This window comes from Ammodytes marinus, assembly GCF_949987685.1.
Source record: "Ammodytes marinus genome assembly, chromosome: 6".
Lineage (NCBI taxonomy): Eukaryota > Metazoa > Chordata > Actinopteri > Uranoscopiformes > Ammodytidae > Ammodytes > Ammodytes marinus.
In genome coordinates this window covers 9,860,341-9,966,803 of record NC_137235.1, presented here as the reverse complement: position 1 = coordinate 9,966,803, position 106,463 = coordinate 9,860,341, and the positions used below count along the sequence as shown (strand labels likewise).

The window sequence follows — 106,463 nt, the reverse complement described above, 5'->3', positions numbered from 1 at the left end:
GTTGTCTAGAAGTCCCCATCACTATGTGTTTTAAAAAAGGCCCTAACTGAGCACCTAACCTGTAACCACTTACCTCTGCAATGTCTAAAAATAACAATAATGTTGACTAAGATACAGTCTTACTAGCCTCTTAGACTAGTATGGACACAGCTCAGCAAGGAAACAAGGCTTTTGAAAATAAAACAGGGAATTTCATATGAAAAAGACAGTAACTTTGGAAGATATTCACTTGATTGGAATAACTCATTAGTATGCCTGAATAGCCTGATTAGTACTGGATTACTCAGATGTTGCAGTTCTATCTCCCCTGTGTCTATTCAAATAAAAAGCCTCACTGGTAAACGAATGGGAAAACAAAACAATTTTTTGATGAAAAATGACCAAACAACAAGCGAGGATGCTGATGAATCTTGGCTGAAACAGCATCAGTGGAACTGAACTTTACTTAGAGAGCCATTACTGCTCTCAGCAATTTGAGCAAAACATCTGAAAAACAATATCGACTTGTGGTCCGCCAGCAGAGATGGAGGAGGGTGGGGAGTGTGAGTCTACGACAGGGAAAGAAAGCTTGTAATTTTCTAAGTCTGATCTTGCAAGACAATCCGTCCTTATCAGTGTCTGATTCCCACAATAGACAGAGAAGCTGCAGGCCATCACACTCACATAGTCTACACAGAGGCATGAAATTGCATAAAGGAAAAGGGATACAGATACAAAGACTGAGAGACTAGTGAGAGCACAAACAGGCCTATCAAACGACCACGGACTCAGATAACACGATAAGGCCTAATCAATCAATCCTTGCACACGGTGAGAGATTGTGTTAAGTGGCTCATGAGTCCTACTGTAAATTAAATCTGCACACTCCTTCAAGTAAGAGCGGATGGAGGGAGTGAGAGTTGGAGAGGAGAAGAGCAGGAGAGAGGGGGGATAATAGAGGGTAATTTCATCAGCGTGGCCCATGATGAAGCTTTTACACGGTGGTTTGAGAGGCCAAACTAAAAGGCTGGAGGTTTGGTGATATTGAATATGAGTGGTGTGTCATGATTCGATTTGTAAAACGATAGCCAGGAATTAGATTATAGGGTCTAATGCGTATATCTGAAAGGGTGTCAGACCTTAAGGGTTTAGTATGTGTGTGTGTGTGTGTGTGTGTGTGTGTGTGTGTGTGTGTGTGTGTGTGTGTGTGTGTGTGTGTGTGTGTGTGTGTGTGTGTGTGTGTGTCTTGAATAATTTTTTTCCAGTGCAGGGGAAGCCTAACACACAGTGATTCACTTTAATTCACTCACTCCAGCATCCTCCATCCTTATCAGCACTGTGCGTCCTCTATGTGTGTGTGTGTGTGTGTGTGTGTGTGTGTGTGTGTGTGTGTGTGTGTGTGTGTGTGTGTGTGTGTGTGTGTGTGTCTGTGTGTGTGTGTGTTTGTGTGTGTGTGTGTGTAGTCTAGTCTAACCATTGCCAGGCTGCTTAAACAAAAAAGTACTTTGGGGTAAGAAAAAGAAAGAAGAAGAAGCTCGGAGCAGCAGAACCAGGAATATCTGTTTGAAAAGGAATGAAGCCATAAAAAGAGACAAATGCAAGTCTGCGTTGGGTGAAACAGAGGTGCCAGTGTTCCTTCAAATGATAACTCTTTTTCTTGGTTTTTCTGTCTTCAAGCCACAGCACCCAAGTGTGTGTTTCATTTGGCGGTGCTTCCCCTTTTCGGTTATTGGAAAAATGTCTTCACCAGGCAATAATTAAGACTATTCAAATGTTTACTCTACCATCCACTGGAGCTGTGCATCAGCCAAACTGCAGCTCTCAGTATTTATAGTTGGAAAAAACACAGAGTCAGCATAAAAACGGCACCAAACATTAGCAGAGAGACTGATGGTCCTGATGACAGACATGTCAACTCAAGTGTTAGCTGACTCTGTCTTGTCTCGTCCAGGTGGCTCACGTTGGGATTTTTTTTTTTATTCAGCTCTACTGGTTGTCTACATAGCTTTTAAGCATCTATCAGTTTTTACGACCAACAACTTTAATGCACGGCGGCATACCCTGACACGTTAATGTGCTTCAAGTTGGTATGACTTCTGTCAGGTTGTTAATAGTATGTTCTGCCTCTGAGATTTCTGCTGGCGAACAAATACAGTAGGCTACACATTTTTAGCCCCACATCACCAGCCAGAGTTGATAAGAGGTTGATACGTTGTTTTGTTGGCACTCCCTGCCCCAGTTAAGAGCAAAGTATGTCCATGTATTAATGTTATAAAACATTGGTTTCTGTACAGCGGCGAATATGGACCCTCCAGTCGTTTTTTACATTCTACCTTTACAAGTAGTTCAGACAAAAACATTGCACGACAAGGTCTAATGATCATCATTAGTTACAGGGACTTGAACAATTTCTATTAAGGCTTGAGAAATTGTTTTGACATTGATTTTTAAATTATTTTAGTTCCACTTGTGAAATTCCTTTCACCGCCATTGTATTGGGACTAGAACCTCATTTCTTGAAGCCCGAGAACAAAACCTTAAATAACGATAAATTGTCTTAAAGTGCTGAATACCAATAACACCTACATGCATCGAATAAAGGCACGTGATGGATATGTTTTTCTCAGAAATGTAGCAGACTTAGGAGGTCTCACACAAGGAAATACAGTACCAGAACCTCAAACATTTCTGTCTGCCCAACATGACCTCACACAAACACAAACTTACACAGCATGAACATCAGGTCTATGAACCACCAACAAATCTGAATTATAAAAAGGGGAAAGAGTGATGCAAAGTGCAAGCCTCATAACCAGAAATGGATAAACACACACACACACACACACATACTAATAAAGCTGTCTGAGTGTTGTTTGGCAGGGAGGGCGGGAGAGAGATTCATGATTTTTAATATGCAGAGAAACTGTAAAGTGGAAAACCAGACACACACACACACATACCCACCTACAGTGAGACATCAGTTACACTCACACACTGTCATGAACTATAAAGATGTTTTTCTTTTCGTATGTGGTGACAGACAGAAACTAACTACAGATCGCTCCCAGAAGAGAACATGGAGCCCTCACATCATTAACACCCCCTGCCGCGTATCGTCTGGGGACACACAAGCCAAGAGAGGGAAGGAACAAGAGACGAACACTTAGGACACAGATGAGAAAGGTGCAAAAAAAATGTGTGTGTGTGCGTGCATGCGTGCGTGCGTGCGTGCGTGCGTGCGTGCGTGTGTCCCAAATGCCTCGACTCATCTGCTAATTAGTCAGGAGGAGCAATTAAGTACGCTTAAACTAACCACACAACACAGGCAGGCCGAAACACTGCATGCAGGTACAACAAATAATCACAAAAAGAGCCAACGACCCTTTTTAACTGTCCAAATGACTGCTCAAATAGGAAATAGAAGAAAGGAAGAGGTGGCTGTGAAGGGAGCAGGAAAGGACAGATGTAGATGAAGAAAGAGTAATAAGGAGTGGAGGAATAAAGGAGGAGAAAGAGATAATCATAAGTCCCAATGGACAGATTGAAGCAGAGAGGATTTTATCACAAGCTATCTCTCATTTATATGCTAATTCACACTATTAGCAGAGTGAAAGAGACACAGAGAAAGAGACGGAGAGAGAGGCTAATGAATACCTACTGATTGTTGTTTGTTCATTAGTTAGTTTGTGTTTTTGAAGAAATGTTGTAGTGAGCACCCGGCCAGCTGTTATACCTCCCCAAACAAACATAAACTGATTCTTGATTCTTGAGGTACTTGTGAGTTCGAGTAACAGAAACGGGGAAAGATGTTTGAAATTAAATAAAAATTAAATATATATAAAATGAATCCAGAAATAGAGATGTTATCAATGTAATTCAATTTGGATTAACGGCCCTCCCTCTCCCCTCAGTCACGTTTGTTCCTTTATGATACTGATAGCCACTTGAGTGCCTCTCTCATTTTCTTCTCTAAGCTTCGGCTGCTGCTGATCTCACTTAACAATAAATATAAGCTCACATGTGTCGCTTTACTTCCCTGACCTTCAAATGTACACAAGGTTTAAGATATCACATTAAGGTGCCAAAATGTAGGTTACAGGGGGAAGTTATTTTTAAATGTTCAAATTATTTTCTGTTAAATTAAATTATCATGGCATTACAATTGTTTTGAGAACCAAAGACAAATTGGGTTGTTTCACTTAAAAATAGATCCATTGGGCCTGTGTACAGTAATTACCTGTTCTGTCCCAATCTCAACAAAGCACACTCACATACATTTTTCATATTTTCCCAATCAAATACAGAGTTTTATTTTTAAGTGTCACTTGATAAAGTTGGATACATACAGGTATATTCTCCCTTCTTTATTAAAATAAGACAGATGTATTGTTTATCCTGGTTCTTCGTCAGGTTTGTTGCTGTAATATAGATGATTTATTAAAGGCCTTGAAAACATTTTTCTCCGTCAGCCTCTTTTACTCTGAGCGATTGGGTCCTTATTTAAACCAATACTTCTGCCAATGTAGGGACAGTTCTGGTTATTTCACCTGGCTAGGAGATTTCTGTATTTATGTGTATTTGCCTCTTCTCCCTGGTTTGCAGGGCGAGGTACTTCCATAGACATAATACATTTATTATGTCTATGGGTACTTCTCTGTGTACCAATAAGGATTGAGCAACATTTCAATCCAAATCTGATGACAGGTGTGCTCATGCTGCCGGACCATTATCAAATAAATCCAAAATGTTCTTCTTTTTCTTCTTTTTGGTAAACATGAATATTTAGTGTTAATGGTAAACACGACTCAGAGTTTGAGTGAAGCAGATAAGACTGTTGTTAAGCCATCAGAAATTAGTGTCATGGTATTTTGGACTCTGCAGATAAGAAAGACTATTAAAGTTTTCACACTGTCATAACACATTTGAAGATCCAGACATGCTCATGTGGTTTATACATTTCATACGTCAAGAAAAAACATAACAAGAACATAAGAATCAATTTTTCTTTGTTCTTTGGTAAAGGGGTGCTTGCTTGTTCTTAAACAGATTTTTTTCAAACTTTCCTTTAATATATTTTACAGCACCAGTGTCAGTCTGTGTTGTTTTTGACATAATTAATAATTTGACCTACATATATGCTTCATAAAAAAATTGTTAAAATCAGTCACCAAAAAAACATTAAGGGCTTTTCTTAACTTTTGGGGGGTAAGTGAATCATGAATCACAAGCAAAATATTGGAACTTTTCAAAAGACTTGAAAGGCCTGAAAATGTAAGCGTAAATATTCATAATGATAGATGGTCTTAGGAATTCATTGAGCAAATAACCTCTCCGTCTTTCACATTAATCATTCAGAAAAACCACCCAAAGACACACTACTCACACACACACACACACACACACACACACACACACACACACACACACACACACACACACAAGCTGGTCATTACCCTCCTGCCTTGTCACAGACACTTAGAGAAACACAAAGAGGGAGACCTGAACCAAAATCCTGAGATGATTTTCCCGCCTGTCAACCACCACTAAGGTGTGTGTACTCTTTACTGTGTGTGTATGTGTGTGTGTGTGTGTGTGTGTGTGTGTGTGTGTGTGTGTGCGCGCGCGCGTGTGTGTGTGTGTGTGCTTGCAAGTAGAGACCACATGCATAGGGGTTGCCACGGGCTACATCCAGAGGTTCATGGAGGGAGGAGGGGGGCTCTCCCCTGGGCTGTGATCGCGTTTCCAGTGCTGTCATCACAAAGACACACTTATATACTTTAACAGAACTCTTTGTCAAAACACAGTGACAGAGGCTCTCTCACACACACACACACACACACACAAAGTAACAAAAACAAAGCAGCCGTTCAATCCCAACAGTTTTGTTCCACCTTGTGTTGGCGTGCACGCAGCAATGCATTGCACTGTACAAACACCACAAATCGCTTTGCTAAGGATTCAACACACATCACCCTGCTCATCTTCCGTCATACAGAAATCTGTCATCCTTTTTACACCTTATCTTTTTGCCTCAGCGGAACAGATTTTGCTGCAAGCACAGACTAAATATCTACACATTTTTGTAAAGCGACCACCTGCAAAATAAGGTTACAGCACTTCAAACTTCCTCATGTGGTCCATTTATGTCCTCTCACTGGTTTATAAGAACCTTGTAAAATCCATCAAAACACCCTGAGACGGAGGAAGTAACACTTCCATCATAATGATTCAAAAACAAAACATTATAGGCCGTGTCATTTCACACCAAATGAGATACAAAAACAAACAGTACTCAAGTTCAACCATTACTGTACCATCACACTATCTATCTATCCGTCCATCCATCCATCAGGTTTTCCTGCTAGAGAATTAGGTTGAAGTGTTCAGATATCATTCCAAAACATAAGCACTACTAAACTACTATAACAGCCTCCACTTTCTGCTTTTACTCTTTCCACTAGATTGTGGAGCCCTGCTGCAGGGATTTGCTCCCTTTCAGCCAAAAGAGCGTCCGTGAGGTCGGGCCCTGATGTTGGTTGATGAGGCCTGGCTCACAGTCGCTGTTTCAGTTCATCCAGAAAGTGTTGAATGGGGTTGAGGTCGGTGCTCTGTGAAGGCCAGTCAAGTTTTCCCACAGCAAACTGCCAATAGCATTTTTTCATGGACTTCACATTGTGCATGAAGGGCATGCACAATCTCCCTCTCCCTCTCTCTCTAGTTTCCTCTTCCAGGTTTAACCTCTACTATTTTCTTTTCTGTCTAGCTTGCACGTTTTTCTGTCTCTCTCTCTATCCCTGTGTACCTGTCTGTCGCTCTGTGAATGCGGTGCGTTGTCTCTGTGTGCGTTGTCTCACCTGTCCTCTGGTCTCCATGGTGGACAGGAAGTTATATGTCTCAGGTCCCGCCCACTTTGCAAACCTGAAATGATTCAACGTCCTCCCGCACCATTAATCTCATGTGTTTTACAATCTACATCTAATCATTTTTGTCATGGAAACTAGTAAAACTTTGACTATTTTATTTTTTATTTTTTTGGCTTATTCTGCACACAAAAACTCTGAGAAATGCAGAACATACTGTATTAAAAAGATTATTGCAAAAAAAAATTAATAACCCTGACACTTTATGTATGGATAAAAGGCTAAGTACAGCCAAGTCCAACTGAAACTTAAAGCAAATAAATAATGATACACAAAGTCAAAATGAAATGAATACTGGACCAACATATACCAGCTGGACTCAAAATGTATTGATTAATGTTGGTTCTTGTTTTCTGCATTATAAAGAAGCAACTTGGTTAGTGGGGTAAACACAATGAATGCCCTTTTAATGTCATACCGGGAAGATTAGAATATAAGACAAGAAAGTCAATCAATAAAAATAAGGAGTTAACTTAACTTGAGTTGACTTACACCATAAAATCAGCAGGGTGTGAACGACCAAACCAAACACTGGTAAAGGGATTAAGGTAGATGAGAGAGGTATGCAGTGTGTCAAATTATGAACATAACTTCCTTTCAAAACAGTGAGTAGAAGAACATAAAGGCATGAACAACAACAATACCAATGGGTTGAGTGCATGCTAATGTGGACTTTATTTTAACATAGTAGATTAAACAGATTTGAGCTGTGAATGGTTGAATCCCGAGTCAAGCCTCAGCGAAAACTCACTTAACTGTTGTGAAAAGTCTGCGTGAGGAATATGTGAGAGCCCACTGTGTTATGTAAATGAACCACCTCCAAAAAAGGTGTATATAAACGGGCCGTAGTCTCGCACATTATAAATGTACCTCGTTGAATAGACTTAAAGGCACATTTTCCCAAAGATAAACATGTTCCGAAGTTAAAGCGGAGACATGATTGATTCAGACACACAGCGGTGAAGCGATGGCACATTTCATCATGGTCTGAGGAAGGAATAAACAAACACTTTCACACATAACAACAGGAACAGATGTTGCCTTTAGAGAGGAAACGATTACACAGTTTTGTATTTTGACAAAAACAACATATTGGAGCTAAAAGTCAATTTCCCTGCTCTTTTCTTTTATTTATTGTATTATTTCTCCCTTTTTTCTTCCCCATTGTAAATGTATATTTTAACGCTACCATAGAGAAATTGTTGTGTTTGCATCTGCGCGTGACCTCGTCACTCAAAGCTCTGTGTTACCGTTGCTTTGTTGTGGTGGATTGGCAGCAGTATTTAACTTATGCATGTGTACTTCTTTGGTACAACTATTGGTCATAAATCTTAAAGTATTGAAGTAATATCAAGTGAAATATTCCGTGTGGACTTTGATTTTTTAAATGCTGAGCTTAAAGGAAGTTTGACAACATAAAGAAAAAATATTTTAGGGACTCAGGACCACAAGGACGGGGTCAATAGAATAATTTTTTATCTAAAAGGGAGTACAGGAATTACCTGAATGCACCCCTGATAAAACATACAATTAAAAAATAGTAGAAGGCAGGGAAACACAAATGGATGGCTATTCTTTTCAGTGTTCATATTAGTTCCTTAGAGCATTATAACTTCTATATTTTTGGAATAAATATTATTAAATATCTTCTTGTTCTGTTGTAGCAATTGAATCATTAACGTTTTATTTTCAAGACCAAAAACTGAAAAAAGTATTTGTGCATTAAACCAATTTGTCAATACTAATTCTTAACAGTTGCTTGAATAGCCATTCTGCAGTAGCGAGAAAAGAGGAACAAGCTAAAAACTTCATTACTCTTTTAAAACATTAATCAAAAGTCAATAAAACCACATATTTTATTCTACGTCTGGGGTATTAACTGTATTTACTTATTTTTTTCTTAGCTCTACAGATAAAAGGATGCTGAAGGATTCATTGCTCTGAGAGCTGCAGCAACCTGGGAAGTCTCATGCTGCCTCCTAGTGTTAGGACAGAGAAAATGCATCATTGATCAATCCTGTTTCTGGCCAAATATGATCATACATTACAGTGCCTGATTATAACAACCACAACTTAAGATGAGTAAAATGATTTCAAAATACAATTAACCCCACAACCCCACAGCAGGAGGAGTAAATGGCACAACATGGCACTATAATCGATGTTAACATTTTATTAAAAATGTGAGTCATTTTATTCATTAATAATTTTGATTATTTGTATAATCCATGCCAGTTCATCCATTTAATAATCAATTGTAAGTACCAACTTTATACAATAAATACAGCTCATATATAGGAAATAAAGGGTAAAAGAGCATTAACATACTGTATATACATACGTTTGATTCAGTGTTACCAAATAGTTATTCAGTCAAACTGAGCAGTTTGGTCACAAGTGTTTTAAAAGTCCAATATGGACCAGTTCACAACCATCCAATCAACTCATGCTTAAAGTTTGAATTCTTAAATGCCTGTAAGTCAATTGAAGCAAAATTAATTAATTCTTCCTTAAGTCAACCATTAAATGATAAAATACATTCATACAGTATAACATAATTGGATAGGAATGTAAAGCAGAACAAAAAAAACCTTTACACATCATGATATTCAGGGACCATCTTGCAAATATTCTTTAACTCATTAGTGTATGATGATCGTATCTCATTCGCTGAATGAGATCTTAAATATGCAGTTGATGTCTCTAAATCATTAGCCAGTAAATATTATAGCGTATTCTGTTCATGATTTATTGTTCCAAAAAGTCAAGAGTGATCTAATTGAGTGAAAATGATTCAGTAATTTGGGGAAATCTAAATAAAATAAGAAGAAATGTGTATTTTTCTACTTTTTGCTTTCCTCTGATCCATCTTCCATGACTCCTGAACCCCACGTTTGAAATCACTGGGTCTAGAGGACTATATTATATATAAAAAACACTTCACCTTATCAAAGGTGAGTGAAGTTGTTGTTCCAGGAAAGATTGAGTCCTGTAGACAGAGAACTACACGGAGAGAGACCTTTATAACATAAGAGAAATGTAGTTCAACATGTAATATACTACAACAGGGTCAAAGCGTGAACCTGAACTTAGTCAGAGAGTCAATGCTGACTTGTAATGTTGATTCAAACATGACCGGAGAGCAAAAAAACAACTGTCTGAACTTTTACTCTAACTCGTATTAGCATTTGTAGCATCTATACACACAAGGAGAAAAACTGTGTCTCTTTGTGTTTGTGTGTTTAAAGAATTAAGTAGACAGATTAAGTACTAGAAGGGTATTACAACTAACAACTAGAGCACTGAACCCAATCCCATCACGGATGGTGAGTCATTAACCCCTAAACATCATCATTGTGTGTACGTTTGTGCACGTGCGTGTGCGTGTGTGTGTCACAGATCTTGAGTGATGCAGTTGACAGAGGGAGGGGCATTTTTCTATAAGCTCTTGAAATGACAGATCACACACACACACATACACTCACATCTATCCACACTATCCCATGAATCACAGGCTGAGCACATTGACATTAAGACTACAAAATGAGCAGCATAGAAAGAAACATCAAAGCATACAGTAGCACTGCGTTTTGCCGAGCATCATTCCTCCTTCTTGTTGCCCCAACTGAACAGTTTGGAGATGGGAGACCTTTTCTTTGGTTTCTCTTTCTTAAAGCCTGAGAGGGAGAGCAAAGAAGGAGGGGAGGTAAAGATGACAGGTGAGATTGGGTTTATTGACCAAGATTTAACTTTTTTTTTCTTAAACTACTAAACCTAATCAGGCCTTGTCCAAGATTGTCATACTGCATATCATAGTAATGGATGGCTCCCTGGGGGAACATTTCAGTCACTCGGGTGGCTCCGTTGAAAGTGTTCAATCTTTCTTATCAACTACCATATTAAAATAGTCTGGAAGCTGTATTGTGGCAGGTAAGCGATTCAAACAGAAGTTTCCTTAAAACATCTTCCAGCCACCAGTGGCAGTAAGGAGCACACTGTTGCTCAGCAGTGCTCCAGTCAGGGGTCAAGTAAGAATGCATATGTCATTATTGTTTATAATATGCCATACGTTCAAACACCCATACTTCCTTACTGTTTAGCATGTGAGAAAAATATTTACTATTCTGGTATACATACATCGAATGCAGTATACCAGAAAATACCCGGATGCCTGGAACAATCAGTGATTTAGACTGCGACAGATATAAAAGCAAGATGGTCAAGGCACAATTTTATGACAAAATAGTAAGTCGCAATCGTAGCATACTGCATGCAGTATGCAAGTACAAACTTTAAGTGTGGCTGTATTTTTTGAGTATAGTAAAATGAAAATGTATGAGATGTATAACACTGTGTGAATAAAGTTTGTTTGTAGTGATTGGTAAGGTCTGTTTGGTCAGATTCACCAACGTTGCTATGGTTACATGTAGTTTAATGTACTTAGTGATTTAGTCAGTTCACGTGTTGACTGGAGGAGCCTTGTTTGAGGTTTCCTGTTTGAAAAAAGGCTCTGTTTTTTCGATGGTAGTGATATAAAGTAGCATTTATCTTATCTGGTAGATGTGTGTAACGTGTGTGTAAACCATCACATGACTGCACCCGGAGTGGGAATGAACTGTGAAACTCTGTCATTAACTTTATGAATACATTAAATTAAAATGGCTAGTCTTTAGCCCGCGGTGGGCATTCACTTGTTGTAGCATAACAACCTTTTCGCCGAAGTTCAATAAATCTCCTCAATTTCAGCTCTGCTTTCTCAGTCATGAATTGCAAATGAAGCTGGCTTTAACTCTGTTCTATCAGAGGGTCAAATTAACCAGCTGCATTATCCATTTGTCTAATAGGAACTCCCCTCACAAAAAGAGGGGAGCATTTTGTGTGATGCTTTTTCCATTAGCAGTCATTAGATCAATCGAAATGAAAACATTGCCCAAAGGCACCCTAAAAAAAAATGCAGCGCACGCACACACACACACACACACACAACACACACATACAATTATATCTACTTAAATTAGGGGCTTCCATGATGGAAATCCTGAATTGGATCATTTATAAAGCAGCTAAGTTGCAGTGACACCGGGGTTGTGTTAACTAATGAACAGAGCGGAGGGGGTCAGACGGCCTGTGGAGGTGTTAGAAAAACTCACTGAAATTCCTCATCATCTTGTTTAGCTCCTGGTCCTCCTCGTCCTCCCTAGGAACATGAAGTGAGGAAACACACACAAAAACAGATTAACAGCAGTTCATACCTGTATGGTTGAACATAATATTATGTATTTATCGGCCACATTTAAGAAGCCGTACATTTTTCCCCAAATCAGCTGGGATTTTTTCTCAACACACAATTAAAGGAAAATATGATATCTTAATTGATCAATATAATCAAAGTTTTAGCAATACTATGAGTATGAAGTGCTGATATTTAGCTATCCTTTTAAAAGTTTTACATGCTCATCAGTTGAAAAGTGTAGGAACTATATATACACACACACACACACACACACACACCGGTATATATATTTTTAAACATACTAATATGCATCAGACAAATTGTCATAGTATTTGTCAATAATTCTCGGGATTCTCTGACCCACAGACCTCAGCGGAGTTGTGATATTGTCCTGCTAAAATAAACGATTCCTTTAATCTGTATCATTTGCATAAACTACTGCAGTGGTTCTCAATTATTTTCTGTCATGCCCCCCCTAGGGGACAGAAATTTTTAAATTGTTAACATAATTAAGGTGGTGTTTTTTATTATTATAGGCCAATAGGCCTTCTGTGATGCGATAACCAATAATTCATTAATGTTATTATTAGTCTACTTGCTCGATTTCTTTTTAAATAGCTTACAGAGACACTTGGAGACACATGCGGACATTTATTTACGGCAAATCGTGGCCTTTCGCGCGGATATGACCATACGCAACCACACATAGCACTTTTTTTGGTCAGTTGGAAATCAAGGGAGCCCGCGCCCCTCCCTGACAACTCACGGCGCCCCCCAGGGGGGCGCGCCCCACCATTTGAGAAGCACTGAACTACTGCATACAGTCGAGGAAATTCTATATTTCCGACATTTCTGTAATAGAAGACTAAACTCACAGAGAATTTAATTACATAATACAATAATACAACAGTTACAGAGTAAAATTGATTGAGAACCTACAGGGAGACAGCCCAGGAGGGACTGCCTCCTGACCAGTATTTTCAGAGACCCTTTATGCCTCTAGAGGAGAGGGGGGGTGTACAAACATTGGCCTCAGGGTTACAGGATAACACAATTAACAGTTGGTCTTGTGTTTATATTGTAGTGAGGAACTAGATATCTTCAAAGGGACAGGTAAACCCAGTTATATTGCCCCCAATAAACATTCCACATATACAACAGTTATCTAAGAATCTCTGACTTCTTAACACATAAAGACTAGACCAAGATTACAAGAGAGTAATTGTAGAAATACATTACTACAAATAATTCTGCCCTCACATTTTCCTGCTAAAATAAACGATTCCTTTAATCTGTATCATTTACATAAACTACTGCATACACAATTCAGTAGTTAAGATTAAGCCATGCAAATCTAAGTACACACGGCCGGCACAGTGAAACTGCGAATGGCTCATTAAATCTGCCTATGTTGCATCGTTAAACACATAACCAGAAAATTGTCCATAAAAACTCATTAGTTAGGTTTACAGGTCAATGTAATAAAACTAGGCATATGGATACAAATACATAAAAACCCTACATTTCATACTCTACATTCATACTCTACATTCCATTTAACTTTTTTAATGTGCAACATTATGCAATCAAAAAGTATTGTTGTTTGTCCAAAACAAAACAACATAATCCGTAGTAAACTCACCTGAGTCTGTCTTCATCCAGACCCTCTACTATGGCGTTTCTGTCATTGACGATCTCCACCAGTTTGGCCATCAGATCCTTTTCTCTTATCCGGTCTATGGCTGTTTTTAGATTATCTGCTCTCACAAACACAAATCCATTTCAGTCTCAGATGTTTAAATCCATTTCATTTTGTGAGTAAAAAAATGAAAAAAATCCCTCACCTGGTTTATCCATCAGTCTCCTGAGCTCCTGCTCAACACTGGGCTGCTGTTCCTCCAGGTCCTGGGTTCTTCCACTATACATATAAACATTAATATGAGTGAACATTTAAATACAGTAGTTTATTTTGATCATTTTAGGTATTTGGTATGTGCATGTTATCAAAAATACAATCACTTGAACCAAAATGTATTGTTTTAGGTATATAACCATCTGAACTCAAATTAACCCATTGATGACTATGGCAATCTAGGATGCATGTCCTTAATGCCTGAGGGTTTTCTGAAAAAATAGTACGAATTGTCAAGTCTACCAAAACCTTAATATCTAAGCCTGTGTAGCACATAGAAACATGAAATAAAATACATTTAAAAGTTAAGGTTCACATGTTTTATTTAAACATGCTCCCTTAGCGCTTACAAACCAACAAATATTTCTAAAAATCGTCAAAATTAGATGAATTCGAAAATTATTAAATATTGTTAATAAATAGATGCAATGTGTTGTGTGATTTTCGTCAGTAGTCTATAGTAGACCTTGATTCTGCGCACCAAACGCCACTAACTGTTCTGTCGCCGACATAGCTGGCGTATTTTTTTTATTATTTTTTTTATTTTTATTTCTTTTGATTGACATGATTTTCGGCAAACCACACAACTTTTGGGTGGTCACGTGGTCTTAAAAAAATCAACAAAACCCACCTCATGTGTATTTGAACCAATGACAGTGCATTCAATGCTGGGAATGCCATGAAAATTAGATAAAGTAATAATGCTGCACGATGCAGCATCAGGCAGGAGAGCCAATGTGGCATCGCGCAGCAGCCGTCATCAATGGGTTAAATAAAAATACATCCATGTTAGATATAAAAGTTTAAGATTAATTTGACAGAGGATTAATTGGAGCACCCAGTGGCTCAACTGGCAGAGTAAATATACCATTAAGGCTAAGTCTTTGCAACGATCATTTGCTGCGTCTTCCCCCTCTATTCCTCGTTTCCAACCCTTATCTCTATGTTTCTAATAAAGCCTTAACATTGCACCAAAAAAGTAATAACTGCAGTTCATGTGTGTGCTGTTTCGCAACACACTGCTTATTTGTCTGTCCACTACAGACTGTGGGGGAGTACTATCTTGTTCCAGGATGACCTGCTGTGGGACGGAGGAGGGAGGACACTGGGAATTCAAACTGTCAACCTTCTGGCCACAAGTCTGTTTCACTAATCGCTAAATAGATAGTGGCATGCCCCTTTTGTCACTGTATGTGTGTGTGTGTGTGTGTGTGTGTGTGTGTGTGTGTGTGTGTGTGTGTGTGTGTGTGTGTGTGTGTGCGTGCGTGCATGTGTGTGTGCTCACATGTAGACGAGTTCAGACTCCCGGCGCATGGCCAGCTGCTTGTTCCTGATCAAATTGAACCACTCGACCATGAGATCATCCATGAGAGAGTCATCCTCACCCTCTGACACACACAAACACACAGTTAATCCAATACAGTGTCCTCTTCCCTATAAAAGGACAAAACAAGAGAATCGTACAGTAAGGCGTCTATCTCACCTTCCTCACTGTAGCGGAGGTCCTTCTCCAGGTCCACTCCCCTCCTTTCCAACTCGTTCAAATTATCTTCAATCTCCTGCAGTTCCTTGATGATGTCCTCTTCGTTGATGTATTCTGGCTTGGCCTATGGAAATAGCACAAGCACAAGAAAACGTGCAAAAACAATTCAAATGGAAGATGTGACCAAAACATACTGTATATAGGTGAGCATTAAATCCCACCCATACATGCCTTATGATATCAGATAACTAATAATGAAAAACTGAAGCTTCAGCAGAATGCAGCTTCAATTCTGCTGTTGTCTTCTACATTTATATTTTGACTCGAGAGAAAATAAAAATCTCAAAAGGGATTCAATTAAAAATAGTATGATATGGGCTGCAGCAAAAAATATTATGATCCAAGCAAAAGCAAACTGATTATTTCCCAGTTAAGGTTCAGTACCTTGACAATCTTGGACTCTGACGTGGTGCCATTTGCAGTAAGGTCACTCCGAGTATTAAAGAATCCTGAAAAAACAAAGAGATAAAATGCAGAAGATAAATGTGTAAATAAAGTTAAGAACAAAGTCAGAAGAGGGAGATAACACTGAGAGGTCTGATTCATATTAAGGCAATGATTAGGGGGAGAACATAAAGGGTAAAACCATTAAATAACAACAACAAAAGCAATATGTAGGTAATTATTTTCCTGTCAAAATCTAATTTAAACAGAACAACATTTTACAACACAAGCGACCATTTTACCCTTTGGTGCTGGTGGAGTGACAGAAATGCTCGGGCTGGGGAGGTTAAAGGAGGGAGAGGGCTCTGAAGGCTGTGGCTTTCCGGCTCCATTCGTCTGTGGCTTAGGGGAGAACTGGGAAGGAGCAGCCGGTCTGTGGAGGGATGGAGGATGAGAAAGAGAGAAAAGGAGAGAGAGATAATTGAATTAACCGCAATTTGTCTGCTCCTACAAAGTGGTCCCCTTTCTGTCTCTCTGCAGTCCTTTAGTTTTGATTCATGAGAGCGGTAGGAAAGGTCATGTGGGGGAAGGAACTCTGAGCACTGAGCATATGTTGCACCACAGAGGACTCCACTCCGTCTTGACACCATTCTGCATGTGGTGGAAGAGGACAGACTGAAGGCTCTGACTACAAAGGATGGCAGGGACATTTGGAGGAGCAGCAGGTATGGGCGCCCTGTGGGATCAGTGGTTAGATAGAAGGATGAACGATTGGGTCAAAGGATGGATGGATTGATGGATGGATGGACAGGACATCAGGAGAAATATAATGGAGCTTATACAGTTCACGCTTGATGGTGTTGACGTGCTGTGAGCAAGCCCATGTAGAGACACACCTGGCTGGAGGTAGGACATTAGGAAAGTGAGCCAGTAAGGACAAGGAATAAACAAGAAATATAGGATGTGGTGGCAGCATTGAACAAGTTAAAAGTTGCACACTTTCAGGGGGGGGGGCATTTTGTTTACAGTTGCAGATCATGCTGTGAGTTCACAAAATAGAATTTCTCTACTCGTTAACTCTTAGTATTGAATAACTCTATAATCCTAAATAAAGAACAAAATTATTTTGAGGCAACTGGAACCAAATGTAAGACTAAAATATGCTTGTAAACGAAAATATAGGCCCTTCTGAGTTAGACAAATACAGTGAAACAGTAACTTTTAAAGGTAGCTTTTCAATGTCTAGTGTTCTAGGAATCCAATTTTCCTGTGAGTAAGGGGTGCTTATTCAGTTATTAGAATATATCATGGAAAATTTTCACTTCTCTGACACACCCAAAGTTACTGTTGGAGCCATATTTTATGTTAGTTTAAAATCTATTATTATATTAATGAATTCCTAATTGATTTAAGGGATGTTTATGTTTTATTCTTATTTATTTAAATATTAGATTTATGTTGGATTAATTGGAGGTATAGCCTAATTAGAGGCAGCCGGCATAGAGTGGGTGGGGTCGCCAGGCCAGGTTAAGAGCAAGGAAATGAGCCATTGACAGGGTGGAACAGGGGGAATCGAGACTGCTTTAGACCTCACGCTCACTCTCACGCTCACTTAGCTCATAAATCATCTGAAACGAAGAAGCAAGACTCTGAGTATAATTGAACAGACACGTGCAAGTCCAGCAAGCGATCCCCTGTACGGTGAAAAGTTTAAAACTAAGGTTAAGAACTGGCGACGACAGTTACATTGTGCACCTTTCAAGTCAATAGAGCCAGTCTTACTTGGTTTCTTTGGAGATGTGTTTGAGCTTCGACCTCCAGTCCGCAGGAGACTCATTGTTCTCTGATACTGGTGAGAGCAAAGAAATCAAAACAGAAAATAAGTGTTTTACACTTTCATGTTCAATTCTTAAATCACACCACATTACCATTCACTAAACAATCTCAGCTCCTATTTTACTTTTTTATATTTATTATAAAGAGATTAAATTTGCCACCAAACACAGGAGCTTGATATGGTGACACCCAGGCAATCTGTCCCACACTATAAGGAAAAAGATTACTTCTAATAACGAAATGGTTAAAACTAAAAACAAGGTACGTTCTTACAAACTGTATTTCTATTGGGTAACACTTTATTTTGATAGCTTGTTGAGTGTCAACAGTGGACTATCAGTGGACTATCAAAATAAAGTGTTACCCTATTGTTTTAAAGCAGGAATGTTTCATGTAAAATTGTATTTTTGATTATAATATTTGACAAAGAAATGTGGCAATATATTGCATCAATAACTAGAACCATTGCTAATGTCTTTTGAACTTGCATGTAAACTCAGCTGTTATTTGCTGGAAAAGAAATCCCAGGTAAGAGTTAAGGTAGTCTCGCAAAGCCAGACCAAACTACAGCAAGTAGTAGGGTCTGGAAGCACTCTGTTTAGAGCCGTCTATTCGGGTGGGGAAACCGGGGAAACTGGGCTAGCCTGTTTGTATTTGTTTAACCCTCCTATTGTACTGGGGTCAATTTGACCCCACAAGACATTTCTTTTGAGGGGAAAACATGTTTGTCATTCACCAAATGGTCTGAAAATTATAGGGGTTGTTCAATACTATGCTTTTGATGATTCCTATACATTTGAAGTGTTTTGATAAAATTATGGGTGTTTTATTGAATTTTATAACACATGTTGTACTCTGGGGTCAATATGACCCCGCAGCACACAATGGTGCAATGGGGCAAAATGTCACACTATACTGCTTCTAACAGAGGAAATACCCGCCCCCCCTTCTTCTAACGACATCCACACACACACACACACACCTACACACACACACACACAAACACACACACACACACACCTACACACACACACACATACACACACACTTCACCAGCACACACACACACACGAGCACACACACGCACGCAAGTACGCACATACACACACACACACACAGACCCACACACACACACACAACACAGACACACACACACCCACACACACATACACACACACACCCACACACACACGCACATGTACATACCTGTACATGAGCACACACCCACGAGCGCACACACACACACACACACACACACACACACACACACACACACACACACACACACACACACACACACACACACACACACACACACACACACACGCACACACACATGCACACATGAGCACCCCCCCCCCAAAAAAACACACACAGACACACACAAACAGAACCAACACTTGTGCCTTTGATGTGTGGGGTCAAGCAATGGTTAGGAAAACAAAACACATAAACAGATCGTTTCCCGCAGACTCTGCACCATTTCAAACCTTAGTCTGAGACAGGCAGCATGATCAGTAGGCAGCAGGCTTTACCTTAGAGGCTTGTGAGCTCATTTTGAACCAAGTTCAACAAAATGCAATGAAGTGAATCAGCAAAGATCACTCCATAACTACCGGCCTCGCATGAAACTGAGGGCCAAATCGAGGGTGACTCACTTCTAAAAAGTACATTTTTGCAAAGTTTTACATGTTTTAATGTTGTGTTGTGATGTTTATTATGTCAGGTAAAGAGTGAGGATAAAGTTGAGTATAAAACTGAAAAACTGAGGTCAGTGATTATTTATGCTTTTTGCCTTAGAAACAGTCAAACCAGGCGAGAACTGACCCTGCCTGGTTTGACTGTCTAAATCCAAAAATGCATACTTTTATATAAACAAGGTCTGTTGGCCCTAAATTCAAAAACTAAGGGAAATATTTGTGGTAATGGGTTGGACTCAAGTCAGACTAAAGGTGTAACACAAAATTAATTGATAATTTATACTTTATAGGCTTTAAAAAACAGCCGAACTGGGCGGGGTCAATATGACCCCAGAGGACCATGGGTGTTTGTATTTGCTCCTATTAAAAAAATCTAAGTGATTCAAAAACAGTTTTTTCACTAACCTTTGACATAAGCCACTCTCTAATGAGTCATATAGTCAAAATCATGATAGGGTTTTTTTTTTTTTTTTTTTTTTTAATTTCAAATCGAAAAAATTGTATATTTTTATGTAAACAAGGTCCGTTGGCCTAAAATTCCAAAACTAAGGCAAATATTTGTGGTAATGGGTTGGACTCAAGTCAGAGTAAAGGTGTAACACAAAATGTATTGACAATTTATACTTTAGGCTTTAAAAAAACACCAAACCGTTTGGGGTCAATATGACCCCAGAGGACCATGGGTGTAAGTCTGTCGGGAGTACATTACGAGGGTTAAACCAATCACAATCATCTAGGGCGGGGCTAACCCCGGGAAGCAGCAGCGGTGTCCTGCAAAATAGTGCCGGGGGGGGACTTATTTTGATGGAACGTCTTTACGTCCAGAGACTGTCAGAGAAATGGCTAAACCCGCAAACGCCACACAAAAACTATTAAAGACAAAAGGAATATACATAGTGTGTTGCTTTCTAACCAGCATGTCAAGACACCATACACTTTAGCCCCCGAGGAGCTCACGGGATAACTTAACCGGAGTTAACTAGCCACCCACGTAGTGTTATCTCTGGTAACATTATCATCGGCGGTTGAGAGGACGGCTACGGCGGTCGAGTAGAATTTTTAGCATTCGAGAACTTATGTCACCACCTCCTATCGCTGTAGTCAGAGCCGTAGTCCGTCTGTTTACAGGCAGAACAGGGTTTTGACGTTGTGAGCGCTACACCAACTGCAGCAAGTAGCCGTAAGAGTTGCTAGGTGATAGTGGAAGCCGTTGGAATCTTTCCCCGTCGCTAAAACACCGCTGCATAGTCCCTAATTCACCAAAGAAAGGGAACGGCGGATCTTAATCTAGCTGGTTATAAGGTCCGGTGCTCAATTCAAACCCCCACGCTTCATTTTCCAGAGTTTATGAGGGTATTTCTGCCCGGGGGTAGTTGTACAATGAAGTTGGACAGCTAGGCTAAGCTAGGATGCATCCCGGACCGCCGCCGCCAATATTATTATCCCGAAGTATCGCCACACTTTATATCTGTCTACAGTAATGTGACTTCTCACACCCTGTGTGTGTGTGTGTGTGTGTGTGTGTGTGTGTGTGTGTGTGTGTGTGTGTGTGTGTGTGTGTGTGTGTGTGTGTGTGTGTGTGTGTGTGTGAGAGAGAGAGCGCTGCACATAAGCACACGGGTTGACTGAGCGAATTGTTTCCGAATTTGAGGGGGATCACAATAGGGGAAAGCCAGCAACCGGGGGCTGCGTAGCTTTTCGACGCAAGCGAATAGACGCTGGCGGAAGTGGTCATGCCAGACTAGAGTTAAGGTAAATCATTGTATGTCTGACAGCCTTATTTAAACACTGGAGTGCACCAGGGTTGCATACTATCAATACTCTCATTTTCAGTAGACACAAATGAAATAACGAACAATATATAAAATCTCACACTAGTTAAGGAGGTGAGATGGCTTTAATGGCACACCTTCTCAATGTGCAGTCAATTAAACGTGTACACCAGCTATGGGATAATGCAACAAAAACAAGAACAACCTGTCAAACCCTTCATCCAAACCAATTACGAAATACCTGGAGACTATGTTAGACCAATCCCTTACCTTCACAGATAACATGGAATGCATTTTTAAAATCACACTGCAAGACTGTTTGCGTTAACTGATGCTCTTTGAGTTCAGCCACTCTCAACAGAGTACACCAATTCCTAACTGAAATCATACTATTTTTCACCAATGTGTTTTGGTTCAAGGACCAATCAAAAGCAAGACAGTTTTCCAAAGCAAATACGCTGGGCAGAACAATTGAAGGTTGTGAACAAACCCAACTGTCCTTTCACCATGACAAAGCAACAAAACAACAGCAGCTAACATCTATCTAAAGGAAATAATTTGTCCCTGTTGCCTTAGAAATATCTTAATCTGTAATGACAGCCACTTTTTGAAGCCAGTTTTAGCACACATTACCTCATATTGATCGTTTTAACCCTGACTCAATCCTCCCCATAGAGTACGTGTTGCTCCTTTTAACGTAGATTCTGTGTCCCATATGACGTGTTTCTTTTTAAATAGCAGATTCCTGCAAGCACATGTAAGCCAAAGACTCATTTCTGCCTTGACAATCAAAAGGTAGATAATATGATGACTTTAGTCTCATCTAACGCAACACCATTCATTTTTTTGATCATGCTAATATATTAATATGCTCATATAAAACATAAATCATTATCAGATACCAACCTATTTTGGGCCCAGCCCTAGTTATTAGTACAACCAGCACTTTCACAGTTTCCCCACTATGTTTTAAGCGAGGGAGGGCCAGCTCACTCCACGCTAACATCTTCAAGAACTGGTACACTCCAACAAAAATGAATTATACCAGGCCATGCAGAGTTATGTAAGGATAGACCTTTCACACCGCAGCAAAATCGGAGCCGGTTCCGGGCTAGTTCAGAGCTAGAGCCAGTGTTTTGGTTTCACAACGCCAGAGAACCGGCTCCGGCCTGTAAAAACCGGTTCAACTCCAACCCCAGGATTGAGCTGGGCATAAGGTAAGAACTGCCTGCGCCAGCGGCCGGGGGAGGGATTATCCTGACCAACCAGACCAACTCAAACCTCATGCCCGCCATATTTAAAAACACTGCTACTACGAGACGTAAACACAACATAATTACCAAACGTAGCGATCAAATTGACCGGCGAAATACGCTGTATGGGTCCTGTTTGCAAAGTGAGAGCCAACACGTGTAAAAATAAGACGTATTCGCCGCTGTTGTTGTGCTTAAAGCTAGCGGTAGCTTTAGCGTTAGCCACAAGAGCAGCGGCGTCAGGCTGTTGCTCTCTTGCCGGCTCCATGGCTGGCTCTGGTCGTTGTGAAACCAACCGGTTCATAACTGGGATAAGGCTGTAACCAGTTTTGAACTGGCCCCAGCACCAGCCCGGAACTGGCTCATGGTTCTTTTTGGTGTGAAAGGCCTGAGTGAGATTAACCTGAGGTGTTTGGTGATGCCCCGCTGCTGGGCTTAGGGTCGTCTCTTTCTTGACTTCTGACGTCCTGGACCGGAGAAGAGTTGGGGGTGTCCAACTTCATGTCATCGAGAATTGACCGGTCTACCCTGAGCTTTACTCTCTTTCTGACACCCCCTGTCTCTTTCTTCGGAGTCTCCACTTGAGACGGTCTGGTTAGAGATAAATGCCATTATTCGCCACACAAGTTCAGGACAGAGCCATGTATTATAAAGTAAAGTCATGTGTTGGTTTGATTACTCACTTGTCAGATGTCTTCTGCGCTGAAGTCGTCCCAGATGGCTTACTCTTGTTATTGTTGTTTTCCTCAGTCAGTTTATTGGAGATGACTGCTGCTGCTGCTGCTGCTTTCGTCTTACTGCTCTCACACACCTTCCCTGAATCTCCAACTACACCGGCAGCCTTAGCACTCTTCGCACCGTTGGTCAAGATCACATTGGCATCCTTTTTGCCGAGACCACCAACGTTCACCACCACAGTCACAGCCTGACCTGCTGTGGCCTCCTGGATCTTACCAGGAGTCACATTTGACCCTTTCTTCACTTCAATGTTGACGGTTGAAGTCTTTATTTTCTCCTCATCCCTAGCGGTAGTGCTGTTATCTGACTCAAAGAACTTGAGCTTGGATTGCATTGTTTTTGCCGCCGTGGTTGAGGAACGAGGAGCGGCAGTAGGTTTGTTGTTAACAGGGGTGGTTGTGGTTAGGTTAGGTTCAGGAGTAGTGTGCGAGACTGTGGGTTTCGGGATAACAGGTGTTTGAATTTCTTTAACAGTAGAAGCTGCTGCGGTGGAGGTACGAGCTGCAGCATTTGGTCTGGTGTTAATAGGAGTGGTTGCGGTCAGGACAGGTTTAGGAGTAACCTGTGAAGCATTTGGTTTGGGTACAAAGACTGTGCACATTTCTTTAGCAGCAGGAGCCGTCGTGGTTGGGGTGGGTTCACAAGCAGTCTTTGAAGCTGTGGGTTTGGGAACAGAAGGTGTCGGACTCTCTTTTGCAGCAGAAACCACTGCAGTGGAGGAAGGAGGAGTCGCATTGGGCCTGGTGTTGATAGTAATGGTCGTGGTAACGGTTGATTCAGGAGTAGTCTTTGAAGCCGTTGTTTTGGATGCAAAAGGGTTCCAACTCGTTTTAGAAGCTGAAGTCTCTGTGTTGGAAGAATGAGGAGCGGCATTGGGCCTGGTGTTAAAAGGAGTGGTTGTGGTGAAGGTAGGTTCAGGATTATTCCGTGGAGCTGTGGGTTTAGAGACAAAAGGTGTGCGAGTGTCTTTAGCAGCAGGAGCCGTTGCGGCGGAGGAAGGAGGAGTCGCATTGGGCCTGGTGTTAATAGGAGCGGTTGTGGTTACGGTTGATTCAGGAGTAGTCCGTGAAGTGGTTGTTTTGGATGCAAAAGGGTTCCAACTCGTTTTAGAAGCAGAAGTATCTATGTTGGAAGTATGAGGAGCAGCTTTGGGCCTGGTGTTAAAAGGAGTGGTTGTCGTGACGGTAGGTTCAGGATTATTCCGTGGAGCTGTGGGTTTAGAGGCATAAGGTGTGTGAATGTCTTTAGCAGCAGGAGCCGTTGCGGCGGCGGTATGAGGAGTCACATTGGGCCTGCTGTTAATAGGAGTGGTTGTGGTAACGATAGATTCAGGAGTTTTCTGTGAAGTGGTTGTTTTGGATACAAAAGGGTTCCAGCTTGTTTTAGAAGCAGAAGTCTCTGTGTTGCTAGTACGAGGAGAAGCAGTGGGCCTGGTGTTGATGGAAGTGGTGGTGAGGGTAGGTTCAGGTGTATTCCGTGGAGCTGTGGATTTGGGGACCAAAGCTGGTAGACTCTCTTTAGCAGCAGAAGCTACTATGGAGGAGGTATGAGCAGAAGCATTTGGTCTGGTGTTAATCGGAGTGGTTGTTGATGAAAGGGAAGATTGAGGAGAAGTCCATGAATTGGTTGTTTTGGGGACAAAAGGTGTGAGACTTTCTTTAGTAGCAGGAGACACTGTGGAGGATGGCGGGGTCCATGAAGGCGTGAGCTTGGGGACTAAAGGTGTTTGACTGTCTTTAGCAGTAGAAGAGAGACTTGAAGCAGGGCGGGATGGAGACGGGGTAGAAAAAGTGCTGGAGGAGCTGGGAGGGATGCTGCTGGGTTTCTCTGTCAGCCATCTTGGTCCAGGTGTGGGGGTGGTATGTGATTGGGTATTTGAATTAGTTTTAGAGGTGTCTGTTAGGTGGTTAAATTTGGACACTGGAGTGTTTGTGGACAGATTTCTGAGAAATGCTATTGTGTTTGTTGGGTTTGTAGGCGACAGTAACCTGAAGGACAAAAAGCACAAGATACAATTGCAAATATCTCTCCACACCTGGACTACCATTCCTGCACAAATGGAGGTTATGCGCTCAACAGATGGCCAATCAGGGCTCCTGTTGTTGCTGTTTTAGCTTGAATACAACCCCTTAACATAACAAAAAAAAAATTATCCACACGACAACAGAGACCATGAGTAATACTTGGATTTTCACAGCTACATCGAGAGCTGAGCAAAATCTGATAAATTGCCTCAAGTGATGTCATGGAGTTAAAGACTTTGAAAAAAAAAATAATAATAATGTAGTCTGCTGCTAAGCCCTTTTTGAGGCTAGCAACTGGAGGCTACATAAGCAACAATTTCTAACATAGCATACCCGAATCTCTAGCCGAACACTCATTTAGTGACTCAGGTCATGTTCCATTGCAGGCTTTGTAAACACAAAGATTTTTTTTCAAAACTGTCCATTGTGAAGTGCAATGCTTTGATGATGGATACAATTGAATGCATCATTTACATGCACATTTAATTAACCGATTAAAAAACTCAAAAGGTTCTATAATCATTCTGATGGCTCACAGTGGACGCCACAGATAATAAAGATCAGTGACTATATGATTATATAAATTCACATGGGTCCTTACTTTGCACAGTTCCTGTGATAGAGCTTCCCCTCCACTAGATGTCGCTGCACCAGGTGAACATGATTGTTGCAGGAGGCACACTTGTTACTCAGGGTTCCTATCTGTCTCTCGACAGGAGCATCCTAGAAGAAGTAAACAGACAGTGAGAGACAGAGAGAGAGAGAGAGAGAGGTTGCATGAGGTGGAGATGGCAACTTCTATTGTGTAACTGATCTTAGGCATTGCAGACTTTTAGTTTCGTAACAGACGTTTGGTACAGACACAACAACACAGCCATAGGTATGTGGGTGTTGTTTAATGTGTCCTGTTTGACCAACTTCAGCAAATACACTTAAAAAATCAAGTCCTTCAAGACTTTCTGTAAGCTAAAATTTGATTTGTAAGTTAGTAAGGTTTGTGTGTATTCAGTGCAACAAAGCTTACCTGTTTTGCTTTTTTTGTTTGTTCTGGGGAGGGAGATGGCTTTTTGATGTTGGAGGAAGGCGGAGGGCTGTTCTCTCTGGCGGGTTTGGAAGAGGGAAACACTTTAGACACCACAGGTTGGTTCTTCTTTCCAGATGGGCCATCCGTGGGGCCTTCCGCTGGGCGCTTTATACCTCCCAGTCCACCAACTGCAAAATACACATAAATTAAAGGATACAAACTCACAAATGAAAACAGAACTTAGGGGACAAAGGCAGAGAGACAAAATTAGACGTTGATACTCACTTGGTGAGCGTCCATGGAAGTAGTTGTAGTACTGAGAGACGTATGTAAGGATACTGAGTCGGTCAGGCACCTTAAGAGCCACCATGTCTTCTGCATCCAACAGAGCTGGAATTCCCAACTCCTCCTCCGCAACCTGAAACGCCTGCATATAACATTGACTTTAGCCAACAAAACAGACAAAGCTCAGGGAGGATTTTTTTTTCTCAAATATAAACCAAGGGGCCCCAAGATGGAAATGCACAAATAAATCACAATTAAAGACATAATTACTGTTATTTACTTTAAAAGAAGGTCTGATTTGTGAGACCCAGATGAAAAAACTCTGAGACTACCTGCATCTGAACACACTGTAATCAAGAGTTCTGCTGCTCGATGATAATATTCATGTGCACGTTTAGGACTGTGAGTGTCCCAGAGAAAGTTTCTGTTGAATAAACATTAATGAGCGTTTTCTTTTTTGATTTCAGCTTTATTTACCAGGGTCTTATTCTGGAGGATTGGGGTATATTGTTGGCTTTTAAATCATTCCCGTGTGGATGTATGCTTTCTTTGTGAATTTCCTGCTTTAGCATATCCCAACCAAAATCCATTTTTTCAAACAAGAATCTACCCACAGATCGGTGAATCTGCATCTCCTGTGTTACGACAGTAGTTTGTCAGTGAGGAATTTTCCGGCGAGATTCACATTCAGGGATTTCATGGAAGCAGAAAAAAACAACAAGCAGAGGCAGGCCGACCAGGAGACAAGTCATAACTTAATCAGTAATCAGATGATAAGGAGCCATAAAAAAAATGTTTACTTTGCTGTGCCCTATGGCATCTCACACAGTTTATTGTAGTATTATTAACCAACCTCTTCTATTGATTCAGTTAGGATCCTGGAAACAGTTTTTATTCTATTTCTCTTTGAAGGGCAAAACATTGAGCTGTTAACCTTGTGTCAGTACCATAGGCCAGAGACCAATATAAAATCTCCAGGAATAAAAAGAAAGTAAAGAATGCAACAAAGCGGCCAACGAAAAAGGTGCCCAGATTGAAACACTCTGTATTTGGCAACGACAGCTATGTTTGAACACCAACACTTTTCTACTTTGAAAATTCCATGTTACCCAACATCGAGTGGTGCTGATGCAATGGTTTCTTCTGTAAAACATCAGAAAATAGTTTAAAAATGTCTCACAATTTCCCAGAATCCCTGTAACCTATTGAAATTATTCATCCACTCTATCCATAGTTGATAAAAATGTAAGTCTTGAGTTAACATCCAAAGAGCTACGCTGCGAGCGAACCCGGATAAAGTACTTGTGTGTACTGCAGGATCTAGATTCAGAGATCTACAATACAGAATCAGAACCTGTGTTCCATATCACATACTTTTTATTGTTACTATATTCTACATAGTAACGCATGCTGCTTTCCATACAGCAAAATAGAAAATTGGATGTATTAGGGCATCTGTTTTTTTCCCCATAAATCACTTGACATAGGGACATCCTAAATATTTTTCTGGCATACTAAGTAGTATGTAAACGTGGGTATTGGAACGTTTGCATTCAGGAAAAACAAGTTCATAGGTCAAACTGCAGAATATAAACAAGTCTTACCAGTTTGTTGTTGTCGTAGACATTTTCCTTCTTCAGCGAATCAAAGTTTCTGCAACAGACGAGGCGGAAAAAGTGAAAAATTTTCCTTAGCTCATTTGTCCAGACGATACTAACATGCTATTGAGTCATACACACAGGCCCCTCACATTTACATCTGTCATGACAGGGACAGTATGACTGATCATTTTGTTACAGAGCCACTGTGGTGTCACTGATCTCATGCCTGCAGTCAGTGTGTGTCACAGAGCAGCAGCCTACAGAAAGCCTGTTTTCATCACAGGCATGGGAGTGTTTATATTTAGTGACCTGAAGCCTTTAACCAACATTTAGAGCTTCAGCCCATGTAAACATTAAATGTGCCGACATGATGTTCTGGCTGCTGGTGAAAACTGGAATGGAGAGGACTGGAAGAGCTGCGTGTCTTCTTAAAATGAAACTAGAAATAAAGCCACACTCTAAGATGGAACGGTCTTATTCAAACCATCTTGTGCCAAAAGAGCGAACAGTTGTCAAGTACAATACATTAACCATTATTTCCGGGGAAGAAATTCCCCTGGGAGGTAACAGAAACCTAATGGGGGGAAAAAACAAAAGGAAGTGTCCTTGTTACTTTCCAGCAAACATGTGATCAAAAGACTGAAAATGATAAACGGTATGAAATATAATATAGTAACAGAGGAGTCCCCAGAGGTTAGAGCTAGACCACTTAACTTAAGTCTATTTATCAATTTGTCGGTACACTATTTTGAAAATCAATTACTGGCTTCATACATTTTTAAATGTATTTTGGTTCTGTTTGCCAGACAAAACAAATAATATGAAGTCCTTACGGTGGGCTCTGGGAACTTCCAATGGACTTTTTAAGCAAATTTCTTACATTTTAGGGACTACACAAAGCATGACTTAAATGCATACTAGGTAATTCTGGAGAGTGTTTGTTGACAAATTACTTCTTCTCAAAATCAGTGAATATCTCCCTACAATCTGCTACCTATCTGTACTGTGTGCATGCTGAAAAAAGGCTCCGTAAACTGGTATGTAAACAAAGGGACCGAGCCTGCTTTGTTTACAAGCAGTTTTCAGAGCCTAGGCTGCGTTTTCCCACAGAATTTTCTTTCAGCACACATACGGACAGGTAACAGATTGTATTGACACCTACAAGAATATACACACAAACATGAGCTGTTTTTAAACCATTTTCAAACTTTTATATTCTGTGATTGCTGACATTTGCTACTTTTCTTTTAAATCTACGGGCCTAATTGAGGTATGTATGCAAGATGTGTGGTAGCTATTATAAAAGAAAATAGTGATCGATTGATGGAAGACGGATGCTATTTAAAATAAAGCATTCAGAAGTGATTACAATCCACAATTGAGAGTCTTATACTATACAATTCTTTATGGACACCATTTGCTTCCATAAGCTGCATGACTGTTTTTCTTAGTTTTTTTTTTAACTGGTCCAGGATTTTAACCAAGCTCAAAAGAAAACCTGAGACCTGAATGTTGTTGCTTTGAACTCATTGTTCAAGTATCAGGGAGTGGAGTCTCAAGTCCTTACTGTCGTTTCAGCCTGACTAGAGAGTAGACTACAGCTCTGCACTGGACTGACAGACTGAGTCCAAATGCAGAACTCCCCACCAACATGGTTTAGTGACCCTCTCAGTAGACCAGCTGGGGGGAGGAGGGGGGGGCTATGTTGTTTCAAAAAGTGCCCCCCTTTGTCCACACAGTTGAGCTGCTCCTGGTTTTCCTGGAGACCCATGAAGCTGAAGTGTGTTCCCTTTCTCTAAGAAACTGCTCAACTCTGCCATAAAGCTGGGCAATAAAAACCACTTCGCTCGAGCTTCTTCCATAAACAGTCGTGGTTAGGTTATAGCCTATGCACTATTGAGGAAGCTACAAAACTTCCCTGAACTCCTGCGAGTTTGTCCAGCCTTCATGGTTTCTGTACTTACATGAGATCGGGTCTGTGTTTGTGGATGAGGGCGCAGAAAGCCATCCCGTCCCTGAAGGACGTGGTCATGTTGGTGATGGTCACATCCCGGTAGCCCTCACAGCGGACCCGGCACCACTGCTGCAGCGCCTTCACAGCCGACATCCCGAAGCTCAGACCCGGACTGATCCGTGTGTGAGTGCCGCTGCGCCGCTCTAGGCTCCCCCTCCCTCCGACAACACACTTTAGAAAGTTTCCACAGCAGCTTGGACACGCTGGATCCGGGAAATGACAAGACAGCAGGACTGTGTGTGTGCGCGTGTATGGTAATCAACTTTTTCTTGACTGAAAAACTGGAGAGAGAGTGAATGTGACACCTGTGACCTGCGAAACGTTGATAGTGACGTGTAATGGGTGGAGTTCAGCCCTTCTTTGTGTGTGCGTGTGTATGTGTGCGTGCGTGTGCGTGTGTGTGTGTGTGAGTGTGTGTGTGTGTTTGTGAGACAGTTAGAGAGAGAGGGAGAGGGGCATAGGACATCAGATAACACTTTATAGATATGAGTTCATAAGTACAAATTACACAGGGATTTTGACTGTAACAAAACAAGCATTTACAGCACATTGATGTTGACGTTGACTTTGATTTTATCTGCCTTCATGATGATCCCTATACTTCTAGCTTCAGATCAATTTCCAGATTGGCCGGAAAAGTGTAAAAATATTTTGATTTATTTAAAAAGGTATTTTCTTTTGACAGATTATACTCTGATTTTATCATACACACCCATCACCAGTATATTTGTGTGCAATATGTCATGTATAACCCACACATACATAAGCAAAATTGAGCATATACTTCCTACTCAATCACCTCCTGACTCAAAGGTTACCATAATAGCTGGTTCCCATAGCATATAGGCTGCATTTTGTATTGCAATTTGCTGTGCTATTATTTCTATTTAAGGGTTTTAGGATGGAGCTATTTTAGTTAATGGAGCATAAAGAATGAAACCAGTTAACCAGGTGTGGTTGTTGCGTGTGTTAGTCAGCCTGTCCAGTCCTGTCTGGGTGTGTTGAAGGTAGGCGGGTGGTGCCTGTTCAGTAAGTAAGTTACCTGATACCTGCGCACATGTTCTGTTCATAATGCTGCGGGACAACAGCCTAGAAGGAGGCTTTTGTTTAGCTGATTCAACATTTCAAACTTTTAATTCCTGTGTAGTTCAGCTTTCTCAATGCAGTGTGTTGTTTGTTTCTGCCCCTGTGTGTTCATCTCCATGTTGGCAGAATGATCTGCCGATTTCTATAAAGTTGGGTGGAAAGTTTGGCAATTGGGAAAAGAGTTATAGTTACTGTTGCTGTGAGCGCCACCATGTGTCCATTTATAAAACGCCAAAACATGTCTCTGTCATTGAGACACCATCAATTCCCACATAATATAATTTTCAACAATGCTGTTTTTTTTTTGCAATAACGTTTTTCCACCGCTCGTTTTTATTTTTTTTATTAAATGTTCACCAAATTTTAGAAGTTGTTAATTAATAAAGTCTTTGGTTAGTTTGATGTTCCATATAATTTCCCTACACTGTCTTGTGGGTGTGTCGCCTGAAACAAACTATTGCCATTCTTGAGAAGGTTTAGGAAACATGAAAACATTTGCCTATAGGTGGTGCTAAAGCAAGCGTAACTCCATTCACTTTAAAGCTGCACTAATCAATATTTCATCGTAAACATTGATCAAAAGTTATGTAAACGTTAAATGATAGACTGTACAGTATTGCTATTTTTTCTCAATGTCTGCTGCTGTTAAATGTTAGTGATCTACAGCTTGGTTTGCTGACCCCAAGTGGCCAAAAAATAATATAAATGCCACTTTAAAGGTGCTACCAGGAACTTTTAAATATTTCCTCTTTTTCCTATGATGATCATAAATGACATATAACAGCAAACGAGACCATCAGTGCAAAGAATTATACTTTTATATTTTTTCTTTATGCCTTTTATCATGGTAACGCTCACCCTGGAACTATAGCTGGCATATAGTAAAAAAAAAACACTACCGCATTTGTCCAAAGGGGGTGCAAGAATAAATAAAAACTGAAAGTTCCAAGGAGCACCTTTAAAGTATAATTTTCCCTATGAAATGAATGAACAATGGTTAAAGACCTTTCTTTGCAAAATTGATGTAGAAGTGTACTTCTGAGTGTTGTCAGTACACTGTGACATCACAGCTGAGTGTGGCCAAACTAACAACTAGAAGAGGTTGGTTAATAATACACTCCAAATTCCTGGAAAGGACTTCTGAATTTAGATGCTAATCGCCACTTGAAGCATTCTGTTTTACTCCCATTTCATATATAGTTCAAAATGATCTTTTTAATCATGGTTGATTCTTTGCATGAACTTCCTCATAGATCTTCTGACGGTGACTAAATCCCACATTACTCCACATGTTTTGAATCATCATTTCACTATGTCAAGGGTCAAACTACTTTTTACTATATTTAAACAGACCACATGAGCTTAATATCATTCACCGTCAGATGATGCTCGTCTGCCATATGCTCAAGTTCAGGCTTCAACAGTTAAATGGACACCACTTGATCCATCCAAGATGAACTAAAGCTTTAGACGGCCATGGGATTCTGTCAGTCAAGATAACATTTACTGAACTTTGGACCAGGATTCGATTCTGAATCGAGTACATGATGATTGATGATTAAGAGTTTGCAAAGCGCACACACACATACACATACACAGTATAACTTTGATCTTATCTTGAGCAGAGATGAAAGAAGAGAAAGCAATAAGGAAAAGTAGAACAGAAAGTACAGTAAATCTGATTGGTAAAATGGCTAGGTCATGGAGCAGCAGACCTCACCACACCTTTGACAAAGATCACATTGATATGACTGTTTGCAGGGCAAATACTGCAGAATATCCAAAGAAAAAAAGACTTGTAACGATTGTTGCTCAATTCTGTTTTATTCAAAATGAAATTGACCTTTACTTTAAGGTCACCATGAGGTAGACATTTTTGGTTTCGCTTAAAATGTCTTGATATCTATTATGTGGATTGCAATGAAATCTGGTACAGGCAAGATATTCCTGTTCCCCTCGAGATGAACTAAAATCACAATAGTAATCACTCTTCCTGTAGCAACAGAATCAGAGAAAAATTTCCAATACTTAGTCCAATAGTTAAATTTAGACTCAATACACACACAACCACTCACATTCCCATCTGCTTTGACTGTACTTTGTTAGCAACAAAATGATTTCACTTCAAGAAAGTTATGATCTTCTTGACAGAGTTAATTAAAGAGAACAAAAGAAGCATAGCCCAAACACACACATTTCCTGGGTTGATGTACTTTTTTTGGGACACAAACTCCTGTTTAAAAAAAGATATTCCCAGACAGTAAAGGAACAATGAAGCTGCTTTTAGCGTTTTAATGATGCCCCTAAGACTCTCTTGCACAATAACCATCTGTCATAAATCAAAAAGTCCTTTTAGAACAGGCTTTGTTTTATTTGTTTGGTGAAGCATATTGTGAAGCTCTGTGTGAAAAATGCTTAACATATATGATTGACAATTGACAAAACAAACAACCTCAGAGAGCCCAGACTGAAACACTGTCAGGCAAGAATATTTTTTCTAAAATGTGAAAATATGTCTTTCCATTCTTCCAAAAAAGGGATTACAAGCCTGGGTTATTCACATCAAACATGTAGGGAGTCGTGTGAAGTCCCATACTCTGTCCCTCTCTCCACATGCCGACCATACAAACACCCCCCCGCACAAATACTTAATCCTCCCAAATCCAGACAGGAAATGCCCTCGTCAGTAGAACAGAATGCTTTTGACAGACCCCCGCTGCTCTTTCTCTCCCTGCTCTCTCCTCCCCCCTCTGTCCAATGATATATGTCCCCTCCACACACTGCCATCTGGAAACAGTTAGCCTGTGAACGCCAATAAAAACATGTCTATCGCACAGCCTATCAGCAGTGGAGGATAATTCAGCATCGCTATCAGATGGGGAATATAGGGACAAGTCGTTTGCTTTCACTTTCCGGAGCCGATGTGTGTGTGTGTGTGTGTGTGTGTTTGTGTTTGGAGACAATCCAGTACTTGTTTGCCGTCATGACTCATGAGTTTTGGCCTCTTCTGTTCTTTCTTCACAGTCTACAGCTTGTTTTCTGATTAGTTTGTATGGAAAGCAGCACATACCAGAAATTCATCATTGTGCTCACTGCTCAGATGAGATGACCCTGCGTATCTTAATGACAGACATCCTGAGAATCCTCTTATCTTACATAACCAGTGGGTTTAAAATGGGAAAGACCAAAAACAGAGAGAGAGAGAGAGAGAGAGAGAGAGGGGGGGGGGGGGTAGAGAGAGGCTGCAGAGGCATGGAAAGCTTCTTCAAGTGAAACACTGACAGAGACAAATGAGGAGACCATTTTCAAATGTGGCCCTAATAGATAAGATGCTTTTAGAAATATTTATGTCATAAGTAAAATATTGGATACAAGCCTGTACTCTGAGAGTTACTGCAGTCAAATAGATATATAAAAGTAAAATTGTAAAGTGTTTCCTCATACTTGGTAATCCCTGGTTACTGAGTATTTTTAGATATGCTGTGGTATAAATACTGTGTTCAAAGATGCTTCGATCTGAGTTTGTTATTCATATTTCCTTCAGTCTGAACCTGGAAAAAAATCAGCTCATCGGCAATTAAAAACTGATACACATACAAGATCTAAAGTCACATTTCTGAAGCCTTTAGGTAAACAAATGTGTCTGTTATTATGAGGAATGAAACATTCATCTTAGCTGTGAGAAATTGTGTCCTCTAGTGGCACATCGGGTTCAAATTACATCATGCAGGCGATATCAAAATGAAAGGTATTAAAATAAAATCTGTTGATCACAAATTGGCTTAAAATTAATATATCATATATAATCAAACCTCCCTTTTTTTACCCATTGCTGCTAGTGTGTGCATATCATGTATAATAAGGCAGATAAAACAAAGGTGTTTTCATTGTGTTCATATATTTGAATTAGAGCAATTGCACAACATTTTGAACAGAAGAATTCACCCTAAAATACTGCAAATATTTCATTACAATTTCAGTTATTTTAATACAAATAAAATAAAACAAAAATAAACTCTGTATCTTTATCTTTGCATGCTTAAAAACATTTTGTCGGTTTTGTTGCTTGACGGCAAACATGCACTGACCATTACCGTCATTACCCAAACTGTTTATTCTGCTTTTCTAAAAAAGAAAATGTTTTAAAGTTGCAAGCTTTTCACAGTTGGTATTCTGTGAGAAAGACTTTCAATTCGACTCAAATGTACACAGCCTGTAGGCTGAAATTTAACCCAATTAACTTTGCTGATCTTGCCAACTTCACTCAACCAGCTTGAGAAATGTATCCGGCTTTAGGTTTAAGCTGCATTCTGCCTTAAGAGGTGTATATTTAAAACAAATAAACAGTGCTGATAAAATTCACAGTAAAATGATTGCAGAGCATGTTTTGGTTGGTTTGATATACTGTATGCAGCTTAAGCAATCCTTGTGCATAGCAGTACTATGGTTTTCAGCTTTGAAAACAACGCAAACATGAATCATAAGGCACCTGCATCTACCTTAACAATACTGCAGTACTAATTAGTGCAACAATAGGCTGTAAACAGCATCAAGCACATACATTAATTTACATCATGAACTATATTCAGACTTGTCACATTTTTAGGAAGGTCGATCATCCTTGCTTTCACTTATTGCACATTCTGCTGAGGAGAATTTAAAAAAGCAGATGTTTTATGTATGAACTGAACCAAAAGTAAAACTCAAAACTTTTAGTTTAAAGCAAGTTACCAATCATAACATTTTTACACACATATAATGAAAGCAGTGTCCAGACTACTGTAGGTCAGTGATTGTGTTTTTTTCTATTTTGTTTCAGAAGCCAGTATTGTGTTTCTCTACACAGAAATACTTTTTTTTAACATTGCACTATAAATATGAGCATGATGATGAACCAAACCTCACTCACCTCAGGGTAGCTACACTGTGTCTCATCTGTTCATCTGACAGATAGTTTTGTCTCTGTACTCCGGTACATTAGATATGAAATGAAACAATGACTATGTGGTTTAAGTGCTGACTCTCAGACCACAATAAGCAATGTCATCTCTCCATTATTAAACTGAGTTAGTGTGATTTTTGCAAACAGATCATAATAAGTATCTGGACCTACACTGCTCACCCAATACAAATGTGCATTACCTGAACCTGAACCAGTCATTCTTCACTGTAAACTAATTTCTTGTTTCCTTTAACCATGGTCATGGTTCTGGAGAACAGAGCAAAAACACACAAATAAAAACATCTCTGTCCTAACACTTATAGACTGCATTTTGTACCAGTGTGTGATTTCAATAGCTAACGAAAATTAAACCAACAATTAGAAAGAAAGAAAAATAATTATTACATCCAGCTGATGGTGAAGTTCCGACTGAGGTTGAGACCAAGATCTGTAACTGTTAACACCTGCAGAGACAGAGGCAAAAAGAACACATCAGAATACATGCATTTTACATACACCACTGCATTTATATCAGAGCTATAGCCACGTTTTAGATACAGATTGAACTAAAAACATATCAGATTAAAAGAACAGTTTATATGTTAACTCCAATAATAAAACACTAAAACTGGCCAAGTTGCATAATTAGTACTTTTGCTTTTCATACTCTAAATGGACCTAACTTCACCTGGTTGGCTCTGTAGGTGAACGTTGCATCCTGGGAGTTCACCAGCACTTGGCTTGGCTTCTGCTTCACACCGTAGAAGGAGGCCGTCTCCACGGTGATGTATGTGGCCTCCACGTTGATATGGAGAACCTGTGAGGTCATTACTTTCTGTAAAATAAACAAATGGGTGGCTGTAAGTTACATCACAACACACACTTTAGTTGAATTGAATTCATTATTTAAAAAGGGACAGTGCACATTAATAAACACTAGCACCATAGTTCAACATGTAAATGTGCAAGATTTAGCCATGCAGGCTAATTTTCATCTGTAGTCCCTGGCAGGTTGATAGCCAAAAACGAAAAACATAAAAAAAACTACAGAGATACAACACATAAGCACACAACAAAATGACACAATCACTATTCCAGACCATAACAGGTTGGTGGTGTGCTTCAAAAGTAGACATAACAGCTGCAGTAATCACTATTATTGAATCAGAAAAGTTGATATTCGCATTAAGCTATTCTCTTCAGCTCTATGAAGCATTTTAGAGCCTCTCAACTCTTTGTTTTGGTTTTACTCGATACACCCACTGAACAATACCTGCTCAGTTGTTCATTCATTGGTGGAGGTTTTCAACATGTATTCTGAGAAATATGGGTAATCACTAACTGAATGAGGTAAAGCAGGCTGGAATGAACCAGTGCAGGATAGGTCAGACTGAGCACCTGAGCGACATTGAAGACGATGTAGGCGTACTGGTCGTTCTCGTAGGTTTCGATGCTCTCTCCATCGTCCCAGAACAGATCTCCACTTGCTGAACCCTCATCAGACAGAGCAGAGACAAGATGCAGAGGCTGACCGCTGCTTACCCACAGGGTCAGGTTGGGCGCCTGTACACACATACAGGGAGAGAAAAACACAAGTGAAACCACTGATTTTAACCTGTGCATGTGTAAAAAAATAATTTTTTAAATATCCGAAGAAACAACATGTGTGGTCAAGATTAGGTTTAGGTTAAAGGGCAAGTTAAGAGCCCAAATCACAAAGAGCCTATGTTTATGTTTGGCAGACTTTAAGCAGAGATAAAAAAATAAATAAAAATAATAATAATAATAATAATAATTGAATGATAACATAGATGGCAGCATATTTAAATATTTCTGTAACCGAAAGATTAACCCTTACTAATACATTTTCATTGTCATATACTCTATTTCATGGAGGCAGTCATGAAATGTCACACTGTGTGAGTGGGCTCTAATAAAGTACTGATTCCAATGGTATCAGATAGTGTGATGAATGCCTGTTGAATCACTATGTTACAATGTAAATATAAGATATGCTATCAACTTGCATGATCCCTGGTCTAATTTTAAAAATGTTGCAAAACTATACACAAGCTTCGGACATTGGAGGAGGAGATTGTGGAGCTTGTCATGTCCAGGAAGAGGAGGTTTACATTTTGTATTATTATTATTAGTTGGATTAAGTGAGTCTGAGCTGTTTTTAGCAGTAGCATTTTTCTGCTTCATTCCCAGTTGTATTCTGATAGGATAGTTTGTAGAATGTAAACGTATTTACCTGTGTTGGTATGACAGAGCCTTCACGCAAATGCAAGTTGATATTTTCTAGAGGTGCTTGGAGATTAAGTTCTTCACCTTTACTCCGAACAGAGTCGCCCTGGGAAGTAGAGGACCACATGTGGCCACATACTCTAAGTATGGAGTTTACACCATTGTTCTCCAGGCTTAAACAACACTGTTGACTTTGTGTGTACTAGATTGAATGTGGGTCTTACCGTGTAGTAGTCATACCACAGACCCTCTGGAAAGTACCCATTCACGTAGTTGACTCCAGGATCCAAAACTGGTGTCACCAATAAACTCTTCCCCCACAGGAACTGTTTGTCAATCCCATAGGTTCTGACATCTTTTGGAAACCTTTTGGATAGACACAGAATATGTAAAGTAATGCAAAAGGCCAGTCACAATAACAAGTTAGGTTCAACACAATCAAATAGCATCCCTTACTCAAACATGATTGGCCGTGCGACAGTGTGTCCGTGCACATGTGCATGATGGAAGAGAGTGTAGAGGACCGGGTAGAGGGAATAGCGCAGCAGCAGAGCCTCCTTCATGGCCGTACGAGCCAGAGGGCTGAACGCTGTTGGGTCCTGAGGCTGTAAATGACACAAATCAAACGGGTAAAGAAAAAAAAAAGGAGTGAAGGACAGAGTGCAGCATTTAAATATGGTGTAAGCACAATCAGAGGAATTAGCCTTGGTGTTGCAGTCCTCCAGTAAGTGTTACACTGCTTTAATAGCTCCTGAGAATGTGTTCCCATCATGCTTTGTGGTGCCGTTGGAGCAGTGACATAAAGATTTTACCTTCATGTCGATGGCGTTGTGGTTGCGCGTGAAGGGATAGAAAGCTCCCAGCTGCGTCCAGCGGACACAGAGTTCTTCATGCGGCTCCTCACTGAAGCCACAGATGTCCGCTCCCACCAACGGGATGCCCAGAAGGTTGAAGGTCAAGATGCCTGAAGGAGACAAATGAGAGGTGGGACATGGAGACAACAAAACTGAAAATGTCCTGCTGCTTCTGAAAATAAGTTGGATTAAAGTGGTGTGACTGAACCAAACAGTACAGATGCAGACATAATGATGCGATTCAAAAGCATCTATAGAGAAACAATACTTTGTGGACTAATTTCTAGTGTCCCCTTTCTCATTGTAATATACAGTGGCTTGCAAAAGTATTCATACCCCTTGAAATGTGCTACATTTTGTCAAGTTACAACCACATACGTATTTTTTTTTTTTGTTGAGTATTTCTCTACCTAGCTCGAACTACAGATTCAGCATCAGATCGGATGGAGAGCGTCTGTCAACAGCAATTTTCAAGTCTTTCTCAATATTCTCAATTGTTTTTAGGTCTGGACTTTGACTGGGCCATTCTAACACATGCCTATGCTTTGATTTAAACCATTCCATTGCAAATCTGGCTGTATGTTTAGGGTAGTTGTCCTTCTGGAAGGTGAACCTAACCTTAAATTTTGATCTCATCTGAACAGAGCACCTTCCTCCAACCCTTGCCAAAAGCCATGTATAGTCAGATGAGACCAAACGTGAAGTTTTTGGCCTGAATGCAAAATGCAATGTGTGGCGGAAATTAACACTACAAACCACCCTATACACACCATCACCACAGTGAAACATGGTGGTGGCAGCATCATGCTATGGGGGTCCTTTTCTTCAGCAGATACAGGGAAGCTGGTTAGAGTTGATGGGAAGATAGATGGAGCCAAATACAGGGCAGAAAACCTGTTAGAGTCTGCAAAAGACTTGAGACTGGGGCAGGGGTTCACCTTCCAGAAGGAAAACTACCCTAAACATACAACCAGATCTACTATGGAATGGTTTAAATCAAAGCATAGTCATGTGTTCGAATGGCCCAGTCAAAGTCCAGACCTAAAAACAATCGAGAATATTGAGAAAGACATGAAAATTGCTGTTGACAGAAGCTCTCCATCCAATCTGATGCTGAATCTGAACCTTGAGCTATTTTGCAAAGAAGAATGGACAAAATATATCAGTCTGTAGATGTGCAAAGCTGGTAGAGAAATACTCCAATAGATTTGCAGCTGTAATGGCAGCGATAGGTGGTTCTACAAAGCATTGACTCAGGGGGGCTGAATACTGCACACCACACTTTTCAGTTTTTTATTTATAAAAATAAAATAAAACCACGTTTCATTTTCATTCCACTTCACAATGTTGCGCCAATGTTGTGTTGGTGTATCACATAAAATCCCAATAAAATAAATGTACGTATGTGGTTGTAACGTGACAAAATGTGGAAAATATCAAGGGCTATGAATACTTTTGCAAGCCACTGTAAATCTAATTGTTAACGAACAGAGAAATTATAAATGGAGCTTCATGAACAATACACTTTTTTAGTTGTGGCGCTGGAGATTAAAGGTTGATTCAGCGATTCAAAATCAGTTAATATCTCCTCACAATCTGCTACCTTTTTAAACATACCTGTGTGTAATACACATTTGAATGATCTTACCTGCTATAGAAGTGTATAGATCTTTCCACTGGCTCCTGTTGTCTCCCAGCCAGTGACCAGAGTACATTCCCTGACTGGGGAAGGTGGAGCGAGAGATGACAAAAGGTCTTTTCGCCACGATCCGCTTCATAGCGCTGGACAGAGAGGATAGAGAGGACAGAGACAGGCAGAAGATTTAAGGAAAGTATGTAAAAAAAAAATCTGTGTAGCGTAACTTGTTGTGTGTGTTGAAGGTCTCCACCTTGCAGATGCCTTAGCTTCCATAAGTCCATAGAGACTGTGCAAATTGTAGTGTGTGGACTGTTTTTGCTGTGCAGTGGCACACACTGTTTTGGCTCTCAGCAAACCTCCTAGCACGCCTAAAAGGGAAAAGACACAATTTATATTTCGACCATACACGTGTACTTAGTTATTGTGTGTATGTTATGTTTTTAGCATGATTTCTGCATGACGTCCGAATCTCCCACCAGGTGTGTAAGGAGGATTCTCAAGACTGTTTGACGGGCAGCCATTGGTAGACCCATCCAGGAAATTGGACGGCTCATTCATGTCCTAAAAACAAAAGGTGCCAAAAGTCGGGTTGAAGGTGACGTTGAAGTGAGCAAATCATGATAATAACTGTTTAAATGATTTCTTCAAGCATCTCCATACTCACAATCCATAATCCATCAAATGGCACCTTCTCATGGAAACGCTGAAGGTTCTCGTACCACCATTCATGTGTCTCGTCATTGGAGAAATCTGGATATGCCGTCAGACCAGGCCACACCTGCAGGCATAGATGGAGAATTTGATTTGGAATACACCCTGAATGTTAAAGAGTGTTAATTGGGGTACAGTGATAATGTCATTTGTAAACACAAATTTAAAATTGTAACACAATTATAAAAGTCTGCTGTTTCACCTTCCCAATAAGTGTTTTCCCTTCGGCGTCTTTGATAAAAACGTCTCTCCTCAGCCCTTCATCATACGGCCAGTACGAGCCCTCGGGCTGTGTGCTGCTGATTCCTGGGTCCTACGGGTTGATACACAGCTGTCATACAAGAAACATGTCAAATCCGACACACATGTGAAAGCATGTACAAACGGCTGGGTACCAGGATCATGACGTAGCGCTGGTCATGAGCGTGCATGTCCTTGACCATGTCAGGCAGAGTGGCGAAATTTGTCGAGTCAAACGTGAAGTCCAAGAACTTGTCCATGTAGTCGATGTCATTCCACTGGACGTCCTGTGAGCAAACCAACATCATTTTTCAAAATTGTATAACAAAAATAAACCAAACGTAATGACAGGCCCTCAAATGGCTAGGTCTACTTTACCTGAGGTATCCCATAATTCCTCAAACTCTTGACAATCTCCCAAGTAGAATTGCTTGTGTAGTATCCCCAGCGACAGAGATGGTAGCCTAACGCCCAGTAGATCGGCATCGCTGGGTATCCTGTAAGAACATGGAGGGATGAAGAGAGAGAGAGGAGAAGATATCACCAGTGACAAATGCAAGAAGTGATGGAAACAAAAACAGAATTGCATACATTACAAATAAGCATATTGCAATTAACACGGAGACCAAGCAACACAGTTATGGTCTGTATTGTGTTTTACTACGTTTTTCAGTTTCTAACACTTGATACAGAAGCATGCTGCACAAAGCTTTCTCGCTCACGACATATAACTAAACATAAAATCACAAATAGTCAGTAAAGTGTGTCGAAACATGTCAATAGACGAACCATCTCTTTAAGTTAAAACAGCCATTTGTTTGCTACAGTCACGTTGCTACTGCACTCAACATTCCCACATCCCAGCAGACTCCTACTGACCTATGACTTCCACATACTGTTCAATCACTGAAGCAGGATCAGGACCGAAGAAAACGTAAAAGTCAAGGATTCCACCAATAGCGCGCCAGGTGAGGGCCGGAGCAGGCTGCAGCACCACATCTGATGGAACAGAAGAAGTACTGTTAAAACATTTGTTATTAATGAGAATAAAAAATCCTTCTGAATAAGCTACAATTAGATTGACCAGTGTGGTATGCACAATCTATGTAAAACGCAAAGAAATAAAGAAAGAACATGGAATATGATGAGTGACGTATCCTTTGAACAACAAACTGCATTAAAACATTTAAAGATCATTTTAAACATCCCTTAAGATTATAGGGAATGGTAAACAATTGAATTACACTTTGACTTTGTTTGCAAACCAATTCCGACAGCCTTTCAGTGTCTTTATTCCTTCCCTCTAAATGCCCTCTTTAATAACACTGGGAAGTTAGTGTTTACTGACACTGCAATCATGCTTCTGTGACCAAGCAGAAATTCATAATAGTCACCGCCATGTGACACTTCTGCTTTCTTAAAATTGCTTAATATTGTCATCCAAACAGCAACACAGTACTTCTCCACCTCTGCACACTAATGTGTATTATTGCACGTAGCTAAACTTAGAAGTGGAAGTATCTGGGCGACCTGCAGACTGACCCATTGCATTGCTGTTCAGCAGGAAGAAGCCGTGAGCATTCCCGTCGTCCTCCATTGCCAGGTAAAACGGATGGGCTCCGTAAAGGTTTGTCTCTTCCTACATTGTAGAGAGAGACACAGGGACGTTACATCTCATCTTATCTTATTTGTACAAAGGTGAACTGCCCAATCAATCAAGTCGCAACCCTAAGAAGCAACATGCTGACTGTTATTCGTGTTGGCCTTTTTTATCAGAAAACATTTTGACCTTTCACAGTAGAAAAAAAAGGAACTGTTGAACAGAACTAAGCTCTTATAAATGGTATTAGCGACACCAGTGCTTTTCCTACTACAAGTCAAATGTTTGCTGTGAAAACTGACCCATCAGCTAAAAGGTCAATATCTGTCTATGTCTGAAATGTTTCAACTATAAACAGAACACAAACATAAAAGGAAATCCCCTACCATAGGAGGCACATCTCTGGCCCACATGGTGAGTGTGTTCCAGTGAATGTCATGCAGAAAGGTGGAGCGGTGCTCGCCCAGGCCGTAGATGAACTGACTCTGCAGGGAGGTGGAGAGCTGGAGAAACTGATCCGCATAGAAGAGAGGAGCCACGGTGGTGTTCAGACTAACAGGGAACCAAAGGGGACATAGTGTTAAATTGAATGTATTATCATGTTAAAACGAACATACATTTGTTTATTTTCACAGATGAGTTTCTCTTTTTACAATATGTATACAGTTGAGATCATAACCCTTTTTTGAACCCACACTAATGTAGCCTATTGAATTCAGACTCACAGCAACGCTCCTGTAGAGCTCCTCTTCACAATGAGACCAAATGGGTGCTCTGAGAGTTCCACGATGTAGTCTGGGCTTTCTGCCTTCTTGGTGACGCTGGGAACAGAGATCGGAACCTCGTACCGCGACTTAGAGGGGTCGGTGATCTAGATAGTTTGGATCAAACAGTTTGTATTCAAATTACAAACTCAAAAATGTACCAGTTTAATCATGAAAAGAAAAAAATATATATATATACAGTATATGCAAAATGTTCTAATGTTTTTTTTGAAGGGGTCAATTGAGGGCAGAAGATGTTGACAGTTTACACATACACACAGATAAACATTTGCTTTCATGTGAAGTTGTGTTTCTGCCAACCTGATGAGTCCAATATTCAAGTTTAGCTGTTTTGGTTCTTGAGAAAAACACCTGAGAAAAATAACTTGGTCTTTTCCCTTTTTTGATGCTCCACTTTCTTCACCAGCTAATCGCTAACTTTTTATTTCCCTTCTCTGTTGCCGTGTAGGTAGTTTATGTGTGCTTATTTTCAGCATACTGTGGCTGGAAACAATGCTGACAAGAGCAGTGAACCAAAACAGTAAAGTAATTTGATTCATTGTTCTTTTAAAAATATTAATTTTAGTGTAGCTTGAAAGCAAACATTTTGGCTCTCCTGTCATAACCTTGACGCTTTCAGCAAAAGGCAAGCAACTGAAAGGACAAAATTAATATTTAAGTGGAGACAATTGCCTATGAAACTGTATCATTTCTCACACTAATATCTAATATGTCTTTAATGTGATTGTTTTATATTTGATCAGTATGCTTAAATGTGTTTTAAAGAGATGTTTAATCATTCATTATGCTAAAAGTTCTCTGCACACATATAAAGGGTAAATCATTTTCAGCAAAAACTAACAACAACATGCCATTGGACTCAAAAATAAATATTAAAAAAATAGTTCCATATTCACTCACCCTGACACGTAGCCGCGTGTCTGTCTCATGGCGTATCTCCACCTCTAGAGTGAGGATATCTGCTGGGTAGTAGGTTTTCACCTCCCTTACGAGCGTACCTTTCTGTCCCAGGGATGTGTCATTGATTGACACGAGCGAGTAGGAAGGGAAATCTTGTGGATAGAAACACCAAGGGACGCCATTTCTCCCTGATGTGCGGATGGCAGAGGACGATGGAGAGGAGGATGCAGGTATGAAGCAACAGTTCCTGGCCTCACATAGCTCCCGGGTTACCACCACTCCTCTTTCAGGGTAGCAGTCGAACCTCCACGCCTCGGGGATTAGACTGCAAGCTTGACGGCGGGAAGAGGAGGCAGTGTCATTCACTCCTGTGTCCGGTGTCTGTGCGGAGGACGGTGGCGGAGGTCTATGGGGCTGCTGGTTGGACGGCTTGTGCAGCCAGAACATTGTGCCCAGTAGCCAGCCTCCACAGAGGAGCAGCAGCAAACAGCCAATCACCAGCAGGCCTTTGGTGACAGAGCATGACAGCCCCCGTGGAAGCAAGGAAGCCTCCTCTGGCTCCGGCACCTTAAAAACACACATGGGGGGGCACTCAGAAAAGTAATCAATCAATCAAGCAATTGATGTGAGAAAGTTAGATCAGACAACATAAGCTGTATAAAGTTTAAGCATGAGTGTTTAATTCAAATCAATGGTTTCTCGCGACGATGTTTTCGTTGTGTACAGCCAGAGCTTATGGTACGAAAAGATACTTCTTCAGGTGAAAACAGTCATTTTAAATCATTTACACAAAGCATCAACCACATGACACCATCTTTATCATGTGATTGGTTTACACTTACACAATAGGTACAGTCACATGTAAACATGTTTCCTAAATAACACCGCAGGGTGTGTCTGAGGATGGGGGGGAGGGGGAGACAGTCTGAAGAAAGACAATAGGCTGGGTGTAGGTGTGGAATACACATAGTACGTGGAGAGGGGGGATTTGGAGATTTCTAAATGCAGACACTGTTAAAACAGCAACAGTTTACAATGTTTCTTATTGCAGATATAAGCATTCTATCATTTGAGTCCGGAGATAAACCATATGCAATATTTGCCATTACACAATCAATCAAGAGGAACCAAAGACTAATCCATACACTCCCAGTTCGTTTCAGTACGGGCGAAAATCCCAGCTACTATGACAAAAAAGTGGCACTAAAGAGGCACCATGAATAAAACCTAACTTAAACTATAACTAAATAGACTGGGACTGCAACTAAGGATTGGTTTCATTGTCACTTCATTTATGACTACTTCTTAAGTAAACAAATTATTGTTCTGTCTTGAAATTAGACATACACATTGGCAGCAGCCCAAAGAAAGAGCAATACGTTTCTGAAGCAATGATTTGAATTCACAGAAACAGACCAATCCTTGGTTGGCTATGCACTTCTAAAGTTGACCAAAAGGAAGCAAGAAATGTTCAAACTCACCGGAACATCTTCACGGACAGGACGAGACTCTTCTGACAGAACTGCACTAGAAAACTGAACATCTTCGGGGTTCAGCCGCTTGTATGAAACCATCCCGACGGTGTGTGTTTGTCAAAAGGAACGACTGCAAGCACAAATGAAAAGAGAGACTGAGAAAGCAGGTTAAAGGTCAGAACAATGAGAAACGTTATGTACCGCTGTTTGGAGTTGGTGGGATAAAAACGCCAATTGGGAGGATAGAACTGACTTAAATTACATGGTGTTGTCTTGTGGGAAACTTAATCCCATTATGACAGGCTGTATGCATTCAAAACATTTAAAGTGGTCGTATGATAATGGCTAAATTAAATGTGTGCTGCAACTGTCAGGTTAATAACGTCAAATAAACGTATTCAGTGGTTTAACTTATCTTGGACCAGTTTTTGTGCAATATGTTGTAGCTAACTTTAGCTTAAATATTTCAATGCCAAATAACTACTTGAGGACCTTTAGCCACCTTTTCAGAGCAGTTTTTGCGGACTGTAATATATTATAGTTATGAAAAAACAATATGTTGTCGTCCAAGCTTGATGCGTGTTATGGTAGCATTTGCAGTATGAGCTAACTTTAACAACAGTTTAACTTTAGCTAACGTCAGCTAACGTTAGTTGACAAGGGCATTACGCGTTAGCATTCGCATTTCTTACCTTACTCATTGACTTTCACAAAAACAGGTAAAACAGCATGCAGAGCAACCTGAACTTTAAATGAATGCTGTGTTAGCTGTTGAAATAATTGGTAACGCCGATAACTTCAACGGTCTGCATGGTGTCTTTGTTTATCTTCATGTCACATTCAACGAACCTCGTAATTTAGACAACTTCCGCTTGAAGAACATCATCTTGTGAATGTAATTTTAACTCCAAATGGCATATTATGTGCTTATGTAAACAACGTTATGCTATCAGAATTACTACCATATTCATTATTTTGTCCTCTTTTTTTATTTAATCTTTTTTACTTAAAGTGTCAACACCGTGTTTCCTTGCAGTGGTGCTGCCTTCAGGAGCAGCTTTGGGTTTCGTTGGACATTGACCTGCTTGGAAACTGGGAGAAACTAGCTCAGTTTGAGCAGGAAAAGGACACAAAAACTGTTGCTTGTTCAAAGACAACTATCATGTATGATCAAGTAACTCTCTATCAAGATTAGTTTAATCTGATTGAGAATAGCCTACTCATAAATTGTTCGGTTCAGAAGTATTACTACCATCACATATGTTTTTAGTGTTAATATATTGTCTATTTATATTTATTCAAGACTGTTTGTACCTCTTGTACATTCACCTTTGCAGTGAATAATCCCCAAGCAAAATAGTCTTTAATGCTCATCCTTTTATTGTTCAGTAAAACACGTCCCATACATTTAGACAGAGGCAGCACTGGGCAACATTTACCATCTACATGGCTTCAATTTTTGACTTTTTGTATCATCATTGCCTTTGAGGATTTTTCTTTTATTCACAATGTTTACTTGGCCTGTAACAGTTGTCTAAATCAGATGAAACTGATTAAGTATTTGATTGATTGGGATTAAAAAAATAAACACTACTAAGGCAAAATGGTTTTGGCAAACGAACAGATGAATATCTTTATCCCATTGCTTCTTTACTGGCTAAATGTAGCTGAAAACCAAATAACGAATTCCAGTTTCACCTGATTCATAGGCTGTTCATTGGCCATGGTAATGCCTGATACAAAAACATAATATATTTTGAATCATTCTCAATCCAATTTCCACATACACCATTAGCTTCAATGACAAATACTGCACTCTGGAAAAAGTGAAATCACAAATGAATCGTTTTACTATCATAAATACTAATGTGAGTGAGATATGTTGATGCAACTAACATAGATAAAAGATTTATGAAAGAGAGTAAATATGACCTTTATAATTTATCATCAAAACAGTTTTCAACATTTTATCTTGTGTTGGTAGTAAATATTTGTTTGGTCATTTTGTCTGAAACTGTGTTAGCTGCTGAACATCACACGACGTGTCTGTTTATGAATTTGTCTGCATTTTTCTGGGAGTTAAATATTTTGTACGTTTTTGTGAACCACCACATAGAGGATGAATGACGGCTTATTCACAGAGGTAGTCCTTTACTTTCATGATGTACTACTAGAAATCTTGTCATGTAATACTACTACTGGTACATGTCACTAAAGATTATAGTTTATATAAATACATTGTCAGTCGTGTTTGTCTGTTATGCACATGTTAATTGGGGAGTTATCGTCGCTCTGTGATGAATCATCGTTCTTCACACAGAATGGCGACTCCCCCTCAGTCTGAATCTGCTCATGTTTCCGTTTGTGGAGCCTCAGGCTTTGGGAGCGGCTGAAGCCTCTCCCGCAGACCTCGCAGCCATAGGGCCTCTCTCCTGTGTGAAGCCTGAAATGGTTCTTGAGGCTTGAAGCGCGCGTGAAACTCTTTTCACACTCGGGACAGTCAAACTTCTCCCCAAAGTGGATTTTTTCATGTTCCCTCAAGCGTCCGGACTGGTTGAAGCTGCGCTCGCACACCGAGCAGTGGTAGGGCCTCTCCCCTGTGTGTGTGAGCCGATGTCTGTTCATGGCCCCCGAGTGGGCAAAGCTTTTATCACAGTCCGGGCAGGAGAACGGCTTCTCACCCGTGTGGACCTTCTGGTGACCTTTGAGTTGACCTTTCTGGGTGAACTGCTTCCCACACAGATTGCATTGGTAGGGTTTCTCTCCCGAGTGAATCCGCATGTGAATCTGAAGTGCGGACTTCTTGTGACAGTCTCTTCCACAGAGCCCACAGCAGTAAGAGCTCTTTGTCAGAGGGTCCAAAAACTGTCCCTGCACTGGTGAACCTGGTGGACTGTCGGCCACACAATCCTCTCCAGACACTGTGGAAACATAACGTCATGGAAGTTTAAACATGTACCACTAAAGACAACAAAAATAGCTGATTACCTTTTTTTTAATAGTCAAGATACAGATTAGAAAATGATACAGGATTGAAAGTAGATGAAATAATAAAAACAAATGCGATGAACATCCTTCAACTTTTTGGGTTGCCGTCTAGAACAAATTCATGATATTTAGCTCATACAATGAATTTAGCTACAGTTGGTGCAGGAAACTTTGAATCCTACAACAGTTGGAACTAGGTCTCCATGCATATCCCTAGTAAAGTCTAGGGCTGCGTTCCAAATCACATACTCATACTTTCATCATATTATTGCGCCTTGATCTTGCCTCTTGCTTTTATATCCGTTGGATCCTTGGATGTTTTCATACAGAGGCTCCGTCGATGTGACATCACTTCCGATGCGCACTGGATTGTGGGTCAGAATCGCCCAAGTAGCATGCTGATTTCAACACAGTATTTTTAGGCATACTAAATTTGACCACAACAATTGGGAGATTCTAAATCTTTTTTCTACCATACAGAATAGCAGAAAGTATGGGTATTGGAACGCAGGGTACATTTCACACATAAACAGTATTTTACTTACTGTTGACAAGTTCTTCTTCTTCTTCTTCTTTAACAGTAATGCTGATTTCTGTGTTGCTCTCCTGCTGCTGCTCCTCAGTTTCCTCTGACATGGTACAATCCTCACTACCAGACACCTGGTCAGAAGCTTCTTCTTCTGGTGAAAACACAAGTGAAGCAACCCGTGAATATTTAAACTGGTCATCAAGAGGGACGCCATTAATGCTCATTTTAATATTCAGTTCAACAATAAATCTGTAGTCTCGTCTTTATGTACCGCACAAAGGTTCCTCTTCCTCCTCCTCTTTCACTATTACATTCACATGTGGACTGGAGGTGTTGTCCTCAGGATGGTCTTCTGGTTCTTTCAGGTTATTTACACACTCAGCTGCTTTGTCACAGTGAATACCTTCTGTAGATTGGGCCACAACTGCACTGGACAAACTCTGACTGTCAGACACCTATAAAGCCAGTTTAATAAGAACAAATGGAGGCAACAATGGTGTTAGGGACTTGTAAACAACTACATGTATAAATGCAGCAGAAATCATTGAAAAATGTCAAACCAACTACCACTAAAAAAACACACAAGTCTCACTTTGACATGTTCTTGTATTAGCTCTACCTCAGAGCTGATGTTGTTGGCCAGGTCTTTCTGGGATGGTTCATCGACTGCAGCTTCAACCGGGTCCGAGATGACACCTGTAGTGGATCCATTCTTGTTCTGCGTACATGATCGTTTGTGGTTTCTCAGTGTACCTGCCAGTGAGAAGTGCCTCCCACAGTCTTCGCAGGTGTACGGCTTTTCTCCCGTGTGAATCCTCGTGTGCCTCCGAAGCTCGCCCGGAGCCACAAAAGACTTATTGCACTGTGTGCAGCTGTACGGTTTTTCGCCTGTGTGAGTCCTCATGTGTGTCGTCAGAGTCCACTGCTGTGCAAATGTCTTACCACAGTCGGGGCAGTGGTAGGGCGTGATGCCGGTATGGAGGCGCTCGTGTCTCACAAGTGTCCCGGACAAGGCAAAGCGTTTGTCACAGAAAGAGCACAGGTAAGGCCTCTCTCCAGTGTGAGTCCTCTGGTGATCCCTCAGCTCGGCTGCTGAGTTACAGCTCTTGTCACAGTCCGAACAAGGAAACTTCTTCCTAACAAAGCCCGCAACAACCTCGGAGTGCATCGCCTCCAAGTGAGTTTTGAGGTGCCAGTGTCGGGAAAAGCTCTTCAGACAGATGGAGCAGTGATAGGGCCTTTCGCCGGTGTGTGTCCGCCGGTGCAGCCTGAGCTCGCCTTGACTAGCAAATCTTTTTTCGCAGAAAGTGCAGGGGAAGGGCTTTTCCCCGGTATGGACCCTTTGGTGGATCATGAGCAGTCCCTTCTCTGGAAATCTCTTCGCACACATGGAGCAGGGATAAGGCCTCTCTCCGGAGTGCGTACGTAGGTGGCGCTGAAGTTTAGATGCGTAGGGAAAGTCCTTCCCACACACTGAGCAGCTGTGAAGGGACGGTGGTTTTTCATTCTCACTTTGATCAAAAGTTTTGGAGGGAGCCTCTGCATGTTCAATGCACGGGATGTCATTCTCTCCTGTGGAAATAGACATTTTATTTTATTATTTTTCATGGAAATTTGGGGTTAAAGATGCATTTTCAAAACAAGCTGAATCACAAGCATAAACAAAAGTGACACTAATGGTGGCAAGAGATGAAGTAGAGTTCTATGTGCAGTATGTTAGTCAGTAAAATAATGCTGTTCTGCAATAAAGTAAAATAAAATAAAAGTATTTCCATTCATAGCATTCTACCATAGGTACTAGGTACAACATTAAAAGGTTGAAAGAACTGTAAAAAATGGCATTTATACTGAGACTTTATGTTGACCAAAACCCTAACTATTGTATTGGATCCAGTACTATGAGAGAAAAAGTGTGATCATTGCATTTCCAATCTGTGTGCAAGCATGATGCATTCAGGTACCTTACATTTGCTAAACTAAGACAGGCACTAAAAGGTGGCACTTGATGTTTATGGCTCAAATTAATATTGGACTGCATTACAACGTACAGGGAGCTCTACCTTTCCTGCTTATAGTGTATACTTTGCTGTTGTAATATACAGTGCATACTGCATACGTAAAGTATTCACAGCGCTTAATTTTTTACACATTTCCTCATGTTACGCTGGATTCAATATACTTTTCCCTCAAAATTCTAGACATAATACCCCATAATGAAAACTTAAAACGAAGAAAATCACTTGTACATAAGTATTCACAGCCTTTGCGATCGAGCTAAGAAATTAGCTCAGGTCCATTCTGTTTCCACTGATCATCCTTGAGATATTTCTACAGCTTAATTGGAGTCCACCTGTGATAAATTCAGTTGTTTGGACATGATTAGGAAAGGCAAATACCTGTCTACATAAGGTCCCAAAGTTAAGTGCATGTCAGACCACAAAACAAGCATGAAGTCGAAGGATTTGTCTGTAGACCTCAGAGATAGGATTGTCTCCAGGCACAGATCTGGGGAAGGGTACAGAAACCTTTCTGCTGCTTTAAAGGTCCAAATGAGCACAGTGGCCTCTATCATCCGTAAATGGAAGAAGTTTTGAACCACCAGGACTCCTAGAGCTCCCTCCCTCTAAACTGAGTGATCGGGGGAGAAGGGCTTTAGTTAGGGAGGTGGCCAATAACCCGATGGTCACTCTGACAGAGCTCCCTCTGTGGAGAGAGGAGAACCTTCCAGAAGGACGACCATCACCGCAGCACTCCACCAATCAGGCCTGTATGGTAGAGTGGCCAGACGGAAGCCCCAGCCCGCCTGGAGTTTGCCAAAAGGCACCTGAAAGACTCTCAGACCATGAGCAACCAAATGTTCTGGTCTGATGAGACAAAGATCAAACTCTTTGGCGTGAATGACAATCGTTATGTTTGGAGGAAACCAGGCACCGCTCATCACCTGGCCAATACCCTCCCTACAGTGAAGCATGGTGGTGGCAGCATCATGGTGTGGGGATGTTTTTCAGCGGCAGGAACAGGGAGACTAGTCAGGATTGAGGGAAAGATGAAGGCAGCAATGTACAGAGATATCCTGGAAGAAAACCTGCTCCAGAGCGCTCTTGACCTCAGACTGGGGCGACGGTTAATCTTTCAACAGGACAACGACCCTAAGCACAAAGCCAAGATATCGAAGGAGTGGCTTCAGGACATCTCTGTGAATGTCCTAGAGTGGCCCAGCCAGAGCCCAGACTTGAATCCCATTGAACATCACTGGAGGGATCTGAAAATGGCTGTGCACCGACACTCCCCATCCAAATTGATGGAGCTCGAGAGGTTCTGTTAAACTGCGAACACACCGCAATGGCCGCGCGGCCAGATTACATACAAAGTCAATGTACTAGCGCGTGGCCGCGCGTCCACCCAAGAATCCGCGTCCAGCGGGCGTTTCCTCATCGAAGCGCGTGAATCGAAGGCGCGACCATTTGCGGCACGGCCAACATATGCGGCAAACGCAGAAGATGAAAATATTTGTCTTTTTGGCGTCACCGTGCCGCGACAGCCAATCAGCGTTGAGATTGCCCGATGGTCTGCAAGACGAGGTGGGCGTGTGGAGTGAGGACATTGTGCTTCCAATACATTCTGCAAATATGTGTATTTTGCATCTGTTTAGCTGTTGGTTGTACTCTAGCCAAGGTAGCGCCGGTTAGCATAGTGAAACTCACCCAGCTGTTCCGGAGGATAATATGAACCCAAACTAGACGGCAGTGTTCGTGTGGAATTCCAATATACAGTCATATGAAAAAGTTTGGGAACCCCTCTCAGCCGGCATTATAATTGACTCTGCTTTCACAAAAAAAATATAAAAGTGGTATGTCTTTAATTTACCAGGAACAGCTAAGTACTGGGATGTTTTCCAAACAAAGATTTTTTGAAAAGCAGTATTTGGTTGTATGAAATAAAATAAAATGTGAAAAACTGGCTGTGCAAAAATGTGGGTACCCTTGTGGTTTTGTTGATTTTAATGCCTGTAACAGCATGTAAAACTGATGACTTTAAACACAAAGTTGGTTGGATTATGTTGTTAAGCCTTGAACCTCATAGAAATGTCTGTTTAATCATGAGAAAATGTATTTTAGGTGCCTAAATGCAAGTTGCACTTCTCTTTGACTCTCTGCTGAAGTGAGACAGAATGGGATCATCAAAACAGCTCCCAAAAGATCTGAAAAACAAAGATTGTTTATTGTCATGGTTTAGGGGAAGGCTACAAGAAGCTTTCCCAAAGGTTTCAATTGTCAATTTCGACTGTAGGGAACGTTTTCAGGAAATGGAAGGACACAGGCACAGTGGCAGTTAAACCCAGGCATGGCATACCAAGAAAAAAACAGGAGCGGCATAGGTGGAGGATTGTGAGAATGGTTGCACACAACCCACAGATCACCTCCAAAGACCTGCAAGAACATCTGGCTGCAGATTGTGTATCTGTACATCGTTCAACAATTCAGCGCAATTTGCACCAAAACATCTGCTTTTTATAAAGACCAAATAACTTAATTTTTGTCTCATCAGTCCAAAGCATTTTCTTCCAATATGAATCTGGCTTGTCTAAATGAGCTTTTGCATACTCCATGCAACTGTATCTGTGGCATGGGCGCAGAAAGGGCTTCCTTCTCATCACCCGGCCATACAGATGTTTTGGTGCAAATTGCACTGAATTGTTGAACCATGTACAGATACACAATCTGCAGCCAGATGTTCTTGCAGGTCTTTGGAGGTGATCTTTGGGTTGTGTGCAACCATTCTCACAATCCGCCGCATATGCCGCTCTTGTACTTTTCTTGGTCTGCTAGACCTGGGTTTAACTGCAACTGTGCCTGTGTCCTTCCATTCCCTGACAACGTTCCTTACAGTAAAAATTGACAATTGAAACCTTTGGGAAAGCTTCTTGTAGCCTTCCCCTAAACCATGATAATGAATAATCTTTGTTTTTAAGATCTTTTGGGAGCAGTTGTGATGATCCCATTCTGTCTCACTTCAGCAGAGAGTCAAAGAGAAGTACAACTTGCATTTAGGCACCTAAAATACATTTTCTCATGATTAAACAGACATTTCTATGAGGTTCAAGGCTTAACAACATAATCCAACCAACTTTGTGTTTAAATTCATCAGTTTTACATGCTGTTACAGGCATTAAAATCAACAAAACCACAAGGGTACCCATATTTTTGCACAGCCAGTTTTTCACATTTTATTTTATTTCATACAACCAAATACTGCTTTTCAAAAAATCTTTGTTTGGAAAACATCCCAGTACTTAGCTGTTCCTGGTAAATTAAAGACATACCACTTTTATATTTTTTTTGTGAAAGCAGAGTCAATTATAATGCTGGCTGAGAGGGGTTCCCAAACTTTTTCATATGATTGTTGTAGTACAGCGAAGCACCGGTGTTGTCCTCCGCCAGACCGCGCACTTTCACTTTCAGGTAGGCTGATGTCTGCCTTTATTTTTGCCGCTGAGCACATACTGCTGTTGTTATTGTGTTTAGTATGTTGCTGAATTGCTGTTAATGTGTGTGTATTTGCGATCGGGGTGCGTCTTCATGCTATTTTAATGGTATTTGTGACATGACTGCCGCTGGTTACACAGTGTACATACATCTGTATTTTTTGGCACAGCTGGACCATGTTGTTGTTGTTGCACCCTAAGTGTGACGGGTCTGATCTCAGAAACGGCGTCGGCGTCAGGAATATATGGCCCAATATGATCAAGCGGCGAGCAACTTGCGTTCACGCGGCCAACCGCCGCAGGGGGCGAGTGCAGTGTGTTCGCAGCTTAAAGAGGACCTATGATGCTTTTTGACTTTTATGACCTATAAACGTTGTTATGATGATTCATAGTCATGCTTAACCATACTAAATTATCAAATAATGACTTACATGCATTTCGACGTATTCCCTGCTGACCGTCTGGGGTGTCTGTGCAGAGCACTAAACACTATTCTAGCCAGTCGAGAAGTCACGTCTTCAAAGCGGTCTACCCTTTCATAATTCGTGACGTTGCATAAAAATTTGTGACGTGACCACGCGGATGTTTCCATGTATGGTAATGCTGTCACTTCCCTGTTCGCGTCTGCCTCGCGCCCTTATAGGTCCATGCTCGCGCTTCCCGCCACTGAAAGTGTTCCGGAAGGAAGGTAACCAATCACAACAGAGTGGGGTTTGCAAGAGGGGGGGGGGGGGGAGGGTAGCGGAGATGGCCGATGCACAGGCGGAGGGAGCGGAGATTGCCGAAGCACACACACTCAAGTGTTGACAGGACGTGCTGGATCGCCAAAATAAGAGAAAGAGCTTCCCGAAAATCTACATAGTTTTTTGTGATGTGATTCGTGTCAGGTTGCTCTATAGCAGTGTAAAACAAGAAATTAAGACCAGAACAGTAGTATAATAGGTCCTCTTTAAAGAGGAATAAGCCAACTGGCCAAAGATAGGTGTGCCAAGCTTCGAGCTTCATATTCCCAAAGACTTGAGGATGTAATTGCTGCAAAAGGTGCCAAAACAAAGTATTGAGCAAATGCTGTGAATACTTATGTTCATATTATATTTTCTAAGTTTATTTTTAATACATTTGCAAAAATCTCAAAAATACTTTTTTTTAAATTGTCATTATTAGGTATTATGTCCAGAATTTTTATTGAAAACAACAATTTAATCCAGTGTTATTCCAGGCTGTAACATAATGAAATGCGGAATAAAGTGAAGCGCTGTGAATACTTTCCGTATGCACTGTATTTACTCACTGAGATCAGAGAAATCCACTTCTTCTCCATCCGAGTTGATCAAGCCTCCAATTTCTTGCTGATCTTCCTCAACGAGGATCACAGCTGGTCCAAAGTGCTCTGGGTTTTCAGAGCCCATCTCTCAAATGAGCAGCTTGATAGAGGGGAAGAAATAATAATTTATTTCATAAGCCCTAAAAGAAACTTGACAGGTTCATTTAAAATAATAAAAAAATTAATCAGTTAGAAAACTTCACCACAGTTCTGCACAAAGAAACACATAAAGTAAAAGTTGTGTGCCATTTGCATGCATACAGTTTGTTAAAACATGTGTATGTTAATCATAGCCCTATATTACAGATGGGTTTTTACACACACACTATATTTTTTCACATTAACACAGATAAAGAATTGTGTATTTTTTTAATACATATTATTTCACGTTACCACCATTTACCAAGCCTGATTTAAGAATATACACCCAAAAAGCCTATAATAATATTTTATTTAAATGTCGCCTTGAGAACATGTCGGATCATGCCAAGCCGATCATTAATGCGAGAGGCCTTTTTAAATTGTTTAAAAAAAAAGGATGCTACTAATTACTTTTTTGTTTATATATTGAAATGTGAGAATATTTTTTTCTTCTTATCATGTCTTAGCATTTTTACAACTTCTAAAAGATTGTTTTAAGACATTTTAATACCAATTTAAGCCTTATTTTAACATGAATGATTAATCTTTAATCCTCAAGTATTATACATGACATGTATTATGCAATTGTCAACGTTAGGCAACCCTGAAGATGCAGATCTGTGGTACCTTCTACTCAATGAACACATTTTAAGCCTATTTTAAGGATATATTGGAAACCTAAATTCACAATAAGCCACACAATATATTTGAATTATTGTATTATATCCCAGATGTGATTTAGAATCCCCAAGGATTTATTCATTCATTTGAATTCTGCTTCAGCTTCTTGGAATGGATCTCAATGGGGAGAGGACACTTGTCACTTGTGAAGACATCCATTGTCCTGCTCAAGGACACTTCAGCAGAGCGAGTTGTGAAAGGGGTCTGAGGGACATTCCAACGTCACAAAATTAAGTTATGTTACGAATAAGGTGCAACATCATTACTTGTTGTATGAAAATATTTTCCAGTGCTTTCAGGTGGTTTGAATGTCAAGGGGAGGGCTCTGTTTTTGTCCAGCTGCGGCACTGAAAAGCCCAGTTAGCTCAGTAGCATGATTAGCTTGTGTAGGACTCATCTCTGCTCCATCCACTGGCTCACATCAATTGAAATGTAATCCTTGACTAATTGATTAACCTGTTATCATAATAGAACCCCATTACACATGGTGCAAACGCACCCTCCAGCACAGACACCCGCGTTTGACCTCTGAAAGAGATGGTGGCCAGCGCTTTGGTCAACCACCTCTGCCTTGGAGAAAAACTGTTATTAGCCAGCTAGCCACTCTTCATTAGCTTTTCTGATCTTAGCAATTAGCTGACAATAAGCCACCCCGAAGCTACAGTCGCTAATCAACATTAACAAATAACACTTCCCATGGATTCACCATCGAGACCAACGCAAACATAATACATTACTATGCTGGAAATGTCCCTCTCTGCCCGTGTAACCCTCGCTGACTTCGCTAGCTAACGTTTAACAACAGACAATAGACATTTTGACCAACCTCAGCATTGATTTGTCCCTCAGGTTAAAAAAAAAGTGGTCGCTTAACAAAGGTTTATTGAAACGACCTTGCCATATTTCTACTTCTCTCTCATTTCCATGCTAAATATGTTCAGACAGTGGGTAAAAATGTCAACTAACTAATGAGTTGAGTTAAATAAGCGTTGGAGCTGATGGCAACCTTTTCTAGCTTTAGCTGTTAGCCACCATGTTAGCCACTTACAGGAGGGTCAAAACTTCCGGTTGCCGTTTGAAATCAAAATAAAAGCCCTCATTAATATAAGTTATTGCTTTGTTTGCATGCATTTCATATTAAATATTGCGTATTCGAGTGTGTTTATAATCATTATAAATATACAGAAAAAACTTCGAAATGTTATTTTCTTACAAACTTTTTGGATGCCTCCCTGGACGAACTGCAGGAAATGGCTGAGGAATACACTATCATCTTGGTTTCTCTGCTGAGCAGTGATGGGTGGATGGACAGAAGAATAGATACATTTATTAATTTTTAATTAAAATATGAATTCTACTGAGCCCCTACAATGACATGGGCAACAAAATGTTCACTTCTTTATTGCTCGGTCTTATAATAGGTCCATGGTTGGTAGGCCTATGTTAATAGTTCCATAGTTTCACTCTCCGTCTTTAGACCTTGATTTGGAGAAAATGGAAGAGGAGGGATCCCTGTCCCAGATAGAGAGAAATAGGTGTAAACAATAAAATAACTGTCACAATCAGGATGAGAAATTTAAATGAGTTTTTGAATATGTAATTTGGAAAACACACGCTCATTTTATTACAGAATTTAAAAAAATATTTCTCGGATCCTAACAATCGTTAACATGAAGTGTGTCATGACAACAGAATAGATGCTATAAAAGTAAACAAGTGCTAAATGTCACAGCTCAGCTCCTAGGCTGCAATGAAGATGAGATCCCAGACACATTTGCAACTGTGACCATGCATGTTTATTTAAAACAAAAAATATGAAAGGGAAAAATGCAACAGTCAATAATCTGTGTTGTAAGCATGTATTGTGGGCAATGTAAAGCCACAATCCTTTGCATGTGTAGGGAAGACAGAACATCTATATGAAAGGAAGCATGCAGTTCAACCTCGCTTCAATAAAATGCTGCCGATTAGATAGATAGATAGATAGATAGATAGATAGATAGATAGATAGATAGATAGATAGATAGATAGATAGATAGATAGATAGATAGATAGATAGATAGATAGATAGATAGATAGATAGATAGATAGATAGATAGATAGATAGATAGATAGATAGATAGATAGATAGATAGATAGATAGATAGATAGATAGATAGATAGATAGATAGATAGATAGATAGATAGATAGATAGATAGATAGATAGATAGATAGATAGATAGATCTTTATTAATCCCATAAGGGACATTTAAATGATACCGGCCAGATACATACAATAAATACAAAGTGCACAGGAAATACACAGAAAGCTGATACAATTAGGTTCCGTTCCGTTTCAGTGACCACAGGCCTAGAATAGTAGAGTCTGAGATGCAGGCAGGAATGGCTTCCCGTATCATTCCTCTAAGCAGTGCAGATAAATCAATATGCTGATAAAAGTGTTCTTAAGTTTGTTCAGTTTTTCCTGGAGGGGGTGCGGCATAATCCATAATTACCAGCATTCTGTCCTCGACCACCTCCTCAAGACTGGCCAGACGAGTCGACAAGAGAGCCTGCCTTCTTTATGAGTCTATTCAGTCTATTGGCGTCCTTTACCTTGATGCCTGCACCCTGCACCCCAGCACAACACAGCAAAAAAAATGGCACTTGGCTACAACAAACTGAGAGAACATCTGGAGCATTTTGTTGCAAACCTTGGAAGTCCAGAGCCTCCTCAGAAAGTAAAGCTGGCTAAGGCCCTTCTTGTAGATGGCATAAGACTCCCTAGCTTGTCATCCAGTTGCACACCCAGGTAATTGTAGGATTTGACGATCACCACGTAACATCCACCGATGCAGACAAGAGACAGTTGAGACTTGTTCCTCCTGAAATACACCACAATCTCTTTTGTTTTTGCCACATTCAGCTGCAAGCAATTTTACCCACACCACTTCACAAAGCGGTCAAGCAGGCCCCTGTACTCATCCTCACGTCCAACCTCCCAGCAATAGCATAAGTTATATTAACACCGTCAACCTCATGCATGGCAATGGTAATCGAATGCACCGATCAACTGAAATTTGTGGATTAAGATACAAAAATAAAGGTTCTGATTCAAATATAGCCACAGATGAAATAAGTACAAGCTGTGCATGAAATACATTTCAATGTAAAAGCTTTTATATAGTTGAATTTGTTTTTTTGTGCCAAGAATGCAGTAAAAACATTCCACAACAATCTATACATTTACAACAATGATTTACATTATCATAATTTATTTTCTGAAATTCCATACAGTTCAGTACAAGAACACGATGATGGAGCTTAACCCAGTTATATTTTTGATGTTCCCTTTTCTTTCTTCCCAGGCTGAATTCCTATGTGACATTATTGATTATCGAACACTAACCGCTGTTGTTTGGGTCGTCCCAGCGGTTTAGTTGGAGGTTTTGGTTTCTTGTCGTGGATCCTCAGATGCTGTCGATAACCGTTATAATAGTAGAAGCACTTGCCACATTTCTCACACATATACGGTTTCTCTCCAGTGTGAACTCGCAGATGAACTTTCAGGTCAAATGCTTTGGAGTAACTTTTACCGCAGACTGAACAGAGGTGAGGTCGCTCTCCGGTGTGAGTCCTGATGTGCATATTAAGTTGGGAGGATTGTGCAAACGCTCTTCCGCACTGATCACAGCGGAAATTCTTCTCTCCTGTATGAGTATATTCGTGTGTTTTAAGCGAACTTGCTGTGATAAAACCCTTTCCACACTCTTTACAGAGGAAAGGCAAATCTCCTGAGTGAACGCGCTTATGTACTTTAAAATGATATTCATTTTTGAATGTCTTGCTGCAGTACGGACATTCGTAAGGCTTTTTGTGACTCTTGCTGTGTTCCTCCAGCTGTTCTTTCTGAGGAAAGTCCATGCCACACTCTCCACACACATTGACTGTTACAGGGGATTCTGTAGGAGGAGTCTTCTCTAGAAGTAATCTCCAATTTGGTACCTTTCCTGTGAGAAAACGAGAGACATTCATAGTAATTTCTTTTCAGAGAGTTCTTTCAGAGGAACAGTTAAGAGCATTTAAACATTGCTACAAAATCAATTAGTATCAATGGTTCTGTCATGGCCAAAGTTAATCTGCATAAATGTTGTACATTCAGGCTTTGTTGCAATTTCATTAAACCACCACATGTAGTGTAAACTGTTCCACAAAAGAGACATGGTTGGTAGATAATATAGGCACAACACCAGCCCCCAGCCTTGACTACCGACTGACCATTTTGCCTGTCAAAAAGAAAATCTACTTGCAACCGCAATGTGTGCTTGTGCATTGGACATAACCAGGCAAACAAAAAGACTGCGATTTGTGGTAAATAAATGTGCGCATGTGTCTTCAAGTGTTCCTCTCCTCAGATGAAAGAGACGCGTGTGTGCATGACTATACTGCATGCAGACGGAAGAGTAAACAAACATAACGAGCAAACAGATGAACTGGCTGCTAAAAATAAACGCAACGTCTGCTATATGGGGATATTTAGGATTCAGGTACAGGGACGTTGGACAGAAAAAAGTGCTGTGCAGAACTTGGAAAGTTAAAGACTCTACCTCACCATTAGCAACACAACCAGTCTGTATCAACAGCTGTGACAGAGAAAACGTTTCAGTAAGTTTACATCTGTGCCACACAGCTACTGACTTTGACATTTGGAGAAATTAGTAGATTTATTTTCAATGGATAACAACATTGTATTTATAATTTTAACTGTTAAGTTATTTTGAAAAGGCTATCGCATCGCAGTGTTGTCCACAATAATCGCACAAACAACTCTGAATTGTAGTTTAAAACTTCAATTATAACAGCCGATTTATTAAATGTCTGCTGTTAATCACGCTCTGGCCAATTAAATTGGAAGCATTAGATCAGGTCAACATGACGTAGGTTAAAGAGAACAAGGAGCTACAAGTTATTAGGGTAATACGACATGAGCATCCTCAAACAAAGATAGAAAAGCCTCTGACCTCTGTGAATTTTCATGTGTGTTTTGAGGTTTCCGCTTTGCGTGAATGCTCTTCCACATATGGGGCAATGGAAAGGCCTTTCCCCTGAGTGGACCACGAGATGTCGCTGCAGATGATGGTTGTGACGGAAGCTTTTTCCACAGATCAAACAGTTGTAGTTTTTCTTGAGCCTGGGACGTCCCTCATATTGTTTCAGCACTTCAGGTCGCCTTTCTTGAGTCTGTTCATGGGAGCTGCTTTGTTCAGGTTCCGGGTGTCTTAAAGTTTCTTCTACAAAGAAAAAAGGTGAAGTGTTAATGCAATGAATTATACTCTTATAGCAGCAGTTCTGATTTATCACTTCAAGCAGCAGAAACAAGCTGTAAACACAACAGTAACATATTCATGTGCTTAAGTTTTATTCTGCTGTCCGTGATACATGTAGCAATGCTGTTTAATGTAAATTCTTCTGAACCCCCCTAAAAACCAAATCGGTTTCCTTCAAGCCTCAATCTGGTTCACACCTGCACTCTATAAAGTGAAACGGAAAGGCTGTCAACTTGAATGCCGTGCAAAGAAATCATCACTTGCAGTTCACAGTGAAGCATACAAACTCCACCTCACTGCCTATAAATATGCCCTCACTGCTGCCAAGTCTGCCTACCTCTGATGTAAATTGTGCGCACACAATCTCCGCCACAGTTTCATCCCACTTCTCCTCTGTTTCATCCCACAATCTAAATATAGTGATTTAACACGTAAATTAACAAAATAATATCACTTACTTCTCCTTTAATATGTCACTTCAACCTGGACTTCCACTGCTATGCAGAAGACACCCAGATTTACCTCAGCACCAAATCCCCTCACAACTCCCCAAAACTGACTCCTGCCTGTCAGCAATTAAAACCTTCATGCAACAAAACTTTCTCAAACTCAGTGACAAAACTGAACTCCTCCTCATAGGCTCCAAATCCTCACTTAACAAAATCACCAACCCCCCTAAACTAACAATTCATGGCACCAAAGTATCCCCCTGCCCCCAGGCCTGCAACCTCAGCGTGATCTTCGACCCCTAGCCTCTCCATTGATTTAGCCTGACACCGCCCGCCTACCTACTTCCACTCAATTTGAATTTCCCTTCAGTAGTCAATCTGGGTCCGTGGTATATTCGCGGGTTTTCTCTGGTAGATTTTTACTGGTCCAATCAGCAAACAGAGGGAGTGGTTGAAAACAATGACGTTGAGATTGTGAGCCAGTTTCAGTTGTAGTCAGAAGCTGGCGCATGACATACGCCACGACCAAACGTTATGCGATTGATTGGAAGTTTCAAAGTGGCACTGGGCAGATTCAATAGTTTTAAACTTCAACAGACACCCGACTTCAAGTGATGTAACTTTTGTCAATTGAGCGATTCTATAACTTCTGTACAAATGAAATGAAGTACAATGGTCTGGTAGGACCAGGCTACAATTGAGCCCCATATTCGCCACATTGTCAAAACATCGCCAAAATCACTCCCTCTCTCACACCCCCCAGCTACTAGAAAAACTCATCCAAGCCTTCATTTCCTCCCGTCTTGATTATTGAAACTCACACCTTTACGGCATCAGCTTAAGCTCCATCAAAAGGCTACAAACATCATCCAAGTCCTGAAAAACCTGCACTGGCATTACCACTGGATCACATATAAAATCCTGGTCCTCACCTTCAAAGCCCTCCACCATCTGCCCTTGTTTGTCTGTTTTTCTAATCAATATATTGAATAAACCAGTAGAACAGAGAGGCCCTGGTTAATATCTAGCCTGGTCCAACCAGACCATCGTACTTCATTTCATTTGTACAGAAGGTCTGGAAGTGCTGTAATTGGCAAACGTTCACTCACTTGGAGGCGGGTGTCTGTCGAAGTTTAAAACTATTGGATCTGCCCAGTGCCACTCTGGATTAGCCAACCAATCGCATCACGTTTGGTCGTCACGTGTGTCATGAGCCGGCTTCTGACGGTGCGTTCAAGTTGTACAGGGAACTCGGAAATTTCCGACTTCACTACATATTGTAGTCTATGAATCTACTGGTACCTTGCAACAGTAACTTGTTAGAGCCTAACGTTTAGTTATTTGGACGAGAACGGTTTTAGGCGTCCATACTTTCGCGAGCAGATGCACTGGAACACAGACAGGTCGGAACTCGGAACTACCAAGTCGGAAATCTCCTTCTTCCGAATATAAAGGAACGCAGCATTCAACTGAAACTGGAGCGCAACTTTCGACGTCATCGTTCTCAGCCACTCGCTCTGTTCGCTGATTGGACGACTGTAGATTCTCCGGAGAATCTGGGAAATGCGCTGTACACCCAGACTGACTACTGAAGGGAAAATGAAATTCGGCCGGAAGTAGGCGGGCGGGCGGAGCCAGGCTAGTTAATATCATGTTGTACAATTGTATCTGTAGAGTCAAGAATGTGAGAATAAGAGCAGGTTAAAAGTGTGGTACTGTCTGCCTTTCTCCAGTGCACTTCGAAACATTTTATTAGGACCCACTTTTAGTTTTATGCCATTGTAACTACATTTGAAAAGAACATGACGCACTGTAATGGCTGATGTAAAAGGCAATGTAACATTCACACCAAGTTGAAGGCATTAATGGAATGGAGCAAGTACAATGTGTGCTGTTTGTGAAACACTCAAGACCAGCCTCACCTATTCTTCTGCTGATGTCTGTCCTCAAAAGCTCTTCAGTGCATGGTGCAGGCAACCCTGTAACAGGTCCAAGAAGTCTCTGGTCAACAGGCCTTGATATTATTTCACCTTTTTTAACACCAGAAGATGATAGTCTCTTCTGCCGAACAGATGCTTGGAGTTCACTCATTTGGGGTGTGTAGTCTGGATCATCACTGTCATTGTTGATATCCGGTTCCTCAGGGACACCCTCGCAGTCTGGATCATCACTATCAGTGTTGATATCCAGCTCCTCAGGGTTGACGTCGGAATCTGAATCAGCATCAGCATCCTCAGTGTCATTATCCAGTTTCTCAGGGACACCCTCATGGTCTGGATCAGCGTTGTCAGTGTCGTTATCCAGGTTTTCAGGGACGCCCTCGGGGTCTGGATAAGCACCATCACTGTTGATATCCAGTTCTTCGCGGACACCCCGGTAGTCTTGATCAGCGCCGTCAGTGTCGTTGTCCGGTTCCACAGAGACACACTCGAAGTCTAGATCAGCACTGTCAGTGTCACTATCCAGCTCCTCAGAGACACCCTCCTCCCAGTCAATGCTGAAAAAAGTCAAAAGAATATATATGTTTTATCAAAAACCATTCATAAGGTGTCCCACCTTGACTGAGTTCTGGACATCAGTTTTTCAAACAATTTCTGAAGTACTTCAGCATCAAATTGAGCCGAACCCTTTCACTGCAATTTTCGGCATTGCTCCAAATCCGGGCTTGCCTAAAGTGAAGCTGAAGGTACTGGCCTTTACTTCAATACTTGCTCGTAGGGTTATCTTACTCAAGTGGAAAGATCCTGCTCCTCCTTCCCACTCACATTGGATTAGAGACATTATGGCATGTATGAATTTAGAGAAAATACGTTACACTACCCAGTACCCAGGGATCCGAGAATAAATTTGACAGAATTTGGCGCCCCTTTCTAAATTATTTAAAAAAAACAACAATAATTGAGAGTAGCTACCCCCTCCCCTCTTTTATTTGATTTAATTTTATTTCTTTATGTGTTTTTTTTCATATTGATTGTTTGTTTTTGTTTCCTGTGGTGTGTGTTTCGTGTTGTTGGGTGTGAGGGTGGGATGTGGGTGGGGCATGTTCGGGAAAAAAAGGGGAAAAAATTTGTACTCGTTGTGCTACAACTCCGTTGTTACTAACATTTAATAAAAAAAACCTTTGAAAGAGAAAGAAAAACCATTCATAATGTATATTCATAAAAACTGAAATAGTATAGGCAAAATGCACATGTAAATGTAAAAGACAACTTATTTTGGTACCCTTTCCAACTTTTGACAGCGGAACCCCAAATAAATGCAAGCTGCTAAACCGCTGATACGGTGATTTGATATGGTGCTTTTTTCCAAAGCCCTTAACATTGTTTGCCTTTCATTCACCCACTCAAGATGGAAAAAGCCATTCTAGAAAAAGCTTGTTCATATTTGAACTGACTACCAAAACAAATACATCCCTCCCTTTGTGCTCCTCCAGAGGCTCTGCCCCATGACACGCCTTGCCCTAGCAACAGCAGTCATCACCAACTACCTGTCCAATAGCATTGTTACTAGGATTGGGCGCGAGTGATCGATTCCTCGTCAGTCCTTGTTTTAAATACAGTGGAGGAAATAAGTATTTGATCCCCACTGATTTTGTAAGTTTGCCCACTTACAATGAAATGAACGGTCTATAATTTTAATTAGGGATGCAGCAAAATGAAAATTCTTGGCCGAAACCGAATAAAACCAAGCAGTTGGCCGAAAAGCCGAAACCGAATACCGAAAGAGGCTTTTACAGTTTTGTTTATTATTTAGTCAATTATTTCAACATTGCATACATGAACTCCCAAATGTTCTCCTCAAACACAGCCTACAACTAAAAAGCAACCCTAAATAAATTAAAAACAGTAAAACCTTCAAATCTAAGAGTAAAATTAATATTTTACTAGGAATTAATTTGTGAACCACTCACTGATTTTTACCTTGACTTATATGAGGATGAATCTACAAAATGATCGACTTATTGCCTTTTTTCATTTTTTGCAGTGCAGTGCAGGTTGAGTTGCTCTAAAAAAAACTGCACCACAGCTCCCACCGTAATGTTCAGACTTCAGAATTTGCATCAAAGCCCTGATCATAACAATGAGAGGCTTTAAACGATGGCCATGCTTAGGAGGTGATTGTAACTTCTTCGTCTGTAGACTGAAACTAATGGGGGGAGGCGGCTCGCTGGACATATATTTAGTCGCGCTGTCAGTTTGCCGACATGGCTCTGTGTATTCAGGCTCGAGAAATGCAATCAGACCGTAGGAGCCTTTTCCCCCCAACAGCGCTAACGGACAGGATATCTCCGGTTATCATTTTAGCTGTCAAACTAAAGTTTTTTTTGCGCGGCGGCCCTCACCGGCGAGGTGTCACTGTGAATGACACCGTTACCAACTGTCACACTGTCACAGAGTTTCACCGGGTGAATCGCTGCTTCGCTCGCGCAAGGCTTTTGTGTTTCTATGGTGATTAAACATCAGTCTTGGACGAGCGTTTTAACTTTATGCTGCATAAAGCATTGCACTATCTGCGCCGTATTTCATCCAGTTTGAAAAAATGCTCCCACACTGGACTCTGACATTTTCATGCACGCACCAATTATTGCATTTGTTGCTGTTCTTATTTTCAATGTTGATTGTCCCTACAGCCCATCCTTTTTTCGCCTTTTTTCACTGATACAGTCTTACGCTGTTCAATGTTGAGTGAAGTAAATTGTGACCTGCCTATTTAATTACTCTTTGTTTTGAACATGTCAACAAATTATATGGTGACTGCATCTGTTTTAAATAAGTATTAAGCGTTGAATAGGTTATATTACTGTGCAGACAGATGTGTTGCATTCTAAAAATAGATAATGGTTAAATGAGTACTCAACGGATCCTCGGATTACACTACTCGTGCCCATCCATAGTTGCTAATAACTTCAGGAATACTGCCTATAGCTGATTGGTAGGAGAAGTGTTGACGGTCTCAGTCCATCTCCCTCTATATCAGGGGTGTCAAACTAATTTTGGTTCGAGGGCCACGTACAGCCTCTCTGATCCCAAGTGGGCCGGACCAATAAAATAATGGCAAAATAACGTACATATGTCAACTCCAAATCTCTAGATTTGTTTTTCAGTAATATGCTTTATCACTCAGCCTAAATTTGTAACATACATTATCACGGATCACAAGGGATCTCTGTACCCCCCAGGAAATGTCTTAGTAAAGGTTGCTGCTGGCTAAGAGAATAGCAGCAACATTTTTGGGTTTTTTTGCTCAAAGATGCCAATAAGCACTCATGAAATAAACAACTGTTTATTTGAGTACAAAAATACAACAGACACTGACCTTGCAATTTTGTTTTCTATGTACAGGGACACATTTTGTGCAAACATGCATACAGTACAACATACAATTAAATAAAAGTGCAACTTCTACTGTTTTGATTTATTTTTAAATACAGAGGTTAGTGGTTGTTTGGAATACATTTTTCCCAATTAAAAACATAAAAATAAAGCAGCATTCAATATTAGGAAATAAATCTTGTAGGCCTACACTAGCATGCCCACGGGCCGTATGTTTGACACCACTGCTCTATATTATATTAATAATAACAAATTGTATTTGTATTGCACCTTTTATACAAGATATGCAGCCCATAGTTCTTCAGTTATGGTACTGCATGCATAACAAGCTTCACATTAAAGCAACAGGGTAAGGGGCTGGGCTTCGTAGCTGGGATGACCAGCTGGAGATGGCGATTGACGCCTAGTGCATACCCATTTGCAAAGAGTGGGCTGTGTATAAACACTAGACCTGTTTCAGTGTACCCACAGTACAGACAGGTAGCGGACGGTGAGGAGATATTACCTACTATAGCTGGTTTTGTCCAAAACACAGAAATAAAACCGTCAAAAATTAAAAATAAATAAGTCGATTCAGGGAAAATAATGAGAGGAAGAAGTGACTATACCTGACTTCCAACTTCGCAATAGCAGAAGAGGTGCTATTTTCAAGCTCATTCTGTACCTCCATGTTGAAGTCTTCCCTGCGAAAAATATACAATAAAAATGATCACATTCTGCTATGTGATTAAGACTATAACACATCTGTTACTTTGAACAGATAATGAGGTTAAATCAGTTTCAAACACTGAAAAATTAAACCAATAAGGAATTTAAACATTTTACCTTAACCTTTCGGGCAAACGGTGAGAGCCAGTGCTTGTCATCGGTGGCGGAGATCGTCCAAACCTTTCGTCCAAATACGTTGAGGTTATATAGAGCTCTTTCTCGAAGCTGAAGTAGAAAAAAATATATAATATAAAACATCTAACGAACAATCCTATTATACTAGATTAAACTCCTACTCTTCATTTTTTTTAAATCAATCACAGCACAATAGTCTAGATCAGTGGTGTCAAACATACGGCCCGCGACTTGTAGAGCACACATTTATGAGCATTTAAAAAAAAAAAGTAAGTCTCTAGCCCATTCCTGTGAGGAGATATGAATTTTTAAAGAAATAACCAAAATGCTCACTCCAGCCGCTAGGGGGCAGCCTAAATAAAAAAAAGCACATTTTAGCAACGTGGGAAATGGTAAATGGCAATCTTGCTTCACCGCTATTAATGTTTCCTCCAGTGCTTTATGGCAAAGTAAAAACCAAAAAAATAAAAAATAAATAAAACAATTTTTATTTTTAGTGCTGAACAATTAATGTACTAGCAAGCGCGATGTGTCCGCGGCTCTGCACGTGCGAAACGAGCAGGAGCATGCTAGTGTAGGCCTACAAGATTTATTTCCTAATTTTCCATGCTGCTTTATTTTTATGTTTTAAATTGGGAAAAACGAATTCCAAAACAACCAATAACCTCTGTATTTAAAAATAAATCAAAACAGTAGAAGTTGCACTTTTATTAAATTTTATTTTGTACTGTCTGCATGTTTGCACAAAATGTGTCCCTGTACATATAGTAAACAAAATTGGACAACTGTAACGTCAGTGCCTGTTGTATTTGTGTATTCAAATAAACAGTTGTTTATTTCATTAGTGCGTATTGGCATCTTTGAGCAAAATACCCCCCAAATTTTTGCTCCTGGGGGGTACAGAGATCCCTTGTGATCCGTGATAATGTAGGTTACAAATGTAGACTGAGTGATAAAGCATATTACTGAAAAACAAAGCTAGAGATTTGGAGTTGATGTACGTTATTTTGCCATTATTGTACTGGTCCGGCCCACTTGAGATCAGAGAGGCTGTATGTGGCCCTCGAACCAAAATGAGTTTGACACCCCTGGTCTAGATGTATAGTATATTACAACTATGGTGTATGCACGTTCTTGTATTATACTCTTGTATTGTGTTTCTTCTCATATATGACATTGCCTGCTAGCTCAGTGCGGAAATGAATTTTTACAGTATGTTTACTGTTCCTGAATTAACTAATTGAACGTCTATAAAAGTACATCAAGCTATCTACATCTAACACTGCATCAAAAACACAACAGAGTCAAAGATTATATCAATATCAAACCTTAGTTGTTCAGGTGTGTCAGTGACCGAAGAACATACTGTAGGATTGTAGCTAATAGTATTTCGACCTGTGTATCAATACATAACAAATAATCACACTGTGTTAGCAAGTTGTTGGGTCTAAAACTGACATAAAACTTAGACCGAACAACACAGCAAGTATTTGAACTAACGTGAGCTAAACTGTGGGTTAGCAAACTGTAGCTAAAGTTGCTGCGGTGAAGCTAACAAGCTGAGGGGACAGACAGCTGTACCGAAAACTCTCCTGCTACGATGCTGGGCAGACTGGAGTACATTACGCTGAATGTCCGAGGGAAAGTATTGGTTGTGAGACGCATAGCAAAACTCATTTTACCAACCTGTCCAGCAGAAGGATAGCTAGCTCCTCATCCGTTTTTAGACCTTTCAGCTCTCTCACTTCTCTCCACCGTTGGAAAGCCACGCCGATGTTAACACGGGTTTTTCCCCTCGCCTGATCGAAGACCTTCTTTTTAATGATTTGTTCTTCTGATCTTCTCCTCCTTATCCTTTTCTGTTTCTCGGCCATCTCTCTGTATTGACAATGTCTGTTGCTTAGGGGCTTGTACATATTTTCCGCATTGTGGTGGGGACTGGGAAAGCGTTTTCATTCAGACTGTAAACAAAGGCCTGTGTCAGCCTTGCGGTCCACGCATGCGCATTTTGCCGTGGATCAACTGATAGATTGCGCAGGCGCAGTCAGAACACTTCCGAACATGCTCCCATGACATGCTCCCGACCATAGACATTATAAAGGACGCCTACTGTTTCTTTATCGGTCCATGCTACTGTGCGAGTGCGGTGCGGGCTGGTGCATGGACCTGGGTTATAATAGGTCAACATATTGCATATGGACTCATACTACTTGCTGTAGTTTGGTCTGGCTTTGCGAGACTACATATGGACCGATATGGACGGACCTTTTCTTCATCTCACGTGGGTCCTCCTAGTCCACTTTACCGTTGATGTTATGTTAGTAGGCTATAGCATCAGTAAAACACACACTTACATTGTTACAGAGTAAAACAAGGTCATACATTAATGAAGTTAGGCTACTTGACAACATAATTAAATAACCTGCTAAAAAAAATAAACGAGTGCTTAATATTAGAACCTAGCTCCAAGGCTGCAATTAACATGAGAGACTAGACACATTTGCAACTGTGACCATGCATGTTTATTTAAAAAAGAAAATGTGAAAAGGAAAAATGTAAGTCAGTATATCATAATTTATTTTCTGAAATACCAGTCCAGTACAAGTACCTGATGACTGTTACCTGTTATACTGAATGTGATTACTATCATGTTGCTTTTTGTTCATCACTTCAGTCATTGACAAACCGCAATATTTTTCGAGCATGTCATATGGGCTGAATTCCCATGTGACATTACTGATCATTGACAACTAACTGCTGCTGTTTTGGTCGCCCAAGCGGTTTAGTTGGAGGTTTTGGTTTCTTGTTGTGGTTCCTCAGATGCTGTCGATAACCTGAACAGTAGTGGAAGCTCTTGCCACATTTCACACAAATATACGGTTTCTCTCCAGTGTGAACTCGCAGATGAGCTTTCAGCATTTCTTTCCTGGAGTAACTTTTACCACAGACTGAGCAGAGGTGAGGTCGCTCTCCAGTGTGGGTCTTGAGGTGCAGTTTGAGGTAGCGGGATTGTGAAAACGTTTTCCCGCACTGCTTACAGTGGAAATTCTTATTTCCGCTGTGGATCATTATGTGTTCTTTTAGAGAATTATCTGTCATAAAACTCTTTCCGCACTCTGAACAGATGAAAGCTCCTGCAAAGTGAACGAGCTTATGTGATTTTAAATGAAATTCGTGTTTGAAAGTCATGCTGCAGTCTGGACATGCGTAAGGCTTTTTGTGACTCTGGCGGTGTTCCTCCAGCTGTTCTTTCTGAGGGAAGTCCATGCCACACTCTCCACACACATGAGCTGTTATAGGGGATTCTTTAGGAGCAGTCTTCTCTTGTAATAATGTCCAATTTTGTAAGTCTCCTGTGAAAACAGACAATCATAGTCATTTATTTTTTAGACAGTATTGCATTGTAAAAGGCATGGTCACAACTCGTTTAACATCTTTAAATGTATATAAATAAATGTTTTGCTTTCAGGCAAAATTTTAATTAAATCACCACTGTCGTAGTATAAACTGCTCCACTAAAAGGACATGGTTAGCAAAAAGTTATGAGAAAGGAGTGGATGGTACAAACTTATCCTCTGAATAAATACTGTTAACATTTCTCCCTTGAGCAACTGATGTGAACAGACTTGCTACCTGTCCTGAACCTTTTTCCTCTTCAATAACTCTTCCTTGAACACAATTGTTTCGAGAAGAAAATGACAGACAGGAGTCAACAACAAAGTAAAGAGTAGCTTGCAAAGCTGTGATTGACTATTGCCTGCCCACCTCACTAGCATGTTAGCTGCTATCACCCTCTCCAGTAGTTTACCAACTAACCCAAGAGCAGTCACTACGTCACCAAGCCTACATTTCTCTTTCTGTGATGTCACAGAAAGAGAAATGTAGGGTTAGACAGTGAGACCATAAAACACTCTTTCTGCCTTTTCTCAGGCTAGGATGATCCGATTTAAAAATAATTGCACATTTATACTTCATAGGATCACCGAGTTCAATACACCTTCATATTCCAACCGGTGAAGTAGGTCTTTAAATGTACATTGTAACCAACTTTGACATTTTCAAGATACATCCCTTTAACATTATGAGACTGTTTTTCTGATTTGATTCAAAGTTCCCTTTTTCAAAGGGTGGTGCTCCGTAGGTATTAATAAGTAATTTTATTAGCTGGACTAATTAAATTGATCATTAATTAACAATTTTTCTTAATATTATAATTTCCTTGAAATTAATAATATTCTTGACTTTGACCAAATCTACCCCTTATGAATTCCCAACATGTGTATGCGCCTACAATGGCGGAGCAGGTAAAAATCCTTCCCAATGTCTGTTTTGATGGTTTTTATCATGTTTTATCACACTAGATAAATTATAGATCTGAGATGATGCTAGATAACTTGCTGCTTGAAGACCGCAGTGCATTAATGTGGTGACGTAGGGACGAGCGAGGGGACTGCTAACTGCAGTAACTGACAGGAAGTTAGCTAAAAGAACCATTCCGCTTACAGCACCTTTAATTTAAAGAGAACAATATTATTATTATGAGGGTAATATGACATGAGCTTTCCTCAAACAAAGATGAAAAAGCCCTCTCACCTTTGTGAACTTTCATGTGTGTTTTGAGGTTTCCGCTCTGGGTGAATCCTTTTCCGCATATGAAGCACTTGAAAGGTCTTTGCCCTGAGTGGACCACTTGGTGTCGCTGCAGATGATGGTTGTGACGGAAGCTTTTTCCACAGATCAAACAGTTGTAGTTTTTCTTGAGCCTGGGACGTCCCTCATATTGTTTCAGCACTTCCGGTCGCCTTTCTTGAGTCTGTTCATGGGAGCTGCTTTGTTCAGGTTCCGGGTGTCTTAAAGTTTCTTCTACAAAGAAAAAAGGTGCAGTGTTAATGCAATGAATTATACTCTTAGGGGCACTTTACACGACAACATGAAAACAGCAAACGCAAGCATGAAACCGCAAGTTTTTGAGATCTACTCCCAGGGAGGATTTTTTGGAAAACAACGGTTTTGGTTTCTTGTAAACACGAAACCATTTTCCCTGGTAACGCTGACGTCACGGCTCCACTTCACGTATGCGTAGTCTATAACATTTGCTGTCAATACCCACATGCGAGTTATAAAGTTAGAAGACAACATAACATGCAAGGTGTCTCCGGGGCACCATCACTGATCAGCGGAGAGTGTCGTGCAGGGCTCAAATATAACACTCGCCAATTTAGTCTAAGCGATTAGTAAGTTATTGAGACCACCCGACACTTTTTCTGGTGAAAGATTTGTGCTCTGCCGGGTTTTTCTAGCAAAATAAACGTGTGTAGCTTCTATATGCCAGGGACACGGCTCTCTCTACATTAAAAAAACACTATCCATAGTTCAGCGTGCAGCGGTTAAGTTACTGTTCAACAAAAGGAGCATTAAGGCTACGGCTTCACAGTAAAAGCATTTCACTGGCTAAACATTAACAGCATTTCACTGGACAAACGTGAGTCGACTTTTATTTTGAAGTACGCCTAACAGGAAAGTAGCCGCTCACAAAGCCCCTTCACTATCAGCATGTCTTCTGTTTTCACGAGTTCAATGCAGTGAAATAAGAGGACAGAAAGCTTGTAATTTACAAAACTTACCAACCGCTTTATGAACGTTAATGGCATTACTTTTCGGTTACAGTAAGGTTTTATGCATCAAATTGTACCGGAAGAGCTATCTACTAGGCTGTGTCACCGCTGACTATTGGCTTGGCATGGCTGCTACTACAGCAATTTCGTCCCGTTTCCTCTGAAAACATGTGTACGAGTGAAGATGTCAGATAAATTGTTTCTGAACGGGTTTTTTTTTATTTTTTTTAAACCAAAAACGTTTTCACCGTGTAAAGTGCCCCTTATAGCAGCAATTCTGATTTATCACTTCAAGCAGCAGAAACAAGCTGTAAACACAACAGTAACATATTCATGTGCTTAAGTTTTCTTCTACTGTCCGTGATACATGTAGCAATGCTGTTTAATGTAAATTGGAAAGTATGTGGAAGAAAATAGCATGGTGGGACAAGTTATGTTACACAGTTGAGGTCAATTAACCAAGGGGAAATAATGTTATGTATGTCTGTTGAAGCAATACAATATTTTACACCAATTTCACAAGGTAATATCTGGAGTTATTTATGTGTCACTACTATTAGGGTGTAGCTCATTTGTTCGTTGGCAAGGACGTGGAACTGTGGCTGGCAGAAGCTTAGGCAGTGGTCAGAGGGCAAATAGTCTCACAGTTGCTGCAGCGCTGTTTAATAAAAGGGACCCATACAAGCATACAAACTCCACCTCACTGCCTATAAATATGCCCTCACTGCTGCAAAGTCTGCCTACCTCTGATGTAAATTGTGCACACACAATCTCCGCCACACTTTCATCCCACAATCTACCATCTACATATAGTGATTTAACACGTAAATTAACAAAATAATATCACTTACTTCTCCTTTAATATGTCACTTCAACCTGGACTTCCACTGCTATGCGGAAGACACCCAGATTTACCTCAGCACCAAATCCCCAAAACTGACTCCTGCCTGTCAGCAATTAAAACCGTCATGCAACAAAACTTTCTCAAACTCAGTGACAAAACTGATCTCCTCATAGGCTCCAAATCCTCACTAAACAAAATCACCAACCCCCCTAAACTAACAATTCATGGCACCAAAGTATCCCTCTGCCCCCAGGTCTGCAACCTCAGCGCGGTCTTCGACCCCTAGCCTCTCTATTGAGCTAGCCTGGCACCGCCCGCCTACCTACTTCCACTCAATTTTCATTTCCCTTCAGTAGTCAATCTGGGTCTGCGGAATATTCGTGGGTTTTCTCTGGTAGATTTTTACCGGTCCAATCAGCAAACAGAAGGAGTGGCTGAGAACAATGACATTGAGATTGTGAGCCAGTTTCAGTTGTAGTCAGAAGCCGGCGCATGACATACGTCACGACCAAACGTTATGCGATTGGTTGGCAGATTCAGAGTGGCACTGGGCAGATCCAATAGTTTTAAACTTCAACAAACACCCGACTTCAAGTGAGGTAACTTGTGTCAATTGATCGATTCTAGACATTCTGTGCAAATTAAATGAAGTACGATGGTGTGGTACGACCAGGCTACCATTGAGCCCCATATTCGCCACATTGTCAAAACATCGCCAAAATCACACCCTCTCTCACACCCCCCAGCTACTAGAAAAACTCATCCAAGCCTTCATTTCCTCCCGTCTTGATTATTGAAACTCACACCTTTACGGCATCAGCTTAAGCTCCATCAAAAGACTACAATTGGTTCAGAACACAGCTGCCTGTCTCATCAGATCATCAAAATCCTGGCACAACATCATCCAAGTCCTGAAAAACCTGAACTGGTGGGGCGCCCTTAGCTCAGTTGGTAGGGTGTCCCCCCCCCGGGCCGGGCCCAGCAGCAGACCCGGGTTCAATTCCAGCCCGTGGTCGTTCTCTGCATGTCACTCCCCTCTCTGCCCCATTTCACCTCTGTCTCTTCAAAAAAAACTATCAATAAAGCATGAAAATGCCCAAAAAATATCTTAGTATCTGTAGAGTCAATAATGTGAGAATAAGAGCAGGTTAAAAGTGTGGTACTGTCTGCCTTTCTCCAGTGCACTTCGAAACATTTTATTAGGACCCACTTTTAGTTTTATGCCATTGTAACTTCATTTGAAAAGAACATGACGCACTGTAATGGCTGATTTAAAAGGCAATGTAACATTCACACCAAGTTGAAGGCATTAATTGAATGGGACAAGTACAATGTGTGAAACACTCAAGACCAGCCTCACCTATTCTTCTGCTGATGTCTGTCCTCAAAAGCTCTTCAGTGCATGGTGCAGGCAACCCTGTAACAGGTCCAAGAAGTCTCTGGTCAACAGGCCTTGATATTATTTCACCTTTTTTAACACCAGAAGATGATAGTCTCTTCTGCCGAACAGATGCTTGGAGTTCACTCATTTGGGGTGTGTAGTCTGGATCATCACTGTCATTGTTGATATCCGGTTCCTCAGGGACACCCTCGCAGTCTGGATCATCACTGTCAGTGTTGATATCCAGCTCCTCAGGGTTGACGTCGGAATCTGAATCAGCATCAGCATCCTCAGTGTCATTATCCAGTTTCTCAGGGACACCCTCATGGTCTGGATCAGCGTTGTCAGTGTCGTTATCCAGGTTTTCAGGGACGCCCTCGGGGTCTGGATAAGCACCATCACTGTTGATATCCAGTTCTTCAGGGACACCCCGGTAGTCTTGATCAGCGCCGTCAGTGTCACTATCCAGCTCCTCAGAGACACCCTCCTCCCAGTCAATGCTAAGAAAAAGTCAAAAGAATATATATGTTTTATCAAAAACCATTCATAATGTATATTCATAAAAACTGAAATAGTATGGGCCAAATGCACATGTTAATGCTGCTCAAACGCATCAAACAAATATGTCACTACTGATCAAAGGGGGCTGGCGTGGGTTGCTTGGTGGGTCGTATTTTGGTTGGTGGGCGGCACGCGTAAGTTGCGGTGAGTCTGCCGCTGTCTTTGGTGTGCTTGGGGCTGTGTGCGTGGACGTCTGAAGTGCCGCCGGCCAGGGGCTGGGGGGGGGGCTGTTTTTGTTGGTGGAATTGGGTGCATATTGGTCCATTTTTGGTCCGTCCTCTACTCTGGCTCGGGGTCTCTGTGTGGGATCAGCCGTCCAAGGAATGGACTCTCCCCCTGCTGCTAGTGCCTTACATCAGCAGCATTGATTCATAGCTCAGCAGGATAGAAGCCTCTCTACTCTCATGCCTGTTAACTCTCTATATTCAGTTTGCTTCGCTCATCGGTCGACTGTTTGTGCTCTTCCAGGTTTTCCTGGTGGAGACGAGACGGTGTGGATCAGGTCATTCCTCTGGCAACATCCGAAGCCCTCCTTGTTACGCGCTCCTCCCTCCTCTTGCTCCTCCACACTCTCTCTCTCTCCCAGGTGTCCTGAGGCCTGATTGGCGGCAGATGCTCCTGCTCCTTGGGGCGACTGTGGCTCAGGTGGCAGAGCGGGTCGGCCGATGATCAAAGGGTTGGAGGTTCGATCCCCGCCCTGCCACCTGTGTCACACTTCACCCTCCTTGCCTCATGTGAATGTCGATAGTTAGCCTGCTATCGGTGTATGAATGTGTGTGTGAATGGTAACGTGTAAATGGGAACAGGTCTCCCTTGCAAAAGAGTCTTCGGACTCAATGGGATATACCTGTATAAATAAAGGTAAAAAAAAAAAAAAAAAGGTGCTCCTGCTCCTGTGGGGCTTAAAGGCGTGGCTTGTGCTTGTGGGATTGGTTTAATAAATTACCTTATGGTTTAAACGTTGATTCATGGTTTCATTGTGGTTTATTTCATGTTTACTGGCCAGTTAACGAGCCTGGTATGGCCGGCCGTAACACTCCTGCATCCACAATATTCACTAATCATATTTTATTTTAGTATTAGCATGTTTACATAATGTCAATGATTGTATTCCTTTGTGATTTTCTATTCTTCTCTGTACACATGACATCTATTGCTTTATGTGTCCTGGGATAGGGATCCCTTCCTTTGTTACTCGCCCTGAGATTTATCAATTTTTCATGTTAAAGGGTATTTTACTGGGAGTTTTTTCCCAGTCGAGCTAAGGGACGGAGGGTGTAATACTGTACGGAATGTGAAGTCCATTGAGGCAAATGTCTATTTGCGATATTGAAAACAAAAACACAACATAATAAACCAAGAGCTGTGCGCTGAGATTTTTCTCTGAACAAGTCTCCACTCTTGCAGAGGTGACTAGTCAGTGGCTTATCTCTTGCACAACAATGATTATTCTGTTGACAATCAACAGACTGCAGTGTGTAACGTAAGAGACAGAAAAAGGGGCAGGACGGTTTTCTTATTTTAGTACCCTTTCCAACTTTTGACAGCAGTCACTGTTTGTAAATAAATGCAAGCTTTTGAACCGCTGATACGGTGATTTGATATAGTGCTTTTTTCCAAAGCCCTTAAAGGAGAAGTAACCGGTTTATTTATGTTAATATAAGTGTAAAATCGCTCTTTATTTATACAGTGATCACTTACATAATGTGCGTGTTTCATAAAGCCGATCTCTCAGTCAGCTGCTTTGCATGTAATCGGCAAATAAACTTATTGGAGTATCCCGAAATTGTTATCCAATCAGAAGAGAGAACGCCACAAACCGACACTCGTCTCACTCATATATAGTATATAGTGCTGTGTGAAAGTTTGTGAACCCCTTGAGCCTTTTGGAATTTTATTTATTTTAACCATTATTAATACATTTTTATCAATACCAGTATTTTTTATATGAAATAACAGATGTTTGTTTATCAATTCAATTGTTTTCTTTTCCAGAAATCAACTGTTAAAACAGATAAAACAAATTATTTGACAAATGTATCTGCAAAAGTTTGTGAACCCTGAGCTGCATTGCTTAAATGGAGCAGGTAAACACAGTCAGATGGGCCAAATTGAGTGATGAAATGGACCAATGTAATGAGAGATCTTTAGGGAAGAAATTGGGTGGCACTAGATAAAACAGAGATCAAACCAGGTCAGTTTAGGCTCACCAAAGTGAACCCATACAGGCCAGACATGCTAAAAGCGAAAAAAAATCTCAGGAATGGAGTTGTGATGCTGCACATTTGTCTGAGGACAGCTATAAATTAATTTAAAAAAAGTTTGAGCTCCATCGGTCCACCGTGAAGCAAATCATCTACAAACGGAGAGCTTTATGAGTGACTGAATATCTGCCTAGAAGTAGAATTCCTTGAAAAATATCCATAAGCACCACAAGAAAAGTTATTTTTCAGTTAAAAGCCAACCCAAACATTACATAGTGATTTGCAGACCTCTCTTGCAGCATCTGGGATAGATGTGTATGGTTCCACAATAAGAAGAAAACTCAGTCAACATGGCTTTCATGGGACGGTTGCTGAAGAAGCCTCTGCTCTCAAAAAAGAACAAAACTGCTTGTCACAACTTTGCCAGAGAGCACCTGGAGATACCTGAAGTCTTATTTGTGGACAGATTTGTCCAAAATTGAACTGTTTGGTCATAACCAAAACCGCCATTTTTGGGCAAAAACGCAACTCTGCCTACCACCAAGAGAACCGTCTCCCAAGTGATGAATGGTGGTGGCAAATGGTCTGCAAATCTCCAGATGTAATGTTTGGGTGGCTTTTGCCTGAAAAATCCCTTTTCTTGTGGTGCTTGAGGATATTGTTGAAGGAAGTCCACTTCTAGGCAGATGTTCAGTCACTCTTAAAGCTCTCCATTTGTAGATGATTTGCCTCACGGTGGACAGATGGAGCTCAAACTTTTTTTATATGAATTTATAGCTGTCCCCAGACAAATGTGCAACATCAAAACTATATTCCTGAGACCCTCTGAGATTTTTTCCCCTTTGAGCATGTCTGACCTGTATGGGTTCAGTTTGGTGAGCCTAAACTGACCTGGTTTTATCTTTGTTTTATCTAGTGCCACCCAATTTCTTCCCTAAAGATCTCTCATTACATTAGTCTATTTCATCACTCAATTTGGCCCATCTGATTGTGTTTACTTGCTCGATTTAAGCAATGCAGCTCAGGGTTCACAAACTTTTGCACATACAACATTTGTCAAATAATTAGTTTTATCTGTTTTAACAGTTGATTTCTGGAAAAGAACAATGCTGAATTGATAAAAAAAACATCTGTTATTTCATATAAAAAATACTGGTATTGATAAAAATGAATTAATAATGGTTAAAATAAATAGAATTCCCAAAGGCTCAAGGGGTTCACAAACTTTCACACAGCACTGTAGTATATACTACCATGGTCTCACTGCCGGTGCACGCCAGAGCAACAGATGGGTGAATGTGTATGCGCCTACAATGGCGGAGCAGGTAAAAATCCTTTTGGATCCGAGATGATGCTAGATAACTTGCTGCTTGAAGACCGCACTGCATTAATGTAGTGACGTAGGGAGGAGCGAGGGGACTGCTAACTGAAGAACCATTCCGCTTACAGCACCTTTAACATTGTTTGCCTTTCATTCACCCACTCAAGATGGAGAAAGCCATTCTAGAAAAAGCCTGTTCATATTTGAACTAACTATTAAAACAAATACATCCCTCCCTTTGTGCTCCTCCAGAGGCTCTGCCCCATGACACGCCTTGCCCTAGCAACAGCAGTCATCACCACCTGTCCAATAGCATTGTTACTAGGATTGGGCGTGAGTGATTGATTCCTCGGTCAGTCCTTGTTTTAAATAGCCTGACTGGTGAGCAAAGGAAATCAAGTTTTTTTTGTGAGTGTGTGGGTGTAGGCCCTTTATGTATTTTTTTTCTCCATAAACAATTTTATTTTTATTTCAATTAAAAAAAAAATTAAAACAAACATCAAAAGCCCTTATGTATTTTAGAATGTTTTTTGTGTCCAATACAATAACAAACAGACAAAATTAAATTTAACCCTCATTTCCCACGCATTTCCACTGGGTCAGCGCAACCTTGCACCCTGACAAGATGTGTTGGAGGCCTGCGCTTGTGTTGCTGCACAAAGGGCAATTGTCCTCACTCCCATACCACTGGGAGAGGTTGCGTGGACAAGGAAGTGTGTCGTACGCTGCCCGCATCAGGAAGCTCAGCAGTGCCTGTGGAGTCCGCCATATGTCTGCCCAGCTGATGTTTCTGGTTGTGGTAGCCTCCCACCACGTCCATGCTCCTTGTTTGCCCTGTGACACTGCCTTGATGTAGTATTGCTCCTTTTCCGTCTGCGTGATCTCCTCAACAACCATGGTCTTCCTCTGCTCCTTTGTGGCTTGAGACCAGAACTGCACAGGTTCTTCCCAGGACCCCTCTGTGCTGCAACCTGCTGATGGCTTGGTCAACCTCTGTGTGTGCCCGCCACTTTCGCTCTGTGCGGACATTCACCTCTGAACTTCTTATCTGCTGGTCCCTGGATTCCTTCCGCTCAAGTACCAAACGGGTTTTCTCCTGCTTGTATCCGAGACTGATAGACTTGAATGGAAGTTCCAATGCATTCCTGCCAAACATACCTGCACCAGAGAAGCAGCGAGGGAGGCCAAGCCATTTCCTGATGTAGCTGTTGGAGACGCCATCCATCTTTTTCACTGTTGATGATGGAATTTCGCAGATTTTCAGTGGCCACATTAAGCGATGGTAGAGTGCGTGTTGGTAGCACCACACTTTATACTTCCCCGGAAGTTGGCTGCTGTTGATCCTGGACAGACCATCTGTTAGCTGCTTATGCACTGTTCTCCCCGTTTGCCTGTCTGAGAGTTCCGCAGAGTTCTCCCTCCCAAGGCTTCGAATTGGATGCTCTGCCAACCTCGGAATCTCCTGTCCTCCTACCGTGAACACCACACTGTCATTCCTTGTTCCTTTCCGAATCGAGAGGCTCCGAGACTTCGATGGCTTAATCTTCAGTCTTGCCCATGTTGTTAGTTCGTCAAGGCGGTTGAGGAGTCTTGTTGTACATCGGGCTGTTTGTAAAATACTTGTAACATCATCCATGTAGCATCTCAAGGCGGGCAGTCTCACTCCGGTTGCTGACCTCATGCCTCGAAAATACATGCCTTTAAAATATTTCTGCTGTTTTGCTGAGTTAATTAGGCTATATGTATTCATTAAAATGGTATTTATTATATTTGTTGCTGTTCTTATTTTCAATGATGATTGTCACTACAGCCCATCCTTTTTTCACGTTCTTTTTACAGAAACAGTCTTACACTGTTCTATGTTAAGTTAAGTAAATTGTGACCTGCCTATTTAATTACTTTTTGTTTTGAACTTGTGAAAAAATTATATGGTGACTGCATCTGTTTTAAATAAGCATTAAGCGTTGAATAGGTTATATTACTGTGCAGACAGATGTGTTGCATTCTTAAAATAGATAATAGTTAAATGAGTACTCCCTTGGATTACACTACTCGTGCCCATCCATAGTTGCTACTAACATCAGGAATTCTGCCTATAACTGAGTGGTTGGAGAAGGGTTGACGGTCTCAGTCCAACTCCCTCTACATTATATTAATAATAACACATTTTATTTGTATTGCACCTTTTATACAAGATATGCAGCCCATAGTTCTTCAGTTATGGTACTGCATGCATAACAAGCTTCACATTAAAGCAACAGGGTAAGGGGCTGGGCTTAGTAGCTGGGATGACCAGCTGGAGATGGCGATTGACGCCTAGTGTGATTTAGAGGGGGAAAAAATGTAGTAAGTCTAGTTCAATCATACCCATTTGCAAAGAGTGGGCTGTGTATAAACACTAGACCTGTTTCAGTGTACCCACAGTACAGACAGGTAGCGGACGGTGAGGAGATATTACCTACTATAGCTGGTTTTGTCCAAAACACAGAAATAAAACCGTCAAATTAAAAAAAATAAGTTGATTCAGGGAAAATAATGAGAGGAAGAAGTGACTATACCTGACTTCCAACGTCGCAATAGCAGACGAGGTGCTCTTTTCAAGCTCATTCTGTACCTCCATGTTGAAGTCTTCCCTGCGAAAAATAATAAAAATTATCACATTCTGCTATGTGATTAAGACTATAACACATATGTTACTTTGAACAGATAATGAGGATAAATCAGTTTCAAACACTGAAAAATTAAACCAATAAGGAATTTAAACATTTTACCTTAACCTTTCGGGCAAACAGTGAGAGCCAGTGCTTGTCATCGGTGGCGGAGATCGTCCAAACCTTTCGTCCAAATACGTTGAGGTTATATAGAGCTCTTTCTCGAAGCTGAAGTAGAAAAAAATATATAATATGAAACATCTAACGAACAATCCTATTATACTGAATTAAACTCCTACTCTTCATTTTTTTAAATTAAATCAATCACTGCACAATAGTCTAGATATATAGTATAGTATATTACAACTATGGTGTATGCACGTTCTTGTATTATACTCTTGTATTGTGTTTCTTTCTCTCTCATATATGACATTGCCTGCTAGCTCAGTGCGGAAATGAATTTTTACAGTACGTTTACTGTTCCTGAATTAACTAATTGAACGTCTACAAAGTACATCAAGCTATCTACATCTAATACTGCATCAAAAACACAACAGAGTCAAAGATTATATCAATATCAAACCTTAGTTGTTCAGGTGTGTCAGTGACCGAAGAACATACAGTAGGATTGTAGCTAATATTATTTCGACCTGTGTATCAGTACATAACAAATAATCACACTTTGCTCGCAAGTTTTTGGGTCTAAAACTGACATACAAAACTTAGAGCGAACAACACGGCAAGTATTTGAACTAACGTGAGCTAAACTGTGGGTTAGCAAACTGTAGCTAAAGTTGCTGCGGTGAAGCTAACAAGCTGAGGGGACAGACAGCTGTACCGAAAACTCTCCTGCTACGATTCTGGGCAGACTGGAGTACATTACGCTGAATGTCCGAGGGAAAGTATTGGTTGTGAGACGCATAGCAAAACTCATTTTACCAACCTGTCCAGCAGAAGGATAGCTAGCTCCTCATCCGTTTTTAGACCTTTCAGCTCTCTCACTTCTCTCCACCGTTGGAAAGCCACGCCGATGTTAACACGGGTTTTTCCCCTCGCCTGATCGAAGACCTTCTTTTTAATGATTTGTTCTTCTGATCTTCTCCTCCTTATCCTTTTCTGTTTCTCGGCCATCTCCCTGTATTGACAATGTCTGTTGCTTAGAGGCTTCTACATATTTTCCGTATTGTGGTGCGGACTGGGAAAGCGTTTTCACTGTAAACAAAGGCCTGTGTCAGCCAGCCTTGCGGTCCATGCATGCGCATTTTGCCCATGGACCTATAAAGAAAGATTTTGCAGAGGAACTGATAAATAGCGCAGGCGCCGTCAGAACACTTCCGACGCCTACAGTACAAGTGCGGGCTGATCTGATGCTAGCCTGGTGCTATCAGACCATCGTACTTCATTTCATTTGACTACTGAAGTGAAATGAAAATTGAGCGGAAGTAGGTAGGCGGGCGAAGCCAGGCTAGGCTGATGCATGCATAGACATAAAGCATGGACTGGCCGGTCTTGTCTTGTGTCCTATAGGTCCATGCTTGTGCAATTGTAGATAAAATGTATCCGGTGTCGCGCCAATGTAGTTATCCCCGATAAAAATTGTATCCCCTGTCCGCGCCCGCTCGCATGCATTCATTGCAGGCGGAAGTACATGCTCAGCTCTGATTTCACCCCGTTCACCCAAGGCTTTATTAAAAGTGAAGTAAATGATTTTATTCTTCCTACGTGTGTTGACGATCTTTATACATTCAATGCGCCGCGGCCGAACTGACAGCTGTCTACTGAAAACCAGCTGATCGTATTTTATTTCTGTAGCCTATGCTAATCCATGTTTCAGTTGCAAACTCTGCCTTTCATTACCCTACACAAGTAACTGAGAAAAATAGACAAAACATGTACCCCTTCTCTATGATGCACACTGAATGAAGAATATAGTCAGTCATAGGTTTAAGAGGAAATCAGTGGCTATACATTTGTTATCAGATTATGTTTTTATTACAATTTTTTTTTCTTAAAACATGTGCAATATGAATTTTAATCATGCATTACAGCTCCAGTAGCCTACTGTTATAAAGAAAGCATCCCTAAGCAAATAGAATTGAACTCAATTATGTGCATAGCATAGTATTAAAGGTTATAGGCTACAATGGCAAAGTGCAGAGCAGGGATATGAAGCCATGGCAAGAAAAGTAGGCTATTGTTCTAATTATAACAATCAAACCTGACTAATGCACCTACCATGAGTGTGTATGAGCAGATAAATTTGCCTTGCATTAATGAAGGGGATAATGTTTGTTTATGCATAATACAGACCCAGATTAGAGCGCACACTGTCCCAGATTAGAGCAAATACATTTTCTTGAGCAATTTTGCACATGGACCACTAATATACATGCTATTTCTTCTCTTATTTTACAAATACATCATCATTTCTTATAGAGAATATAAACATGTTTCTTTTATCCTATAGCCAAATTGAAAAGGTGGGACATTTTGGCCTGCCAAAAAATGTATCCCCTAGAATTTTACATAACATTCACTTTGTCTGTCCTACAATCAAGTGTTTTATTTCACAAATACATCAGATCATTTCTTATAGGCTAACCATAGAGAATATAAACATGTGTCTTAAAAACAGTATTGGAGCTGTAATGCTTGATTAAAATTCATATTGCCCATGTTTTAAGAAGAAAAAATAATTGTAATAAACATAATCTGATAACAAATGTATAGCCACTGATTTCCTCTTAAACCTATGACTGACTATATTCTTCATTCAGTGTGCATCATAGAGAAGGGGTACATGTTTTGTCTATTTTTCTCAGTTATTTGTGTAGGGCAATGAAAGGCAGAGTTTGCAACTGAAACGTGGATTGGCGCATTGAATTTATAAAGATCGTCAACACGTAGGAAGAATAAAATCATTTAGATGTTGACAGATGTGCCCGAAGTGACTGCTTTACAACCTTGTTGATTACCAACATTTAGGAACCATGTACTTTTAATACAGCCTTGAGTGAACGGGGTGAAATCAGAGCTGAGCATGTAGCCTACTTCCGCCTGCAATGAATGCATGCGAGCGGGCGCGGACAGGGGATACAATTTTTATCGGGGATAACTACATTGGCGCGACACCGGCAGCATGAGCGCTCCTCTTATTATAATTCCATGGAGCACGCATACTACCTACCTACGAAAATTAAAAATAACAGTAATCGTTAATTAATCGTTTTGGTACATGAGTTTTAGATGTTGCTCCATTTACAGCAAGAAAGGAACTTCCAGTTCGCGTTGGAAATCAAAATATAAGCGCATACTTTGACTTCTTGCACTGTAGTATGCATGTTATTAAATAATGCAAGTTCCCTTTAGGGTTTTTGTAACAAACTTTTTATGTTCCTGCTGTTATTGGATGCCTCTCTCTGAAGGCGTTTCAGGCTTGTTGTACTGGTTAGACCCTCAGGGCACAATAGGCACATCAGAAGCCAGGGTGCCCCAAGAGGAACTGCAGGAAATACACATGCATTAGCCAGGTAAAATACTGAGCAGCAGTGATGGATGGATGGACAGATGGCTGGATAGATTGATTATGTTCAAACTGAATGATTTGTTTCAAAGCTGTGGGGATGGAGGCACGCATGATCTTAATATTTAAAAAAAATAGATAAACTGAAAATGGTGTAGTAGTTAGTTCCAAGTGTAACTAATTCCATTACTTTTGCTTAACATTGATTTTGCTGGAACAAAACCATAACTCATGTTGCAACTTGTTTCATTAATATATGTTTTGATTTGACAATGCAAAATGTTTATAAAGACTGATGTTTATAAAGAGAATGGAGATGAAGGAAAACATGCAGTGGATTAAGATACGAAAATAAAGTTATGTGTAAAATAGAAACACACAAATGAAATAATTACATGGTGTGTGTAAGACAACTTTTGTTGCCAAGAATGCAGTAAAGGCATTTCCCTTTGTCACAAAAAAGTGTACTTAACAATGATTTGCAATACCATCATTTATTTCCTGAAATACTATATTATCCAGTACAATTACATGATGGAGCTGAAACCTTCTCCTACATGTTAGTCACTTCAATCATTTAGGAACGGATGGATAAACCGTAACATATTCAATGTTCCTCTTGCTATCTTCCCAGGCTGAATTCCTATGTGACATTATTGATTATCGACCACTAACCGCTGTCGTTTGGGTCGTCCCAGCGGTTTAGGTGGTTTAGTTGGTTTTGGTTTCTTGTTGTGGATCCTCAGATGATGTTGATAATTTTGATTGAAGTAGAAGCACTTGCCACATTTCTCACACATATACGGTTTCTCTCCAGTGTGAACTCGCAGATGAACTTTCAGGCCATATGCTTTGGAGTAACTTTTACCGCAGACTGAACAGAGGTGAGGTCGCTCTCCAGTGTGAGTCCTGATGTGCACATTAAGTTGGGAGGTATCTGCAAACGCTTTCCCGCACTGATCACAAAGGAAATTCTTCTCTCCTGTATGAGTATATTCGTGTTTTTTAAGATAACTTGCTGTGATAAAACCCTTTCCACACTCTTTACAGAGGAAAGGCAAATCTCCTGAGTGAACTCGCTCATGATATTTTAAATGAATTTTTTGTTTGAAAGTCATGCTGCAGTCTGGACATGCGTAAGGCTTTTTGTGACTCTGGCGGTGTTCCTCCAGCTGTTCTTTCTGAGGGAAGTCCATGCCACACTCTCCACACACATGAGCTGTTATAGGGGATTCTTTAGGAGCAGTCTTCTCTTGTAATAATGTCCAATTTTGTAAGTCTCCTGTGAAAACAGACAATCATAGCCAATTATTGTTTAGACAGTATTGCATTGTAAAGGCATGGTCGCAGCTGCATTTAACTAGCCTGGAAATCCAGACCCTGATATCTTGAACGATAGAGGGTCTGGGCACGATCATCAATAGTAATTTCCAACTCAAGGGGCGGCTCCTACTCGTGCATTTCAAATGCCACTGCACTCAATTGCATAGCACTACAACCAATCAGAGCGATGCACAAGGTGACGTATTAATCCCCGTTCGTTTAGCGAACAGCAGGTTAACTGTTGAATTAAACTTTTGCCGTGGTCAGTCGGCAAAACAGAACATTCCACTTACTTGCAAATGAAAGATTTGAGTGCCGTCTTCCAAATCATAAAAAGTCGAGGCCAAAGCCGTCTCAAACTCAAACATATCAGCAGCCATTTTTGATGTTTACTATCACGGCTTCGACGGCGCATGCACGCCACTGTCGCCATCCGGTTACATCCGCCCCAGAGCACCATACAAAGGGCTCTGGCCCGCACATATCAGATAGAACGATTTGATTGGTAGCTCAGGATTTCATGACATATTTAATGAGCTTCAATGGAGAGTGTCCAGACGAACAGGCGCAGCAAATTCAATTTGCCAGCGCCTAGTGGCAGGTCTGGAAATAACAGGCTAGCATTTAACATCTTTAAATGTATATAAATAAATGTTTTGCTTTCAGGCTGTGTTGCAATTGTATTAAACGACCACTGTCGTAGTATAAACTGCTCCACTAAAAGGACATGGTTAGCAAAAAGTTATGAGAAAGGAGTGGATGGTACAAACTTATCCTCTGAATAAATACTGTTAACATTTCTCCCTTGAGCAACTGATGTGAACAGACTTGCTACCTGAACCTTTTTTCCTCTTCAATAACTCTTCCTTGAACAAAATAGTTTTTAGAAGAAAATGACAGACAGGAGTCAACAACAAAGTAAAGAGTAGCTTGCAAAGCTGTGATTGACTATTGCCTGCCCACCTCACTAGCATGTTAGCTGCTAACTCACCCTCTCCAGTAGTTTACCAACTAACCCAAGAGCAGTCACTACGTCACCAAGCTTCAACATCCAAATGTTTTATCAAATGCAAATGGCACACAGACATTATATAATTGAAACTCCATTATAATTATTATACATCAATAAAAGACAACACTTTGGGGCATATGACTGTAGTGGAAGCAAAAGATCATATCTACATAACTTAGCTGTCAATTAATTTAAAGAGAAAAATATTATTATTATGAGGGTAATATGACATGAGCTTTCCTCAAACAAAGATGAAAAAGCCCTCTCACCTTTGTGAACTTTCATGTGTGTTTTGAGATTTCCGCTCTGGGTGAATCCTTTTCCACATATGAAGCACTTGAAAGGTCTTTTCCCAGAGTGGATCACTTGGTGTCGCCGCAGAGCCTCATTGCTAGATAACACTTTCCCACAGGTTAAACAGTCCTTAGTCTTTTTGGGTCTGGGGTATTGTGTCTGTGCCTCCGGTGGCCTTTCTTCAGTCTGTTCATGGGAACTGCTGTGTTCGGGTTGGGGCAGTCTTGAATCTTCTTCTAAAAAGAAAACAGAAAGGTAGTGTTCATGCGATGGTGTTAAGCATACTCTAATAGCAGCGGGTTTTTGTGTTTTTTACATTTTTGTCTATCGTCAGTGATACACGCAGTAATGCAGTTTATTGTGAATTGTAAAAGAACAGTAATAGCATGGCAGGACAAGTAAAGTCACACTGTCGAGGTTGTGTTATATCATGTGACGTGTGCCTGTATGCAATGAAATATTTTTACACCAAGGTAATATCTCCAGTGTTATTTTCTTGGCAATAATATTGTTGGTAGCTCTGTTGCTTGTGGGCGACAACATGGAAAAGGAACAGTGGCTGGCAGAGGCTGAGGCAGAGGTCGGAGGGCAGACACATCAACAGCCAGTCTGAAACCTGACCACCTACAGCGTGTGCAGATGCTGCATGTTCAAACACCTGTGGCTGAGCAATTATGTTTGCTTGATTTCACCAAATCTCTACATAAACACCTCTATCATGTCTATTAATAGCCATGTTATGTAAATGTAGCAGTATTACCCCTGGGTTGAAACTGTCTCTAAATGTTATGTGAAAACAACTCTCTGATCACTCAAAGTTTAATTGTGGACCACTTCATGTCATGTTAATATTTTTAAAGTTTCGTGGGATAATTCAGGGCTAGTATAGTTGCTGCAGTTGCCTCACATAAGGGACCCAACCATGATGTTTGACCTGCTGTCTTCATATGGCCGATGTAACAGGCAATGTAAATCATTCATATAAATATATCATTTCTATAACTGAATGGAGCAAGTACAATTTCTGCCAATTTCTTTTTTGAAACAATCAAGACGAGCCTCACCCATTCTACTGCTGACATCTGTCCTCAAAAGTTCTTCAGTGCATGGGGCAGGCAAACCTGAAACAGGTCCAAGAAGTCTTGGGTCACCAGGTCTTGATTTTCTTTCACGTTTTTCTACCCGGGAAGATGACCGACCAGACCGTGGTTTGTAGTCTGGATCTTCACTGTCCATATCTACTTCTTCGGGGACACCCTCGGAATCTGATTCTTTAATGTCAGTGTCGTCATCCAGTTCCTCAGGGACACCCTCTGGATCGGAATCAGCATCGTCAGAGACACTGCCCTCCTCATAGTCAATGCTAAAAAAGCAACAACAAATAATGTGTTTTTCCAAAGCCATTCATAAACATGTTTGAACTACTGCCATCAGGCAGGAGATACAGGTCCATGAAAACGAGAACACACAGAGACTACAAAACAGTTTTTACCCAACAGCCATAACCTCTCTAAATTGTGCTACTAAAGCATAGTTGTAACCACTTTTACATTTATGAATGTGGATGTTTGTGTGGGAGTTTGTCTTATGTGCTTTTTAATGCCTATAGTGGTACTATTTTTATAGTTTAATGTATTTATTTATGCATACTACCTCAATGATGTTTTTGCACTGAACAAGGACTGCACTTAATTTTGTTGTACCCATATGCTCAAGTATACTCAGAAAAGCTGAAAGATGTAGGTAAAATGCTGAAGTGTAATGCTAAAACACATCCAAAAAATACGCAAATATGTACTGATCAAAAGGGAAATTGCATATGAAATTATTTGGGGGCATGGACACTGATTGAGTCTTCATTCAAATTGACTGGTGGCATGCTGGAAAGATAGTGAGAATAGTTGGATGTTATTTTACATTGTAAGTAAAAGCCGCACAGAAATCTTATGACGGAGAGAATGTTCTTCATCTGATCATCATTTTACTAAATATCGCCAATGGGTTCGGGTTGATCTGATGCTGAGGTGCATTGTTTGCTGCAAATTTGGCCAGATGAAAATATTCAAAAATAATGGATACAATGCAACCCAACCTCATAACCACACATTTTCAAATCAAAAAGACACATTGAGAAGAGGTGAATCCATGCATGCCCTATAAAGATGTGATGGTGTAGAAGCAAGAAACGATCAAGCCAGAGCAAAGCAACAACCACAACAATTTGAGTCAGGAAAATAATGGGCTGATAAACCAAGGAATGACTACCTGACTACCTGACTTCCAATTGCGCAATAGCAGACAATGGGCTCTTTTCAAGCTCCTCTTCTTCCATATTGTCATCTCTGCAAAAGTAAACAAGGATTAAAGCTTTGGTGTTCTGCATTATGAAGAACACTCTACAGTATAACACATAACAGAATGCTACTTTGAACAGATGATGAATTTCAAGCAGGCACAACCTTTCAGACAAACAATGGGAGTCAAAGCTTGACACGGGTGGTGGAGATTGTCCAGGCTTCTCGTCATCGTACTGTGAGGAAGTGTTGGTCCCTTTCTCATCATAGCTGAAATAAAACAAACATAATACGTAGAAAACGTTTAAAAAAGCACAATACTACAACACTAAAATGATACCTCTACTCTATCTTTTTTATTTATACTTTTAAAACCAACAACAGCACAATTGTCAAGTATATGCCTAGTAAAGTATCGTTTTTTTTTTAAATTTATTATATTCTTGTATTGAGCCTCACTCCTTCTCTCTCTCTCTGAATAAGTATAAAGATATATATCTGACCCTTCTGGGATACCAGAAACGACTGCAAATAGAGTAGTTGGAGTCCGGAGGACTGTAAGGAAAAGACAGACTGTCGTGTTGTGAGAAGCAGTTACGTATGTTACCAACCTGTCCAACAGAAAAACGGCTACCATGGCGTCACTTTTCAGGCACTTCAATTCCCTCAGTTGTCGCCATCGCTCGAAAGCCATACCAATGTTTACTCGCGTTTGTCCTCTGGCTGTATCTAAACGCTTTTTATTTGCTGCTTGTTCTGTAAAAGTCTTAGTATTCCTGGGCTTTTTAGTAGGGTGGAAGCTTAAAAGGAACCGATGCGGTGGTAATTTTGGCGTTTTCTCTTCCATTCTCCAGATATAGTGTCACTCCGGAGGTAGTCTCGCAAAGCCAGACCAAACTACAGCAACTCCGGGGGCAATGATTAGTTTTGAGTTCGTACCTCTTTATACGTCCATGCTCGTTTACCGTACACAGGACACCAGAGTACCAGTGCTCACTGCGAGAAAAGGAGGCGTGTTATTGGTTCTCTCCAAGGCGGACCGCGAGGCAATGATTTGTGGGCGTTTTGCAGCAGTTAGGCCTACATTTGACGGATCTTGCAAAAAGCTATAGTACATTCAGGGTGTAAAGACCTTGTCAAACAGTATAACGGTGTATATCGGATAATATTACCAACTCTGCCTTTCATTTAGTGTGTGGGGCTAATGGCTACCTTTTTAGCTTTAGCTGATATAGCCACTTACTGCAGGGCCGAAACTTCCGGTTGTCGTTTGAAATCAAAATAAAAGCTCCCATTGTACTTTCGCATGCGTATCATATTAAATGATGCTGCCTATAAGCTTATAAAATCATAAATATATTTATGATTTTATAATAATAATACACAAATACGGAAATAGCTTTCTAAACGTTAGAGTTGTGTTAGTGAGCTTGGAAGGCCCCCCTCTGACGGTGTTCCACACTTGTTGGACTGGTGAGACCCTCAGGTGCGCTTACTGAGAACAAGAGTCAGGTTATAGCAGTGAAGAAAAGAGGAAAAAAACAGAATGTGGCTTGGGGAAATGCCCTTTTCACTTCAAACACTCTGCATGGTCAAATACAGGTGTAACTAATTCCTTTATTGTATGATGTTTTGCGCATCAGTCATTTCTGAAACAGAACCATGATTAATATTACATCATCCACATGTGCTTTGACAATTTAAAATGTTCTTTATAAAGACCGTGTCAGAGTGCTCCGAAGACTATGGAGATGAAAGAAAACATGCAGTTCATTTTCTTATCTCAATACAATTCTGCCTTTAATGTCAGTGTTGTAAATGTCAATTTTCACATGTGAAATATGAGAAAGTTTAACACCATCATACTGATGAATGTGGTAATCTAATGCACAGATCAATTGAACTTTGTGTTATAAGACACAAACAAGAAGTACACAATGCAGTAGTGCACTTAACAGGATTCATGACATTAAGTACATGAAGATGGAGCTGACTGTAACCCTTATACTACATGTGATTACTGTTGCTTTGATAATCACTTCAGTCATTTAGATATAGATGGGCATACTGTAATATTTTTATTTCCTCTAACTATCTTCCCAGGCGGAATTCCCATGTGACATTATTGCTGTTTTGGTCGCCCAAGCTGTTTAGTTTGAGGTTTTGGTTTCTTGTTGTGGCTCCTCATATGCTGTTGATACCCTTGATGGTAGTGGAAGCACTTGCCACATTTCTCACAAATATACGGTTTCTCTCCAGTGTGAACTCGCAGATGAGCTTTCAGGATATCTGCTCTGGAGTAACTTTTACCACAAACTGAACAGAGGTGAGGTCGCTCTCCGGTGTGAGTCCTGAGGTGCAGTTTGAGGTTGAAGGCTTTTGAAAATGCTCTCCCGCAATGATCACAGTGGAAATTTTTCTCTCCGGTGTGGGTATATTCGTGTTGTTTAAGCAGAACCGCTGTGACAAAACCCTTTCCGCACTCTGAACAGAGGAAAGGCAAATCTCCTGTGTGAATGCGCTTATGTAATTCAAAATAATCTTCGTTTTTGAAGGTCTTTCTGCAGTCCGGACATTCGTAAGGCTTTTTGTGACTCTGGCTGTGTTCCTCCAGCTGTTCTTTCTTGGGGAACTCCATGCCACACTGTCCACACACATGAACTGTTACAGGGGATTCTTTAGGAGGACGCTTCTCTAGAAGTAATCTCCAGTTTGGTACCTTTCCTGTAAGAAAACCAAAAATGAAAGTATTATTTTAGGACATATCTGCATTGCAAAGGCATGTTCATAAGAGCAATTAAAATACTTTAATTTAGCTGCTAAATGAATTAATATCAGTGGGTTTGACTGCATAGGCAATATATAGAAAATGCCAAACAAGATTAAACAGCACAGTAAAGTGAAAATAGAAAGAAGCTTGCAAAGCTGTGATTGACAATCACCTGTCTGGCTTGCTAGCATCTTAGCTGCTAACTCACCATCAAGAGTAGTTTACCAACTAGCCCTGGGAGCAATCACTCATTTACAAAGATTCAAAATCTAAATATTTCTCCGAGGCATGTGGCACACATTCCATAATATTCATTAATGTCTATACATCAATTGAAAACACTCAGGCACAAGATCAGATCTAAATTACTTAGTTGTCAATTAAATAAAAGTGAGGAAAAAAAAGTTACTGGGTAATATGATACGAGTCTTCCTCAAACAAAGCGAAAAAGGCCTCTCACCTATGTGCACTTTCATGTGTGTTCTGAGGTTTCCACTCTGCGTGAATCCTTTTTCACATATGGAGCAATTGAAAGGTCTTTTCCCCGTGTGGATTACTTGGTGTCGCCGCAGACCTGCGCTGTTAGAGAACACTTTCCCACATATTACACAGTTGTGGTTCTTTTTGAGTCTAGGAAGCCCCTCGTGTTGATTCTGCGACTCAGGTAGCCTTTCTTGAGGCTGTTCAAGGAAGCTTCTGTGTTCACGTTCCGGCAGTTTTATAGTTTTTCCTGAAAAGAAAAACGTAGTGGCGTTATATTTAGCATAACACCTAACACCAGCAAGTCTTATTTGTCACCTTAAGCAGCAAAAACTAACTGTAAACACATCAACATGTCATCACCTGGTAAAGGTAATAAGGAAACAAAGTTATGAGCAAACAGTTGATTATTTACATATCCAGCAGTGCGTTTGATGATTCTAAGTTAAGTAATTATCGCTCTCCATTTAGCTCCATTTTGTTCTTCATCCACTCTCCATACGTGATGGGTGTGAGTGAACCAATGCATCAAAGCTGTAGTAGACAGTGAAACCAAAACAATGAGGTTAAAAAGGTCTGAAGAGCCGAGGAGACCTCCTCATCCACCAAAACATGGGACACCATTCACACATGTAGTCTTTTTATCCACTGCTTTGCAGCGAGTTTTTTTTTTTTTTTTTTTTTTAAGATATTTTTTGGGCATTTTTATGCTTTATTGATAGTGTAGAGACAGAGTTGAAATGGGGCAGAGAGGGGAGTGACATGCAGAGATAGACCGCGGGCTGGAATCGAACCCGGGTCCGCTGCTGGCCGAGGCCCATGGGGTGGACGGCCTACCAACTGAGCTAAGGGCGCCCCCTCGAGTTTGTTTTTTAATACCTCTTTATAATAAAACATCTGCATTTAAGTTTGCAAGGTTCTGCATGGCTGGAAAATGAAATCACTCTTAATATTTACCTTAATTACGGCACACATTTGCTGTGACATCATTTTGCTAAGCTTTTTGTGGCACACAAGGTGAACGTATACCTGACCAAGTAAAGCATCTCCAGATCCTAACACTGCCCCCGTAGACTAAGTAGGCATGATAATTAACCTTTTATAACGTTTCCTTTGTTTCTACCGCATATAACCTCTGACACTACTTTGGATCCTTTGTCTCTCGATCCTCTACTCTCGACCTTGTTTGAGCTGTATGAATTGACCCCTGCGAATATATTCTGATTTATAAACTGAAAGAGAGTTTCAGTTTGATAGATTTCCCTCCACAATTTGATGTCAGAAGTTGGATCACTTGTTTGGGTGTCTCCGGACTCGAGACTGACGATGAGTTGTGCACGTGGCAAATGAAATCTACTTCAGCCTCTGCCTCCTTGTGAAAGAAGGGTGTCAGAGGGCAGACGGTTCAAGACTGGTTTCTCTCATCACTGCAATCAGTTAGCCTGATCGGTGTGAACATCTGACGATCAATTTGATATGAATTTGGATAATTTTTTTGATTTTTTTTTTAGTGTCATTTTCTGGTATTTACTGGCAAACGATCTAAACCTTATGTTTAAACCAAGGTTAAGGTAAAACTTGGAATGCTACTGACGAGTACATTTATTATTTGGTCAAGACTGCACTGTTTAGGGTTGGAACTGCGTAAGATTAGTTAAGATTCAACTTTATTGTCATTGAGGGGCTGGGAGTTTGCTGAACTCGATGTGACATCACTCATGTGCCTGTGAGTGCCTTTAAAAACTAAACAAGTACCCACCCACTATTCAGTCTTATGCCATAGTGACTAAATGACAGAACAACATGACATAATGGCTGATGTAACGGGCAAAGTAAAAACATACACTATTTGTTTATGCCGATTTTCTTTTGTGAAAACCGACCAGCCTCACCTATTCCTCTGCTGATCACTGTCCTCAAAGGCTCTTCAGTGCATGAGTAGTCTGGGTCATCACTGTCAGTGTCGTTTTCCATTTTCTCAGAGACACCCTCAGAGTCTGGATCTTCACTGTCAGTGTAGATGTTCAGTTCTTCAGATACACGATCGTAGTCTGGATCAACGACTCCAGTGTCTGTATTCAGTTCGTCAGAGACACACTCATACTCTGGATTAGCATCATCTGTGGTGGTATCCACTTCCTCAGAGTCCGGATAGGCACCGTCAGTGTTGATAATAAGCTCATCAGAGACACACTCGTAGTCTGGATCGGCACTGTCAGTGTCGCTATCCTGTCTCTCAGAGACACCATCCTCCCAGTCAATGCTAAACAAGCAACATCACAAAAGAAAGTAATAATGCATGTTCATACATAATGTATAATACTTTTTTTTAGAATGTATTTGGGGCAACGCTGGAGGAGAGAAGATTCTGCTCTATACATGAGAGTAACGGACGCCTCTACATCATAGCTCCACCCCTTTCTGGGTGAAAACAACCACTGTTGCTGATCTGATCAAAGAAATAAGAATAAAAATACTGTTCAATTTAAGATCTTCAAGTAGCCCAAACAAGATGACCAGACAGCTCATTAATGACATGCTGTCCTTGGTGAAGAGACGATCGTTGACGATATAGAGAAACTGAAAGCAATAGGTTATCGATGTCCTCTCAGGCTGCCAGTGGACGAGTGAAACAATGAACCGACTCAATGTCAACAGGTGTTATATTCTGATATCTAGAACTCTCTCTTAGGAAGTAATCTTAATTATTTATATTTCTTGTTGTTTGACGTTCAATAAACCACACAGCAGCTTTTAGAAATGATGGACCTATGTTGTTACGTTGTTTTCGATGGTTTGTTTTCATCCAGAAGGGGGCGTGGTCACATATACATTAGGAAGTGATGTACACGCTACTCATGTATTGAGGGCATACAGTTTGAAGTAAGTGGCAAAGTGTAGCTTGTATGGTTGATTTCTTATGAATAAGACTGATTAAGTTTTGCACAGGACTGGACTTGTGTGCAAAGTTTGGTGTGTTTTAATCATGGGAACATGGACTTCTTCAGAAAAATAATTACAAGAAGAATTCTAGCAAGAACTCTGCCTAATAATGGGGAGACCATACCTGACTTCCAACTCCTCAATAGCAGACGAGGTGCTCTTTTCAAGCTCCTTCTCTTCTTTAATGTTGTAATCATCTCTGCAAAATATTAGAGATTTCCTGTTCTGCTTTATGAATAACATTAACATATAACACATATGTTACTTTGAACAGATAGTGTGGTTAAAGCAGCAAACATAAATAACAAACATGTAATTTGAATATTTTACCTCAGACACTGAGAGCCAAGGCTTGACATGGGTGGTAGTGATTGGCCAGACTTTTCGTCCGTATATGGTGTGTAAATGTAGATCTCTTTCTCATAGCTGAAGTAAAACAAACATAATATTAAACATTATCAAACATCCCACACTACTAGAACATATTACTCTTCCTTATTTAATTATTTTAAGCAATTATTGCACAATAGTTTAGTATATAGAGCAAATGATCCTATGTTTGCATTTTATTATAATAGTGTTGTTTTTCTATCAAACTTTCTGTATTTAGCTTTTTCTATTGATATTTGTATCAGCTAGTCTTGAAATGTATTATTTACAGCAGTGTACTACTCCTGAATTTACACATTTGAAATGATTGAGGAACATCTTCTAATTATCTATGACTGTCGTTCTAAATATTGAACACTACATGTAAAAAAACTGAAATAAATATCAAGAGTGTTGTTTGGCTTGTAGCTAGCTACTGCTATGTTGACCTGGATATCATAACAAATAATCCCACTATTCTAGCAAGTTGTTGGGTCTCTATGGCTTAAATCAAGAACGTAAAAATACTATAGCAACCAGCCCCAGCTAAGAAAACTGTAACTGCTAAAGTTGGTGCAGCGAAGCTAACAAGCTGGGCGGACAGACAGCTGTGCTCAAAACAAACATGCTACAAAACATAGCCTAAATAACACAACGACAGGCTAGAGTAGAGTTCGCTCAATGTCCGAGCCGAGGGCAAGCACTGGTTGCTGTGAGACGAATAAAAAAAATAACGTTACCAACCTTTCCAGAAGAAAGATAGCAACCTCCTCATCCGTCTTCAGACCTTTCAGCTGTCGCAGTTCCCTCCACCGTTGGAAAGCCACGCCGATGTTAACACGGGCCGTGATACTCTTGTTTTTCTGTTCTGACCTTATCTTCTTCGACTGTTTCTCAGCCATCTCTACGTCTTGACTATGTATGTAGCTTCAAGGCTTAGACATACTTTCAGCACTACCGTACTTGGGAAACGTTTTCATTCAGACTGTGGATGAAGGTCTGTCAGTTCTGAGGGCCACGCATGCGCATTTTGCATAGGCTCAACCGGTGATCTGGGCATGCGCATTCGACTACGCCTACCGTTCGAGTTACGGAAGGTCTGTCTCGGTATGGTCGGATCATAGACTGTAGGCAAACCCTATGGGCAAACCCTTGAGGAAAATGTTAGCAATAAAAAATGCATACCATATACGTTTTGCAGTCTGTTCAGCATAAAACACACTCTCCTGGGATCCTTAATAATTTGGAGAACATGGAAGAAGAGTAAGGATCACTCTCCCAGGATGGAAAGACAGGAAATAGATTGTGCAAACAATCATATTATTATGTAGCCTACTTTTGAAAAATAAACTTTAAAACTTCACTTAAAGTTCTGTGGATTTATTTATGGATATTTGATGTGTTATGTGACGAGGGAAATACGAGCTTCAAGTTGGAGCTTCACTAATTAGACCAACTTGAACCCACAAAGACACCGTAAACACTATAATCCTTATTCTGATGCATGTTAAATGTCATGTTTCACATGAGAAATCATTTGACAACACTATCATCCTGATGAATGGTCATGGTCATATATAATGCAAATATCAACTGAAATGTTTGGATTAAGATACAAAAATGTTACTTTTGAACATCATTATTTAGCCTTTTTGGTGAAGAATCCAGCAGTGTACTTAACATGATTTACAATATATCATACTTTATTTTCTGAAATACTAGTACAGTACAAGTACATGATTATGGAGTTGACTTATACTACATGCCATTATTACTATCATATTGCTTTATTAAATCACTTCAGTCATTCAGGAACAGATGGGTAAACCGTAATGTATTTACGGCTCCTCTTTCTATCTTCCCAGGCTGAATTCCCATGTGACATTATTGATTATTGACCACTTAGTTTAGTTTGAGTTTTTTTCTTTCTTGTTGTGGACCCGCATGTGCAGTCGATAACCTTGATGGTAGACAAAGCTCTTGCCGCATTTCTCACAAACAAATGGTTTCTCTCCAGTGTGAACTTGCAGATGAACTTTCAGGATATCTTTCCTGGAGTAACTTTTACCACAGACTGAGCAGAGGTGAGGTCGCTCTCCGGTGTGGGTTCTGAGGTGCACTTTGAGGTACGAAGGTCTTGAAAACGCTTTCCCGCACTGCTTACAGTGGAAATTCTTTTCTCCAGTGTGAGTATATTTGTGTGTTTTAAGAAGACTTGATGTGACAAAACTCCTTCCGCACTCTGAACAGATGAAAGGCGATTCTCCTGAGTGCACCTGCTTATGTAATTCAAAATAATCTTCGTTTTTGAATGTCTTGCCGCAGAACGGACATTCGTAAGGTTTTCTGTGACTATTGCTGTGTTCCTCCAGCTGTTCTTTCTGAGGGAAGTCCATGCCACACTGTCCACACACATGAGCTGTTATAGGGGATTCTTTAGCAGCAGTCTCCTCTTTTAATAATTTCCATTGTTGTTCCCCTCCTATGAGAAAAAAGAGCAATTTATAGTCATTTATTTTCAGAGAGCTCGGCATTGTAAAGACATCGTAACAAGTTTGTTGTTTAACAACAACATTGAACACACTTGCTAAAGTTTTGCTAAAACAATTTATTGATAGGTTTAATTGCATGGACTAAGTAAATCTGCAAAACTGTTTTGCTTTCAGGCTCCTTTGTTGCAATTTTATTTTATTTAATCACTGTAAGTCATTGGAACTGAGGGTCACCCCTAAATGATCTTGAGTATAAATAAACGATAAATGAAAATAAAATGATATTGAATATTAAACCACCTACTGTTGGAGTATAAACTGCTGCAAAAAAGGTATATTCGGCAAAAGGTTTTGAGAAAGGAGTGAATGATACACTACAGACTTATCTTAATAAATTGAGTTAACATTTGTCCCTTGATCAGCTGATGTAACAATCTTGCTAACTGAGCTTTTTTTCCCCCTTTCAATAACTCTTCATAGAGCAAAAAGGTTTCCAATTTTAAAAATAAAATGCCAAACAAGAGTGAACAGCACAGTACAGTGAAAATAGAGACGCTTGCAAAGCTGTGATTGACTATCGCCTGTCCGGCTGGCTAGCATGTAAGCTGCTAAGTCACCATCTATAGTAGTTTACAGACTATCCAGAGAGCAATCACTACTTCACCAAGCTTCAAATATTTCTCCAAGGCACATGGCACACATTTCATAATATTAATCAATTATGTCTATATATCAATTAAAAAAAAAAACACTTTTTGGCATAAGACTATAGAGGACGCAAAATACCACACCTATATAACTCAGCTGTCAATAAAAAATACAAGTTATTAGCATAATATGACATGAGCTTTCCTCAAACAAAGAAGAAAAGGGCCTCTCACCTTTGTGAACTTTCATGTGTGTTTTGAGGTTTCCACCTTGTGTGAATCCTTTTCCACATATGAAGCACTTGAAAGGTCTTTGCCCAGAGTGGATGACGAGGTGTCGCCGCAGACCGGTGCTATTAGAGAACACTCTCCCACAGGTCAGACAGTCGTGTTTTTTCTTGAGCCTAGGATGCCACTCATATTGTTTCGGTGCCTCCGGTCGCCTTTCTTGTGTCTGTTCATGGGAGCTGCTGTGTTCAGGTTGCAGTCCTAAATCTTCTTCTAAAAATAAAATTAAAAAAGGTAGTGGTTTATGCGATGGTGTTATAATTTACAACTCTAATAGCAGGGAGTCTGATTTGTCACTTCAAGCAGCAGAAACAAGCTATAAACACATCAACATGTCATCACCTGGTGAAGGTAATAAGGAAACAAGGCTATGAGTCAACAGTGGATTTCTTTTTTTACATATCCAGCAGTGTGTCTGGCTACTTGAAGAATTTAAGTTAATCAGTGATGCATTTTAAGCCGCTACATCAAAAGCAAGGAAAAATAAATAAAAAATAAATGGATGATTGTGTGAACGCCTAAGTTAACAGGCTTATCAATACCAGTTTGACATCATTACAGCACAAGTAGATCTGACCTTCATTACAATTGTATATTCCATTAAATGAATGTGCTACTGCAGCCCCGCCATTTTTTAAGGGTGACTACAAGACTTCAAATGAAATAAGGACCCACTATTAGTTTTATGCCATTATAGCTGGATACATGTGAAGATGAGATGATGGTCGATGTAATGCGTCACCAGGGCTTGATTTGTATTCACCTTTTTTTACCCCTGCAGATGACAGTCTCTTCTGCCGAACAGACGCTTGTTCTTCACACATGCCTGGTGTGTATTCTGGATCAGCATTGTCAATGTCGCTACCCAGTTCCTCACATACACCCTCAGAGTCTGTATCAGAAACATCAGTGTTGATATTCTGTTCCTGGGAGACACCTTCACAGTCTGAATCAGCACGGTCAGAGTCGCTATCCGGTTCTTCAGGTACACCCTCCTCCCAGTCAATGCTAAAATAGACAACAGAAAAACATTTCCCACAAAAGCCATTCATAATGTTATCATAAAAGCCGTAACTTCGGGGTTGAGGTCAGGGTCATGTTCGGCAGGCATGCGAAGAGGTATAAAACACACACACATCAAGTTGAAATGGCTGCGAGTTACCTACTACCTGCAGCCAATAGTATCCAGCTGCGGTCCAAAAGACACAATGGCAACAGTTGAAACGTCGATTGAACTTGGAACACCCTTCTGCTTCCAAAATGTGAACTCAGCGATTTGTATATAAAAAAATAAATCCATTGTCGAAAACGCATACATTTTTTTGATAAAGATTCAGGAAAACAATAGGCTGAGAGACCAAAGGCTATACCTGACTTCCAACTCCTCAATGGCAGACGTGGTGCTCTTTTCAAGCTCCTCTTCTTTAATGGTGTAGTCATCTCTGCAAAAAAAATAGAAATAATACAGATCTGCTCTGTGAATAACACTTTATAGCATTATAACAAGGTTACAGCAGAAATAAATGTGTAATTTGAATATCTTACCTCAACTTTTCGGACAAACACTGAGAGCCAATGCTTGACATGGTTGTTGGAGGTTGTCAAGATTCTCCAGCTATACACGGTGTGAAAATGTAGATCTATCTCTTTCTCATAGCTGAAGTAAAACAAAAAATAAAAAACATTATCAAACAAACAAAAAAATCCTACTATATACCAAATAAATCGGCTACTCTTCCCTATTGAATTATTATATGCAACAATTGCAGTTTTATTATATTATAGTTGTTGCTTTTGAACCATATTCTTGTAGCCTATTCTCTGCATTCCATTTCCCTTCCCTCCCTGCGCCATAGCATCTCTGTCTCTACAATAAAATATTTTTTTAGGTGTTCAGGTAGTTTATAGTGACTGACCGAATAAACGAATGTAGCCTATGTATGTGGCTAATCGGTTTTTTGACCTTGATATCTATCAAAATTCACAAATAACTAATAATCCCACTGTGATACAAGTGTTTTGGTCTCAGTGGCTACAAACCCAGAACTTAAAAATAACCTACTATAATTTACAGTGCGAACGACAACACAGTAATGCAACTAGCGCCAGCTAAGTTGTGGGTTAGCAAAACTGTAGCTAACGTTGGTGCAGCGAAGTTAACAAGCGGAGCGGACAGACAGCTGTGCTCAAAAACAAACATGCTAGTAAACATAGCCTAACTAGCATCACAAAAGCAGCACATGTGGACAGACTAGAGTACAGTTCACATGTCCGAGGGAAAGCATTGGTTGCTGTGAGACTAATAACAAAACTAATGTTACCAACCTTTACAGCAAAGAGATAGCAACCTCCTCATCCGTCTTCAGACCTTTTAGCTCTCGCAGTTCCCTCCACCGTTGGAAAGCCACGCCAATGTTAACACGAGTCGTTGCACCTCTCCCGATCAGAATATAGGCCTACTTGTTTTGTTGTTCTTCTGACCTTTTCTTTTTCTTTGTCTGTGCCTAGGCTATATCTCTGTATTGACTATGCCTGTAGTTTGAACATACTTTCCGCATTGTCTTGGGGACTGAAAATATTGTTTTCACTTTTGAATGGAGGTCTATGCCAGTGTGGACCACGCATGCGTATTTGCAGCAGATCAATCGGTGTGCTAGAGCATGCGCATTTGACAGGCTTTCCACGCTTACAGACAGTCCGAGGATGGCTACGGAAGGGCAGGCTTGTCTTTGAATAAATCATATAGATTGTATGGCATATATGTGGACCGATATGGACGGACCTTTTCTTCATCTCACGTGGGTCCTCCTAGTCCACTTTACCTTTGATGTTATGTTACTATGTAGCATCGGTAAAACACACACTTACATAGTCACAGAGTAAAAAAAAGGTCATTGTAACCCTGTCAATATAAGGGCTACTAAAGCATTTATTGTAGGGCTAATGAAAGCTATACTTATTTAAAATGCTGTACTAAGAGAACTCTTTTTTGTTTTAAGTGTATGAAAAGGTTAGCTTGATTTTATTATAAGTGCCTTTTATTTTGAAACTCTTACGTATGAACTCTGAACTCTGTAAAGCGCGAGTAGTTGTTCACATGAGAGTTCCGTGAGTTGCGCAGAAAGAGAGATGAGACGGAGAGAAACACACACGTTGTCGTTAATGCTCCGAGCTAGAACCGAACAAGCAACTGTTTTGTTTACTGAATTTGATCAGAATACCCTCAAACTAACTAACTGTCAGAGCGACGCTGTTCTTTTTGGATAGACGTGAAGTTACGTAATTTCTTTTGGTGAGTTTAACTGTCTGAATCATAAACGTGTGAAGCTAAACATATGCTAACGGCAATGGCCGCTGTTTAAGCCTGTCTATATGAGAGTGTAAAAATGGTGTTTTCTACACGACGTAGTTAATTAGTTTTTCACATTTTATGAGAGCAATACCAGTTAGATTAATGTTGAAGAGGTTGTGTGCATTTTGAAGTGCATTGAGATGTATTTTGTGAACTGTGTGATAAATGTACTTAATAGAGGCTTTTGCCTTCTTTAGTTGTTTCGCGCCGCCACGCGGGCACCATTTTGATGCTGCGGGAGAGCCCCAGTGTGTTCTTTTTCCCTTTGGTAAGAGAAATGCCTCGTCAATATTTTCTTTTTGTGAATTAATGAATGTTTGCA

The 106,463-nt window shown here is 40.5% G+C and overlaps 8 protein-coding genes across 11 annotated transcripts; all 8 read right to left on the bottom strand.

Moving 5' to 3' along the window:
- Positions 1-9,064: 9,064 nt before the first annotated feature.
- Positions 9,065-30,482, bottom strand: LOC307252067 (uncharacterized protein). The gene is made up of 16 exons (XM_080029630.1): positions 30,169-30,482; positions 28,208-28,256; positions 26,604-26,745; positions 26,319-26,506; positions 25,896-26,017; positions 23,216-25,258; positions 22,936-23,123; positions 17,754-17,820; positions 16,274-16,404; positions 15,972-16,036; positions 15,528-15,651; positions 15,330-15,432; positions 13,977-14,050; positions 13,775-13,889; positions 12,050-12,096; positions 9,065-10,576 (listed from the first exon to the last, which is right to left on the bottom strand). The coding sequence occupies exons 1-16, from the start codon at positions 30,309-30,311 to the stop codon at positions 10,500-10,502; spliced, it is 3,678 nt and encodes a 1,225-aa protein (XP_079885756.1). The 5' UTR covers positions 30,312-30,482; the 3' UTR covers positions 9,065-10,499.
- A 4,769-nt stretch (positions 30,483-35,251) lies between these two features.
- gaa2 (alpha glucosidase 2) lies at positions 35,252-47,526 on the bottom strand. Its single transcript, XM_080030227.1, has 21 exons — positions 47,390-47,526; positions 46,704-46,827; positions 45,223-45,789; positions 44,263-44,408; positions 43,924-44,089; positions 43,480-43,576; positions 42,817-42,936; positions 42,316-42,434; positions 42,093-42,224; positions 41,900-42,010; positions 41,651-41,764; positions 41,463-41,547; positions 41,237-41,354; positions 40,996-41,129; positions 39,306-39,457; positions 38,950-39,098; positions 38,718-38,859; positions 38,501-38,599; positions 37,645-37,809; positions 36,935-37,081; positions 35,252-36,710 (listed from the first exon to the last, which is right to left on the bottom strand). The coding sequence occupies exons 2-21, from the start codon at positions 46,794-46,796 to the stop codon at positions 36,648-36,650; spliced, it is 2,919 nt and encodes a 972-aa protein (XP_079886353.1). The 5' UTR covers positions 46,797-46,827; positions 47,390-47,526; the 3' UTR covers positions 35,252-36,647.
- Positions 47,527-48,091: 565 nt separating this feature from the next.
- LOC307251757 (uncharacterized protein) lies at positions 48,092-58,828 on the bottom strand. 2 transcript variants are annotated; one of them, XM_080029167.1, is made up of 6 exons: positions 58,672-58,828; positions 56,991-57,123; positions 50,807-51,786; positions 50,486-50,669; positions 50,231-50,365; positions 48,092-49,618 (listed from the first exon to the last, which is right to left on the bottom strand). In XM_080029167.1, exons 2-6 carry the CDS (start codon positions 57,106-57,108, stop codon positions 48,939-48,941), a joined length of 2,097 nt encoding a protein of 698 aa, XP_079885293.1. In that variant the 5' UTR covers positions 57,109-57,123; positions 58,672-58,828; the 3' UTR covers positions 48,092-48,938. The 2 variants fall into 2 exon arrangements, with proteins under 2 accessions (XP_079885293.1, XP_079885294.1); XM_080029168.1 differs by having other exon boundaries at positions 50,834-51,786.
- Positions 58,829-60,005: 1,177 nt separating this feature from the next.
- On the bottom strand, positions 60,006-71,726 carry LOC307252464 (uncharacterized protein). Of its 2 annotated transcripts, none has more exons than XM_080030135.1 (6): positions 71,464-71,726; positions 69,760-69,867; positions 69,543-69,617; positions 65,524-66,098; positions 62,847-63,116; positions 60,006-61,835 (listed from the first exon to the last, which is right to left on the bottom strand). In XM_080030135.1, the coding sequence occupies exons 1-6, from the start codon at positions 71,691-71,693 to the stop codon at positions 61,213-61,215; spliced, it is 1,881 nt and encodes a 626-aa protein (XP_079886261.1). In that variant the 5' UTR covers positions 71,694-71,726; the 3' UTR covers positions 60,006-61,212. The 2 variants fall into 2 exon arrangements, with proteins under 2 accessions (XP_079886261.1, XP_079886262.1); XM_080030136.1 differs by having other exon boundaries at positions 69,543-69,612; positions 71,464-71,490.
- A 574-nt stretch (positions 71,727-72,300) lies between these two features.
- On the bottom strand, positions 72,301-85,630 carry LOC307251766 (uncharacterized protein). Its single transcript, XM_080029179.1, has 6 exons — positions 85,298-85,630; positions 84,475-84,582; positions 84,262-84,336; positions 77,597-78,117; positions 74,371-74,640; positions 72,301-73,130 (listed from the first exon to the last, which is right to left on the bottom strand). The coding sequence occupies exons 1-6, from the start codon at positions 85,483-85,485 to the stop codon at positions 72,511-72,513; spliced, it is 1,782 nt and encodes a 593-aa protein (XP_079885305.1). The 5' UTR covers positions 85,486-85,630; the 3' UTR covers positions 72,301-72,510.
- A 2,771-nt stretch (positions 85,631-88,401) lies between these two features.
- On the bottom strand, positions 88,402-93,764 carry LOC307252565 (uncharacterized protein). Its single transcript, XM_080030268.1, has 6 exons — positions 93,412-93,764; positions 92,966-93,070; positions 92,780-92,848; positions 91,571-91,869; positions 90,482-90,742; positions 88,402-89,159 (listed from the first exon to the last, which is right to left on the bottom strand). The coding sequence occupies exons 1-6, from the start codon at positions 93,645-93,647 to the stop codon at positions 88,531-88,533; spliced, it is 1,599 nt and encodes a 532-aa protein (XP_079886394.1). The 5' UTR covers positions 93,648-93,764; the 3' UTR covers positions 88,402-88,530.
- A 712-nt stretch (positions 93,765-94,476) lies between these two features.
- Positions 94,477-100,353, bottom strand: LOC307251810 (uncharacterized protein). Its single transcript, XM_080029230.1, has 6 exons — positions 100,107-100,353; positions 99,324-99,419; positions 99,118-99,192; positions 97,943-98,313; positions 96,031-96,300; positions 94,477-95,524 (listed from the first exon to the last, which is right to left on the bottom strand). The coding sequence occupies exons 1-6, from the start codon at positions 100,262-100,264 to the stop codon at positions 94,923-94,925; spliced, it is 1,572 nt and encodes a 523-aa protein (XP_079885356.1). The 5' UTR covers positions 100,265-100,353; the 3' UTR covers positions 94,477-94,922.
- A 577-nt stretch (positions 100,354-100,930) lies between these two features.
- LOC307251768 (uncharacterized protein) lies at positions 100,931-105,384 on the bottom strand. Of its 2 annotated transcripts, XM_080029181.1 has the most exons (6): positions 105,115-105,384; positions 104,335-104,446; positions 104,160-104,231; positions 103,553-103,797; positions 102,736-103,002; positions 100,931-101,844 (listed from the first exon to the last, which is right to left on the bottom strand). In XM_080029181.1, exons 2-6 carry the CDS (start codon positions 104,373-104,375, stop codon positions 101,270-101,272), a joined length of 1,200 nt encoding a protein of 399 aa, XP_079885307.1. In that variant the 5' UTR covers positions 104,376-104,446; positions 105,115-105,384; the 3' UTR covers positions 100,931-101,269. The 2 variants fall into 2 exon arrangements, with proteins under 2 accessions (XP_079885307.1, XP_079885308.1); XM_080029182.1 differs by lacking the exon at positions 105,115-105,384 and having other exon boundaries at positions 103,553-103,681; positions 104,335-104,378.
- Between the last annotated feature and the right edge of the window lie 1,079 nt (positions 105,385-106,463).

Bases quoted from the DNA above. Each gene is read 5' to 3' on its own strand.
- LOC307252067 (XM_080029630.1), bottom strand. From the start codon at position 30,311: ATGTCGGCTGTGAAGGCGCTGCAGCAGTGGTGCCGGGTCCGCTGTGAG. The intron at 26,018-26,318 runs GTAAGCTTTGTT...TACTTCTTCTAG, and splicing joins AAACAAAAAAAGCAAAACAG to GATGCTCCTGTCGAGAGACA. The intron at 15,652-15,971 runs GTACTGAACCTT...CTATTTCCATAG, and splicing joins CAGAGTCCAAGATTGTCAAG to GCCAAGCCAGAATACATCAA.
- gaa2 (XM_080030227.1), bottom strand. From the start codon at position 46,796: ATGGTTTCATACAAGCGGCTGAACCCCGAAGATGTTCAGTTTTCTAGT. The intron at 42,937-43,479 runs GTCAGTCTGCAG...CTGTTCCATCAG, and splicing joins GCTGAACAGCAATGCAATGG to ATGTGGTGCTGCAGCCTGCT. The intron at 36,711-36,934 runs GTGAAGTTAGGT...CTGTCTCTGCAG, and splicing joins TCACCTACAGAGCCAACCAG to GTGTTAACAGTTACAGATCT.
- LOC307251757 (XM_080029167.1), bottom strand. From the start codon at position 57,108: ATGGGCTCTGAAAACCCAGAGCACTTTGGACCAGCTGTGATCCTCGTT. The intron at 50,670-50,806 runs GTGAGACTTGTG...CTGGCTTTATAG, and splicing joins TAATACAAGAACATGTCAAA to GTGTCTGACAGTCAGAGTTT. The intron at 49,619-50,230 runs GTAAGTAAAATA...ATGTTTCCACAG, and splicing joins AGAAGAAGAACTTGTCAACA to TGTCTGGAGAGGATTGTGTG.
- LOC307252464 (XM_080030135.1), bottom strand. From the start codon at position 71,693: ATGTACAAGCCCCTAAGCAACAGACATTGTCAATACAGAGAGATGGCC. The intron at 69,618-69,759 runs GTAAAATGTTTA...TATTTTTCGCAG, and splicing joins CGTTTGCCCGAAAGGTTAAG to GGAAGACTTCAACATGGAGG. The intron at 63,117-65,523 runs GTGAGGCTGGTC...TTTTCTTTGTAG, and splicing joins AGACATCAGCAGAAGAATAG to AAGAAACTTTAAGACACCCG.
- LOC307251766 (XM_080029179.1), bottom strand. From the start codon at position 85,485: ATGGCCGAGAAACAGAAAAGGATAAGGAGGAGAAGATCAGAAGAACAA. The intron at 84,337-84,474 runs GTAAAATGTTTA...TATTTTTCGCAG, and splicing joins TGTTTGCCCGAAAGGTTAAG to GGAAGACTTCAACATGGAGG. The intron at 73,131-74,370 runs GTGAGAGGGCTT...CTGTTTTCACAG, and splicing joins ACACATGAAAGTTCACAAAG to GAGACTTACAAAATTGGACA.
- LOC307252565 (XM_080030268.1), bottom strand. From the start codon at position 93,647: ATGGAAGAGAAAACGCCAAAATTACCACCGCATCGGTTCCTTTTAAGC. The intron at 90,743-91,570 runs GTGAGGCTCGTC...TTTTCTTTTTAG, and splicing joins AGATGTCAGCAGTAGAATGG to AAGAAGATTCAAGACTGCCC. The intron at 89,160-90,481 runs GTGAGAGGGCTT...CTGTTTTCACAG, and splicing joins ACACATGAAAGTTCACAAAG to GAGACTTACAAAATTGGACA.
- LOC307251810 (XM_080029230.1), bottom strand. From the start codon at position 100,264: ATGGCTGAGAAACAGTCGAAGAAGATAAGGTCAGAACAGAAAAACAAG. The intron at 98,314-99,117 runs GTATGGTCTCCC...TTGCTTGTTTAG, and splicing joins ATTGAGGAGTTGGAAGTCAG to CATTGACTGGGAGGATGGTG. The intron at 95,525-96,030 runs GTGAGAGGCCTT...GTTTTCTTACAG, and splicing joins ACACATGAAAGTGCACATAG to GAAAGGTACCAAACTGGAGA.
- LOC307251768 (XM_080029181.1), bottom strand. From the start codon at position 104,375: ATGTCAAGCATTGGCTCTCAGTGTTTGTCCGAAAAGTTGAG. The intron at 103,798-104,159 runs GTATAGCCTTTG...TGTCTATTTTAG, and splicing joins ATTGAGGAGTTGGAAGTCAG to CATTGACTGGGAGGAGGGTG. The intron at 103,003-103,552 runs GTGAATACAAAT...TTTTATTTTTAG, and splicing joins ATCTGCAGGGGTAAAAAAAG to AAGAAGATTTAGGACTGCAA.